Source organism: Mobula birostris, chromosome 4 (genome assembly GCF_030028105.1).
Source record: "Mobula birostris isolate sMobBir1 chromosome 4, sMobBir1.hap1, whole genome shotgun sequence".
Lineage (NCBI taxonomy): Eukaryota > Metazoa > Chordata > Chondrichthyes > Myliobatiformes > Myliobatidae > Mobula > Mobula birostris.
In genome coordinates this window covers 130,268,151-130,412,329 of record NC_092373.1, presented here as the reverse complement: position 1 = coordinate 130,412,329, position 144,179 = coordinate 130,268,151, and the positions used below count along the sequence as shown (strand labels likewise).

The 144,179-nt window shown below is 42.4% G+C and overlaps 1 long non-coding RNA gene and 1 pseudogene across 1 annotated transcript; both read left to right on the top strand.

Annotated features, from left to right (window-relative positions):
* Positions 1 to 69,359: 69,359 nt before the first annotated feature.
* LOC140196585 (uncharacterized) lies at positions 69,360 to 114,792 on the top strand. The gene is made up of 5 exons (XR_011885756.1): positions 69,360 to 69,473; positions 104,533 to 104,639; positions 108,362 to 109,955; positions 110,798 to 110,987; positions 114,372 to 114,792. It is a non-coding gene; the product is annotated as an uncharacterized lncRNA (long non-coding RNA).
* LOC140196947 (eukaryotic translation initiation factor 4E transporter-like) lies at positions 74,645 to 85,586 on the top strand (annotated as a pseudogene).
* Positions 114,793 to 144,179: the final 29,387 nt, after the last annotated feature.

Below are 144,179 nucleotides of genomic sequence, written 5' to 3'. Positions count from 1 at the left end.
CCCCTCCTTAGACAGATAGATTGCTGATTGAGATTAGTAACACCATTAGCAACTGACAGCATTTCATCAGATTTTGGAGAAACCAGATGTTATGTGCCTGATAAAGGAAATGTCTTGTTGGTAAAGTTCCTCTAAAATGTTTGAGGTGTGTTCCACGTTATTTATCCAATGATGGAAGGTAAAACCAGTTGCACCTGAATGGATATGTTTCCTGATGAACTTATGAGTGCTGAGAGTAAACATTAGGTACAATTCTTGAGAATTCCGTTATTCTCAGGTCACGTTTCCCAAGGTGGGTTGTCATTACCTTTGACTTAGTGCATTTTTGCCTGTGAGTAGAAAATGTACTGGAGTCATCAGGTGATTGTTTGGGCAATGAGGCATTTATGGTAGCCCATTCAGAGAGAGGTATCCTTCAATGCCATCTGCTGATATCCTCCTCATCCTCTTCCTCCTCCTGCTTCTCCTGCTCCTGGAAATGTGTGGATATTAGTTATGCATTTGTCATGCAGCTTTGTACAGAACACACTGGACAGCATGAAGAATGAGACCCTCTCTGGCAAGTGCTACAGGACAAGCCAGTCAGTCCTGACTTCACAATCTCATCATTAGGACCCTAGCAGAGTAGGTTAAAATAGTCAGCACAACATTGTGGGCCAAAAGGCCTATACTGTGCTGCACCTGAAGTAGGTTGAAAGGTCAGCACAACATCATAGGCCAAAGAGCCTGTAATGTGCTGTAATGTTCTATGCTTTCTGTCCGGGTGGCATTCTCTCTTTGACTCTTGGTTGTACCAAACCCCGGTTATACTGTGTTCTGCTGCTTTACCAGGAGCCCAGAGAGAGGCTGAAGAGCCAAGGAAGGAGAAATAGAACTCGCTAACTAAAGCATCCTTCAGGTAGCATGGCAGCTGAAATCTGGCTTGCGTAATGAATGACATGCAAATACAGGATTTATCGTCAACTTTTACGGAATATGGCACTGGTTATGTGAAGCACATTTCTCTCAGCTGCTGAATATTCAGGTAGTGAGGGCTCTTCTGATTCTTGAAGAGCTCTGGGTTCCCATAGGAATCTCAGTGCAACACATCTTGTAAGCCCACATGCCCACTGAGAGCCTCTATTCAATGAGGAGCAGATGAAATTCCTTTTTCATACACAGAAAGCATGAGTGACATCCCGAATACTGGGATGATGTGAAGAATGGTACATCCCCTGGACTGAGCCAGAGGCCAAGTTCATGATAACCTCTGGAGAGGAACCCAGACACTGGCAATGGCTGGAGATCTGCCTGCGAATGTTGATAGAAAACCTTAAATCCTGAACAAATTGGTTCTCAGAGTGTTGAGTTGCCTGTTTTCCTGAAAACTCTTGGGAATGAGGTCCCCCCACTTTCACTCCTCCCTTGAGATTGCCTGACATTTCAGACTTGGCCCTTTTCTGAAGTTCCCTCTCACGCAGTGCAGACACTGACTGCCCTCACCATGGCAAGGAGATACCGACTGGAGAAGAGGTTTCTACTATCAGCAGAAGCTAACTTCTCAGTCCCTATCCCCATAGCTGTTGCAGGTCTCTAAAGGAACCCTGATAAATAGGAAGATGGCTGACTATTGGTGCAACTTCTGCATGTGGGGCTGCTGCTTAAAATTAATTACTCTTTCTTCAGCTATATAAACTACTCCACCAAATCAAATGCAAAAAAATTGTTAACTTGACACATATAGACATTTTTCTATGGCACTGGCATGACATTTTACTTATCGATGTACTGGTTAAGATTTGTCCATTCAAGTCATGTAAGTCTTCATCATATAAAAAGGCTCAGAAATGTAGCAATATACTGATTCATCCTCTCTTTGTTCCCTTATCCTATTCCCTTAATTGTGAGTTGTAGGAAGGCTTCAAGGCGAGCTAGGCAAGTCGAATGAGTGCACAAATGCGAGGCAGATGGATAAGTATGAAGTTATCTGCTTCAATCGGGCAAGCATAAAGGCAGAGTATTATTTATATGATGATAGATTGGGAAGTCTGGATGTACAAAGGGGTCTGGATATTCTTGTACATCAGTCACTGAAAGCAAATACACAGGAGGTTAAGAGCGTAAATGATGTATTGGCCTTCTCTGCATGACCTGTTCCTATTTTTATATGTTATTGTATTCTATATATTTCTAGGTTATCCAAATTCAGCTATGTTATGTGCAAGGGCCATTTGTGTTTTGGAGTGATGTGGTGATGGGGATGAGAATATGGAGGAGAAGAGGGCAAAATGGTGCTAGAACATATTTGATGGACCAGACCAAAGAGACTTCAGGGTAGCTTTCTCTCCACTAAGAGGAGATGGTTATTCATTTGTTTGAAATAATTGCAGGAGAGCCACTAATGAAAGCTCAGAGTGTAAACTCAGCAACACGCACAAAATGCTGGAGGAACTCAGCAGACCAGGCAGCATCTATGGGAAAGAGTACGGCTGACGTTTTGGGCTGACACTCTTTTCAGGACTAGAGAAAAAAAAGCTGAGGAGCAGATTTAAAAGGTAGAGGGAAGGGAGAGAGAACCACCAGGTGATAGGTGAAACCTGGAGGGGAAAGGATGAAGCAAAGATCTGGGAAGTTGATTGGTGAAAGAGACAGAAGGGGCCATGGAAGAAAGAAAAAGGGGGAAGGAGCACACGAGGGACGCGATGGGCGGGCAAGGACATAAGGTGAGAGAGGGAAAAGGGGATGGGAAATGGAGAGGGGAGTTTTGCGGGACATTACCGGATGTTTGAGAAATCGATGTTCATGCTATCAGGTTAGAGGCTACCCAAACGGAATATAAGGTATTGTTCCTCCAACCTAAGTGTGGCCTCATCACGATAATGGAGGAGGCCGTGAATGGACATAGCGGAATGGGACTGGGAAGTGGAATTAAAATGTGTAGCCACAGGGAGACCCTGCTTGTTCTGGCGGACAGAGCGCAGATGTCGGCAAAGTGGTCTCAAGATCTACGTAGGGTTTCGGAACTTCCAGTAATGCCTCCCACCCCTTCTCCATTTCCCATCTCCTTTTCCCTCTCTCATCTCATCTCCTTGCCCACCCACCGCATCTCTCGGGTGCTCCTTCCCCCTTTTTCTTTCTTCCATGGCCCCTTCTGTCTCTTTCATCAATCAACTTCCCAGATCTTTGCTTCATCCTTTCCCCTCCAGGTTTCACCTTTCACCTGGTGGTTCTTTCTCTCCGCACCCCCCCCCCCCACCTTTTAAATCTGCTCCTCAGCATTTTTTCTCCAGTCCTCCTGAAGGCTTTCGGCCCAAAATGTTGACTGTACTTTTTTCCATAGATGCTGCCTGGCCCGCTAAGTTCCTCCAGCATTTTGTGTGTGTTGCTCTGGATTTCTAGCATCTGCAGTTTTTCTCTTGTTTGTGCGTGTAAATTCAATACGCTCTCCGGGACAGCTTATTTCACCAGGCCATCAGATTGATCAATACACATTGATTTGATTGCACATCTGACTGTACATACATGGATACAAAACAACTACATATGCAGTCTTACCGTTTGGTCAATATCCTCCCACAATTCCTTTTCTTATTGCTTGTACATTGTGACAGACGCAAATAAAGATTTTTACTCCCTCATGTTGTGAGATGGATGTAAGAAATAAAATAAATTCTAATTCTAATTCTAATTTCTACTAGAAATGGTTATCTAAACAAGGTAATTAATTCTGGCACTCTCATTAGTAAATATGAAAGAAAGATTTATGAAAAGAAAAAGAGATGAATCTTGGGTGAAATTAGTTCAGATGCGGAGGAAGTAATAAGAACTGAAAGCTCATTATTTGGTTTAGAAATATAAAACACGATGTTGAAAAATGATAGAGAGAGTGGAAAGAAATAGAATAGAAATAAAGATAAATAAACTGCCAAAATCAAATGTTTCACCGTCGATATTAGTTCGCTACACATGTTAGAAGCTGGAAAACAGACTGTTTGGTAAAGGGAAAGAAGGAAGTTTCAAATGATTTTGAGTAAACATTTCAGACATGCTGAGGAACTTGCTGTATTTATAGTGCCTTGAAAGACCTTGTAAAGAAAACCACTTTTCTGCCTCCGTGCTGTGCTCCACTTGAGAATGTGGTATACACTGATACATTCTAAACAAGATTTACTTAAATGGACTTCTGGTATAGATTAGCTGTGCTGAACTATAGTAATGTTTGTGTAGTGAGAAAGAAATGAATCACATGTTATAGGTTGTTTAAAGGAGCTATTTCCTCCTTAATTACAGAGCCTGAAGAAAAGGAAGAAGTGAGTAGTATCGTGGCTTCGCCCTTGGCCTTTCGGGGGGCGGGGGGGAAGAGATTTTAGAATTTAATGGCACAGTGTCACTGTTTAACTATGACAATTGGCAGAATTAGAAATATGAATACAGAGTCATTGCTTCCAGTACTTTCACCAGATTCCTTCAGAACTGCCCGAGCAAACATCAAATGCTTTGGGGGATGGAGCACCAACTTCACAAGGGAGATACAGTAGCTAACTCTACACTTCAATATCAATGCAATGGTTACAGGGAGAAAATAAATACAATGATTAATATATCACTTCGTTATACTACTAGTTTCTTAAGATTTTCACACTTTATCAAGCGATAAAATTGTTGGGGGTAGAAGTTCACAGAGAGGAGAAGCAGATTGTGAATTTCCACTGAGAAGTGTTTGTGACTGAATATTGAGATGTGGGGACTCCACTGTTATAGTAAACTTGGCAGCCTTGCTTTAATGTGGGTTGAGCTGGTCTTTAGGTTATGTTTTTCACACAGATGTCTGATTGCAAGATTGCAGTTTCTGAGGGCTAACACTGAACCCAAGGATGTTTATTTACATTGCTTTTGTGACATCTTCTTCCTTCTACAGAACATTGGATAATATATTTGCAGATGATATTCATCAGCACCTGAAGAGGCATTTTAACTCACTGCTTGGCTCATGCGCATTCTGATTGGAAGTATAGTACTGCCCAAAATTTGTACATTGATGGGAAGTGGAAGATCGGTGGCTGGGAGAAATCAGGGATCAGGAACTTGCCAGGGAGCAAGGTTAGGAGCTGAGAAAGAATAGGGATTGGAGGGTGGGAGAGAAGGGGTTGCTGGCCTGGAAAAATCAAAGATTGGAGGCTGTAAGATTAGGCACAATAGATTATTTGTGAATGGGATGATAAATAAGGGTGATAATTTCAAATATGATGTAGGATCTAGTGATTGTTTTTCGTGACAAAGCCACGAATGTGCTGAAAAATGCTAAATAGTTTGATCCTTTTTGAACACCAGTCATAGCACTGTGTCCTTCTTCTATGTAGCTGAGTGATGCACAGTGGTGCAGTTAATGCAATTACTTATTTACAAACACAAAGCTATTAGATTTAACAATGTGATAATAATAGGCATCCGTTAGTCTCGTGAGACCATGGATTTGCGCCTTGGAAGGTTTCCAGGGCGCAGGCCTGGGCAAGGTTGTATGGAAGACCAGCAGTTGCCCATGCTGAAAGTCTCCCCTCTCCACACCACCAATGTTGTCCAAGGGAAGGGCATTAGGACCAATACAGCTGGGCACCGGTGTCGTTGCAGAGCAATGTGTGGTTAAGTGCCTTGCTCAAGGACACAACACGCTGCCTCAGCTGAGGCTCGAACTAGCGACTTCAGATCATTAGACCCACATGCCAACACATTTAACAATGTATGATGATATTATTTTGGGGGTTGAAAGGCCTTCTTCTGATTATGTTAGTGTTTTATGTGTAATTTGCTTACCTTTGTGAAGGCACACCACCAATGACCCATCATCTAAAGGGTGATTACATTCTTAGCATTGATTCGAGGTAATACAGACAGTGGTCTCAGATGGGGCTGTTACTTCTTTGAAGGTCTCCATCAACCCAGTACTGAAAGTAGATCAATACCCTGCCCAGAATAGAGGATATCTTTGCAAAGCTGTCTCAAGGGAAACACTTCAGAAAAGTGGACAGCTGAGGCCTACCTACAGATGGAGATGGAAGCAGAGTCCCAAAGCGGCTGCACCTGCACTCTGGTAGAAAGCCATGGACCAGGTGCTGCCAGACTGCCCAGGCACTCAGTGTAATCTGGATGATATCATTGTTATCGAGGATGACAAGGATCATCTTCAAAATCTCAAGACAGTTTTAGAAAGATTCAAAGATTATGAGCTCAGAGCACAATGCAACAATTGTGAATTCTTTAAACCAAGCATAACTTATTGTGATGATACTATTGACACACAAGGATTACACAAGAGTGCTGAGAAAATTCAAGCAGTGGTGGATACCCCAAGGCCAATGGATGTGTCACAGTTGTGGTTCTTTTTAGGATTTGTCAATTACTATAATAGATTCCTGCCAAACCTGGCTATTGTGCTTCACCCTTTGAATTCATTACTGCAGATCAGGAAGAAATGGGAATGGACAAAGCAGTGTGAGGCAGCTTTCCAAAAGGTGAAGGAAATGTTGATATTAGACACTGCCCTCACACATTATGATCCACATTGTCCAGTGAAGCTTGCCTGTGATGCTTCACCTTAAAGTATAGATGCTGTCATGTTACACGTTATGAATGTTGGAAGTGAATGCCCTGTAGCCTTTGCATTATGTTTCCTTACGGATGCAAAGAAAAACTACACACAGATTAATTGAGAGGCCTTGATTCTGATTTGGGGTGTAAAGCGTTTCAACCAGTATTTGAATGGGAGAGAGTTTACCCTTGTTACCAATCATCAACTACTGGTGCCCATTTTCAATCCACAGAAGGGAGTTCCACTAACAGCAGCAGCATCAATGTGGAGATGGGCTCTGTTTCTTGGTGGATACAATCACAAGATCAAATTCAAGAGGACAATTAATCATGGAAATGCTGATGGATTTTCCCGTTTACCCTTGGAAAAGGAAATCCCTGAAAAATTTACAAATGAGGACACTCCTCTTGACGTATTCTCCCCCATGCAAATTGGAAATCTCCGTATTATGGCAAAGATAATCCGAATAGATTCCTGAAAAGATTCCATACTGTCTCAGGTCTACATTGCAACCCAAAGTAGCTGAAATGTGCAGCAGAAATTCTTTTCCTGTGTTGAGCGTTTGCCTTATGTGGCTATCAAGAGATGTTGTACTATTCAAGCTATGAGCTAAATTGTTGGAAGAGTGACATGCTGGTCATCTAGGCATGGTCAAAATGGAAGTGTGGCTCAAAGCTTTGTCCAGTGGCCTGAGATAGATCAACGGTTCAAGCAACTTGCCATGCACTCTTTGGAATATCAACACGTCCAGAAGATGCCAACAGCAGCACTTCTCCATCCCTGGGAACATTGCCATGGAAGAGGATTCCTGTGGATTTTGCCGGACCACTCATGGGCACAAATTTCTTGGTGATAGTGGATGCAGATCCAAAGTAGCCAGAAGTGTTCCCAATAGCTTCCACAACAGCTTCATTGATATGTGAAGAAGCCTTTTCTCAAGGACTGGTGGTCCAGAACATTTAGTCAGTGATAATGGAACATAGTCTGATGTGGAAGTTGCAGTCATTTTCAGAAATGAATGGAATAAGACATATTACATATTCTGTTCCTGGGTCGCCCCTTGTGCTAATGCTTGGATCTCCTCAACCCCAATCTCAGAGAGGTATGCAGGACAAACAGCTGAGACTAGTGCTCCTCAAATGAGGATGTTCAATGTTTCACTCCTGGACAAGCAGTGCTGGTGAGGGACTACAGAGGTGATCCAAAATAGATAATTGGAAAGATTAAGGACAGAACTGGCCACGGATGACCGCGGAGGTGCGTGCGCTGCTGAGGACCCGTGACTCCGCCTTCAGAGCGGGCGACAAGGCAGCCCTAACAACAGCGAGGGCCAAACTGTCCCAGGCCCGGGCCATCAGAGAGGCAAAGCGTGCACATGCCCAGTGAATCCACAGCTACGTCCAGGACAGTGGCGACACACTGCATATGTGGAAGGGCATTCAGGACATCACCAACTACAGGACAACATCACCTGACTGTGAGGGTGATGCCTCCCTTCCAGATGCGCTGAGCAACTTCTACGCAAACACAAGGAAATCTGCAGATGCTGGAATTTCAAGCAACACACATAAAAGTTGCTGGTGAACGCAGTAGGCCAAGCAACATCTCTAGGAAGAGGTACAGTCGATGTTTCGGGCCGAGACCCTTTGTCAGGACTAACAGAAAGAAGAGCTAGTAAGAGATTTGAAAGTGGGATGGGGAGGAGGAGATCCATTTCCGGATTCAGTCACCTGTGTACAGTTATTTTGCTTTGTATAAAATAGTTACAGAACATGACTTTCAATGGAACCTGCAGTATTTGCAAACATAGAAAACACTATGGACCCTGGAAGTCTAATCTCTCAATCTGCAGCCTTGAAATTTGTGTAAGCAGCTGTATTTATTCTGCATATACTAAATCTATTTCTGGTGCAAGTTTCTTACAACACTTGTTTAATCAGTTAACTATCTGCTGCTGATGATTTTGCCAGTCTCAACTTAATTGATTTTTCTATAGATCTTCATGAACTAAATTATTAAAATATTGCATGTGAAGCTGCAATTTCTGTAGCTGTTTAGTTCTTTGTAATGGCAGTGGCTTTTGAAATATATCAGATCTCGGCACTTAATCCCATGAGATAATTTATGAAAAAAAAGCATTTCAATGTGTATGTTGGCAGACATTTCAATTGGTAACAGATTACTTCAGGGATAATGAAGTGCATGCCTATCTGCTCATCAAGCCTAGCTCCATCTTGGCATTATTAAAACTAGGAACTATATATCTAGATAAGCACAAACCTTTGATTACATGCATCTACCTTTCCTAAGCCAAAACAGAGTAAATGAAAAATGCTCTGTTGATTTTGGCTTACTAGTCAGTGCATTAAAAATATCACAGCACTTATTACTGTAATGATTTTTGCTAAAGACTCAAGAAATACATTTCCCAAGATTAAAAAATGCATCCATTAAGTTGTAGATCTTGTCTTTACACAGGTCAAATCTTATATAAAAAAAAGACACTTCATGGTCAGATTTATGGAACAACAATAGTTTTATTTTGTTATGACTGCCAGGCAATCTGGATGGGTAAAGATGTAAACGCCAACTTCAAAGGAACATAGTTACTTTAGTAAGTTTATAGCAGTTTAACAGGAGGAAACAATTATAAGTAACCTCACTGAACACCAGTTCAAAATGTCTTGCAAATGGCAGAACCTTATATCCTTTTCAAATTAGTTTCAATTATTTTCTTCCTGTTATGTAAATCCCTTTTTCCAATTGTATGTGATGATCCAGCACTTCTAACATCTGTACAGGGGAAATCTCACTGAACGTACTAGCACAATGAGCCATCCTTTATGAAGCTATTTAAAACAAGAAGAACGTATTTTGTATGCTTTACAGTACAAAGCTCTACTACTCTTATCACAGCTTTGTCATTTGAAACTGTTATCCTGCAAGATAAGAAGCTATTTTAAGAATCATTACAAAAAAAAAGGTAATTCTGGTTGTTACATCAATACATGGCCTAATGTTGATGGTTCCAGCTGTAACTCTCACTTCAGCTAGCGGCTTAATATGGGGGATGATAGCCCCCGACGGCCCGGCCAAACTTAATAAATCTAGTTTGGGTGGATGCTGTGCAATGTGTCCCCTGTTACAAATCAGTACCACAAAATAACAAACAGTAAACAATATGCGATTAAACGATTATAATTCTTAATTTGACTATATGGTAGGTAAAGAAAACAAAAAAAAAGATAAGGGGCCCATTCTCATGAAACAGTTGAATGCACGATGTTGGAGTTCACTGATAAGGCCGTTCATTCACCATTGATCTCCTCTGATCGTTGCTGACCTTCGGACCCTCGCTCCAAGTCCACTCCGTCCGGTGGTCTACCAACTCTCTCCTCACCTCTCCCTGAATTCCCAGCTCCCAGACACACAAGAAAGAACAGCATCCCGCTCATTGGCTAACATGCCCCGTTATCTCTAGTCATAACCCAAACATTGCTGCTACAGAGAAGCCATCACCTTAGCAGTGGAACATTACAGCGTGTTACACAGTTTAATAGCTCACTTTATTTTCAGAAAAAAGGGATAAATTTCTTGTTTAAGCTAGACACTGAAATATTAATAGATAAATTGTTTAAAAAATTCAGCCAGCAATGTAGGAGGGGTTTGCAAATAGCTTCTACATTTTCTCCAGCCCTGATGTGCTCCCATATATTTGCCACTTCTGTTCAGAGCAGACAGCCATCTGTTCTCAGGCTCCCATATAAAAGGCAACCATATAGGGTTATTAAGGGATTGGACATGCTAGAGGCAGGAACCATGTTCCCGATATTGGGGGAGTCCAGAACCAGAGGCCACAGTTTAAGAATAAGGGGTAGACAATCTAGAATGGAGTTGAGGAAAAACTTTTTCACACAGAGGGTTGTGGTTCTGTGGAATGCTCTGCCTCAGAAGGCAGTGGAGGCCATTTCTCTGGATTCTTTCAAGAAAGAGTTAGACAGAGCTCTTAAAGATAGCGGAGTGAAGGGATATGGGGAGAAGGCAGGAAAAGGGTACTGATTGTGGATGATCAGCCATGATCACAGTGACTGGTGGTGCTGGCTCAAAGGGCTGAATGGCCTACTCCTGCACCTATTGTCTATTGTCTATTGTCAACCAGATTTGGCCAGTGAGTTAGGAATAAGAGCCCTGCTTTTACACAGATGTAAAGCCAGTTGCACTCACTAAAAAATTCACGCTGCTCTTCATCATGCAGGATCTTCGAGGTTGGCCTCTCAGAATGTGTGGTTTCTGAACACAAGTACTCTTCAGTGCATACCTGAAAGACTTATCAATACATTCTGTGCTAACTGCAAAAGCAGCTGCTTGAGCCCCTCTTGCTAAGAAACCGCCAGTGCTCCCGCCTCCCCAGAAGCACAGACTGGTGATCTGACTTCGACAGCTGAGTTGCAATTGGCTAACGCACAATGCTTTCCGGATAAGATAGCTACCAATAGACTGGTCAGCCTGCTAACTGTAGAAATCAGTGTACACTCACTGGAACTGACCTTTCTCAGGTACCTTCAGACAGTAGAATGTTGGATCTCTCATCTTTCCCCAGCTGAAAGAAAGGGTCCTATTGTTATTCAAACAGAAATAAAACTGAGGCCCTGTAAGTCCAAAGTGATTTAGAAATTCACAGAGGCTTCACAGTTCTCTGAAATGTCATGTGGAACAATCAGCCAAAAATGGCATTGAAGACTAAAATATGTTAGTGTTCATCTTGCCCATGATTCTCATAGCTCAATGAGAGGAATAAAGGCCACAAGAATCTCTTCCTGGTTCGATTTTCCTCCAGTACAATGGGAAATTATATTGCCAAACTTTCCCCAGAAAGCTTCTTTGTGGGTGAGGGTGGTACTGATATGGTTGAAGGTGAAGGTGCCGTGGTCATCAAAAGTAAGTACCAGAAATGACGTCAAGTTTCTGGAGGTGCTAATATAATAGCAAAAAAAAAATCTCTCCAGAAATTGTTTATCAAAGCTTTTTTTATTCATAGTAAAAATCCATACAAGGGGAGAAATTCTGCAAAACTTATACATTCATGGTGGTACTCAGCAGCATAAACTTTCTGAAAAAAAAGTACAAGGCACCATTGCTACTTACAGTAAGTGTGGGCCCCAGGGGTGATACACCCTTTCATTGTTTGAGGGGTTCAGCCACTCCACATGCAAGTGTAACAGAAGAACCCTAGACTGCGGGCCTTCCCACAGAACCATAACATTAGCTGCACCAAGCTTCACTGCATTCTTCATTGTGTACTCCTGCACCCTGCTTTGTGCCAGTTTGCAGCAATCTGTTACAGACATCTCGCTGCGTTGGCAGCACAGCAAGCTTCGAGCAGACCACAGGGCACTCTGAGTCGATCTCCCTCCAGTAGTACTTAATGTCGGACTCCATGTGTGACCCTGGAAGAATTCTGCAGATCCTGAAGACCTCTGTTACACAGCTGCTTGGAATGAACAGAGACACGGACCCTTGCATCCTTCTCCACACCCCCTTAGCAAATCTACAGTCTGCAAAGAGGTGGGAGACCACATCTCTTTCCTACCACAGCCATCCCAGAGCAAATATGCATTGTGATACTATACCATCAGTACAGGAATGATCTGTCTGCAAGGGCACCTCCCGACGCCAGCCAAGCAAGGTCTTGGCACTTGTTAGTGGGATCTGGTGATGGCATTCTTCCAAATGTTTTGAACGGTCTACCCTAACCCTAACCCACCCAACCATATTCATAAGGTCCCTGTGCACAATGTCTGCAGGATGTTCCACATTGATGGACTTGTGGTCAAAAGTATTTACTTGGAACAACTCTTCCACATAGGACAGGTAGTATCGATAGAAGTTTGTCAAAGCTTTGGATGACAGCAAATCTGTGCAAACTTCTAAGAAAGTAGAGGTGCTGCTATGCCTTCTTTATAATGGCACTTACGCGCTGGACTCAGGATAGATTCTCTGAAATAACACTGAAGAATTTAAAATTACTGACCCTTTCCACCTCTGATTCCACGCACCCCCGCCCCCACAAGGACTGGTTCATGGACCCTCCAGTTTCCTCCTCCTATAGTCAGTAATCAGCTTTTTGGTTTTGCTGACATCGAGTGAGGTTCCCAAACATGAGAAAATCTACAGATGCTGGAAATCCAAAGCAACACGCACAAAATGCTGGAGGAACTCAACGGATCAGGTGGCATCTATGGAAAAGATTAACCAGCTGACATTTCAGGCTGAGACCCTTCATCAGGACTGGAAAGGAAGAGGAGAAATCAGAGTAAGAAGATGAGGGGAGGGGAGTAAGGTGATAGGTGAAACTGGATGAGGGGGAGGGAGTGGAGTAAAGAGTTGGGAAGTTGCTTGGTGAAAGAGGCAAAGGGCTGGAGAAGGGGGAGGTCTGAGATGAGGTGTCACAATGGTGGGGGCATTGAGAGCAAGGGTGGACCCAAATGCAAGACACATCTTGAAGTTACTTAGATTTAGTTTATTGTTTGATACCAGGAGAGCTAGGCAGGAGCAGGAATAGTGAACTGGACAAGGACTCAGGACTACTACTAGGCTGGGACTAGGGGTCTGGGATAGGACTCGGAATTGGATCCCAGAACTAGAGGAGACATGAAGAGGCTAGGGTATGGACTCCGAGCCAGAGACTGGGCAAGGACCCAGTACCTGGGTCTTGCCTCGGGCTCAGACCCCAGAACCTGGCAAGGACATGATATGGGCTAGAGAGAGGAGGAACATGGGAACACAGAGCCTTGGTCTCAGGAAAGCAGGTACATTTAACCATGGACACATACACAGAACACAGAGTCGGGACCTCTCCTTGGGAACAGGACATAGGGCTGGGACTCACACACAGAACAGAGAGCCGGGACCCCTCCTTGGGTACAGGACATAGGGCTGGGACTCATGACCCCCTGCGGGGCAACAGCAAGACGGCCTGACTTACCCCACGGAGGCGAGGACAAGACACGACAAGACATGACCCCCCCACGGGGCAACGGCAAGACGGCCAGACTTACCCCACGGAGGCGAGGACAAGGCAAGACCAACATGAAAGAACACCAGACAGAACCTATCTAGCTCTGGCGATAGAACTAGACCGAGGTGCAGGCGAGGGCTGCAGACAAGGGCTAGAGGTGAAAGGGGCAGAGAAGGGATTCAGACAGGATGGTAGGACAGGAATCACAGATCGCCAGGAACAGGACTTGACTTGGTACTTGAATGCCACCAGGACCAGGACTCGACTGAGTACTTGGATGCCGCCGGAGTCCGGACTTGGACGTGGTACTTGGATGCTGCCGGAGCCAGGATTTGAACGTGGTACTTGGATGCCGCCAGAGTCAGGACTTGGATGTGGTACTTGGATGCCGCCAGAGCCAGGACTTGGACTTGGACGTGGTACTTGGATGCTGCCGGAGCCAGGACTTGGACGTGGTACTTGGAACCTCCGGGTAGTGGCGAGCTCTAGACTCGGCCCAGGAACAGTAGACAGCAGCACCTGATTCTCTCCGGTGGGTTAGCTGACGGACCCACCTCGGTGAGGAAACTTCGCAGGCTCGCTTCGGCGAGGTAACTGGACAGGGTTGCTCTGGTGAGGGAGGGCGAATTACCGGCACTCGCTTCGGCAGAGACTAGGCTTGCTCCGGCCAGATGACATCGGCACACTGTACTTTTGATGACTTTGCAGACGCTCTCGCCCCGAACGGCTGAAAGCTGGAGACTATAAACTACCGGTTCAGCTGAGCGTTAATTGCCTCTAATCACCAAAGCCGAGGGACACGGGAAAACAGGGAGTTAATGGTCCGGATCGTAACATAAACAAGGTAAATTTAAAGAGACCCCGATCCGGACCATGACATGAGGACAACATGGGTACACTTAGACCGAGGGAAAAGTGTCTCTGGGGACTTGTGCATTGTGATCCATCAGACCTGTTCCATCTTGGAGCCTGAGAAACTGAAATACGTCCCAGGTGATTGCTGAAGCAGCAGAGGGGGAGAACAGGCCACAGCTACAAAAATTCAAAATAAATTTATCAAAATACATATATGCCACCATATACTACCTTGAGATTCATTTTCTTATGGGCATTTATAGTAAATAGAAAGATGCTGTTATGGAACCATGCAGCCAGATTCTCAAGTTCCCTCCTATACGGAGATTTGTTACTATCTTTGATTTGGCTCACAACAGAGGTATCATTAGCAAACTGAATAATGGCATTGGAGCTGTGCTTAGTCTCACAGTGATAAGTATGAAGTGAGTAGAGTAGCGGGCTAATCACGCAGCCTTGTGCTGATGGAGATTGTGGAAGAGAAGTTGTCAATCCAAACTGACAGGGGTCCACAAGTGAGGAAATCGAGGGTCCAGTTGCACAAGGAGGTATTGAGGCCAAGATTATTGATTAGTTTTGAGGGGATGATGGTTTTGAATGCTGAGCTGAGTCAATGAAGAGCACCCTGATGCTTTCATCTTCACTGCCCAAATACATAGCCCTGAGAGTGTATCCATCCTCTGAACTAAGTTCTTCCCACTAATTGACAGAGAATGCCATTTACATACACATAGCTTTTATTTGTACTTTCCAATCTTTTACAGCCAATTCTTGTTACTTGCCTCAGCCCCTCTGAGGCAGATCCCCAGCACCTTCAGGTAATTAGACCTGATGATGAATGGGACATTGGATTGGTCAGGTTAGTTTTCGAAGAGTATCGTCTCCCTTCTACTGTAGTTGACTCTGGACCCTGACACCAACTCACGCTGGTTGCAAATGCTGATCAATGTGTGAAATGACTGTGGATTGCAGTAGAAGTTGCCAATACTGACCACTTACAAGGAGGTATTGGCTTGTATGCTTCCACTGCCTGGCAACATTGCCTTTCTAATGTTCCATCCTTCCTGATAGATTCAAAGGGTCTGTGGAACACACAAACAAGACAGAGGAGAATGAACAACTCTCCCTGTCTCCGGAATTGATGGAAAGCCATCTGTCTCCATTGATTGGACTACACCAGAGATGTGGAGCCAATGGATCCAGTTTCTGATACCCTCCCCAAAACCCATTTTGGAGAGCATGCCAATCATGTATGTGTGCAAGATCCTGTCAAAGGCCGTCCTCTGGTTCAAGTTGACCAGGCAGGCATCCAATTCTTCTGTCCTGTATGTAGATGATGGTATCTCTGAGTAGCACGAGGCTGTCAAAGATCTTCCTGCCAGGTACAGCAGTGGCTGAGTCACCTGTCCCAGAGTAGACTTGATCTAGTTGATAATGCCCTTGGTCAGGACCTTATAATACACATTCAAATGTGTCTCCAATTCCTGACGACCACCGTTTCCCCCTTCCAGTAGTTGAACTTTCTTTACAAGCTTGGCTGAGCTGATGCTGTGTCCCATATTTTTCATCCTTACCTATCCTATCTGAGCAAAAATAATTAGCAAATTTAACCAAACCACAGCACACCTCATTTACATATTATGTGTTTACTGGAGACCTGCTGGCCAGATTACAGGAAATGCCAAAAAGCAGAAAGGGATTTGAAAGCAATGGGGGAGGGGGGAGGGGGGAAGGGTCTGGTTCTGTGCTGCAGCTCTTTGGTATATTGCAATATCTCAAAAAAGGACAACACTTCAATTTTATGACTGCAAGCTTCAGAAAACAGACTGAAAGTTTGGTGGACCAGGCTGTGCAGTTATTCTTGAACCTGCTGTTGATAGCCTGTCTAAAGACTCGGGACAAAGTTTTAAGGTGCAGTCCATTTCTAATTGCGGAAATTGCAGAATGGAGCTTTAGTCGAAGGAAAGCAAAAATCTTATGTTCCCTACTCTTTGCTTCAAGTGAGTCAACTTGACCATGATGATCTTGTAGGTTTGTTCAAAAAAAGATCAGCTTATGGGCGTGGATGCCAGTATCAAGGCCAACATTTATTCCCATTCCTTAATGAGAAAGTGGTAGGAGGTGCTTCCTGAACAACTGCATTCCTTCCAGAGATAGCATTGTCGCAGTATAATAGTTAGGGATTTCTTGGAATTAACTCCAGAAATGACAATATACTTCCAAGGCAGAAAGCCGCTTGAACCTACAAGTCATGGTGTTTCCATGTCTGTTGCCCAGTGTCCTTTTGCAGTGCAGAGGTTGAAAATTTTAGAATCTTCCTGCAAGAATAACCTTCGTGTGTAATGCAGTGTCTGTAGAAGACTTTGTGGGTTGTACATACTGCAGACATGGTGTTCTTGTGGTGAAGGAAGTGAGCTTGTAGGATAGTGGATGGGATGCCAATCAAATAGGCTCTTTGTCCTGGCTGATGCTGAGGTCCTTGAGTGTTGTGATGGCTCACCAACAAAACAGAGGAACTTTCTTTGTTCTCCTGACTTGTTCCTTCTACATGTTCAGTTTTCCAATCTGTTCTTGTACCATAGTATTAATTTGCACAATCCGAAGCATCTTACATGGCTTTCTCGGGGAACATCTTTGAGAGGATTCAGGTATGGGCGTATGGTTGCATTTTAATTTTGCCAGTCGCAATAATGAACCGATGAGCTGCAGCGTCTGTAAATCTGATTGGAAGAGATTGCCAGAAGAATTTTATAATTGGCACCACAAGATGCAGCCTTCATTCAACAATACTCTGCAAATTAAAGGTTCAAAGAACATTTATCAAAGTACAAATATATTATCATAATTCACCTCGCGATTCATCTTGTTGCAGGCATTCACAGAAAAACAAATACAATAGAATTTTTCAATGAAACTATACATAAAGAATGAGAAACAATCAAATTGCAAAACAAGACAAACTTATCAAATAAAAATAATACTGAGAACATGAGTTGTCAAGAGTCCTTGAAAAGAGTCTGTAGATTGTAGAATCAGTTTAATGTAGTGGTGAATGAATCACAATCAGAATCAGGTTTAATATTATTGGTATATGTCATGAAATCTGTTGTTCTTCAGCAGCAGTATATTGCAATATATAATAATAAAAACTATAAATTACTATATACAGTGCCTATAAAAAGTATTTGATGATCTTGGAAGTTTTCATGTTTTGTAACATTGAATCACAATGGATTTACTTTGGCTTTTATGACACTGACCAACAGAAAAGACTTTTTCAAGTCAAAATGAAAAAAAATTACTAATTGGTCTAAATCTATCACAATTATTAAAGACAAAATGATTGATTGCACAATTAATCACCCCCTTCAAGTCAGTATTTAGTAAATGCACCTTTGGCAGTAATTACAGCCTTGAGTCTGTGTGGATAGGTCTCTATCAGCTTTGCATATCTGGATGCTGCAATTTTCCCCCGTTCTTCTTTACAAAACCACTCAAGCTCTGTCAGATTGCTTGGGTATTGTGACTGAACACCCCTTTACAAATCGAACCACAAATTCTCAATTGGATTGAGATCCGGACTCTGACTTGGTCACTCCAGAACGTTCACTTTGTTGTTTTTAAACCATTCCTGTGTACCTTTGGCTTTATGCTTGGGGCTATTGTCTTGCTGGCCAAGTGGTTAAGGCATTCAACTAGCGATCTGAAGGTCGTGAGTTCGAGTCCCAGCCGAGGCAGTGTGTTGTGTCTTTGAGCAAGGCACTTAATCACACAGTGCTCCGTGACGACACTGGTGCCAAGCTGTATGGGTCCTAATGCCCTTCCCTTGGACAACATCAGTGTCGTGGAGAGGGGAGACTTGCAGGGAAGACTGCCTGCCTTCCATACAACCTTGGTCAGGCCTGTGCCCTGGAGAATGAAGACTTTCCAGGTACAGATCCATGGTCTCGCAAGACTAGCGGATTGTCTTGCTGGAAAACAGATCTTCTCCCAAGTCACAGTTCCCTTGCAGACTGCATCAGGTTTTCCTCCAGGATTTCCCTATATTTTGCTGCATTCATTTAACCTTCTACCTTCACAAGCTTTCCAGGAACCTCTGCAGTGAAGCATCCCCACAGCATGATGCAGCTATGCCACGCTTCACAGTAGGGATGGTATGTTTTTGATTATTTGCGGTGTTTGGCATAAACCAAACATAGAATTTAGTCTGATTGCCAAAAAGCTCAATTTTGGTTTCATCAGACCATAGAACCTTCTTCCAGCTGACTTCAGTCTCCTACATACCTTCTGGCAAACTCCAGCCAAGATTTCATGTGATTTTTTTTTCCAAACAGTGGCTTTCTCTTTGCCACTCTCCCATCATAAAACTGTGACTGGTGAAGCACCCGGGTAACAGTTGTTGTATGTGCAGTCTCTCCCATCTCAGCCACTGAAGCTTGTACCTCCTCGAGAGTTGTCATAGGTCTCTAGGTGGCCTTCCTCACTAGTCCCCTTCTTACACAAGTCACACAGTTTTTGAGGATGGCCTGCTGTAGGCAGGTTTACAGCTGTACCATATTCTTTCCATTTCTTGATGATTGACTCAACTCTACTCCAAGGGATATTCAGTGACTTGGAAACTTTCTTGTATCCATCTACTGACTTGTGCTTTTCAATAACCTTTTCGTGGAGTTGCTTGGAGTGTTCTTTTGTCTTCATGGTGTAGTTTTTGCCAGGATACTGACTCACCAGAAGTTGGACCTTCCAGATGCAGGTGAATTTTTACTGCAATCAATTGAAACACCTTGACTGCCTCTTCTTCTTCTTCTTGTTCTTCTCCATCTTGTTTTACAGCAGTTGGCACCCAGTTTAATGGTGCATTACCGCCATCTTCTGCTCCGGAGTATGCAATAGACTTACATTCTAAATCCCTTCACCCAATCTCTCTCTCACACACACACACACACACACACACACACACACACACACGCACACACACACACACACGCACACGTAACCTAACCTACATTTTATCCTCCCATCTTTGGCCATCCTAGTACCCTATTCCTGCTTATCCATCATATCCTATAAAAAAACCTTGTATCCCTTAAGAAAGCTATAAATACCTTGACCTGTGCTCGCTCACCCATGCCCAGCAACCCTTTTAATGTGAATTCCTGCACCCCCAATTCCCTTAGATTAATTCTCATCATCTCTCTCTGTATCCCATACTTCCTGCAACTCAGAACTACATGTTCTACTGACCCCTCTTCCTGACATTCCTCACACAATCCTGTCTGGTGTTTCCCTATCATCTTCAATGTTTTGTTTAACGCCCAGTGCCCCAGCCTTAACCTAGTCCACACAGTTTCCTCTCTTCTGTATCCACTACCTACCTGCAACACTCTTTTGTATTTGATATAAGTGCCTCCCTTTCCCCTCCCTGTCCCATCTTTCCTGCCACATTTGGTTGATTTTTTCCCAGATACACACTTAACCTCTGCTTTACTGATACTAATGTGCATTTCTATATTTTCTTTCTTTAACGCCCTCTTTGCCAACTCATCCAGCCTCTCATTCTCCTTCACCCCTATATATGCTGGAACCCATAGAAATTTTACCTGACCTCCCTGATTTGCAATTCTTGTGACTGACTGAAAGGCTTCATAAAGTACATCTTGCTGACTGTTTGAGTGAAAAGACCTTAAACTTGCTAGAACTAAGGATGAATCTGAGCATATCAACACTTTGACTTGTCTGGCTTTCTGCACCCATTGCAACGCAACCAACGCTGCCAGCATCTCCACTGTAAACACCACTAACTTATTAGATGTTCTTCTGCTGATTCCAATTTCTTTTGCTGGTATAGCCACCCCAAACCCTGCCACTCCTGTTCCAGGTTCCGTAGCACCATCCGTATAAGTCTGAGTATAATCACTATACTTTTCCATCACATGACAGTTAAATGCACTTACCAAATCAGTTTTATATTTTCCTTTCCTTTTTACCTTTAAAAAATGCCAGTCTATGTCAGGCTATACAAACTTCCATGGAGATACAACCGGATAAACTACTGAAGGACTTATCCTTAGATCAAACACTCCACATTCTGTAGCAATATCATTCCATACCCGACTAAAGTTATCCCTCTGAAATGTCCCATTTTCCCAGCACTCCTGCAACACTCCTTTAGCAGGGTGAGAATCATTGTGCCCCTGCAAATTAGCCCAGTAGTTTGCCATCGATTGCATCCTGCTTAGTTCCAAAGGCATTACTCCCACTTTTACCTGTAGGGCTGACACTGGTGACGTTTTAAAAGCCCCACTTCACACTCTCAAGGCCTGAGCCTGAATCACATCCAGTTTCCTTATAAGAGACCTAGCTGCTGATCCATATGCTATATTTCCATAGTCCAACACAGATCTTACTAAAGCCACATACATTCTCTTCAAAGTTGAACAACTTGCTCCCCATTCCCTACCAGTCAAACATCTCATCACATTTATTACTTTTTTACATTTCTCCTCAACTTTCCTGATATGGTCTGCCCATGTTAATCGTGAATCAAATATAACTCCCAGAAATTTAAATGATCCAACCCTTTCTAATTCAACCCCGTATATCCTTAACTTCTTCCCTACCTCAATTCTTTCCCTGGTGAAAAATAAAGTTTGAGTATTTTTCTACTGAAAATCTACATCACCAATCATAACCCCACTCCACCACTTCATCAATTGCTCCTTGTAGTTTCCTGATTATATGCTTTATGCTCCTGCCTCTTTTCCACAAGGCGCCATCATCCGCAAACAGTGACCTACCTATATCCACTGGTACCTTTGTGAAGACATCATTGATCATAATGATGAAAAGTAACGGGCTAATCATACTACCTTGAGGTGTGCCAGTTCCCACTATGTATTGTTTTGATAATTCTGATCCAATCCGAACTTGAATTTTTCTACCAATCAAAAAATCTTTAATCCAATTAAAAATTCTCTCACCAACCCCCATCTTGTGCAGTTTAATTAACAATCCTTCCTTCCACATCATATCATAGGCTTTTTCAATGTCAAAAAACACTGCAACTACTGACTCTTTATTTGCCTGGGCCTCTCTTATTTCAGTCTCTAACCTTATCACTGAGTCCATGGAATTCCTTCCCTTCCTAAAACCACTCTGATAACTTGCCAGCATTCCCCTCTTCTCAAGCTCATACGATAACCTTTCTGTTATCATCCTTTCCATTATCTTGCATATATTTGATGTTAATGCTATTGGTCTGTAGCTAGTGGGTTTTGATGGATCCTTGCCAGGTTTCCTTATTGGAATTACTACTGTTTCTTTCCATGCACTTGGTAATCTTCCCTCCTCTCACACTCTGTTATAAAAATGCAGCAACTTCAAGAGTGCTCCTTCTCCTAGATTTTTTAGCATAACATAGCATATCAGATCTTTCCCTGGGGAGGTTGGTCTCAATCTCTTTATTGCTCTCACCATTTCTCCCAATGTAAATGGATCAACAATTATATCACCAGTTTCTTCCCTCCTGTTTAGCACACCTGGGTGTTGACTCATTGTTCTTTCCCTTCTCCTTCTCCCTCCTTCAGACAAATTTTCTGAACTGTGTATCTGTACAAATGACTTGGCCATGATCTCAGCCTTATCCCTACTGGAGACTACTGTTTCCTCCTCGGATATCATTACTGGATATTCCCATTTCCTTCTATCTGCTCCCATCCTCTTAATCATTCCCCATACCTCTCCCACAGGTGTAGTTCTTCCTATTTTGTTGCAAAAACTCCTCCAACTTGCCCTTTTAGCTTGACGTATAGTTCTTCCTACCACTGCCTGTGCCTTCTTATATTGGATCAAATGTGCATATTATGGGTTCTTTTAACTAGCCTGAATGCTCGAGTTCTGTTTTTTACAGCCTGACAACATTCCTCTGTCCACCATGGTACCAGTTTTCTATTCATCCTATTTTTACTCCTGGGTATAGATCCTTCTGCTGCCATAATAATTGCTGAAGTCACCTGACTATTTAATTCATCTATATTTCCAGAAATGTCAATCTTTGTCAATGCTTCTTCACTCAACTTCTGGAACTTACCCCAATCAGCTTTTTCAAACACCCACTTTGGGGTTCCGCCACCTGGTCTTACTTCAACTCTTTCACCCACTGAACACAAAACTGGGTAGTGATCACTGCCTACTGTTGAAGCAGTCCAAACTCCCCAGTTACTAACGCCAGCCAAGGTATTAGACACCAACGTAATATCTAACACTGACTCAGTTCCTGTTGTTATATCTATCCTTGTGCCGGCCGCTACTATCATTCATACACACCAAATCCCTTTCTTCCATCAAATCTTCAATTACCTTTCCATTTGAATCTGTAATCTGATCCCCCCATATTGTGCTGTGAGCATTGAAATCTGCACACCACACTACTTTATGTCTGTTTTGTCCTTGTATCTTTAATAGGCTGTCCAAATCCAACCTTTTACATGGATTGTAGTAGTTAATTATAACCACTCCCTCCCCTCTCTCCCACACTTCCACCACTATGTATTCCTGATCATCTCCTTTTTCCAGTACCCTATATGGTATACCTTGCTTGATTAACATAGCACAACCCCCTCCTCCCCCTAGATTTCTATCTTTCCTTATCATTGTATACCCATATACCACAAAGTCTAAAGTTGGTTTCAACCAAGTTTCCTGAATACACACTACATCCGGTTTTACAACCATTTCTTTAATAAAGTGCTTGAGTTCCTGGCTGTTGGCCAGTAGGCTCCTTGCATTCCGTCACAAAAGTATCACCATAATTAGTATTAACCAACCCATGACACTTCCTGGCTTGACTGATCAGTGAGGTTCTCCCTCACTTCTTTCCATGTCAGTCCTGCTAACCCTAAATGGTTTTCTGCTGCTTTGACCACCAGCTGAATTTTATCACTTTTTGACTTTACCTCAGCCGTACTATTAATCACTCCTGCAATGAATGTTACTAGAGCCTTTTTGTCTACATCAATCCTGTCATTTGTTCTTTGTTGCATCTCTCACATCCCTATTGCTCCCTGTTCATTAGGAGCATTATTCTGTTCTCTTGACATTCTTGCAGCTTCAGCATAAGTGATCTTTCTTTTCACTCTTATTTCTTGAATTTTATTCTCCCGTTTCATAACCTCACACCCACTATATGCAACATTATGAGCTCCTCCACAATTGCAGCATTTTGGTTGAACTCCTGTTCCGCACTTTCCATATTCATGATCACCCCCACATCTAGCACATCTCCTCTGCCTTTTACAGTTTTTAGCCACGTGTCCAAACCTTTGACAATTATAGCATTTCAATGGCTTTGGCACATACACCCTTACTGGGTAACTTATGAAACCCAGGAACACCTTCCTTGGCGCTCTTTCTTCTTCAAATTCAATCAATACTGTTTCACTTTCCTTTTTCATTCCCTCCTTTGTTGTTTTCAGTCTTTGAACATTCATTACTTTTCCTCCTTTGATATTCCTCTTTAACTCCTCCATACTTATACTCATTGATACCCCCGTGATCACTCCTTTACATCCACTGCCATTTTGTGCTCCCACCCTCCCAATGTATTCCACCTTGCATTTTCCTATCCCTTTTAGCTTGAGTGCTTTCTCAAGTTGTTCCTCATTAGTACATCTTACCAATAGGTTGCCATTATTAAGGACTTTTGCAAATACAATTTCCCCTATCTTATTTGCCAGAGTTGTTGTTAGCACAAATGGGTTAATTTTCTTCATGTTTCCTTGAGCCTTCTCATTAAACCCTGGACCCGGATCTGGGCCGGATCTCCAAATATCTGGACCTGCCTCTCGGTTTTTTGAACTACCTTACTTTCCCTTTCCTATTTTCTATTTATGATTTATAATTTAAATTTTTACTATTTACTATCGATTTGTACTCCAGGGAGCGCGAAGTGCATAATCAAATATCGCTGTGATGATTGTACGCTCTAGTATCAATTGTTTGGCGACAATAAAGTAAAGTAAAGTAAACCTAATTATGACAACACCTTCTTTCTGAACTTGTTCATCTTCCTCGCTTTCAGAGCTCTCTCCGCTGTCATTTCTTATTCTTTTATTTCCTTTGTCTCGGTTTTCATTCATTCATCCCTCACTACCTCCTCATTCCCTTTATTTCTCCCTTCACAATAATCCATTTCTCCCCAGCTGCCTACCTCTGATCCCGATTCCCTATCCCGCTCCTTCCCCACTCTCTTTCCCTCAACCCCACCCCCCCCCCGCCTTGTCCGCCATTACCCGGACCCGTGCAACCCCCTCCCAGCAATTCCCGCTCCTTTCCCACTCTTTCCCTCAACAAGTTCCGCAACCACATTCACACATGCGCTCACTCGGCCTCCAACTCCCGCCCCAACCCAGCCAGCCCACCCTGACTGCACACGGGTGATCTCCATTTAACTAGTTATGTGACTTCTAAAACCAATTGACTGCACCAGTGATGATTTGGTGTGTCATATTAAAAGTGGAAAATACTTATGCAGTCAATTATTTTGTGATTTATATTTGTAATTAATTTAGATTACTTGTAGAGATCTGTTTTCACTCTGACATGAGAGTCTTTTTCTGTTGACGAGTGCCAAAAAAGCCAAATTAAGCCCACTGTAATTCAATATTGTAAAAGAATAAAACATGAAAACTTCCAAAGGAGGGTGAATACCTTTTAATAGGCTCTATATATATACAAAATAAATAACACAAAAATAGAGCAAAAAAGAAAACAATAGTGAGGTGGTGTACATAGGTTCAAGGTCCATTTAGAAATCTGATGGCAGAGGGGGATTAGCTGTTCCTGAAACATGGAGTGTGTGTTTTCAGGCTCCTGTACCTCCTCCCTGATGGTAGCAATGAGAAGAGGGCATGTTCTGGATCATGGGGGTCCTTAATGATGTAGGCTCCCATTTTGAGGCAACACCTTTTGAGGGTATCCTCGATGCTAGGGAAGCTAGTGCTCATGATAAAGCTAGCTGATTTTGCAACTTTCTGCAGCTTTTTCCGATCCTGTGCAGGGGCCTGTCCATACCAGACAGGGATGCAACCAGTTAGAAACCTCTCCCACGGTGCAGCTGCAGAAATTTGTGGGAGTCTTTGATGAGAGTCTTTCAAGAGAGTGACCCTTTGCAAGACAGCAGGGCCCAATGGACGACCTGGTAAGTCTCTGAAAATCTGTGCCAACCAACTGGTGGGAGTATTCAAAGACATTTTCAATCTCTCACTGCTACGGTTGGAAGTTCCCACCTGCTTCAAAAAAGGCAACAATTGTAGCAGTGCCAAAGAAGAGCAGTATGAGCTGCCTCAATGACTATTATCCAGTAGCACTCACATTTATTGTGATGAAATGCTTTGAGAGGTTGGGCATTGATTGAAGAATCAACACCTGTCTCAGGAAGGACCTGCACCCACTGCAATTTGCCTATCACTACAATAGGTCTACAGCAGATGCAATCTCAATGGCTCTCCAGGCAGCCTTGGATCACCTGAACAATGCAAACCTCTATGTCAGGATGCTGTTTATTGACTGTAGTTCAGCATTTAACACCAACATTCCTACAGTCCCGATTTAAAAGCTATAGAACCTAGCTCTCAGTATCTCCCTTTGCAATTGGATCCTCGACTTCCTGACCAGAAGACCACAACCTGTGTGGATTGGAAATAACATCTTCTCCTCTCTGACAATCAACACTGGTACTGCACAGGGATGTGTGCTTAGCCCACTGCTCTACTCTCTTTACAATCATGACTGTGTGGCTAGGCCATCTATAATTTTGCTGATGATACAACCATTGTTGGTAGAATCTCAGGTGGAGATGAGAGGGCATACAGAAGTGAGATATACCAGCTAGTTGAGTGGTGTCGCAACAACAACCTTGCACTCAATGTCAGTAAGACCAAAGAGTTGACCATGGGCTTCAAGGGCAAGTCCAGGGAACATGAACTAATCCTCATAGAGGGATCAGAAGTGGAGAGAGTGAGCAATTTCAAATTCCAGGGTGTCAATATCTCTGAGGACCTAACCTGGATACAACATATTGATACAGCTACAAAGAAGTCAAGATAGGGGCTATATGTCATCAGGAGTTTGAAAAGATTTGGTTTATCAACTAAAACATGCAAAAATTTCTACAAATGTACTGTGGAGAGCATTCTGATTGGCTGCATCACCGTCTGGTATGGATGAGGTGGAGGTGGGGGTGTTGGCCACCATGCAAGAATGAAAGAAGTTGCAGAAACTTGTAAAAATAGTCAGTTCCATCATGGGTACTAGCCTCTCCAATATCCAAGACATCTTCAAGGAGCAGTGATTTAGGAAGGCAGTGTCCATCATTAAAGGCCCCTACAACCTAGGACGTGCCATCTTCACACTGTAGCTGTCAGGAAGGAGGTACAGAAGCCTGAAGCCACACACTCAGTGATTCAGGAACAGCTTCTTCCCCTCCACCATCCAATTTCTAAGTGGGCATTGCACCCATGAACACTACCTCACTATTTTACACTATAGTTACACTACTTAACTATTTAATAGGCATATATATACTTAATGTAACTCAGCTTTTTCTCTCCATATTTATTTCATTATACTGCTGCGATAAAGTTAACAAATTTTATGACGTAGGCCTGTAATATTAAATTTGATTCTGATTCTGACATACCAAGTCTCCTGAAACTCCTAATGAAATAAAGCTACTGTCATGCCTTACTTGTAATTACATCAGTATGTTGGGCTCAGGGTATTTTTCCGATATGTTGACACCCAGAAACTTGAAACAGCTCACCCTTTCTTTCCACTGCTGGTCCCTCAGTGAGGACTGGTGTGCGTTCCCTCGACTTCCCTTTCCAGGAGTCTTACTGATGTTGACCGCAAGGTTGTTTGTTGCAATACTTCTCAACCGGCTGATTTATCTCGCTCCCGTATGCCTCCTCATAATCATCTGAAACTCTGCCAGCAATAGTTGTGTACAAGAGCCAGATGGTTGTATGGTAGTAATTATTCCCGGACCCTGGTGGTGTGGGATCGTTGATTATAGCGAGAAAAGGGCATGGTCTGGACATCAGGAATCTTTGATGATTAATGCTGCTTTCTTGTGCAGCACTCCATGAAAATGTACTTGGTGGTGGGGAGGGATTTGCCTGTGATGGACTAGGCTGTATCCATCACCTTCTGTAGCCTTTCCAACTCCTGGGAATTGGCGTTTCCATACCAGTTAGGCCACTCTCCCAATGATGCAGCCAGTTAGGATACTCTTCACTGTGTATCTGTAAAAGTTTGTCCAAGTCTTTGGTGACATGCCGAACGTATGCAATCTTGTAAGGAAGTAGTGCTCCCATGCCTTCTTTGTGATAACTTTTATGTGCTGGCCCCAGTTCAGATTCTCTGATATGCTAAAGCCAAGGAATTTAAAGCTACTGACTCTCTCCACCTCCATTTCCTTAAAGAGGACTGGCTCATGGACTTCTTCCCCCTGTAGTCAATAAACAGCTCTTTGGTTTTGTTGATGTTAAGTGAGAGGTTATCCTTGTGGTACAACTCAACTAGATGTTCAAACTTCCTCCTATATGTTAGTCTCCTATATAGGTTATCTGAAACAAGCAAGTGCTGAAATAGGAAATATTATAGGATGTGCACTCAGAACAGTAATAGTTAGAAGATGGATGCACGTAAATTAGGAGCACAGTATGCTGTTATATTGGGAAAACAGCCAAAACATCAAATCCAACACATAAAATACTGGAGGAATTCAACAGGTCAGGTAGCACCCATATAGGAAGATTAGCAGTTGATATTTCAGGCTGAAACCTTTCTTAACTCTCCTGATTGACCTGCTGAGTTCCTCCAGTATTTTGTATGTGTTGCTCAAGATTTCCAGCATCTGCAGAATCTCCCGTGTCAACATCTCCAGTCCATTTTTTTAAGCTTTCAATATAGTTGAAGAAAGAACACCATATTGAACATGATCAAAATTTCCTTCCACCTGCACAAATCCAGCAAGTTTTCTCAGCAGCTCATCATTTAGGTCCAAGATTATTTTCATGCCTTACAAATTCAGTTATTAGGTATCTTGCTTGTTAACTTCTGGCAGTCAAGAATATATTTTTGCTTCTTTAGAAAGTCAGAGGCTGTCTGTATCTACCAGTAGCAAACCAGCAGAAGTAGTGGAACAGTGAATGGGCAGCACCTGCTGTGAGATGGAAGGGCACCATAATTTGGGATGCAGATCTCTGAGCAAGTGGGCAAGCGAGAACTCTCAATCTGTATTGCCAAGTGACAGAAAATCTACCCCAAATGGTCAGTGTTAATAACATCGAGAGAACACTTATGGTCTGATGTGGAAAACACATGAGGGAGCTAATAATAGGGCATATTGTTTCGTTCACACAAGGAAATCTGCTGATACTGGAAGTCCAAAGCAGCACACACAAAATGCTGGAGGAACTCAGTAAGTCAGGCAGCAACAATGGAAGTGAATGGGCAGTCAACATTTTGGGCCAAGACACTTCTTCAGGACTGAGGAGGAAGAGGGAAGACATGAGAATAAAATGATGGGGGAAGGGGAAGGAGGCTAGCTTGAAGATGACAGTTGAAGCCAAGTGGGTGGGAAAGGTCAAGGGCTGGAGAAGAAGAAATCTGACAGGAGAGGGGAGTGGATCATGGGAGAAAGGGAAGGAGGAGTGGACCTGGAGGAAGTGATAGGTAGGTGAGAGGAGGTAAAAGGTCAGAGTGCGGAATAGAGGAAGGGTGGGAGGGGGATTTTTTCATTTGTTAACTGTACCATAAAGTGGCTTTGAATTTTTCTTTAAACAATTTAATGGTGCATTGCCAATGCAAGCTATGCTTGATTGCTCTTACAACATCTTGCAAAAAACTCCATTGCGTAAAGGAACTGAAGAGCATGAGGTCAAAAATGTAGAAGTCTGACAAGCAGGGGCTCTATCTTTGAGTCACCACAAATCCCCAAACCTCAGTCTGGGAAGCTATGGCTAAATGATGGAGTATCATCTCTTCCAGAAAAGAACTTGGCAGGATATCAAAGTTTATGAGCAATTACTAGACTCACTGGGCTGGAGAGAGGGACCTCACATTAACAATGTGATATCAGAAGAGACAGAGCTGCAGAACTTTTTCCATCAACTGGAAAAGTGCTTGTCTTAATAGTATACTCTGAGCAGCGCATTGCCCAAGTTCTCAAGTTAGAGAACCATGCAGTAACATTTCATGCAACATACATGAAAGTTGCTGGATTTTAACTTTTGTGTAGGTGGTGGTGGTCTGTGTATTGATCATCCAGCCCATTCACCTTTGACATCAGTGAGAAGTAAATTGTTAGCTAATCGTATGCTCCCAAGCTTCCCATAATTTCCCCTCCCAGCCACTTCTGCCTACTGGTGCCCCATTCTCAATTGTTCAGATTAGCCACATTGTGTACAAAGACCACAAAACCTACTAGCTGTAGCTTAATAGATCTACTGCTTTCTGGTTAGGATCAGCCCTATGTACTCAAAGCCTGGCTGAGCAACACAGAAGCTGCAATAAACTGCAAATAATTAGCCCACCAAAGCTTTTGATTTCTCACTAAATTTCAGCTGATTCTTTAATACCTTTCAGTGAAAGATATGTGACACCTCCAGTCTTCTGGTAATGTCGTCCATCCCCCACTCTCCTTCACCATTTCACATCCCCTTTTCCTCCTCTTGCCTGCTCATCGCCTCCCTCTGGTGCTCTGCCCCTTTTCTTTCTTCCATGGCCTTCTGTCTTTTTCACCAATCAACTTCCCAGCTCTTTATTTCATCCCTCCCCCTCCCAGTTTCACCTATCACCTTGTGTTTCTCTCTCCCCTCCCCGACCTTTTAAATCTACTCCTCATCGTTTTTTTTTCCCAGTTCTGCCAAAGGGTTCCGCCCCGAAACATTGACTGTACTCTTTTCTATAGATGCTGCCTGGCCTGCTGAGCTTCTCCAGCATTCTGTTGCTTGGGTTTCCAGCATCTGCAGATTTTCTCTTGTTTATGTGACACCTCTACTTGCTTCTATTTCTGACATGGGTCGTGGAACTGATTAGACCTCACTTCTAAGATTCATTAGCTCTGTGGGATGGAGACAAAAAAAAATCTGCTTCTACATGGTTTCCACAACAAGAAATTATAGGCCTAGATTGTGTTTTGACTGGTGACACTTCTGTGTGGCATCTTTGCTATGTTAAAGGAGCTTACACTCTGTGGACATTTGATCAGGTATCTCCTGTAACTAACAAAGTGGCCACTGAGTGTATGTTCATGGTCTTCTACTGCTGGACTTCAATGCTTGACATGCTGTGCATTTATAGTTGCTCTTCTATACACCAGAGCTGGAATGCATGGATATCTGAGTTACTGTCACCTTCCTGTCAGCTTGAACCAGTCTGGCCATTCTCCTCTGACCTCTCTCATTAACAAGGCATTTTCACTCACAAAACTGACACTCACTGGATGTCTGTTTTTTTCTTTTTGCATACATTTTCTGTAAACTCTAGAGACTGTTGTGCATGAAAATCAGGTGTATAGGTGTACCTAATAAAGTGGCCACTGAAAATATGTATATGCAAATTATTGCTGTAGCTAGATGGAATTCACAGCTTGAAATCTAGTTCAAAGTTTGTACCAAAAGCCTAGAAGTCTCACAAGGCAAATTTGTTAGCAAGGTACATTTGAAACTTGTACAATGAAAGCTGTAATAGTTCTATCAAATGATTGACAAAATGGCATTGAATTTTGGTAACTCCAATTAGCAACTATCATTTTAATTAAAAGAATCCCACTCTTTTGAACAACTGACTACCAGATTATGTAATAGCACATCTCCTGACACCAAGAGAACAGTCGTGCTTATTCTTAATTTCCCCTCTGACCTTCACCAATTTTTGTTGAAACAGCATAGGAAGCATCCTATGGAGTATCTATGGAAGTATCCTGTGGAGATGCCTCAGAGCTTGGTATTTCAACTGTTCTCCCTGTGACTTTGAGAAACTGGAGAGAGTTTATATACACAGCTTTCCATGTCACAGAAACCAGCCTTTCCTCCATGGACTCTATCTGTACTTCTCACTATCCTGGTAAAGCTGCCAGCATAATCAAAGATCTCACCAATCTGGGCATTCTCTCTTTCACTAGGCAGAAGATACAAAGGCTTCATGAGACTATTGAGCAGTTCCCTAGTGCAATAAGAATGGACTCCTGAACTCAAATCTACCTCATTATGACTTACATCTGATTATCTACCCGCACTCCACTCTTTGTAACTGTAACACTTCATTCTGCACTCCTATTGCTTTCTCAATGCACTATTGTAATGAATTGATCTGTATGAACAGTATGCAAGATATGTTTTTCACTGTACCCTGATGCATGTGACCGTAATAAACCAATTTACATTGTGACCTCCAGTCCAATTCTTCTCACCTATCATCCAAGTCTTGTCTACCTTGTCCATCCTAATCACTACCAACCAAAACTTAACATTTTCCCTTCCCATTTGACCTCCGTTATTCCCACAAATGCTGCCTCATTATTAGCTCCAGCTGCCTTAATTGTTTTATAAACAATAGCTTCCAACATGAGTTAATTACTAATCAATTCCTTCACCCAACACTATTGCTGGGTTCATTTGCTCCAACCACTTGCTCTGATCATTAAACCAATTTCCTCCTCCCTCCAGAGCCAATCGTGCCCCTTCTGATCCAGGTCTACAGGCTTTGCTTTCATAACCAACAACTTCTCCACATCCCTCCCACTAACTAATGCTGAATACCAAGTATCACAACTGGATCTCTCTTATCCATGCCCTGGACCTGGCCTGACCCGACCCATGATTTCTCTGTTTTCCTTCACAATCTCTGCCAATGAAGGACAAGCATGCAAGGACATTCAGATACAGGATACCTTGTGCTTCTTGTGCTTCAGAATTTTGCAACAGCATGCTCTTAAAGTATTCTTTGGCTTGCCAAGGATTGCTGATTTAATAATCCTTTGTGTACAATCACCATACAATTTCAGATTCTATTAATCGAATGCATTACATTATTAAATAAATAAACATGATGGCTTAGGTGCCTTGGCTTTTGACATAATTCTCTCAAAATTGGGTGGTAGAATTTTACTTTAGCGCCATACATCCTTCCTTGATTTTGTTTTTCTCTTTAACTTAAAGCATCACACAGATATTGGGCCTGCTCCTGGAATGGGCCAGGCCTCCAGGTTGAATTTATTACCATTCATTGACTTTGGCAAGGAGATGCTGAAAAATTTTCCTTGCAGGTGCAAGAACTGTTAAAGGAATATTTACAGATTTTAATTAGCAATTAATTGCTGCATGCTCAAACATAATTTGCCAATGACCCTATCTATTCTAAGACTCTCTTCCAGTAATTTAACTCATAATAATCAGTCTATTACTATTGTTATTAGTGCTAGATTAATAATTGCCAAAAAACTATTACTTCACTCATGACACTGAATAACTTATGATAAACCGATTTTCAACTGTTAATCAATTTGTATATATATTTTAAAAGGAAATGCATTAGATTTTGAGTTAAAGCAAAATATTGAGGGATTAATTTAATTCTTTAAAACTAGTACGTTTTTAATCAAAATTTGTGCCGAAATCAGCAGTCAGCATGTGATGTTACCTCCCCAGCCCCATGCTGACCAATCTGTCAGTACCCTCTGTGCTGTATAAACAAGAGTCAAGAGTGCCTCTTTTTCCACCTCCACCTTGAAGACTTTCAGGTTAAATACTAAATTCTGCAGCTATAGATAACACATTCACTTTCATTGCCTGCTTCAGAACTGGCTATTTCTACTGCAAGTCATCTGTCAGGTTTTCTCTCTCTCAATTAGTGTAGCCTAGCTTGCCGAGAACACCCTACGACACTGCTATTTAAACATATAACACACAGAGTCATAGTAACACTCTAACTGCCCATTACCCATTTGCCCTTGCCTTACCCTATCACATACATTCCCCTTGTTCTGTCAAACTCTTGCACCACCTTTTCTGTAGCTAAGAACCACCATTTTTATAAAATAATCTTTCCTAGTTCTGACGGAGGGCTCTCTGAGTTGTTCATTTTATTTCTCCATCCACAGATGGTGCCTAACATTCTGCGGTTCCCTAATACTTCCTGTCTCCAGCATTTGTGTTTTTATTTTTTTTTATTTATCAGTCAGGCCAATTGCCCACTTTGCTACAAATGTGCAAAAACATCAGCATCGCCCCTGTGCACCCACATCCCTCCTCCCCTTATTCCGACTAGGATTGTCCGCCACTAATATCATAAACAGTGCTGGGCAAGGATTACAAGCAATTAGGGCACAAGACTATGAGTTGATACAAAATCCTTATCTAATAGAGCTGAAGTTATTAGTTACAGTAAACAGGATATTGGGATTGCTTTATTTTAATAATCTTGATGCCCTTGTAGTTGCTTTAATTACAATGAAATTATGTAGCAGCTGATTAATCGTAAAGATTTGCTTAGTATTGGCACAGAGTTGGTGCCACTTGTCTCCTGGTATTTGAAATCCTATTCATTTCAAACCTCAGTCACCTCAGGGCTCAAGGCTTTGGGTTAGGAATTGAAAGATGTGGTCTCTGGTCAGGGGTCTCAGCGCTTGAGGCCAGAGGGAGGACCGGAAGTGGACAGGAGTAGTAGTGCTGTCTTCAGGTCTTTGGTTGGATTCACCAGGCTGAGAGCTGTGGGCTCTGGGCACTGATTTGTGGGGTGGGGCTCACAGGGGGTTGTAGTCACAGCGCTGGAGTATTCATTGAGGTTGTGAGCACTGCTGAGGCTGGCACATTGAGTGCAGGGCTGAGGACCCAAATTCAGATAGGACATGGTTCTGGGAATGGCATTTGTGAGCATTGGACTGGCAGCTGGGGGCTGGGGCTGGGAAATGGGGGTGTTTCAGCATGGAGCTGAGTCCCCCAGACAGAGAAAATCAAAATTACATGAAGGGTAACACTTAAATAAAGCACCAACATTAGAGAGGTTGGATTTCCAAACACAAAGGTGAAACTGGGGGTTGAAATATTGTACATGTAACATGTTTTGAGTGTTTTTGGTTCCTTGAATAGAAGAATATAAGGATAAAGATGAGAGAGAGATCTAAACTGCAGGGAGACAAACAAAGCAACACAGACTACAAAGGCCACAGAGAGAGATGAGGACAAAGGGGTATATAGAAAGGGTGAACTGTAGAGAGAGGCACTGATAGACAGAGGGCAATACAGAGACAGAAAAAGAGAGCAAGACAAGTAGAGAGGTGGATAAGAAGGAGAAAGGAAAGCAAGAGAGGTACAGAGAAAGATAGAGAGAAACAGAGAAACATGTACATACATAGAGTTAGACAGAGAGAGAGACAGACAGAAAAAATGGGAAGAGAAGGACAGAGGAAATAGACAGAGAAATAATGATGCAGATAGAAAGACAGACTGTAACAGACAGTGTGACAAAGACAGGAAGAATCAGACACATAGGCAGGAAAGAGAGATGGAGAGAAATACAGAAGGATTGAGAGAGTGAGATGGAGAAAAGAATAGGGATGGACATAGGGAGCTCACCAATATCACTTTCTACAGAGACTATAAATGCTGAAATCTGGAGTTAAAAAAAAACAGACCGCTGGGGGCATTGTCAGGCCACACCTATAGAGGAAAATAGACAGTCGACAATTTGGATTGAATTCCTCTTCAGGACTGAAAGAGTCAGGGGCTGATGATCAGTATAAAGAGGTGAGTGGAAGGGGTAGGACTAGAGTTGGCAAGTGATAGGTGGATTGAGGTGAGGAGAAGTGACAAGCAGATGGTGGAGGGAAGAGTGAAGATAGCAACAGGAGCTGGGAGGTGATGAGTTGAGGAAAAGGGCTGGAATCTGATTGGAGAGAAAGATGGAGCTTGGGATGAAGTCAGGATGGTGTGGTGTGCAGAAGAGAATTGTACGGGGAGAGGACTCATTTGGGGGAGTGTGTGATGGGCAGATGGAGTAGGTGGGAGAGGGGCTGGGGTGGCGTGGTTGGGTGGTGAACTGGGGGAATTGGGTAGATCAGGAGGAGAGAGGAGAAACTGGTTATTCGAAACATTAGAATCCATTGTTCATGTTGTCGGGTTGTAGATGACTTAGATGGAATGTGAGCTGATGCTCCTCTAGGTTGTGTTTGGCCTCACTCTGACAGCGGAGGAGGCCAAGGACAGAAAGGTTGGTGTGGGAAAGAAAATTAATGTAGCGAGTTCCAGACTGTCCCAGTGGAAGCAATGCAGATTGCTGCAAAGCAGACACCTCGCCTGTGCTTGGTTGGTCTCACCGATGTGGAGGAGATCGCAGCAAGAGCACTGAGTACAGTAAACAGGGTTGGAGGAGGTGCATGTGAATCTGGAAGACAAGGAAGGGCTGTTTAGGACTGTGTACCAATTTCCCTTCCTACAAGATTGCATTATCTACATCCCTTGATCTCTCTCCAACCATCACCTCCCAGAGTCTGTCACCATTTCTACTCTGCCCTTCCCAATCTGCTTATCAGTCCTCCTCACTTAGATCCACCTATCAGCTCTTGCCAGCTCTCAGTGGTGCCAGTTCATGCACGTCCCCCTTCCTCTCTCTCTTTATACTGGCTGTCTCCCCTCTACCTTCCAGCCCAGATTAAGGATCTTGACCCATAACATCGACTGTCCATTTGTGTTCACGGATGCTGCCTCACCAGCTGACTTCCTCCCGTAGTTTGTTGATGTTTCACTTTCTGTGCAGTTCTTCTTAAGGCCATCAAAGCACGGAGACCCAGGTGAACGATGAGAGTGATGCAATTGTGAGGAAGATGATGAGGAAGGAGTGAGCCAATCGGGGATCACAGTGTACTATATCGAACGGTTGGGGCTGCCAGCACTCTACCTCACTCCATCTATTCTGGTAGAACCCGCAATATGATATGACATGAACAACTTTAACAGAATTGATCTTCTGCACAGCATGAGCATCCAGCTAATTCTCATATTCCTCGTCACTATTGCCCGCATTCAGTCTCTATGTAGTGGAGAATAGTTGATATGTTTAACTAACAAACTGATGTACTTTATTGATAAAAGAATGTATATTGTTCAAAGCAGCATTTCTTACAGTGGATCTCATTGCATAGTAGACCAATTCTTGAAACTTCAACACAAATTTTGAGGCTAAGTTTTAGAGGGGATTCTCACCCAGAGAGTGGTGGGTACCTGGAATGCACTGCTCTAGAGAATGGTGAAAGCAGAGTTGCTAAAGGTGGAGTGTCTTGCCCCAAAACATCAAATGCCCATTTTCCTCCACAGATGCTGCCTGACCCGCAGAGTTCCTCCTGCAGTTTGTTCTTGCTCCAGATTCCAGCATCTGCAAATTCCTGTGCCAACATGGAAAAGAAGGTGTCTTGATGACGAATGAAATTGCCTGGATGTTCAAGGCTGGAAGGTGGGATTAATGCAGATGGGTAATCACTGGGCAGCATGGAGACAGTGGACTGAATACCTGCTTCCCAGGTGTTTCCAGGACAGTTGAAGGGTCTTGGCCCGAAACGTTGACTGTTCATTCCCACCATAGATGCTGCCTGACCTGCTGAGTTCTTCATGTGTTCTGTGTGTACTGCTCCAAATTTCTACGTTCTACAGTCTCTCTCGTATCCACAAATAGGAACCATTTTTATAGAACCGGAATATTGCCCCTGTATCCAATCGTAATTCAAACTTCTAAAGTGGAAGCTAAGATACTTTAAAATATTTCTTTAAAATTAGGAAGTATTTGATGTTGGTCTCCAAATCAGATGATCTATCTTCATTTCAGATTTTGAACCTTCTAACATTTCCAGTGCCAGTAATCTATCCACCATTCTGGAAGACAGATGAAAATGATAGACCATGTTGATAACTTTATGGGAGAGGTTCATCAGCATTTTCATTTTAGTCAGGAGTTCAAAGCATCTGCTATCCCCCACAGCCCCATTTGATGGATTGATAATTCCAATGACTTCCCATCAAGATACTGTGTCCCTGTATGGAATGAAGAGCATTGCAAGAACAGGAAGAGAGCTCTTCCTCCCAGATCAGAGAACATGTGACTTTTATCTACAGACTTCTCACTCAAAAATGTTTTCTCAGCTGGAAATCAACTTTTGATTCATGGCTTCAGCTGTAGACGATGAGGCAATGATTAAACCAAAGGGGTGGTCGTCAGGAGCTAAACCTTCTAAGTCCACAGCCATAAATACAAAATGTGATAGCTTGATCTTACAGCTTTTGTTCCTGAATCCAAATTTAAATATTTTATTTGAATGCAGCTTATATAATTACACCTACTTTGCAAATGGGTGAAGTAAACAGTAGGACTGGGTTTTTAACAATCATGGATTTTGGTATTAGGCAATAGCAAATGGGAGAGCATGAGTAAAATGAAGAATTTACACCATTAACAATCAACTTTGGAGGAAGCATCAAGTGCTAAGAATTTGCATTTTCTCTGTAGTCAGTACAAGCCCAGCTCAGTAAACAGTGTGCAGCATAACTTGCTTGCAGTACTGCACAAGCGCTGCATGGCTGGAAATGCAGCAAGCTAAATGAAATCTCAAACTGAGGCTATTCAATAATGCTATCTGAAAACAGAATTTTTTCCAAATGCCGGAGTGTGTAGACTTTCCTCAAGAAATGCTGCCAGACAAACAAGATTGCCAATCATTTATTCAAAGCTGCTTAGTGTAATTATTTGTGGCAATGTAGCCGCTACCTATTATATACAACATTGTATATGAACGAAGAGCTTTTGCATAAATAAGGTCGTGGTCCCAGATAACTTAAATGGACATTAGATTGTGAAGAGACATATAAGAAGGTTCGTTAAGTCACAAGTGAGTTACTTGACATGGGGAGAAACTAGTGATTGAAAGTTAATTACTATGGTGTCAAAACTCAAAAAGACAAGCTGGTCAGCCTTAGGTAACAAACAGGTCATTACCTTCAATGGAACTGATTCTACATGGGCAAGTATAACCAATAATCAACAGATTGCAAGACCACCATTCATTGTTCAAAATTACTTGCCGGTGAGATGAAGGGAGTACGCATTCTAAATGAGTGACCTTAGCAACTCCAGAGGGTAGTTAGAAGCTAACAATATTATGGTGCAGCTGGAAGTACATACAGTGGTGCTATAAAGTTAGTGAACCTTGTAGAGTTTTCTCAACTTCTGCATAAATATGACCAAAAATATGATCAGATCTTCATGTAAGCCCTAAAACTAGATAAAGAGAACCCAATTAAATAAATAACTCAAAAACATTATACTTGTTCATTTATTTATTGAGAAAAATGATCCAACATTACATGTATTTGTTGAAAAAAGTATGTGAACCTTTGCTATCAGCAACTGGTGTGACACCCCTTTGTACAGCAATAACTTCAATGAAACTTTTCTGGTAACTGTTGATTAGTCGTGCACATAGGCTTGGAGGAATTTTAGGCCATTTCTTCTTACAAAACTGCTTCAGCTCTGGGATCACACATAAAATTCTGGAGGATCTCAGCAGGCCAGGCAGCGTCAATGAAAAAGAGTACAGTCGACGTTTCGGACCGAGACCACTGTTGGTGGGCTTTCCTGCATGAATTACTTGCTTCAGGTCCTTCCACAACATTCCTATAAGATTAAGGGCAGGGCTTTAACTCAGCCATTCCAAAACACAAATTTTCTTTTTTTTTTAAATATTCTGTTGTTGATTTACTCTTGTTTTTTGGATCATTGTCTTGTTGCATTATTCAACTTCTATTAAGCTTCAGGTGACTGACCGCTACTCTGATATTTTCCTGTAAAATGCCTTGATACAATTTTGAATTCATTGTTCCTTCATTGATTGCAAACTGTCCAGGCCCTAAAGCAGCAAAGCACCTCCAAACCTTGGTGTTCCTTCATCCTTCCATGCTACACAGCTGGGATGAGGTTTTGGTGTTGGTGTGCAGTATCCTTTTCCCTCCAAATATAGCAATGTGCATTTCTGCCAAAAAGTTCAACGTTTGTCTCATATGTCTACATCCAGGTACAACATCCAGGTGGTCTTTTGCAAACTTGAGACATGCAGCAATGTTTTTTTATGGAGAACAGTGGTTTTCTGCATGGTGTCCTTCCATGAACACCATTCTTGTTCTGTGCTTTGCTTATAGTGGACACAGGAACAGAGACTTTAGCAAGTTCTAGAGATTTCTGCAGGTCTTTTGCTGTTACCCTTGGGTTCTTTTTCACCTCCTTCATCATTGCACATTGTGCTCTTGGTGTGATCTTTGCAGGATGCCCGCTTCTAGGGAGAGTAGCAACAGCACTGAATTTCCTCCATTTGTAAACAATTTCTCTTACTGTGGACTGACGAACATTCAGGTCTTTAGAAATGCTTCTGCAGCCTTTTCCAGCTTCATGCATCTCTACAATTCTTCTCCTAAGGTCCTCTGAAAGTTATTTTGATTGAGGCATGGTGTGCATAAACAGATCTTTCTGGAGAAGAGCAGGTCCTGACAGTAACCTGACTTTGTGTGTCTTTTTTCTAGGGCAGGGCACCTCTACAACCCACACCTCCAATCTCATCTCATTGATTAGAACATCTGACTCAAAATAGCTTTTGTAGAAAGCTTTACCCCAGAGGTTCATACATCATTTCCATCAAATATATGTAATATTGGATCATCTTCCTCAATAAGTAAATGAACAAGTATAATATATTTTGTGTTATTAATTTAATTGGGCTCTCTTTATCTAATTTCAGGACACGTGAAGATCTAATCACATTGTAGGTCATATTTATGCAGAAATAGAGAAAATTCTACAGGGTTCACGAAGTTTCTAGCACCACTGGCAGATGGCAGATTTCCTCCCAGAAGGGGATTAGTCAAACAGTTGGGGTTTCTCAAAAATGCAGGTCTTCTGTTGTCACTCTTCCAGAGAGTTGTGTTTTGCTTCCTAAAATTCAAGGTGATTTAATTTCCGCAGCTGCCATGCTGGGATTTGAACTCACATTTCTTGTTTGTTAATTCATTCATTGTTCCGATATCTCTCTCGCTCTCTCTGGCTATCCATCCCATAGGATGATGATGGTTCCCTTCAGTCAGTTAGTGGGGTAACCCCCCTCCTCAGAAAGGAACAGCATGTGTGTGAATGGATTTTAGGTGAGTAGGGGGTCGCACAGGTCCAGACCCACCCTCTCGACATCCCCTCCCGGATCCAGCAGCATGATGGGGTCCAAAACGGCTGGGGGAAGTTCTGTTGCAGTGAATGGCCAGACCAAGCTTCGATGCAAGGGATGCCCTTTCTGCGCTTCATCGCACGTGTTTGCTAGATGGCCATTGACCCTACGAGAGGGTTTATCCGCCCTTTGACAGGTCTTGTTTTTTGTTCTGCAGGGTGTCTAGCCACCCTCCTCACCAGGCAAGCCTGGTGGGGGAGCCGGTTTAGTCGCCAACCACCCAACCATGCGACAGGTAGTACTGGGTCACATGGTACCAGCAGCACTCATACAAGCGACCTGACCTCCGATTACTTGCACAATAAATGACTTACATTCTGATTCCTCTGTGTGTTAAGATATGCTAATGCACAGGCAAGTTTGGACAACTGCAGTTGTGTTCAATAGCACTCAGTACAAACCAAGACAGAGAACATAAATTTCACATGATTTGCTCTGCACTGGTTACGGGCCATTAATGCAGAAGTAGATTCTCACAGCATCTTTGATGATGACATCTGCACGATGTTAAGTGGATTTGTCTGAGCTCCCTTTGGGGGATGAACCTCTGACAGACCACCTTTAGCTTTCCTGGCCCTTCAAGTTTACAACCCTCCCTTCCCCTCACTCCTTGGAATACTGTTTTCACCCTGCCAAGAAACTTCACAGTGTCAGCTCAGCCAATTCCTCCCTCTGACCACCCACCCTCACCACTGACTATCAAGCTTACCCTACCAACACTGATCTTAAGGTCAGTCAACAAGGACTGACCTTAATCTAGCATTACCAAGCCATTGGGCAAGTACCACGGTTACCCCCCTGTCTACTGAGCCTATCCACATTTTGCTGGCAGTAGATGCTCATGCTGAGACAATAGACAATAGACAATAGGTGCAGGAGTAGGCCATTTGGCCCTTTGAACCAGCACCACCATTCACTGTGATCATGGCTGATCATCCACAATCAGTACCCCGTTCCTGCCTTCTCCCCGTATCCCTTCACTCCGCTATCTTTAAGAGCTCTATCTAACTCTTTCTTGAAAGCATCCAGAGAATTGGTCTCCACTGCCCTCTGAGGCAGAGCATTCCACAGATTCACAACTCTCTGTGTGGAGAAGTTTTTCCTCAACTCCATTCTAAATGGCCTACCCCATATTCTTAAACTGTGGCCTCTGGTCCTGGACTCCCCCAACATCGGGAACATGTTTCCTACCTCTAGCGTGTCGAATCCCTTAATAATCTTATATGTTTCAATCAGATTCCCTCTCATCCTTCTAAATTCCAGTGTATACAAGCCCAGTCGCTCCAATCTTTCAACATATGACAGTCCAGCCATCCGGGGAATTAACCTGAACTCATTGTTTGGCCCCAACCCTTCTGTTTGAATCCTGACCCCCACCCTATTTCCAGGCCTTACCCCCCCCCACCCCCGTGAACCACTGAACCCAGAGTTGCAAAGAGTACTAAGGAAGGCATTGGGAAATCCAAAGCTTATTCAGCTATGCAGATGGCAGTAGACTTTGTCTGCTGCTCAATTATTCTGTAGTTCTCCCATCAATAAAACACTCATTGGTTGGTAAGCCACCTACCACTTTCTAGAGGGTGCTATTGAAGCAGGCAAAGATGAACTTTAAAAGAAGACCAGAAAACTTTCCTTCAAGGTAACTAACCAAGATAAAACTACCACCAACTAGACCAGCACAGTATTGAACTATGTAGTCAATGTAGAAACATTTCTGCTTGGCCCTTCCCATCTTGCTGCTGCTCGAGAATGTGGCAAACAGTGGGGGGCGGGGGGGGCGTTGTGATAGTCTTTGGCCAGAAACAGAGTGACACAACATGAATTAAAACTTCTTGGGAATAAGATGAATAAAGAGAGGTATAACACATAGGATGATGTTCCATTGAGGCCATGCAGAATCAGAATCAGATTCAGGTTTAATATCACTGGCATATGTCCTGAAATTCGTTAACTTTGCTGTAGTAGTAGAACGCAATACGTGATGAATATAGAAAAAAAACTGGAATTGCAATAAGTATATATATGCACATTAAATTAAGTTAAAACCAGTAGTGCAAAAACATAAATAAATAAAAGAAGTTGTGAGGTGGTGTTCAATGCCCATTTAGAAATCGGATAGCAGAGGGGAAGAAGCTGTTTCTGAATCGCTGAGTGTGTGCCTTCAGGCTTCTGTACCTCCTTCCTGGTGGTAACAGTGAGAATAGGGCATGTCCTCTGTGGTGGTGATCTTTAATGATGGATGCCGCCTTTTTGAGGCACCACTCGTTGAAGATGTCTTGGATACTACGGAGGCTAGTACCCAAGATGGAGCTGACTAATTTTACAACTGTCTGTAATGTCAATCCTGTGCAGTAGAACCTCCCCACCGCCCCCCACCCCCCCATCACCCTCCAATACTGGATGGTGATGCAGCCAGTTAAATTGCTCTCCACAGTACATCTGTATATGTTTTCAAGTGTTTAGGTGACAAACCAAATCTCCTCAAACTCCTAATGAAATGTAGCCACTGTCTTGCTTTCTTTATAGCTGCATCAATATGTTGCATCCAGGTTAGGGCCTCAGAGATATTGACACCCAGGAACTTGAAATTGCTCACTCTCTCCTCTTCTGATCCCTCTATGTTCTTATTGGAGAAAGGGTCAAAAGTCAAATAATGGACTTAAATTTAAACAACCAAAAAAGAACCAACAGAGACACAAGGCAAAGCTGATCTGAACCACACAAGGAATAAAAGTATGTCATGCTGCTGCAGAAATGAATTTCATTGTTGTGATTGCTTTAATTTTTGATGTCAGAGCTGAATTGCTGTAATGAACATCAAAGGCACTCCAAATGCTGCTACTGTTGGCTCACTGCTGGATAAGTTTTGAATCAAAGTTCCTACCCCTGGTATATGGGCAACTTCACACATGAAACTTCTTGATTTAGATTCTGTAAGAAGCATGTAAGGCTTCATGTCTTGCATCTACAACAAATTAAAGCTGATAAATATCGTGAAAAGAATTGACACAACCCCAGAAATTTGGCAGTTCAGGAACAGCCTTGTCTAATTGTCTGTTTATTTAACTGTAGCTTCCTTGCAAGGGTTGAAGGCAAGAACTATAACATACAACAGCAGTATCACAGACAAAACCTTTTTTGTTGCGGCTAATTCAAATCCTTTCTATGCTTCACTTCTGATATCATTTAAATCTGAAAAGTAAGCAAAGATAGAGGTGGTTGCTGTATTTCCAACAAACTGACTGGACAATCGTTTAGCCAAAAGTTGCTGCCATACTGAATCAGCCATCTTCCATTACCGCTAGCCATTTCACGTTCACAAGAGTGCTCTCTTCCACTGGACACAGTTTTTGATGGTGCTGATTCCGATCAGCGATGCGCGTTCTCTTCTTCTAGCTCTCCTAGATCACCAATCTCACCGGCTAAAAGAAACCAAGTGTGACCACCCTCCTATTCCAAGATGACAATTTCTCCATCACTCAGCTTTCTATCCAGTGCATTTCAACTATGTGAACCTACTTCTACTAGTTCATGTTTGCTTATCTATCCTTCCCAGCATTTTTGTCCCTTAGTTAGATTTCCTGCATTTTTTTTTTGATTTTGAGTGAGTTACTTCATAGTTCCTAATATCAAAGTGCTGTCAAAAAAAATTGGAAAATCGATTGTCAAATTGATTTATTTTTGTCACGTACCGAGTTATGATGAAGGACTTGTTTTGCTTGCTGTCCATATACCGTAGATCATTTTATTGCAACAAGTTATTGAGGTAGTACAAGAGGAAACAAGGGAAAAAGGGAAAGAAAAAACACACCTTGCCTTGACACCTGGATTATTTCAAATTTATTGTTCCATCTAAAATTCCCCAAGAATCATATAGGCCTTGCTTTATTTCTAGTTGATATCTGATTGATGAGAAGGCTCCAAGAAAATTAAAATGCTTGTCGTTGGTCAGGGCAGAACAGAGATTTTAAAAAATTACTGAGTGGAGAGATCAAATATTAATGGAGATTAGTGATGTAAAATAAAATCGTAACTTATCTCAGATCAACCAGACATATGTTGTGTATTACAAAGTTGTTGATCTTTAGGACTGCAGCAACGTGAGGAAGGGAAGTTCACCAGTGTAGGACAACTGAAGCTACAGACAAAGTACACTCAGTGCTTTGTTCAGCCTTCTCCCCCTCCTCACCATCAATTCCCATGAAAAAGCTTAACTGAGACTATGTAAGACGATACTGCAGACTGATCCTTGACATGCATACAGGAAATGAATATAATGTTGTTTTGAGAGTACTTAAATTCTAAATTCATATGAAACATATTTTTGTCCGATCAAGTAAGTAAATGCTAATCTCAGGGTTCAAACTCAAACCATCTGTGAAGTTGACGACAGCATTTTAACCCTTTCACCCTGGCATTCTCACACAAAGAAGCTATGAGGGACAGTGAGCTGTTATAACAGGTTTCTGCTATGAGAGAATGAGCAGTCAAATCTCCTGAAGGATGAGTTGAAACTTTTCAGATGTTAATTTGCTGTGAATCTCCAGAGTGCAAGCCCGGGTGGGAAGATTTGAAGAACCGGCTGTTGCCCATACAGCGGGCTCCCCCTCTCCACGTCACTGATGTAGTCCAAAAGAAGGGCAAGCACTGATACAGCTTGGCACCAGTGTCGTCGCAGAGGTTGCCAGAGTGAAGTTATAAACAACATCAAACTGCCTTAGGAACCCCGGCTCCGGATTTCTTTTTTGGAGTTTACTCTCAAAGCCTTTTATACTGTACAGTATTTCACATTAAAAACCCAATTCAGTGCATTGTCAGTGAGTCTGGGTACCTACTTTGAGAGTTTGTATTTCTAGAGTAAGACTATTGAGTTTGTGAATCACAGAAAGTGCAGCAAAGCTTTCAGATCAGACATTAGGCATTGCATGTGTAAAGGGGTCTCGGGATGAAATGGCAGACACAATGTAAATGTTCATCAGGAGACTCTGTATATACAACAGGCTTACAATGAACAAGTAGATATACCAGAGCCAATAACAGGCAAACTACAAAGTGTTCCATGAACAGAGCAAATCCATGCTATGAGCTGGAGGAACACTCACAATGCGCTGGAGGAACTCAGCAGGTCAGTCAGCATCAGTTGAAAAGATTAGTCAACGTTTTGGGCCAAAACCCTTCGTCAGGACTGAAGGAAGAACTTTGGGGAGGGTCTGAAGAATGCTGGTAGTTGAAAAAACAGTAATTTTAAAGACAAAGGGGTGGGGGAGGGGAAGCAGGGAGGTGATTGGCAGGAGAACAATGTGAAGTAGTAGAAGGAGGCGGAACTATGAGGGAGGTGATGTAAAATAGGGATAGAGGAAGGGAGGGGGAGGGAATTACTGGAAGTTGGAGAATTCTATGTTCATACCAAGGGGCTGGAGACTACCTAGACTGTATATGAGGTGTTGCTCCTCCAACCTGAGTTTAGCCTCATCATGGCAGTAGAGGAGGCCATGTATGGACATATCTGAATGGGAATGGGAAGCAGAGTTGAAGTTGTTGGCAACCGGGAGATCCTGTCCGTTGTGGCGGACGGAGTGGAGGTGCTCAACGAAGTGGTCCCTCAATCTGCGTCGGGTTTCACCGATGTAGAGGAGGCCGCACCGGGAGCACCGGATGCAATAGATGACACCAACAGACTGACAAGTGAAGTGTTGCCTCACCTGGAAGGACTGTTTGGGGCCCTGAATGGTGGCAAGAGATGAGGTGTAGGGACAGATGTAGCACTTACGCTTACAGGGATAAGTGCCGGGTGGGAGATCCGTGGGGATGGACGTGCGGATAAGTGAGTCGCAGAGGGACCGATCCCTGCAGAAGGCGGAGAGGGGTGGAGAGGGAAAGATGTGCTTAGTGGTGGGGTCCTGTTGAAGTTGCAGAGGATAATGTGCTGGATCCAGAGGCTGGTGGGGTGGTAGGTGAAGACAAGGGGAACTCTGTCCCTGTTGTGGTGGCGGGAAGATGGGGTGAGGGCCGAAGAGTGAGAAATGGAGGAGATGCGGGTGAGGGCATCATTGATCACCGTAGAAGGGAAACCACGATCCTTAAAGAAAGAGGACATTTGAGATGTCCTGGAACGGAAAGCCTCATCCTGGGAGCAGATGCGGCGGAGATGGAGGAACTGGGAATAAGGAATGGAAGTTTTGCATGTGGCGGGGTGGGAAGAGGTATAGTCGAGGTAGTTATGAGAGTCAGTGGGCTTGTAGAAGATACCTACCACCTACCACCACACCAGCCTCCGGATCCAGCACATTATCCTCCGCAACTTCCGCCACCTTCAACAGGGCCCCACCACTAAGCACACCTTTCCCTCTCCACCCCTCTCCGTGACTCACTTATCCGCACATCCATCCCCGTGGATCTCCCACCCGGCACTTATCCCTGTAAGCGTAACTGCTACATCTGTCCCTACACCTCCTCTCTTGCCACTATTCAGGGCCCCAAACAGTCCTTCCAGGTGAGGCAACACTTCACTTGTGAGTCTGTTGGGGTCATCTATTGCATCCGGTGCTCCCAGTGTGGCCTCCTCTACATCAGTGAAACCCGACGCAGATTGGGGGACCACTTTGTCGAGCACCTCCTCTCCATCCGCCACAACAGACAGGATCTCCCGGTAGCCACCCACTTCAACTCTGCTTCCCATTCCCATTCAGATATGTTCATACATGGCCTCCTCTACTGCCATGATGAGGCTAAACTCAGGTTGGAGAAGCAACACCTCATATACAGTCTAGGTAGTCTCCAGCCCCTTGGTATGAACATAGAATTCTCCAACTTCCAGTAATTCCCTCCCCCTCCCTTCCTCTATCCCTATTTTACATCACCTCCCTCATAGTTCCGCCTCCTTCTACTACTTCGCATTGTTCTCCTGCCAATCACCTCCCTGCTTCCCCTCCCCCACCCCTTTGTCTTTAAAATTACTGTTTTTTCAACTACCAGCATTCTTCAAACCCTCCCCAAAGTTCTTCCTTCAGTCCTGACGAAGGGTTTCGGCCCGAAATGTCGACTAATCTTTTCAACTGATGCTGACTGACCTGCTGAGTTCCTCCAGCGCATTGTGAGTGTTCCTTTGACAACAGCATCTGCAGATTATTTTGTGTTTACTATGAGAGGGAGCCAGCTCGGCAGCCACCTTTCGGCACCATGTCTGCAGTTAATGTCCCATCTGAAAACACGGTTGAAGAATTAAACTCAGAAAAACGGAGGAGCAAGTAAGGTTATCAGAGGTGTCTGTCGGGATATTGGAGGAGCTGGTCAGGATATTGGGGAACTGGTTGGGATATCGGAAGAGCCGGTCAGGATCTTAGAGGAACCCGTCGGGATATCGGAGGAGTCCTTCGGGATATCAGAGGAACCGGTCGGTTTATCGGAGGACCTGGTTGGAATATCAGAGGAGCTGGTCAGATATCAGAGGAGCCGGTCAGGATCTTAGAGGAACCCGTCGGGATATCGGAGGAGTTCTTCAGGATATCAGAGGAACCGGTTGGTTTATCGGAGGACCTGGTTGGAATATCAGAGGAGCTGGTCAGATATCAGAGGAGCCGGTCGGGATGTTGGAGGAGCCGGTCAGGATTTCGGAGGACCTGGTTGGAATATCAGAGGAGCTGGTCAGATATCGGAGGAGCCAGTCGGCATATCGGAGGAGCCAGTCAGGATATCGGAGGAGCCAGTCGGGATATCGGAGGAGCCAGTCGGGATATTGGAGGGAGGACCCGGTTGGAATACAGGAGGAGCTGGTCAGATATCGGAGAAGCCAGTCAGGATATCGGAGGAGCCATTTGGGATATCGGAGGAGCTGGTCGGGATATTGGAGGTGCCAGATGGGATATTGGAGGAGCCAGTCGGGATATTGCAGGAGTCCATTGGGGTATCGGGGAGCCGGTCGGGATATTGGAGGAGTCCGTCGGGATATCGGAGGAGCCGATCGGAGGAGCCGGTCGGGATGTTGGAGGAGCCGGTCGGGATGTTGGAGGAGCCGGTCGGGATATTGGAGGACCCAGTCGGGATAGTGGAGGAGTCCGTCGGGATGTCGGAGGAGCCATTTGGGATATCGGAGGAGCCAGTCGGGATATTGGAGGAGCCACTCGGGATTTTAGAGAGCCTGTTGGGATATCGAGGAGCCGTTTGGAATATCAGAGGAGCTGCTTTGGGTTCGGAGGAGCTGACCTGGTTGCAGACCGCATTGTTCCCGCCACTTGGAAGTATCGTCAGTGGTGGTAGATTGTCTCAGGCATTACACTTGCCATCGCAAGACTCTGTTGGACAGTGATAATGTAAGTTGCTGCAGGCCTGTTACCCTTGTCTGGTGGTTGGACAGACAAGATGGGAGCTGTGTAGCCTCAGTTGTAGCAAGGTCTAGGACTCAAGCCTTGGGCTTGCCTGTTGCTGCAGACCAGGTGAGAGATGTGGAAGCACTGCAGCGTGGTTGAGCTTGGGTGGGGCCTGGCCTCGCTCGTCAGTGCTGCCCTCCCGTGTTCAAGCGGTAGAATGACAGGCTGGACTGCGTGTATCTGTACACTGAAGGGAGACTATACCATCAATTGCCGGACATTGTTGCTCAGGATCTTGGAATGCGCATGTTTTTTTTTGAGTGAATGTGCTTCTTTGCTTGATATTTTGAATGATGTTACTCGCTATTTTTGAATGTTTGCTTGTTATTTTGAATGTTTTGCACCTTGGCCTCTGAGGAACACTATCTCATTCAGCTATGTCTATGTATGGTTTGAATGACAATTAAACTTGATTTGATTTGATTTGATTTAAAGACACATTGCAACCCAGCATGATCTGAAACATATCAAAGCTGCAAATTCTGTACATAATTAGATACTAGGGGAGATATTTAGTGAACACCTTGCGAATGTAAGAAACCCAATGAGACATTGGAATTTTGTAATGTTCTTAGACTGAGCATTGAGGGACAGATCAATGTGCAGATTAACTAATGAGTGAACGTAGGCCAAACTCTTTCACACTCCAGAGCCTACGTTTGAAACACTGAATAGAATGATCATTATGGTACTGAAAAATGTGACAGCGTCCCAGCCTGCTCACGACACAGCTATGAGAATCATATATAATGTTACAGGAGCAATAATGACTGCATTGGCTGTACTTTCTGTATTACGATCTCATTAGGTGGGAGGGAAGGGCATCTTTGGTGGGAAGCAAGCAAGCAACTCCAAAGAACCTAATCTAATATAATATAGCCATGTTAGCAAACTGGGTTGGTGCAAAACAATTACAGTATAGCAATGCTGGTTCAATTTCGTTGCAGCCTGTAAGGGTTTTGTACGTTTTGCTAGTAGTGCATTTAATATTTCAGTAATATTGTAAATATATTGTTTGATTAAGCATTCTGTGTTTTTCTTTCAATTGGTCTTAGTTAAATAATTCATTACAGGGTATATGTAAAAGTATGTGAATGGGATACATAATTATGCCATCACGTCATTATGTGTGCGCCTTGCTAAAATTAAAAACAAAGTACAGGCACATTCTTCCTGGCTCAGTGTTTTTCTTTCAATTAGTTTTATATTTTGGAGTTACAAAATATAACAATGGTGATGAGGAAGTCTTAAACGAATCCGAGACAATTATCTACCTGTTGAAGCTCAGCGAGAAATTCGAGGCTTAAAAAAGCACAGTGTGCTTTCTTTGCAAGAGTAGAAGACAGTCGAGCTTTAAAAAGCATTTACTGGGTCCCATTGAGCAGCGGTCACCAACCACCGGGCCGCGGACTAGTACCAGGCCGCAAAGCATGTGCTACCGGGCCGCGAGGAAACGATATGATTTGACGATATGAGTCAGCTGCACCTTTCCTCATTCCCTGTCACATAAATAAAGTTAGATTGGGGAGGGTGAGGGATTGAGGGAAATATCGTTATTGTGGTCACTCAATCTCTAAGCAGGAGCAGAGTATGTACGGTGTTACTGGGGTAATCATGTGACCTGCCAACCTTAAAATAACAGTTTCAACAAGCCAGATAGCAACGTATGTAAGCCAGACTAATTTGAGTTACTATCAATATTCTTTGCACAAGTCAGGATCAGTATATTTATCAGGTAAGAGCTATATGGGACTGCTGTTACTTTTATGACCATTTGGATGGGAATCATCACCATTATGGTAAAACGTGAACCACATTGATTGGTACAACAATGTTAGCAAGAAACACCAATGACCTTTTTAAAGCAACACACACAAAATGCTGAAGGAACTCAGCAGGCCAGGCAGCATTATGGAAAAAAAGTGCAGTCGACGTTTTGGGCTGAAACCCTTCGGCAATGACCTTTAAAAATTAGACTTTCAAGCAGAAGATGTTCCTCAGAGAACTGCTTTCTTTTAATGTGTTTGTAAATTGTTAAACATGGTTCGCACAATTTATATGGAATTGTGCTATTATTAAGAGCCAGTCAGTGATGATTCAATTACCTTGATGACCTCTGTTGCTAAGAATATTTTGTAATCTACAAGTTATATTGTAGTGATTTAATAAGAGTTTTTCTGAGCTGGTCTGGGACAAAGTAGAGTCCACCGAGGCCAAGCTTCTTGTCATCTGGTCGGTAACGTAAGCAGCATTTGAATTTTCCAAATTCCATCTGAAAACCCAGTCTGATAAGCCTGATGCCATTGCAGTAAGTTTTCAGTTCTCCTGTCTGTCAGCTTAGCATGTATACCATTTTTATTGTTTGTTCAGCAACTGAGGTAAATGGTTCAATTAATCAAAATATTTTACAAGTTTAAAGATAACTTGACAGGTAATTTAAACAGTGCAGATTGTGTCAGAGTGAGAGTGTTGAATATGTTATATTTATTCCAGGTGGAAAACATTTTAACCTGGTCTAGTTCAGAATCCATACGAGTTTGTGTGATGTTATAGTAATGTAACTTAAGCCATTTAAGGAATAGAGCCTGCCAAAGTTTTTCATGTCGCAACTCTAATTACAGCTGCTTCTGCTGAACAACTTAGTCGTATATGTGTACTAGGATTTTTCTTAACACTGTCGCTTACACCTCTCATAATAGTAATATTAAAAATCAAATAAATATTACTACTTTATGCAAAATGCAAAGGTACACTCGGGAGTACAATTTGTCAAGTAATCTCCATTTTGTAAGAATCTGCAGTTTCCAACAAACTGAAGTCAGAAATTTTGTCTTCATGATCTGAGTTTATCCCCTCAGTTCCCGACATAGAGTCCCTCTCTCCTGCCATCTCTTTATTTAAAAGCATAGGCAAAGGCTTAACACTTCCCTGCCTATAATGAAGACAAACTTCAATCATCAGGTTACGATCCTTTATTAGCAGAGTTCGCTCTTGCTCAGTTATGATGGGACACACAAAAAACAATCTAAGAAACAAAACACATAGAAGTTACATACACCAGTTACTTATTTAAGTTATTCTAAAATTTTATATTTTATGACGGTCACAATAACCAGAAAATTAAAAGGCACTTAAATACCGCATTTATGTATTGAATTTTATTGAAAGTCTAATAAATAAGACAACACTTCCAGTGTGTTTTAAGATGTTTCAGGATTGCATTAGAGCACACATTGTCCCAGCCCAGTTCAAACGTGCCTGGAAGAAATTGTACTGTAAATCTAGGCAGCAGTATTTTTTTTTTTGGAATTTGGTTTGTGATTTACTCCCCTTGCTCTATTTTCAGTTTTCTTTCACCCTAGTGAATTCTAAGGAGGGTAATATATGTTGTTTGAAGTACACAGTGTACTGGAAAATCACTGCACTTCCCCATGCAACCACAGAAGATGCAGTATCTGTAATCTTCCTTTCCCACCATCCAGGGACCTAAGCAATCCTTTCAGCTGAAACAGTAATTCACTTATGCTTGGTCACATCTAATGTTCTGTATTCTGAGATCTTTGTATTGCAGAAGCCAAATGCAAATTGGGTATTCACTTTATGGTGATCCTGCTCCATCCACCAATCGACCCTGTGCTTGTTGTTGCCCGTCACTTTAATTCACCATCCGATTCCCACTCCAACCAAGCTATCAGTGACCCCCCACCACTGGGCTAAAGAGGCCCAACATCAGCCTGAGAAATAGAACATCATCTTCCGCCAAGGCATGTTGAAGCCTTCTGAACGCAATATCAATTTTCCAATTTCAAGTAACTCACTTACTCTGTTCATATTAGAGCTACTTTGGCTGTAGTCTATCTTCCTGTGACGTAAACTGCAGTTTTTCGCTTTCCAGTAACACTGCCTGAAAATACTTGTCATTTCCTACAGTTCTGAATTGCATGACATGGTGTTTACATAGACTTGATTGTTTTCTGTCTCTCTCTAACCTCCCTCATTTTATCACTTCATCAACAGTCTATCACCAGGCCATCCCTGGCCTCCTCTATCAGTGACATTCCCTCTGTCCAAGCCCTCCCTCTCTCTGTAATTTAAAAAAGACTTCCTTACTCTCTTTCCTGATTTTGACAATGGGTCTTGGAGCTGAAACATTACATGCTCCCCTTTTCACAGGTGCTGCTTGACCTGCCCTGTACTTACAATATTTTCTATTTTTCTTTCTTTCTTTTTCAATCTTTTTATTAACTTCATAGAATGAAAACATAACATAACAATATTACAAATAGTAGGAGATACATTATTACAGTTAAAATAAATAATTATAAGACCAAATAGTATAAACTGACAAAACTCCCAATCGTGTAGAATAGGAATGAATAATACAAAGCAAAAAAAACTGAAAAAAAACATGAAAAAGAAAAAAAAAAGAAAAAAAACTATCCGCCCAAAAAACTAAACTAAACAGAATTAGTCAACTAAACTAAAGACTTGGGCAGTACTAACAACTTAAAAATAGGAAAGAAGAAATCCTTAGTGTCGATGACTCCGCTCCTCTCAACCTCTCAACCAGCAGTACAGAGAGATTTTGAAAAAGTTTGGAAATGGTCAACTTACATCAAATGAAAATGCTGAATAGATGGCCTCCAAGTTTTTTCAAATTTATTGGAAGGGTCATAAACTGCACTTCTAATTTTTTCCAAATTCAAACACACCATAGTTTGTGAAAACCAATGGAATACAGTAGGAGGGTTAATCTCTTTCCAATTCAGCAAAATGGATTTTCTAGCCATTAGAGTAAGAAATGCAATCATCCTACATGCTGAAGAGGTTAGATAACTTGAATCTATCATTGGTAATCCAAAGATAGCAGTAATTGGGTGAGGTAATAAGTCTATATTCAAAACCGTTGAAATAATGAGAAAAACATCTTTCCAACAAAGGACATGACCAAAACATGTGGGTTAAAGAAGCTATCTCACAATGACATCTATCACATATTGGGTTAATGTAAGAGTATTTTTCTTTCAGACTTTGAGAATCTGCAGTAATTAAATTTTCATTGGATATTTTATACTTTTTCTAGTTCAGTACTGTGCAGCTAGTGCTCACAATGTGGGCGACTCTACAATGTGGAGCGCAAGTGCAATTGAGTGACTGCGTTACAGAACACCTTCATTCAGTCTGCAGATGCAGCCCTGAGTTTTCATTTCTCTTTAATTCTGCATCCCACTTTTATACAGACCTCTTGGTCTACAGCATTACACACAGCTCCCACGATGCCGAACATAAACTCAGGGAACTGCATTTCATCTTCTGTCTGAATTCATTATAGCCGTCAGGCTTCAAATGCAATAATTTCAAATAACCAGCCTTTCAAATATATGAGAACTAGTCAATTTTAATGAAAGACTATTGACCTGTAACCATAACTCTCTACTGATGCTGCCTGTCCTGCTAGGTCAAAGTCAAAGTTGAGTTTATTGTCATATGCACAAGTACACGTATGCAGGGATACAATGAAAAAAGTTACTTGCAGCAGCATCACATGCAGAAAGCATTGTATAAGCAGCATTCAACATAAATTAAGCATAAATTATGCCCAATTTTTATAAGGGCAAACATGAACAGAACAAAAAGTCAAAGTCCATTTTAGTGCAAAGTGTTCATAGTTTTGCTAAACTGTAGTGATTAGGGTTTTGCTGGTTGGTTCAAGAACTGAATTGTTGGAGGAAAGTAGTTGTTCCTGAACCTGGTTGTACGGGAACTCAGGCTCATGTACTTCCTTCCCAATGGTAGCTGTGAAAAGATGGCAAGGCTCAGACGTGGGGATCTTTGACGATGATGGGAGGGCTGTGCCCTTGATGTTTTGGGCAGAGTCCAGTGCTCTCTGGTGCTTCTTATGTTCTTGCCTGTTTGAAATGCCATACCAGACCATGATGAAACCAGTCAGGATACCTTTCAACAGCACGTTACATCTGCAGAAGTTGGTCAGAATATACCATGAGAAGCCAGAATAAAAGCCCTGGCATGCTTGCCTTATGATGGCATCTACAGTACTGTGCAAAAGCCTTAGACACATGTAAAAGAATAACCTGCAAAGCGAAGATACTTTCATAATAATGAAATGTAAAAAGTTTATAAATATCAAAACAATTACTATAAAGAGCAGTAAACTCTAAAACACTAAAACAAATCAATATTAAGCATAACCATCCTTTGCCTTTAAAACTGCATCAATTCTCTTAAGTACACTGTCTTGTAGTGGTAAGGAAGCTACTGGTGACAATCCTTAGGGACAATATTTATGAGCATTTGGAAAACCATGGCCTAATTAGAGAAAGCTGGCTTAGCTTTGTGTGGGGCAAGTCGCATCTTACTGACTTAACTGAGATTTTCAATGAGGTGGCGAGGGTGATTGATGAAGGTAGAGCTGTGAGTGTTGTCTACATAGATTTTTGTAAGGCATTTGGCAAGGTCCCCCCCTGCCCCGCCCCCAGGGAGGCTTATCCAGAAGATTAAGATGCATGGGATCCATTGTGAATTGGCTGTCTGGATTCAGAACTGGCTTGCCCATAGGAGACAAGGGTAATGCTCGAAGGAGCTTATTCCATCTGGAGGTCTGTGATTAATGGTGGTCTGCAATGATCTCTACTGGGACTTCTGTTGTTTGTGATGTACACAGGTGAGCTGAATGAAAATGTAGATGGGCGGGTTAGTAAGTTGCAGATGATTGATGATGTTATGGATAGTATAGAAGACTGGCAAAAATATGACAGGATATAGATCAGTTTGTAGATATGGGTGGAGAAACAGCAGATGGAATTTAACTTGGCCAAATGTGAAGTGCTGCATCTTGGTAGGTCAAATGTAAAGAAATGGCATACTGTTAAAAGCAAGATTTTTAAGTGTTGATGAGCAGGGGGACTTTTGGATCCAAATTCATAGCTCCTTGAAAGTGTCTACACAGGTTGATAGGGTGATTAAAAGGCATATGACATGCTTGCCTTAATTAGTAGAGGCATTAAGATACGTTGCAGCTTTATAAAAGTCTAGTTAGGCTGTATCTAGAGTATTGCATATAGTTCTGGTCACGCCATTATAGGAAGGATATGGAGGGCTTCGAGGGGGTGCAGAAGAGGCTTACCAAGATGTTGCATGATTAGGGGGCATGTGCTGTAATGAGAGGTTGGACAATCCTGGGTTGTTTTCTGTGGAGCGGCGGAGGCTAAGGAGAGATCTGATAGAGGTTTATAAGATCATGAGAGACACAGATACAGTAGACAGGCAATATCTTCTTTCAAGGGTTGGAATGACTAATACCAGAGGGCATGCATTTAAGATGAGAGTGGATAATTTCGAAGGAGATGTGAGGGGCTAGTGTTTTTTTACAAAGGAAGTGCTGGATGCTCCGAACGCGCTGCCTGGGGTGGTGGTAGAGGGAGAAACATCAGCGACTTTTAAGAGATGTTTAGATAAGCACATGGATGTGAGGAAATGGAAGGATATGGGCATTGTGTCGGCAGAAGAGATTAGTTAGCTATTTGATTACTAATTTAATTGGTTCGGCACAGTACTATGGGGCGAGGGGCCTGGTCCTGTGCTGGACTGCTCTATGTTCTATGTTCTATGTTCTCAGATTCAGTCCTTCTCGGAATCTCGTATTAACTCATGTAGAGATCACAATAAATCATCCTGGCATTCATTCCGAAATACGTATGAACCCTTTATTCCACCAGAATGGGTGATTCCTTAACCATGTCATTATATTGTTACAGGAGCCTGCTTAAGGCTAGGTTGTGGCATATTTAGATTGACTATGTTTTTCCAGTCCTTCTTCTCTCTCACTGGATTCATCATGCTGGGGCTTTTAGCATAATTAGTCTTCAAACAATAGCTCTGCTTTCCACCTACGTTAAACCAAACTACCCATTCCGTTTGTCCAAATGTACTCAGGGGTCTCCAGAATAGGTTCTTAATTTTAAAGTGTTTCTGATGATGGAGCCAGTCTAAACGTTCAGTTATAGATGTCACTTTCTATGATTGAACACTCCGCAGTTGTGTTGATATTCATATCAATATTGCAATTATTGGTTCATACTTTAATTTTGAAATCACTGTTTTTGTATAATCATGATTATTTTCTATATTCCAGCAGTGCTCCTCACATTACTCACTTATTTCAATGCTGTATAAATCTCCTTCCTGTAGTTTTCTTCCCCATCCATTCGGACATATCTTGACTGCCACTGTGCTGATCTGCAGTGTTCTGTTTACCCTTGTGTTTAGAGGCCCTGCTTGCAGTACTTAAAGCATTTGCAGTTCTCAATAGGTTTGATCCGAGTCGCTCACCCAGCAATAATGTAGGGTTTCCCTTCAGAGTCTTTCTTTGCACGATTTGTACTCATGTGACCTGGTCTCAGCAGCACTATTTTCCCTGAAGACATTATGCTGCAGTTACACTACAGGAATTTATTTATCAAATACGTAGGGTGCTTCATATGTTGTAAACTTGAGTGGATATATTCACCCCTAATCACACACAATTTTTTCTCTGCATGTAATCCAAAATACACTAGCTGCCATATGTACAGATTTTCAAAATCTATTGTCTCCTATAATCTCAGATTGCAGGTCTGGAATTTGTAACTTTACTAAATTTCTGAGAGTGTTGCATTGAAGGAGGAGAAGATGGCGGCGCAACGCAGCTCGCAGTGGTCACTTCGGTGAATGATCTGTTATCTGTCAAGTAGGGTGCCGTGCACAATCCTGATTTGATGGAGACAGACGTGAGAGCACGGAGGAACATCTGGAGAAACTTCTGAAATGCCTTCTTCGCTGCCGCTGCTACTGTGTGATCTAGAATCTCTGGAGGAGAAGGCTCTGAGTCCTCGGCTTTGCTTGTTGCTCAGCGGTCAGGGTGGGGTCAAAGCGCTTGGCAGAGGATGGTGCTCGGGAGGCTGTATCGGAGGGGCTGGTTGGAGGCTCAAAGTTTTCGGACGGACTCAGAGTTGGCTGTGGTCAGGTGCTTCCAATGCATCGGCAGTTGTCGGCTCCTGGAGGTTTATGGCAGGGAGAGTTTCTCCCTTTTGCTGCCTGCTATCGGGACTATCGGGAGTTGATCGGAACTTTGAGACCATTTTTTACCATGTCCATGGTCTGCTCTTTATCAAATTACGGTATTGCTTCGCACTGCTGTAACTATATGTTATAATTATGTGGTCTTGTCGGTGTTAGTCTTTGGTTTGTCCTTTTTTTTTGTGATATCACTCTGGAGGAACATTGTATCATTTCCTAATGCATGCATTTCTAAATGACAATAAACGAGGACTGAGTGTCCTCATAATCTAAAAAAATTGGTTTGTGGCCTCATAGTTATTTTATTAAATGAGAGTCCATTGTAATGGTCTGTATATATGTGTGTGTGTGTGTGTGTGTGTGTGTGTGTGTGTGTGTGCGTGTGTGCACGCGCGCGCGCTTCAATACATCAGATCACAATGTGTCACTGGTTGATTGCAAATTTCCAGGACTCCCCTCTCAACCCCGACCCAGAAGAACTTGGTGACTTCTGATAATAATGATTATTTTCACCTCACCTCCATTATGTTGTGCATGTTCAGATCAGAACATCCAAAAGAGGTTGGAGAAGGTGCCCATGATACTCAGGACCTCTTCTTTATTAATTCATTCTTCTCAGTCTGTACCCCTGGAACTTACCATGAAGCATTGCTGCAGCCCAGAGATCAGTTAGTCACAATACACAATTGTTAAAAATATTATAGAAACAGTTATATTTCACACCTATTTTTATGTGGATATGGGAGGATCAGCTCAGGCTTTTGTTAGCTTCATTTAACTTAATATAATTTGAAACATCAAGAAGACTGTAGACATTTAATAGGTGAAATGATTTTCTAAAGTGTTAGACTGCAGCATTAAAATCTGCTCAAATGAAATCAGTCTTCAGCAGAATAATGAATCCTTTGAAGTGCTTTATCAGAAATATTTTATCAGAACTAAATTCTGAAAGATGTGATTAAGTCTATAAATTTGCTCTCTTTTCAAATTTTAGGATGTAAAATGCTTTGCCTCAGAAGAGATATTGTTTTGAACATCTGAAATTCAAATAATGTGAATAAGTTCAAGTGATAAATTCCAGTTACTTTAATGAAAACTGCATAACTGCTGATAAACTACTCTGCTCAATATGACCAATGAAAAGCCGGCCATTAAGACATGCGATTTGTTTCATGTCACTGCTCTAGACATCCCATGTTCACATTCCCAGCCTTTGGCTGACAGCACTGGGAACACATTATAACCAATTCAATAAACAGAGTGTTTTTTTGCCAATACATGTAGTAGCCAGTGAACTGGGGGCAGGTTGGAGGGTATGCCTCACAACTAGCTGCATAGTGATCAGCAGACAAAGGCAATCTATCCCGTAAAGTCTATTTTAAGTCCAGAAGAAACAGACCACCCCATCTTCTCCTGGTAAAAGCAGGAGAATATCTCCACCTAATGCTGCATTCGATGGATGAAACATTTGGGGCAGGACCGTAGTGTTCTGGTTAGCACAATGCTTTACAGTACAGAAGACCCAGGTTCAATTCCTGCCACTGCCTGTAAGGAGTTTGTACATTCTTCCCGTGACTGCGTGGGTTTCCTCCAGGTGCTCTGGTTTCCTCCCACAGTCCAAAGATGTATTGGTTAGTAGGGTAATTGGTCACTGTAAATTGTCTTGTGATTAGGCTGGGATTAAATTGGGGGGGAGGGAATTGTTAGGCAGCATGGCTCAAAGGGCCAGAAAAGCCAATTCTCTGGCTGTGTCTCAATAAATAAATAAATAAATTTAAATTACTCATAGAAAGTTAATCTCAGTCACACACAGCAATGTAGTCCACCTATCATAATTCACTGGTGAATGATCTGATCATCTCTATTCTAGCTGCTCTTGTTGTTGCCAGCATTTTGCATTCTTCAACAGAAGGATTTAAATCAGTAAGACCAGCAGTCTGGACCCAATACTTCACCGAATACTCCTCCAATTTGTTTAACATTTTTCTACGTAACTCACCACGACTCCAATAATTCTGCATGTGCTGTCTGCTCAACCTTGCGAACACAGAAGAATGTGGGTTGGTCATTTCATACTCCATTCTTTTCACAACATAGAAAAAGCCATTTTGCCCAATGAATCTCCACCATTAATCCCATTAATCTCTTCCCATCACTTTACACTTCAACCTATTCACCCTCGCAGGCCTATTAACCCTCCCAAGTTATCCTGCCACCTTCCAGAATTGAGAGTAGTTTACAACAGCCAATTAATTGGCAACAGGCACACCTTTGGAGTATGGAAGGTAAGCAGCGTACTTGAGAAAGTCCGCGCATTCACAGGGAGAACGTGCAGACTCCTCACAGTGTGAACAGAATCCCTGCAGCTGTGATCAATATGCTTCTTCTTTATGCTGCCCACATCAAGGTAGCCTTGCGGACTATCTTAATGTGATTTTCAAAGGAGAGAGCTGAATGTCAGCATCTGCAAAGGACCTGTAAGCAATTAAATCCAGTACCCAGTGATGTCTTGCCAGTATGATTGTAATTCCTTCAAAGAATTCAGGCAGATGCCACCAAAGAGAAAGCTTGGTGGCGTGGTGTCATCTACAGAGTTAGTAATTACTGAGGGGCTATTTTTGACTACACGTCGAACAACTCACTAATATGAAGCAGCCAGTCGTTTCCGCAGTGGCCCTGCTATTGCAGAGCCATTGGCCACTTGTCCTATCATTCAAAACTGTGGAATCTGCCATTGTGGGGGTAGGAAGAAAGCATCTCCAGAACCATAAGCTACCAGCCTGGAAACATCCTGTTGTCTAGAGGATTAAATCAGAAAGGTCAGGAAGCCACACAGAGACCAATAATGGAAGCAGATAAATAACATCATGTGGAAGGGAGTGTGAAGAGACGACCAGGCAGATGACAGTTTTTGATTTACAGATTTGCACTGTATGGTTTTGCATTCCAGGCTAAGACTATCAAATAGCACATGTTCCTTCTGCAGTCCTTAGAAAATGTCTGCTCCTCCTTCATGGAATGGCTAGGTGTACAGGGAGTGCTATCAGAGTTTTAATGGCATGGCATTATTGTACCCTGGTCATTAGAGTCAGCTTCCCTCCTGATCTTGATTCTAACCAAGACAGAGAGTAAACATCATCCTGCTGAACATTTCCCGACAAAATCAATCCACATGGCATATCAGTTGGGCTTGGCTGGGATTCAGTGTTGCACTGCCAAGAGTGGAGAATGTTACACATTCCCTACTGGTTTCATATGAAAATCGCATTTGATTTATATTTCACAAAAATGCAGACAACATCTGGAGATTGTCTGATCGGTGACAAGAAAGTGTGGTTTGATATTATCTGTTTTTAATTAAAATCAAAAATGATTTTGGCTAATGTAGTCAACTGACATTACAAACCTGACTTGTCATTAATTACAGTTTTAGGTTAAGTTGTTCACATTAACACTAAATAACTGGCCTCACTAGCCTGGCTGGTTTACCATGCATTTGGACATTAACAGCAATACATTTTGACAGCACAGTGAAAACAGAATGAATTTTGAGGGACGTGATAGCACAACACACTGACCCTTCCACATAAATCTTCATAGTTTATCATTGTCTTTTAGTAGCATTGTAAAAAACAAAATTCAGAGATTTGAGAAAAATAATGAAGCTTATGATTAACTGAAATAAATTACAATTTGCCTTCCTTGTTTCTCTCAGATTGCTTTTGCATTGACAAAATCAATGGTTGTGATCAATCATCATAGAAGAGGGAGACTAACAACCTGCCTGAGTGGTGCCACAATAACCTCTTGTTCAATGTCAGCAAAACCAAAGAGCTGATTATTGACTACAGGAGGAAGCAATTGGGGGTTCATGAGCCAGTGCTCATCAAGGCACTGGAGGTGGAGGGGGTCAGTAATTTTAAACTCCGGGGTGTTATCATACCAGAGGATCTGTCCTGGAACAAGCACGTAATTGCCATTTCAAAGATGGCACAGAAGTATCTCTACTTAGACGTTTTCACAGATTTGACATGTTATCTAAAACTTTGACAAACCTCTATAGCTACACAATGGGGAGTATTCTGACTAATGGCATCACGGCTGGCTATGGAAATGCCAATTGCCAAGAAAGGAAAAGCTGACAAAACGTGATGGACACAGCTCAGTTCGTCGCAGAAAAAGCCCTCCCTACCATTGAGCAAATCTACAAAGAGTGTTGCCACAAGAAAGCAGCATCCGTCATCAAGGACCCCACCATCCATGCCATGTTCTCTTCTCAAGCAAGAGAAAATCTGCAGATGCTGGAAATCCAAAGCAACTCACACAAATTTCTGGAGGAACTCAGACGGCCTGGCAACATCTATGGGAAAGAGTAAACAGTTGAAGTTTTGGGCTGAGACCCTTCATTGTGACTCATTGGGAGCTGGAGTTCGAATGAATGGTCTTGGCCCAAAATATCGACTGCTTACTCTTTTCCATAGATGCTCCCTGGCCTGCTGAGTTCCTCTATGCTCTTTTCTCTTTGTTACCATCAGGAAGGAGGTACAGGAACCTTAGGTTCCACACCACCATGTTCAGGAACAATTATTACCCTTCAGCCTTCAGATCCCTGAACCAGAATGCCAACTTCACTAACCACAACACTGAACTGATCACTGAACAAAACCTATGGACTCAATTTCAAGGACTCTACAACTCATGTTCTCAGTGTTATTTATTTATGATTATTATTATTTGATTTTTTTTGCATTTGCACGGTTTGTCATCATTAGTACATTGGTTGCTTGCCAATCTTTAGAACCATAGAACATTACAGCACAGAAACAGGCCTTTTGGCCCTTCTTGGCTGTGCTGAACCATTTTTCTGCCTTGTCCCACAGACCTGCACCTGGACCATATCCCTCCATACACCTCTCATCCATGTACCTATCCAAGGTTTTCTTAAGTGTTAAAAGTGAGCCCGCATTTACCACTTCATCTGGCAGCTCATTCCACACTCCCACCACTCTCTGTGTGAAGAAGCCCCCACTAATGTTCCCTTTAAACTTTTCCCCCTTCACCGTTAACCCATGTCCTCTGGTTTTTTTCCTCCCCTAGCCTCAGTGGAAAAAGCCTGCTTGCATTCACTCTATCAATACCCATCATAATTTTATATATCTCTATCAAATCTCCCCTCATTCTTCTACGCTCCAGGGAATAAAGTCCTAACCTATTCAACCTTTCTCTGTAATTCAGTTTCTCAAGTCCTGGCAACATCCTTGTAAACGTTCTCCGTACTCTTTCAACCTTATTAATATCCTTCCTGTAATTTAGTGACCAAAACTGCACATAATACTCCAAATTCGGCCTCACCAATGCCTTATACAACCTCACCATAACATTCCAACTCTTATACTCAATACTTTGATTTATAAAGGCCAATGTACCAAATACTTTATAACCCTATCTACCTGTGACGCCACTTTTAGGGAATTTTGTATCTGTATTCCCAGATCCCTGTGTTCTACTGCACTCCTCAGTGTCCTACCATTTACCTTGTATGTTCTACCTTGGTTTGTTCTTCCAAAGTGCAATACCTCACAATTGTCTGTATTAAACTCCATCTGCCATTTTTAGCCCATTTTTCCAGCCGATCCAAATCCCTCTGCAAGCTTTGAAAACCTTCCTCACTGTCCACTACATCTCCAATCTTTGTTTCATCAGCAAACTTGCTGATCCAATTTACCACATTATCATCCAGATCATTGATATGATGACAAATAACAATGGACCCAGCACTGATCCCTGTGGCACACCACTAGTCATAGGCCTCCACTCAGAGAAGCAGTCCTCCACTACCACTCTCTGGCTTCTTCCATTGAGCCAATGTTTAATCCAATTTACTACCTCTCCATGTATACCTAATGACTGAATCTTCCTGACTAATCTCCCATGTGGACCTTGTCAAAGGCCTTACTGAAGTCCATGTAGACAACATCCACTGCCTTCCCTTCATCAACTTTCCTGGTAACTTCCTTAAAGAACTCTAATAGATTGGTTAAACATGACCTACCCCACTCAAAGCCATGTTGACTCTCCCCAATAAGTCCCCGTCTATCCAAATACTTGTCAATCCTATCTCTTAGTACTCCTTCCAATAATTTACCTCCTACCAACGTCAAACTTACCAGCCTATAATTTCCCGAATTACTTTTAGAGTCTTTTTTAAACAGCGGAACAACATTAGCTATCCTTCAATCCTTTGGCACCTCACCCGTAGATACCGACATTTTAAGTATATCTGCCAGGTCCCCTGCAATTTCAACACTAGTCTCCTTCAAGGTCCGAGGGAATACCCTGTCAGGGTAGTTTTTCATTAATTCTTTTGTATTTCTTTGTTCTACTATGAATGCCTGAAAGAAAATAAGCATGATAGTATTTGGTGACATAAATATACTTGGATAATAAATATATTTATTTTGAACTTTATAAAAAGAATTACATAATTTTGGCATGAATAAGCTCAATTTAGCTTTATTAAAGTATAAATATTGGTGCAGACAGAAGCTCATGTAACTTTGCTTTTGCAAGGACTGAAAGAAAAAGTAATTTAATATGCTTCGGGCATATAATATTTAAGATGGCATTGCAATAGTATTTAAAGATATGCTTTTAATTTTAATAGCTTAGAATTATTGTTAGCAATGCTGCGTCTTGAATACTTAATACTCTTTTGTGCAATATCTCTTTCAACTGAGACAACAAACCAGTTTTATTAAAGTCAATGCAGACAAATTTTATGAGGGAAAATTACAGACTGATTCTATCATTAATAAAATATTAGTGTTTTAAAGTGTTTGGAAGTATTCTCCTAATATAACAGTTTGGAAACTGGCCTTAGGCAAAATAATCCAGGCAGGGAGTTTAGGGTTTATCTAGCAGAAGCAGTGTACTAAGCCTTAATACAGTTGATTCCTTTACATGTTAAGTCTTGGATAATTAAGCAAGCAAGAATAAGTTTATAATGCTTCCTTACAGCCATTGCTAAGAAATAAAGAACTATTAATACTTAGTTAGTATTAGCTATTCACTGATTGGAAGCATGGTGTAGAAAAGTTCTCTCTGTGTTGCTGAAATGGCCTCAAAAACTGGGACTACAGGGTCACCTGGACAACACAAACACCGATGTCAGGATGCTGTTCATCACCTAGAGCTCAGCATTTGACACCATCGTTCCCACAATCCTGATTGAGAAGTTGCAGAACCTGGGCCCCACTCTGTAATTGGATCCTTGACTTCCTAACCGGAAGACCACAATCTGTGCATATCTCCTCCTCGCTGACGATAAACACTGGTGCACCTCCGGGGTGTGTGCTTAGCCCACTGCGCTTCTCTCTCTATAGCCGAGACTGTGTGGCTCAGCATAGCTCAAATACCATCTATAAATTTGCTGATGATACAACCATTGTTGGTAGAATCTCAGATGGAGACGAGAGGGTGTACATGAGAGAGATATGCCAACCAGTGGAGTGGTATTGCAGCAACAACCTTACACTCAAAGCCTGTAAGATGAAAGAGCTGATCGTGGACTTCAGGAAGGGTAAGATGAAAGAACACATACCAATCCTCACAGAGGGATCAGAAGTAGAGAGAGTGAGTAGTTTCAAGTTCCTGGGTGTCAAAATCTCTGAGGAACTAACCTGGTCTCATGATATTGATGCAGCTATAAAGAAGGCAAGACAGCGACTATACTTTATAAGATGTTTGAAGAGATTTTGTATGTCAACAAAAACTTCTACAGATGTATCGTGGAGAGCATTCTGACAGGCTACATCACTGTTTGGAATGGGGTGGGTGGGGGCTACTGTACAGGACCGAAAGAAGCTGCAGAGGGTCCTTAATTTGGTCAGCTCCATCTTGGGTACTAGCCTACAAAGTACCCAGGACATCTTCAAGGAGCGGTGTCTCAGAAAGGCAGCGTCCATTATTAAGGACCTCCAGCACCCAGGGCATGCCCTTTTCTCACTGTTACCATCAGGTAGGAGGTACAGAAGCCTGAAGGCACACACTCAGCGATTCAGGAACAGCTTCTTCCCCTCTGATATCCAATTCCTAATTGGACATTGATCCCGTGAACATGACCTCACTTTTTTAATATATATTATTTTTGTTTTTGCATGATTTTTAATCTATTCAATTGTAATCTATTTATTTATTTATGATTTTCTTCTATATTATGTATTGCATTGAACTGCTGCTGCTAAGTTAGCAAATTTCACGATGCATGCTGGTGATAATAAACCTGATTCTGATTCTGACATATTGGGCTCATGAGGGCGTCTATCAACGTGTGCCGTAAAGATGTTGAGCTCTTTCAGGAGTGTTGGGTCATTACCACTTTTGCTGATCTGACTTTGTGGAAGGTTAGATCGCACAAGCCCAGTCACAGCTGTTGAGTGCCCAAATGTGGTTCCAGTTTAGTCCGAAGTTACTGCTTTGCATTTGCATTGACCTTCAGAGGTCTTTCCTGCACCTCTTATTTGTCTCTGAGTCACCAAACACTTTGGTCAGCAGAGAAAGGTCCTTGTTGCTTCAGTCCAAGACCAGAATCAATATCAGAGCCTGCTTAGAAGTGTTAACGTGCTGCTTTACCTCAGAGCCTGATTTTAACAGACATTTGGTTTATACTGTGCAATGTCTTGTTGGCAAACTGAGTTTAACATGCACAGGAACAGCACTGAAGCAAAACACCACCAACTAGACTGATATTTATTGACCGTTACCTCTTCAGGAATTACTTTGCCTTCAAAAATTCCAAATTCAACACCAACATCTACAGACCACTCAGTGAAACAAAACAAACATCAGAAGAAACTACGTCCCTCCTTCATGATTGTTAGTCAAACACTTCAAATGTATTACATGTTTTTCAGGTCAAACTAATTCATCATAAAGACTTAATCATTAGATCCATGGTTTTTCTGAAAATAAACATTTGTTTAGCTTGGCCTACACATAGAATTTTGGTTACAATATGATGATTCAAAATAGTAACTGGAACATATTCTGACAAAAAAAAGTGGATATTAGCCAAGTAAAGATACTCAGGAAAAGTGACCAAAAAGCTTTGCCAATGAGAGATTTTATTGAGGATAAAAAAGAGAATACTTCAGTCACGAATTTGACCCAGACAATAGGTGTCCAACAATGATGAAGGGATGGATGTGGTAAATGCAGCAAAAATAAAGATCAATGGATTGGAGAGTTTCACAAGGCTAGTACATATAGAACTAGAGAGATCAGGAGAGTGATGCCATAAAAGAGACACATGAGACTGCAGATACCAGAATCTGCAGCAACACTAAAAGATGCTGGAGGGACTCAGCAGAACCTATTGTTGAAAAAGGGTAGTCAATATTTCAGATCAACTGCCCTCTTCCCTCCATAGACACTGCCCCACCCGTTGAGTTCCTCCAGCACCTATTGTGTTGCTCCAGTTACCATAAAAGAATTTATTTCAAGACAGTGGGTCAGTAAGACAATAGACAATAGACAATAGACAATAGTTGCAGGAGTAGGCCATTCGGCCCTTCGAGCCAGCACTACCATTCACTGTGATCATGGCTGATCATCCACAATCAGTATCCAGTTCCTGCCTTATCCCCATAACCTTTGATTCCGCTATCTTTAAGAGCTCTATCCATCTCTTTCTTGAAAGCATCCAGAGACTTGACCTCCACAGCCTTCTGGGGCAGAGCATTCCACACATCTACCACTCTCTGGGTGGAAAAGTTTTTCCTCAACTCCATTCTAAATGGCTTACCCCTTATTCTTAAACTGTGGCCTCTGGTTCTGGACTCACCCATCAGCGGGAACATGCTTCTTGCCTCCAGCGTGTCCAATCCCTGAATAATCTTATATGTTTCAATAAGATCCCTTCTCAGCCTTCTAAATTCCAGAGTATACAAGCCCAGTCGCTCCAATCTTTCGACATATGACAGTCCTGCCATTCCGGGAATTAACCTTGTGAACCTACGCTGCACTCCCTCAGTAGCAAGAATGTCCTTCCTCAAATTTGGAGACCAAAACTGCACACAGTACTCCAGGTGTGGTCTCACCAGGGCCCTGTACAGCTGCAGAAGGACCTCTTTGCTCTTATACTCAATTCCCCTTGTTATGAAGGCCAGCATGCCATTAGCTTTCTTCACTGCCTGCTGTACTTGCATGCTTGCTTTTAGTGACTGATGTACAAGAACACCTAGATCTCGTACTTCCCCTTTTCCTAGCCTGACTCCATTTAGATGATAATCTGCCTTCCTGCTCTTACCACCAAAATGGATAACCTCACATTTATCCACATTAAACTGCATCTACCCACTCACCCAACCTGTCCAAGTTACCCTGCATCCTCATAAAATCCTCCTCACATTTCACACTGCCACCCAGCTTTGTGTCATCGGCAAATTTGCTAATGTTACCTCTGATTTCCTCATCTAAATCATTAATATATATTGTAAACAGCTGCCGTCCCAGCACTGAACCCTGCGGTACCCCACTGGTCACCGCCTGCCATTCCGAAAGGGAGCTGTTAATCACTACTCTTTGTTTATTGTCAGCCAGCCGATTTTCACTCCATGTCAGTACCCTGCCCCCATTACCATGTGCCCTAATTTTGCCCACTAATCTCCTATGTGGGACTTTATCAAAGGCTTTCTGAAAGTCCAGGTACACTACATCCACCGGCTCTCCCTTGTCCATTTTCATAGTTAGAACCTCAAAAAAAAAGAGCAGGAATACTCTCTTTTGCTGCTGCCATCAGGAAGAAGGCACAGGAGCCTTAGGTCCCATAGCACCAGGTTCGGAAACAGTTATTACCCTTCAACCATCAGGCTATCAAGGATAACTTAACCCACCTCAACTCTGAACTGATTTCACAACCTATGGACTCACCTCCAAGGACTCTGCAACTCATTCTCAGTAATATTTATTTATTTGTTTTTATTTTGCACAGTTTGGCCTCTTTTGCACATTGTTTGTCAGTGTTTGTCTGTATGTAGTCTTTCATTGATTCTATTGCATTTTTCTTTTCTACTGTGAATACTTGCAAGAAAACAAATCTCAAATTGACATACTTGTACTTTAATAATAATTTTACCTTGAATTTTTGCACTTTGAATTCAGAGTGGAGAGGGAAACTGCATGAACAGCAAAGTTTCAGATTGGAAACTACACAGCACAGCATTCAAATAGTGGAATCTGACTAAAGACATGGATAAAGGTTCCATTAACAGTCGGATTCAGGTAAGAGTGACAATATTACTGAGGTTATTGCAGACTTTAAAGGACAAAGAGGGTGTTGGAGAAATGGAAATGGTGAAAAGCACTGGTGACACGAATTGAAGATAATAGCATCAGTCAGTCCAAATATTTACTCAACTGTAGAGCAGACAATCAGTTTGACAACAAAGAACAGATAGCAAGATGGTGGAGAGTTAAGAGTTTGATGATATTTATACTTTATACATTCCATTACTTCATTTTATCCCGTGTTGTCTCATATTATCAATTACCCAGACAACAAATTGAATTCAGTAAGCTCCCATGAACATCAAAGTACTAATAATGAGATAATATATTTAATATGTAACTTTTTACATGGCATTGAATTAGAAATATGCTTTGTCCAGGATACCAGGGAAAATATATAGTGCCCTAATACCTTTCTGTTCTATCTGTAAGAACAAATGTGGCTTCAATTTATCAATTCAAAACGTGTAGTACTCACTGCCTAGATTTCAGGGTTCACAAAGTCAACAACCTTCTGATGCAGAACTGACCTCTTGTGGTTGAATCCATTATACAATTGCCTCTGTTGACCTCTCAGTGATAACAGAATAGCACAAATTACATTTCTGGGAAATTCATTTAACTTCATTCTGCAAATTCCTACTGACTGAAGCTTTGCCACAGGCAGAGTAAACATGTTTCCCTTGTGACCTCTAGCACGCTGGAGTGTTTTGTTTCCTCATTGATTAGCCCTGAGCATGGCCTTGCATTGAAATAACTTTCTAGAAATGAAATAAAACAATACCTTTGAGTACCTTATGTTTCATAATGTTCAATCCTTGAGAGCTTCAAAGCTTGGATCCATTTTATAAATTTTACATGAAGTTTAACATTAAATCAAAGTCACCTTTGCAATGGAAAAAGAGATCCTTTTAAAAACAGCAACAATAGAAACATTAAATCCAATAAGTAGAATGAAAATAATTGGGAGTAAACTGTGGGAAAATAAAATCAAAAATTAAACTAAGGCAACTAACCACAAGACGGCAGCAGGAAACTGTTCTACGTCATGAAGAACAGACTGGATTCAGTTCTCTGAGTCTGAACAACATTGCAGCTTGGGATAGGGATGGGGTGCAGTACCCATGGGACAGCTGATGTGGGAAGTAGCAAGACAACTATTGCTACAAATAAGAATTATGTTAATGATAATTAAAGAAATAGAGTTATAGCTTATGTTAACCAGAAATCAAAAGCAAAATATTTGCACACAAGGCAAAGGCTTTATAGGTTTATAACCCAATGTTGTTAATCCTCGCTGTGTCTTGTGACACATCAGGCAGCAACCTTGTCATTTTGCCTATGTTTTATGAGGCTGAGTCGCTAGCTGAATGCTCACCCCAGCACGGATGGAAAGCATGCAAGGCCGGATTCGAACTTGAGACCACTCAACTCAAACTCCGGTGCTGCTGCCATGATATCACTGGTTGGTTTATATACCAATAGTCACTATTTTAATGAAGCAGTAAGCCATGATGGTTATTTAAAAAGCACCTCTATCAAAAAAAGTGAACAGACGAATGTCATTTGTGCTTCTACATGAATATCTACGCTATATTTTTGTGTTCCAGCACAGGCCATAATTCCAAATAAATTCTGAACTTCTAAATATGTCTTAAACCATATATTATTTCCATTTCCTTCAGTGGTTGGTTGTCATCCATCTGTCTCGAAGGACAATGGGTGACGATCATCATCATCACAAGCCTATGTATGAAGGTATGGAGATCCTGAGATTCCCAGTCGTCAAGATCCCCCTCTCAGCCTCACCAGTGTAGTCGAAAGGAAAGTTTATGAAGCAGTAAGTTTGGCACCAGCTTGGCTGCAGGAGCTGCTGGAAGGATGTTCAATGAGCCTTAAGGACTCCACTCTGGATTTGCTGTCTGGGTTTACTCCCGTAACCTTCGCCTCTCCTGATGCTGCCCATAAGGCAGTGGGGTGACTTACCCATAGCTGGGGATCTGGTTCATGAGTACCAAGGCATGTCCACACGCTGGTGGGCCTGCATGCTACGTGTGCAGGGGCCAGACCTCCTCCCCGTCCTCTGTAGTTCAGCCTGAGTCCGAAAGGAGTTCAGTTTCCGTGTGTCACCAGCGAGGAGGCACTACATGAGACTTGCTGTTGGAGACGTTATGTACTGGCAGGGGGAGACTTATACACTCAGCTCTCCTTTTTGCAAGACTGCTAGCCAGCGGTGGAAGCTGAAAGTGAGAGCGACAAGCACTACCCACTACACTCCCACACTAGATGCGTCACAGCAACCATTTGTGATTTCTTTCTTATTCCATTTCTTTCAGTAAGCTGGAATAAAATAGAAGAGATCAACTCTTCCACAACAGTAACTGTGATGGCACTTTGCAAGAATAAAAGCCAAACGTAGGATCTAGGATACTTTCCACTGCTGCCTCACCTGGTTGATCGATGTAACCCAGAACATTAAGTATATGATACAAATGTAAAAAAAATGGATACTGAAAATCCGAATTCAAAACCAAAGTGCCAGAAGCATTCCCAGACCGGCAAATTTGACTTTGTTTCGCTTTCTACGGATACTGCCTGACCAGTAAACTGCTTCCAGGATTTTCTGTTTTCATTGAAGTGAATCCCCACATGAAGGACCCATCCTAAATATCTGTCCATTTAGATTTATGGATTGGAAAATTTTGTGTATTCATGTATAGTTCGATCCGTGCAGGTTACTGTGGGTGACGTACTGAATATAATGTGAGAGGGCATTCTGGGTAGATGGCTTGTAAGTAAAATGAACAGTTGTTTCTCATCTCTCCGTCTCTCGTGTGTGTTATTCACGTCTACTCAGCTTCCCAGTACCACAAATGTAACTGGTGACGAGGTAACAAGTCCTCACGCGATATTTATTGTTCAGTTCCCTTTGGCAATAAAAGTCCCTGTGTAACGCTGGCGGGGTACCGCTGTGTAATGTGGGTGAGCGAAAAGAAAATGGCTGCAGGAAGCGTGGAGAATCCGAGGGGCGAGAATGCGAATGGGATGGTTAAATGAAACAAATAAGAGAGGCAGAGAGAGAGACGGATAAGAGGAGTTAACTTTTCTGGAATGTGATTGTGTTTGAAAATAGAGAAGATGTTTGGAAGTTTTGGGCCTTGTGACAAAACAACAGAGCAATGGAATTCATATACTGAAAGATTTGGATATTTTGCCCTAGCAAATCAAACTTCAGGTGATATTCATGTTCCAACTTCTCTGACCGCGATGGTGCAAAAACATTTAATTTATGATGCAGGCTAGTGCAACCAGCTAAGCCTGGCGATACACTTATGAGGACATAGTTATAGTCTTAAAGAACTAATATTCACCTAAACCTTTGACTATTTCTGAGAGGTTTAGATTTCATAAAAGGAATCAAGAGGAAGGTGAGTCTATTTCACAGTTTGTGGCAGTGCTGAAGCAACTATCAGAACACAATGATTTTGGGCAGTCGCTAAATGACACATTACATGATAGACTCGTATGTGGTCTATGTAGTGAGGCAATTCAGAAATGTTTGCTTACAGAAGCCAGGCAAACATTACAGAAGAAGTTGAGATTAGTGCTTCTATGGAGAAGGCAGCTAAAGAAGCATAGCGATTAAGTAACATTCCCAAGTTTATAAAGTTTCTACTGTTTTAAGAATAAGACATTCTTGATTATATTGGCAATCAATGTTACTGCTGTTGCAGAACTGGGTAAAACTGGGCATTCAGCAAAACAATGCTGGTATAAGGATTTAGATTGCCAAAGCTGTGACAAAAAGGGACATATTGAATATGCCTGTAAAAGTAAAAAGACTCTGTCAACCAAAAACACTGTAATAAAGAAAATGTCTTTTGGAAAAACATAAAGAAACACATGAACAAGATGAAGCATACTAAGGATGGATTGAGTAACTCTCACTCTGTGGTTGAAGAAGTTTTGCATATTTTATCTGTTTCTGGACATAAAGACAACTGTTGTGTGACCCTGTGACTGGATGGGGCCACAGTGAGGATGCAGAATCACTGGTGTCAGAGACAGTTTATAAGGAGAAATTCCAGCATCTCACCCCAGAAGGGACAAGGTTGACTTTAAACGCTTACAATGGTAAGAAGAAATGCTGGTGGAATGCAGCAGACAAGGCAGCATCTATAGGAAGAAGTACAGTCGATGTTTCAGGCTGAGACCCTTCGTCAGGACTAAAGGAAAAAAGAGATAGTAAGAGATTTGAAAGTAGGAGGGGGAGGAGGAGACCTGAAATGATAGGAGAAGACAGGAGGGGGAGGGATGAAGCCAAGAGCTGGGAAGTTGATTGACAAAAGGGATACAAGGCTGGAGAAGAGGGAGTATCATGAGACAGAAGGCCTTGGAAGAAAGAAAGGAGGAGGGGAGCACCAGAGGAAGATGGAGAACAGGCAAGGAATTCTTGTGATAGATAGTTAGTTAGATAGATAGATAGATAGGGATGGGGTAAGAAGGGGAGGAAGGGCATTAATGGAAGTTAGAGAAATCAACGTTCATGCTATCAGGTTGGAGGCTACCCAGGCGGAATATAAGGTGTTGTTCCTCCAACCTGAATATGGCTTCATCTCGACAGTAGAGGAGGCCATGGACTGACATATCGGAATAGGAATGGGACGTAGAATTGGGAGATCCTGCTTTCTCTGACGGACAGAGCATAGGTGTTCAGCAAAGCGGTCTCCCAAGCTGCATTGGGTCTTATCAATATACAGAAGGCCACACTGGGGGCACTGGACACAGTATATCACCCCAGCCGACTCACAGGTGAAGTGTCGCCTCACCTGGAAGGACTGTCTGGGGCCCTGAATGGTGGTGAGGGAGGAAGGCCTTCCGTCCCATGATACTCCTTCTCCAGCCTTGTATCCCTTTTCCAATCAACTTCGCAGATCTTGGCTTCATCCCTCCCACTCCTGTCTCCTCCTATCATTTCGGGTCTCCCCTCCCCCCCACTTTCAAATCTTTTCCTATCTCTTTTTTCCGTTTGTCCTGACGAAGGGTCTCGACCCAAAACATCGACTGTACCTCTTCCTATAGATGCTGCCTGGCCTGTTGCGTTCCACCAGCATTTTGTGTGTGTTGCTTGAACTTCCAGCATCTGCAGATTTCCTCGTGTTTGCATGATTGGTGAGAGCGTTGGTCTACAGGAAGTACTGAGGAAACATGCAGAAGTTTTCAATGGAGATCAGGGAAGTATGAAGGTAATCACATTTAAGCTGGTTCTTAAGCCTGGGCTCTTAGCAGAGTGGCTGGTGGCTACTGAGCCTCAGCGGTGGCATGGATAAAAAATAAATCGATTGAAGAATAAGATCGATTAAATGATACAATAAAAAAGTGTGGCATAGAGAAACCATATAGCAGGTTCAAAGAAAAGCTGCTAGAAAACAAAGAGCATCCATATACAAGTCAGAGACCAGCATATCTTTTGGAAAAAATATGACAATGAAGACATCTAGGACACTGAAAAGTGGCATGAATCCTTGTATACACGAGGAAATCTGCAGATGCTGGAAATTCAAGCAACACACTTGTGTGATGAATCCTTGTATACACGAAGAAATCTGCAGATGCTGAAAATTCAAGCAACACACTTATGTGATGAATCTTTGTATACACGAGGAAATCTGCAGATGCTGGAAATTCAAGCAACACACTTATGTGATGAATCCTTGTACACACGAGGAAATCTGCAGATGCTGGAAATTCAAGCAACACACTTGTGTGATGAATCCTTGTATACACGAGGAAATCTGCAGATGCTGGAAATTCAAGCAACACACTTGTGTGATGAATCCTTGTATTTCAGTTCTGGCAGGAGTTCCCCACTGGATGGAATGAACAAGGACCATGTTTCAGATTTGGAGAGAACAGTTCTCACGCAAAGGACTGCAGATTCCCAAGTGAGAATAAAGAAAGAAGATCTTGATGTTACCCTCAGACCTGGGTGCTGAAGCTTTGATGACCAATACATCTAATAGTTGACGATCTGGAAGCCCGTTGGAAAATAACGAGAATAAAAATATTCATGAGTTGCCCGCAGAGAATTGGAAGTGGGCGCATGTTAACATAAAGAACCTTTCATCAGGATGGCAGAGATAAAGACTTGCATGACAGAGTTACTAGAGAAGGAAGGCAATGTAACTACAAGGAAAAGCACTTTAGGAGAGAGGTTGATGATGGCAAATGCGTTTTGGTGAGGGGGGGCGCGATGTGATTCTTATACTAAAGAGGAACTAGAATGATGTTCTGCTGGCCCCACTAGTCAATCAGAAACAATAGAGCTGACAAGCTTTGATGAAAAAGTGCCCTAGGAAGCAGACCTGCCTTGAGGGACTTTGAATTCTTCAACATGAAGGAAAGTGTACCTGGACTAGCATCACTGACTGAAGAGTTCTTGGAGAAGGATAAATGTCATCCAGTCAGTTCAGTCAATAGTTTTCAAGTAACTTATGTAGATCAGGTAGTCACTCCAGTAGCACATGTAGAACCTGAGAGACTTGTTGGTCTGAAGCGGGAGTTACCAACTTCTCTTTCACAGATTGGAAACAACTTTGCTACCATTCCATCACTAGAAGATAACAAAGGGACTAATAAAAAGGTTGATATTTTAGAAATACTGTGAAAAGCAAATGTAGGTGTGAAACCACTGCTGTCCATTTTCATCACCAACAAAAAGAACCTACAGGAAAGTTCACAGACAGGAGTGGTTTTGAATCACTGGAAGGTGCCGAGGTAGAACTAAGAAACTGCAAGAGTATAAAGACCCTGATTGGAGTTATATACAGATCGCCAAACAGCAGTAAGAATGTGGTCTCAAAATACAACGGGAGATAGAAAATGCATATCAAATGGCAATGTTACAATAATCATGGGAGTTTACAATGTGCAAGTAGATTGGGAAAATCAGGTTGGTACTGGATCCCAGGAGAGGGAATTTCTAGAATGCCTATAATGTGGCTTTTCAGAGCAACTCATGGTTGATCCCACTACGGGATCAGCTATTCTTGATTTAGTGTTGTGCAATGAACTGGAATAGAGCTTAAGAACCTTTAGGAGAGTAATGATAATATATCAAATTCACCCTGAAATTTGAGACGTAGAAGCTAAAGTCAGATGTATCAGTATTACAGTGGAGTAAAGGGAATTACAGAGGGATGAGAGAGGAGCTGGTCAAAATTGATAGGAAAAGAACACTGGCAGGGATGATGGCAGAGCAGCAATGGCTGAAATTTCAGGATCAATTCGGAAGGCACAGGGTATATACACTCCAAAGAGGAAGAAATATTCTAAAGGCAAGATGACACAACAATTGGCTAACAAGAGAAGTCAAGCTCAAAGAGAGGGCATATAATAGAGCAAAGATTAATGGGAAGCTTTTAAGAACCAACAGAAGGCAACTAAAAAAGTCATTAAGAAGGAAAGGATTGAATATGAAAGTAAGCTAGCCAATAATGTTGAAGAGAATACCAAAAGATTCTTCAGTTGCATGAAGTGTAAAAGAGAAGTGTGAGTGGATATCAGAGTGCAGGAAAACATTGCTGGGGAGGTAGTAATGAGGGACAAGGAAATATCAGACAAAATGATTAAGTATTTTGCATCAGTCCTCATTGTGGAAGACACTAGAAGTATGGTGAAAGTTCCAGAGTGTCAGGGACCAGAAGTGTGTGAAGTTGTCATTACATAGGGAGAAAGTTCTTAGGAAACTGAAAGATATTGGAATCAATTGTTGAGGATGTGGTTTTGGAGTTTTTGGAGGCACATGATAAAATAGGCCATAGTCAGCATGGTTTCCTCAAGGGAAAATGTTGCCTAACAAATCTGTTGGAATTCGTTGCAGAAATAACAACCAGGATAGACAAAGGAAAATAGGTCGCTGTTGTGTTTGGATCTTCAGAAAGCCTTTGACAAGGTGCCACATATAAGGCTGCTTAACAAGTTAGAGTCCACGATATGACGGGAAATATACTAGCATGAATAAAGCAATGACTGATTGGCACAAGGCAGAGAGTGGGAATAAAGAGAGCCTTTTCTGGTTGGCTGCTGGTGAGTAGTGTGTTCTACAGGGGTCTGTGATGGGACTGATTCTCTTTACATTATATGTCAATGACTTGAATGGTGGAATTGATGGGATTGTTGCAATGTTTGTGGACAATATGAAGATCGGTGGTGGGACAAGTAGTTTTGAGGGAGAAGAAAGGCTACAGAGGACTTATACAGATTAGGAGAATAGGCAAAGAAGCGGCAGATGGAATACAGTGTCAGGATGTGTATGGTCATGTACTTTGGTAGAAGAAGTAACAGGGTTAACTACTTTCTAAATGGAGAGAAAATTCAAAAATCTGATGTGCAAAGGGACTTGGAAGTCCTTGTACAGAATTCCCTAATAGTTAATCTGGCTGAATCTGTGGTGAGAAAGGAAAATGTGATGTTAGCATTCATTTCAAGAGGACTAGATTATAAAAGGAAGAATGTAATGTTGAGACTTTATAAATGTAACTCTGGCTTTGGCCTACGGCTTCATCTGGGGGATGATAGCCCCCGGCCCAGACAAACTTACGAAATCTCATTTGGGTGGACGCTGTGCGATGTGCCCCCTGTTACAAATCAGTACCATGAAATAACAAACTGTACACAATATGCGATTAAACAATTGAGCTTTATAATTCTTAATTTGACTATATGATTAGTAAAGAAAACAAAAAAACAGGTTCTATTGTCAGGAAATCCATACATACCAGGTCCAGAGGCCCTGTACTCTGCAAGTGGGACAAGGGAGCTGCCTGCATAGGCAGTGTCTTCCGCAGTATTCATCTAATGCATGACTTGCAGTATTCTTCGACTTCCGATTTCATTCGAGGCCAGTAAAACCTGTCTCTGAGCAATCCATAGGTCTTCTCCACCCCCAAAAGTCCAGAACCAACATGAAGTGACTTCAACGCAATCCTCCAATACTTCTAGGGCAGAACCAGCTGGCAATGCCGAGGTCAGTCTGGGGGTGACGTGACCCAGTATGAGATCTGGTTCTTCAACTCCAACCGAGGCCATTCTCGCAGTAATGGAGGCACCAACACATATTTCGCCTTCTCCGCCTGAGCCATGTTTCCCTTTTCGACCGCTGCCCAAATCTGACTGCACCAGATCATTTCACTGAGCAGCTGCCACTTCCCCAGAGCTCAATTCCGGCAGCTGATTTGTCTTCAGAGCAGTCAGGTTACAGTAAACTTGGGGAATGACCTCATCAGAAGCTCCCAATTGATCCACTGCTCGATCCTGCCCTTCCTTTCCCTCTGCCTTCACAGTGATAGCAAACTGACACATGGCCTTCACCCCTGGGGCAGGATCGCTCTCCCATTCCTCGTCCCTGACAAGTCCCTCATGCGTCCGTTAGGACAAAGCATCAGCATCAATGCTCTTGCTTTCCGGCTGGTACTTCAGGCTGAAATCATAGGCAGACAACGCTGCCAACCACCGATGGCCTGTGGCATCCAGTTTCACTGAGGTCAGGATATAAGTTAGGAGATTGTTGTCCATCTTCACCTCAAACTTGGTCCCTTAGAGGCAGTCACTCAGCTTATCCACCATGGCCCACTTCAACGTCAGAAATTCCAACTTGTGCATAGGATAGTTTCTCTCGGAGGGCGACAGACTCTGGCTGACAAATGCAATGGTCTTCAACCCAGTGCCCTGATCCTGATATAGGACGTACCCTAAAGCCTCTCGGCTGGCATCTGTGTGCAGTACATATGGTAATGGGGGGCCTGCAAAAGCCAACACCAGCACCTGGGTCAGCAGCTCCTTCAGCGATTGAAAGGCCTCCTAACATTTTGCATCCCACCTTGGTCCAAAGGGCTTCAACGGGCTAAGATACTCTCCACCCTCCTGTCCTTTTCTCCCCAAGGGAGGACAACCGCACAGAAGCTGATTCAATGGGTGACTCACCTTCACAAATCTCCAGTAGTAACCAGAGAACCCGAGGAACGAGCGCAGAGCGCTCACAGTCTGGGGTCTTGGCCAAGTGGTAACTACCACTATCTTAGCCAGATTTTTAGCTACTCCATTCTGTGAGACTATGTGCCCAATGTAGCTAACAGATGTTTGGCAGAACTGGCACTTGTCCAGGGAAAGTTTTAACCCTTCAGCTTTCAGATGACCCAGCACCTTCAGTAGCTTCACTTCATGTTCTTCCAAAGTGGATCCAGATACTACGAGGTCATCCAGATATACTAACAATTCAAGCAAGTTCATATCCCCCACTGTCGTCTCCATAACCCGCTGGAAGGTTGCAAGAGCTCCCGAGATGCCCTGGGGCATCCTTTCGAACCGGAAAAATCCCAGGGGATAGATAAATACCATTTTCTCTTTGTCGTCCTCACTCATGGGGATCTGGTAATATCCACTCCTCAAGCCCAGCACTCTGAACCACTTCGCACCACTCAGGCAGGCCAGTGCGTCTTCAATCCTCGGGACAGTATACTGGTCAGGGACGGTGTGCCTATTCGGAGTCCTATGGTCCACACACATCCATACCTTCCCATTCTCCTTTCGGGCCACTGCAATTGGGGACGCATGAGGGCTTCGGGACTCTGTGGTGATCCCAGCTTCCTTCAACTTACACAAATGCTGCCTCTGCAGGGGCCATTCCCCGCAACCTTTCTCTGAACAGGGTATCCTCAGTCACCTGGAAAGTGTGATGCGTGCTCTTGGAACAACCCACATCAAACTCGTCAGTGGAAAAGACACCTTCCAGCCTCAATATCTTCTCTACCAACCTCCTCTTCCAACCCGCAGGAACCAGGGAGACCCTGAAGTTGAATGACTCAGTGGTCAACTTTCCCCCTTTTCCCAAAAGTTTCTCCCCGACTTGTCTCACAGGGACACTAGGCATTACTGTCACCAGGAACAAATGCACCAGGGACATCCCTGGCTTGAAGATGACCTCCATCTTCGTAGTGTTCCTGACAATCACTGCCATCTTGCTTACCTATACCACCAAGGGCTCCTGCAATCTAGACCTCACCAGTACCCCAGCAGGAAATTCTGACTCCCCCCCGTGGTCTTCCGGAGCATCCACTAAGAGGGCCTTGCCCTCAGGCACTCCGGGAAATTTGGGTGCCCCCATCACTCTGGCTACTTCCCCGGGCCATACTACCACTGGCTTCGACTGGGTGAACCACGCAGTCCCTTGTCTAAATTCGGTATCCGGCCTAATGCAGCCACGCACTTCCTCAAAAGCGACTCGAAACACTGGGTGCATGGACAATATTCCAAGAAAGCTCTCGCCAGCCTTCTCCTTGCTGGCCCCCATGAGCCTCCTCACAAGAGGGGTATTGGTCCCCACCAGAATTGAAACGTCACCCTTCTCAACAGGGTCCGGACAAACCAGCGCTAATGTATCAAGGACTCCCACATCGGCCTCCAAGAACTCCAACTTCACTGACAAATAACCGTCGTACAGATAATCACTAGCACTAAGCCCCCAGATCTCCAGTGCCCTGAATGGGGTCAAGGGTAAATGCTTCAGATACTGGTTGTAAAACGAATGGTACAACGTGACCTGTGGCTCTCTATCCGTAGCGACACACTGGAGCCTTCAGGAATTGGGCCTTTCACCTCCGGGGGGTTCTTGGTACATTGCTGGGAATGTGACCCCCCAGAGACACCAGGGCCTTCCCTCACTGGGACTCCTCTGAGTTTTCCCAACAACTCTCTCTGCTTAGGTACCCAGGAGCTCACTCTCCTTCTGGCATGACACCTGTTGCCAACAGCCCTCCGCATTGTTTGCCCCCTTGTGGGATCGGTTTCCCCCCCCGTCAGCTCCATTACATGGGGTTCATACCCGCTGATACCAACTGACATATCTCCATTCTCCTCTACCGCTCCCTGGGGTAGGCTATCTGTGGTCACTTCACCACTGGGGACTACTACCGAGGACTGTACCCTGCTGACGGAGGCCTCCCACACCTCCGACATGTCTTCCTCCTCCTGTAGCTCTCTGATCAGCTCAACAAAAGAGAGAGGGGGCACGTCTTACGAGACTGTCGGAGACCCTACGCAATCAGGTCCTGGGACTGTGCGCCCCTGGCTATCTAGTCCATTCTTAACTGATCCACCTCAGCCGCTTGAATGATCCTTCTGCAATGCAAGCAATCTAGCTACTTCTCTAGCCAAAAAATAAGAGCAGAAAGATTCTCCCGCTTCTTCCTCCTTCTCCTGATGCATATTCTGAAACCCCACCATGAGCTCTATGGGGCTTCCTGTCGGGTCAAAAGCATTGTCCAGTGCTTGCATATAATTGACAGCTGTCGCTATGGGATACCACAACCTGACGGCTCTCAGAACATCAGCAGCCCGCCCATTCAAACTTTCAACCAATCTCTGTCGCTTTACATCATCAGAGCACTGCCACTCATCTAACAACTGAGAGGTCCGCTCCTCCCAAGTCTCATACTCTTCATCCCCTTTAGGGGTGTGCGTTATTCCAGAGAATAGGCGGATCTTACCATAGCTGGGACTTTGAACCAGATTTTTCCATTTATTCGCCCTAGAGGTAAGGGTAGATACTAACTCAGAATTCTCACCCTTCACCAGGGACATGGACTAATTAGACTTTCCAAATCCAACCACTCCTTCCCCTCACTCCTCAGAAATGATAGAACCCTGTCTTCGAAATCTCTGCCCCCAGCTACTGCTACATCAGCGCTGGTCTGCATTAAATCAACAGCTGTGCCCGCCATTTCATCAAACCTCTGCTCACAATTGCAACTTTAACAGTACTTAACAGGTGAATTAACAGTTCATCTGGAGTATGAATATCTACCCCACTCAGGGTAATCACACAGCATCCAACGGAATTAATCCCGGACGAGCCCCCACAATTGTAACTCTCGCTTTGGCTGGCGGCTTAATTTAGGAGATGATAGCCTTAAGAAATCTCATTTTGGTAGATGCTGCGTGATGTGTCCGCTGTTACAAATCAGTACCACGAAATAACGAACAGTATACAGGTGTCTCCCACTTTTCGAATGTTTGCTTTACGAACCCTCACTGTTACGAAAGACCTACGTTAGCACCCTGTTTTCGCTTTCAGAAGGTGCTTTCACTGTTACGAAGAAAGGCAGCGCATGATAAAAAATCAGCGCGTGAAAAAATCAGCGCGCAATAAAAGGCAGCGCGCGCCCCGAGCAGCCGCTTTGCCCCGGATTCGGAACAGCATTGCTGAGACACGTTGCATTGAGCAGCCGTTAGCAAGATGAGTTCTAAGGTGTCGGAAAAGCCTGGAAGAGTAAACGTGTTACACTTAGCATAAAACTAGACATAATTAAACGTTTCGATCGTGGTGAACGAAGTAAGGACAACGTGAGTTTGGCTTGTGGAAGCTGACGAAGATGATGTTGAAGAGGTTTTGGCATCTCATGACCAAGAACTGATAGATGAAGAGCTGATGCAATTGGAAGAGGAAAGGATAACAATCGAAACCCAATGCCGAAAGTAGAGCAACTGCGTGAGATTTTCACTGCAATGATAAAGTACGACTTTAATCTTGAAAGGGTACGTAGGTTTAGGGGATATTTGCAGGATGGTTTGAGTGCTTACAAACAACTGTATGATAGAAAAATGCGCGAGGCTCAGCAGGCAAGCAAGCCTTCCACTTCAGCCACAGCAGACGACGAACCTCGACCTTCAACATCAAGGCGGGCAGTCATAGGAGAAGGTGAGCTGCCTGCCCTGATCGACGATGAGATGACACCCCCATGTCCCACCACCCCAACACCTGGGCCCCGGACAGATGCTGTACTGATTCGCGAAGAACGCAGCGGTATCCGGGAGGCACACACCACATCTTTAAGAAAAAAACCGAAATAAACATGCTAATTAATTAGGTGCTGCCGACACGTAATTGTTGGCCCAGATCAGTGCCGATTTCCGATTGCATTGCCTCTGATCTGGGCCGACAATTACGTGTCGGCGGCACCTAATTAATTAGCATGTTTATTTCGGTTTTTTTCTTAACGATGTGCTGTGTGCCTCCCGGCTACTGCTGCGTTCTTCGCGGCAATGTATCGGGTCGACGGCCCGGAGGGTGGGGGCCACTGCACCGCCCAGCCTGCGACGACTCAGTCTAACACACCATCATCTGTGTGCTCGGCGCTGTTTTCCCAATTCCGGTAAGTGAAACTACACTGTACATACATTATTTCTACTTTATATAGGCTGTGTATTTTTACGTATCATTTGGTAGATTTGGCAGCTTCATAGTTCAAAGGTTACTGGAGATCGCGTTTATGCTAACAGCGCTTGCGTGAGATTTTCGCTACAGAGATCTGTGCAGGCAATCTTTGCGGAGAAGTATTTCTACTTTATATAGGCTGTGTATTTATCATACCATTCCTGCTTTTACTATATGTTACTGTTATTTTAGGTTTTATGTGTTATTTGCCATGATTTGGTAGGTTATTTTTGGGTCTGCGAACACTCACAAAATTTTCCCATATAAATAAATGGTAATTGCTTCTTCGCTTTACGACATTTCGGCTTACAAACTGTTTCATAGGAACGCTCTACCTTCGGATGGCGGGGGAAACCTGTACAATATGTGATTAAACGATTGAGCTTTATAATTCTTAATTTGACTATATGGTGTAGTGAAGAAAACAAAAAAGAAAAAGGGCCTATTCTCATGAAGCAGTCTAATACGCAACATTGGAGTTCACTGATAAAGTCGTTTGTCCACCATTGACCTCCTCTGATCGTCACTGACCTTCGGACCCTCGCTCCAAGTCCCCTCCGTCTGGCGGTCTACCAACTCTTTCCATTCGCGTCTTCTCTCCTCATCTGTCCCGGCAAAAGACCGCGAATTCCTGACTCCCAGACACACAAGAAAGAACAGCATCCCGCTCATTGGCTAGCATGTCCCATTATCTCTAGTTATAACCCAAACATTTCTACTGCAGAGAAACCATTACCTTACCAGTGGAATGTTACAGAGAAGCCATTACATTAGCAGTGAAATCTTACAGCGTGTTACATAAAGAACTGGTGAGGCCTCACTTGAAGCATTGTGAGCAATTTTGGGCCTCATCTTAGAAAAGATGTGCTGAAACTGGAAAGGGTTCAAAGGAAGTTCACAAAAATGATTCCAGGATTAAATGGTTTGTCATATGAAGAGTGTTTGATAGTTCTGGTCCTGTATTCACTAAAATTCAGAAGAATGAGAGGTGACCTAATTGAAACCTATCAAATGGTGAAAGGCCTTGATAGCGTGGATATGGGGAGGATGTTTCCCATGATGGGAGAGTCTGGGACCAGAGGACATAACCTGAAAATAGAGGGGCATCCTTTTAGAATGGAGATGAGGAGGAATTTCTATAGCCAAAGAGTGATGGATCTGTGGAATTCTTTGCCACAGGCAGCTGTGGAGGCCAAGTCTTTACGAATATTCAAGGCAGAGGTTGATCGATCCTTGATTGATCAAGGCATGAAGGGATATGGGGAGAAGGTAAGAGATTGGGGCTGGGAGGAGTAATGGATCAGCTGTGATGAAATGATGGAACATACGCGTTGGGCCAAATGGCCTAATTCTGCTTCTATATCTTATGGTCTTATGGTGATTTTGTTTGTGGAAGCAGAACTAAAGGGTCTCAAGATGGAATGTGGGAGGCAGCTTGACACCCTATTCACAGTGGAATACCTGGAACATCATCTGGCTCTAAACAAATACAAAAACAAAGACACAGATATTACTGTTTTCAATAAGCTAGTTAACAGGAGGAAGGCAAGCGGAACCTTGCCTTTGCAATTAAAACCCTCTGAAATTTTACTTCTCCGTGTAATGTGGCCTCCGTCCTCAGGGACCTGCTTGGCAGTCAGAATCATCACATGCCAGTCTTTAATCAGCAAGGCCATTCATCACCTGTGCTCTCTGAGGTGCCCCCTACTGACAATGCAATACCCAAGCTAAGATCTATACATACACCACCAACAGGTAAAATGACTTTGGCGTCATCCCCACATCAGGGTTACCCTCACAGGAACAGGTGGACTCCAGACAGATTGAATCTCTAGTTTAGCAACTAACCCTCAGCCCATGGGGCAGAGGAATCCCTAGTTGTATGTTTGGAAATAGAGGCAGTCTACTCTCTTTGCATAGCTTAGAAAGAAAGAAGTTTTTCATTGTTGGTTGAATTTGATGATTGTCATTGATTGTTAATTTTTCAGCAGCCTCTCTGTGTATGGGGAGAGACAGAAACCTTTAAAATAAGGGGGAAGGCATATGTTATGTATCCATGTATATTTTGACCCTTACGGGTTGCTGTTGAGCTTCCCTGTGTGTTACGTACTGAACGTAATGTGAGAGGGCATTCTGGGTAGATGACACGTATTGGACCGCAAAGCACTCCAGCGTGTGGTGAAAACTGCCCAGCGGATTATCGGCACCCAATTGCCCACCATTGAGAACATCTACCATAAACGCTTCCTGGGCAGGGTGAAAAGCATTATCAAGGATGCATCTCACCCTAACCATGGACTTTTTACTCTTCTCCCATCCGGTAGATGCTACAGGAGCCTCTGCTCCTGAACCAGCAGGCACAGGAAGAGCTTTTTCCCTGAGGCTGTGACCCTGCTGAACCTCACATCACAGCGCTAAGCAGTATTGTACCCATATTGGACTGTCTCAAAACTTTTATATTTGTATGCTGTAGCACTTATTTTTTATTCACAGTTATTTTGTAAATAATACTTTTTTTGCATTTCTGGTCAGATGTTCATTGCATTTCATTGGCTTTGTATCTGTACTCGGCACAATAACAATAAAGTTGAACCTAAAAATCCATCTATCTAAAAAACACAAACAGCAGCACATTTGTTCCTCACCCCTCCGCCTCTTGTGTGTGTTATTCATGGCTTCCTGGCCTCCCAGAACCGCACACACAGCAAAAAATCTGATGGGCTTTCTTAGGAGAATGCCTTTCAGTGCAACTCATTTCCACAGAGTCATTATACTCAGTAGTCTAAAAGCAGTAGTCTAAAAGCCCTGACATGACCTGGCCCATTGACAATTGCCCTTCAAGAACCAAGTCGCAGTGAAAAATATATTTCTCTCACCAGATGGAGAGTTTGTGAAAGTAGATAGTGTATAAATTGGGTTTTGGTTGATGGTGTAAGCAGATGATAATAGTTCAACTGCCTACTCTATAAATCAAAGAATGATTTCTATAAGTCAAAAGAACAAGCAACTAGATCATTTTATGCTACTATCCAAAGTCAAAGTGACACGCATTGGTTAAATGAATTTCCCACTTGCCTAGTCAATAAGCTTAAGTCCAGTGGGAAGCATGTTGGAAGTGAAATGCAGTGGTGTGGTGAGAAAGATGCAAAGAACTATTCGGGCAATGACCTAACCCAGGTTTACTGAGACTGCTGTAGACTCATTGGTTAGGATTGCAGTTTGCATGCTACAGAAATAAATTTCCATGAGCAGCCAAATTCCAGCAGTGTGCTCCACAGTCTACCACAACTGATTCAGTCAAAGGCTTAAGAGAGATTGAGGGGGTGATGCAAAATAATGGTCAGTATTGCTCACTGAATTTCTCTTGGTTATATAGTGAAGATCAAGCGCATCTTGAAGGAGAGATTCCAACTGCAGTTCAGAGAGCAGCACTTCGGCCTGGATTGGGAGGCAGTTGGGGAGAACCCTAGCAAAGATTTTCTATATTACAGATAGCAGGGAAATTGTAGTTAGTGCAGTCACTTTTATCTCCTTTCTAGAAGATGATTACACTTGCAGTATCACTGAGTTTCCCTGACTCATCTTCCCAGTTGTTGCTTATGAATTTATGACTGCCATTTACTTGGGCCAGAGTTTAATTGCTCCAGCAGGAATGCCATCTACTCCCAAGGTTTTGCAGTTTTTTTAGTAGTTGTGTCAGATAATTTTTAAAATAAAGCTTGATACCAGATTTCAAGTGGTGAATCTTTTATTTTAGCATGATATCATGCAGAGTTCAAATGTGTGGAACTCTGAGCTACAGGGAAACTAGCTTGTAATTATATCTAGTAGCAGACAAGTGAGCAAATCAGCCCCCCCCATTAACAAGACAAAGAGCTGATAATTCATAATGTTCTTCCTCAAAATTTATGGTACATACATCGATACTTATCTTGTTTGTGTAGGTGTGTTATCACTCTAAGGAGTTGTGGCCAGTACAATAATCTTAGTTATTCAGACTTGCAACTTAATTGGAAAAACACAGGATGTCCACAACGTCACAAAGCTTTAGCAACACCCAGTTCTTTTAACCCTATGTTCAAAATTATTTTCCACATGTTGGCAAGCGGTTATATGGATATACAAAGGAAGTAGCAGCAGAGACTGTGGGACAATTAGATGACGTTTTACAAAACTTGCTGAGTTCTGGGACAGCACAGTCAGACTAGAAAACCACAAACGTGACATTATGGTCAAGAAGGAAGAAAAGCAAAAAGCTTGTTAGTATCACATGTGTTGTTGGCCTGATACTGGAATCTACATTAAGGAGAAAATAGCTGGTCGTTTAGAGAAGCTCGATGTAATCAAATTAAGTGAACATGAGTTTATGGAAGGTAGATCAATCTTGGTAAATTGCTAAAGTTCTTCCAGAAAATAGCAAGTAGAGTCAATAACATTAGCCTGCAGTTGTAATATATTTGGATTTTCTGAAAGTATTTAACAGGCGGGTGCACAGACTAAGACCTCATGGTGAGCTGTGTAAGCATGAACTGAAAACTAGCTATCACATTGAAGGCAAACATTTGGAATAAACAAGACTTTTTCAGGCAGTGGGGAGATGGAACTAATACTCTGCCCTAGGATCAATTTCTGTTCCTCAATTATCGACTGTTCATATTAATGCCCTGATAAGGGGGGCAGAGGGCAAGTAAATTTGCCAGTGACAACACAAAATAGGTGGGAGGGGATGCTGTGATGAGGATACTTGGATACTGCCACAGGATGTAGATCAGTTGAGTGATACGTAAAATATGGGAATGGGAATGTTCAGTGCTCTCAGGGATCTGAAGGTAGATTCCTATCTAAGTGGAGAAAATCTCTCTAAATACAGAAGCATTCTTGTACACAAGTTACAAAAATGTTAATGGCAGGTGCAGCACGTGGATAGAAATGCAAGAGGCATATTAGGCTTTATTGCAAGAAGGTTGGAGTTCAGAGTTCTATGGAGGCTGCTCCTGCAACACTATGCATGCATTTAGTCCTTTAACTTTCTTGGCATAATCATATCAGGGGATCTGTCCTGGGTCCAGCAAGTAAGTGCCATTTCAAAGAAGGCAGCACCTCTACTTTCCTAGAAGTTTATGCAGATGGAGCACATAATCTAAAGCACTGATAAACTTCTATAGGTGCATCATGGAAAGTATCCTCACTGGTTGTATCATGGCCTGGTATGGAAACACCAACGTCCAGAAATGGAAAAACCTACAAGAAGTGCTGGATATAGCCCAGTCCATCACAGGAAAAGCCCTCCCTACTATGAACACATCTACAAGGTTAGCTGCCACAAGAAAGGAGCACTAGTCATCAAGTATGCCTACCATCCAGGTCATGCTCTCTCCTCGTTGCTGCCATTGGGAAGGAGATACAGGAGCCAAAGGTTCCACTCCAACACGTTCAGGAACAATAATTACCCTTGAACTATCAGGCTCCTGAACCAATGTGGATAACTTTGCTCACCTTAACCCTGAACTTATTCCACAACTGACTCTGCAACTCATTTTCTCAGTATTGCTTATTGACTTATTTACTTTTTTTGTATTTGTCTTCTTTTGCACATCCCTCTAATTAGGTGGCTGAGGAAATTTGGCAGAGCCCTGTTGATCCTTACTAATTTTTATCAAAGCACTATAGAACACATCCTAACCCTTGTTTAAATATTACTTATCAGATCTACTCTCCTTTTTAGTCTTTCATTGGTGGTTCATGTAAGATTCCTTTTCCTATGGTCTATCACCACTCCTTGCCAGTTCTTGTAGGTCTGGAATAACTACATCTATTTGAAGTATCAGTCCTGGCCTACTGTGTTACATGACTTTCTATGCCAACTCGCTCACCTTAATCTGTACTCCTGAACTCTCTATCGCTTTTCTCCTTGTTCTTCACTCCTTTCTCTCGAACTGCCTTCTCAAGATAGAGTCATAGTGTCCAAGAGCACTACAGCAGAGAAACAGGACCGTCGGCCTATACAATCTGTGTGGAAATGCTATTCTGCCTAGTCCTATGGACCAGAACTTGGACCATAGCCCACCCCACCCCTCCCATCTATGTACTTACAAACTTCTCTTATATGTGGCAATTGAAACTACATCCACCATTTTCACTGGCAGCTCATCCATACCCATACCACCCTCTGAGTGAAGACATTCCCCCTCAGGGTTCCCTTAAAGATTTCATCTTTCACCCTTAATCTATGACCTCTAATTCTAGTCTCATCCAACCTCAGTAGAAAAAGTCTGCTTGCATTTACCCTATCTATACCCCTCATAATTTTGTATCCTTCTATCAAATCTCCCCTCATTCTTCTAAACTCCAGGTAATAATGTCCAAACCTATTTGACCTTTCCCTATAACTTGTCCTCAAGTCCCAGCAACACCCTTGTCAATTTTCTCTGTATTCTTTCAAACTTATTGATATTTTTCCTGCACACTGGTGGCCAGAACTGCACCCAATACTCCAAATTTAACCTCACCAAGGTGTTATATAACTTCAACATAACATCCCAACTCCTGTACTCTATACTCTGATTTATGAGGCCAATATGCCAAAAGCTTTCAGAGTGACTCTATCATAATTATCTTGAAACTGATGGAATTATGATCACTTGATCCAAAAGTATTCTCTACACACACTTCTGTCACTTGCCTTGCCTCTTACTCTAATAGCAGATCCATTACCACACTCGCTCGAAAGTTGGGACCTCTATATATTGATTAGGGAAATTCTCTTGAACATATTTGACAGACTCTATCCCATCCAGTTATTTTACAGTATGGAAGTCCCAGTCAATACATGGAAAGTTAAAATCACTTACTATCACAACCTTACTTTTCTTGCAACTGTCTGCTGTCACTCTATACGTTGCTCCTTTAAAACCCGCTGACTATTGGGGGAGGGGTCTATAATATAATCCCATTAATGTGGTTATCCCATTATTATGCATCAGTTCCACCTATATCGTCTCAGTCGATGTACCCTCCAGTTTGTCCTGTCAAAGCACTAATATGACATTTTACCTGATGAGTAATGCTACCACTCCCTCTTTAATACCTCCTCCTCTCTCATGTATAAAACAATGGAAGCCTGGAACATTCAGCTGCTACTCCTGCACTCCTGCAACCAAGTCTCCCTGATGGCTACAATATTATACTTCCAGTTCAGCAATGTGTTGCTCTTTCACTTTTTTCTGCTTTGTATAATGACTTCTTTCCTCATGTGTGCCCCATTTAAACAATCCATTACTCCCCCAACATCCCAATGTTGACTGCTTCACACTTCCCAAAAATGTCAAAATTCACAAGAACTATGTGCAGGCATTTAACATGGCATCTGTACAAAGTGATTCTTTACTGAGATCAGGCAAGCAAGCTTATCCCGAGAACTGTTACCAAGCCTCGGCTCAGTTTCGCTGGTGATCGGCACAGAATTCAGGTGGGAAGCATTGAACCTGTTGACAATATTTGAGAAGCAGTTGTCCATGATCAATCCAAATATAACACCGATGAACATACCTTTGGCGAGCAGCAGTTAGACATCTTCATTGAAGATAAACATGTATGAGGGAGGTTTGGACCCATGCTGGAAATGCTTACATTTAGTAACACTAAGTGTTTAGCTAAAATTATTTACTTTTGCAATGAGCAGGATAATCACTCAACGATACACAGTAGCAAGCAAGTTTGCTAACTTTTCAAAAACTAAGGGGTTGATGTGGGCAGGGATTGATGGGGCTCGGATTGATGTGGGTAGTGACTGCTTTGCCTTATCTGGAAGTATTTCACCTATGTATTCCAAGGTAAGTTTTAAACCCAAGAGATTCTGCAGATGCTGGGAATCCAGAGTAACACATACAAAATGGTGGAGGAACTCAGCAGGTCAGGCAGCATCAATGGAAAGGAATAAACATTAATGTTTTAGGCCAAGGCCCTTCATGAGGACTGGAAAGGAAGGAGAAAGAAGCCAGAATAAGAAGGTGGGGTGAGGGGAAGGAGTACATGCAAGAAGGTGATAGGTGAAGCCAAGTGGATGGATGTAACTTCGTGCTCCAGCTATTACTGCCTTTTCTTTAGCTACATAGAACAGCTCATGTTCCAAGACAACTGGTAATGCTGGTCTACTTTCTTTGTAATATATTGACAACTGTAACAGTGCTGCTTCATTAACCCATGCTGAGCTCATCTATATCATCAACCTAAACCCCAACTTCCACCCTGCCCTGAAATTCAATTCGTCCATTTCTGACACCTCTCTCCCATTTCTCAATCTCTCTGTCTTCATGTCTGGGAACAAACTGTCTACGATATCTTTAATAAGCCTAATGACTCATTTGACTATACTTTGTCCCACTCTGTCACCTGTAAAAATGCCATTCCCCTTTCTCAGTTCCTTTGTCACCATTGATACTGTCTTCTGCTGCATCTTCTCTATTTCCTGGACATCTGGCTCACCCTGTTTTCCTGCTGCCTTAACAGAGATAGAGTTGCTCTAGTTCTTTCCTATCACTCATGACCCTTGTCATCCAGCACATCATTCTCTGCAACATCCACCATCTTTAACAGGATCCTACCAACAAACACATCTCTACTTCTCCCCTACCCCATTCTCTGCTTTCCACAGCGATCACTCTCTCCATGATTCCCTTTTTCATTTGTCCCTCTCCACTATACTCCCTCCTAGCACTTATCCCTGCAATGGAAGAAGACCTACACCTGTTCATTCACCTCCTCCCTCACCTCCATTTAAGGCCTGTCCTTCCAGGCGAGGCAACACTTCACCCGCAAATCCATTGGAGATGTCTACCGCATCCGGTGCTCCCAATGCGACCTCCCCTACATCGATGAGACCTGATGTCGATAGGGGGACTGCTTTGTTGATCACCTTCACTCTGTCCACAACAAGCAGGATGGCTCAGTGGCCAATCACTTAAATTCCAATCCGACTCTCATTCCGTGGCCTCCTCTACTGCCACAATAAGGTTGGAGGAGGAACAGCTCATGTTCTTTCTGAGAGAGCCTCCAACCTGATGGCATGAACACTGATTTCTCCAACCTCCAGTAATTCTCCCTCTTCCCCATTCCAGTCCCCACTCAGGCTCCCTCTTACCTCTTCTCTTCCCTGAACCTGCCTTTGATCTCCGCCTGGTGCCCCCCTCCTTCCTTTTCTCCCATGGTCCACTCTCCTATCAGATTCCTTCTTCTTCAGCCCTTTACCTTTTCTACCTATCACCTCCCAGCTTCGTGCTCTATCCCTTCTCCCCGACACATGTGGTTTAAACAAACACCTTCTAACTTGTACTCCTTCCCCTCCCCCACCTTCTTATCTTGGCTTTTTTGCCCCTCCCTTTCCAGCCCTGATGGAGGGTTTTGGCATGAAACATTGACTTTTTATTCCTTTCCATCGAAGCTTCCTAACTTGCTGAGCTCCTCCATAATTTGTATATATAACCCAAGGTAAGTTTTACTTAATTCCAAGGTCACTGAAAAGGCCACAATTCCTCCAGTGTATTCCTGGGACAATGTATCTGTCAAGTAACTCCTTGTAAAATGCTATTCCAATGTCATTCAAGTTCGAGTTCAAGTCTGATGGTCTTTCAATCATTCATGAATACAGTCAAATGAAACAGACTTATTCTGGTGCCAAGGTTCAAAACACAGTTATGCACAGCACAAGGCACATATAAAACATATAAGATAGCAAATGCAGATAAGATAGCAGTGAAATAAAGTCACACAAAAAAATGTCGTCCAAGTCTCTGAGTCCATGAATGCTGCAGCAGTCTGCAGTCGAACACAATACAGCTTGTCTTCTGCCGAGCAAACTTGGGAGGGGGTGGCACTGACTCCAACATGGACACCACCCTAGCAGTCTCGTGGAGTTCCTGGCCCCATTGGGCGGCTGCAGACAGGCAATACAGTTCTCACTAAGGCTGAGGGTAGGTCGCTCCCCCATTTGCTGTTCACTAGCAAATCAATGAATTGGACTTGCAGTATTCCACACCACCAAAGCCCAATAGCATCTTGAGAAGTCCAGTTTATATCCATGTATAGTAAATCAGTTAACTACACCGAGTGGCCACTTTATTAGATAGCTCCTGTATCTAATAAAGTGGCAATTGAGCGCATGTTTAAGGTCTTCCACTCAAGTTTCAACAAGTTCTGCATTCAGAGATGCTCTTCTGCACACCACTGTTGTGGCATTTGGTTATCTGAGTTATTGTTGCTTTCCTGTCAGCTAGAACCAATCTGGCCATTCTCCTCTGACCTCTTTCATTAACAAGGCATTTTTACCCATAGAACTGCCACTCAGGAGATTTTTTTTAGGGATTTTTTTGCACTATTATCTGTAACATCCCAGGAAATCAGCAGGTTCTGAGATACGTAAACCACCCCGTCTGACTCCAACAATCATTCCACAGTCAAAGTCACTTAGATCACGTTTCTTCTGTTTGGTCTAAACAGGAACTGAAGCTTTTGCATGCTGTTATGCATTGAGTTGCTGTGATATGACTGACTGATTAGATGTTTACATTATTAAGCTGGTGTACACATGCATCCAATAAAGTGGTCACTGAGTGTAGGTCAAGGCAATTAAATGTGATGGAGACACATCCAGGGTAGCCGATTTTCCATTTAATGAAGAATATCCCTACTAATCTTACTCTTTTCCCACCTGATTTCTCATACCACATGTTGGTTCTTTCTTGGCCCAGGAATCAGTGGGTGTTCAGTTTGGATGCTCAAGTCAGGAAGAATATAGGGAAATAACCATCTCATAATTGAAACAAAGGCCACTTAGTTCAATGAAAGACGGGACAGGTTTCTTCAGGTTGAATGAAGAATCTGCCTTGGCTACAATGCAAGCTGTGATGTTTCATATAAATCTTATATCCCTTATGGATTGCAGGGTAGATGTGGTGAATGATCTAAACAACATCGATCTCCCATCTTTGGGAACTTGGTGGGCACTTCAATTTACAATGTATTAAAGGAAATCTCAGAAAGGTGCAGGGAGCATTTCCCATTACCATGGAGAGGACAAAAAAGATCTAATTTCACTCTAGTATCACTTTTGGGTACCAATCTTCCAGACACAATGCCTCCAGAAATTACAGTTTAATTAATATTTTATAAATATACATTTTAATGTCACCAGATCAATGAATCATTGCAGTGATTTTCAACAAATTTTCCCTCAAAACTAAGGTCTGCTATTCACAATATCTTTTTTCTTGTCATCTTTCTTCCGAATCCTCCCCAATCCACTTTGTAATTGTTTTCCTATTCATTTCTCTATTGTGCCTTTCTTACAAGGTAAGCTGTTTCTTCCAGGTCATTAATGCTTTTTCAATATATTACTAAGGAGCATTTTATAACTGTTCAACTGTTAGTTGACCTTCTACAGTATCCAAGTAGCAGTCTAATGCCTATTGAATTCCTCCTTGTAGCTGTATTTTATGTACTTGAGCTTTGAGACCTTAACCATTGCTAAGCCTCTCCTTTGGCTTGTTCACTGCCCTAATGAATTTTGCCTATCTTCCATCTCTGAGGAGAGATTTATATCCAAATTGTTGGTTCCTTTATTTTTAAAATCAATGGCTCAGCACTGCTGACATTTTATGCTTTTGCTTTGGATCATCATTAGAATTTTTTTTGTGTAAGTTTGTATTCTCCCTCGTACAAAACTGAAATGATGCAAGTCTGATGTTGTCTTACACCAGATGATTTTAATGAACTCTGAAATGTTTTTAATGAACTCTGAAATCATATCAGGATGTGAGCACGTACTCATAGTGATGTACAAAACCCATGCCCAACTGGATTCTGACCTAGGTTTCAATTAGTAGCAAACTATCATTCTGGTACTTTTTAAAATCCAGCATGTTCTCAACATTGCATTCAAGATTGGGAGCAGAAATGATCAAGATATGTGACCAAATAGATTTTTTCAAGGGGTCATATTCCAACATAATTTTGCAATTTATAGAAATTAGCAAACATTGCACTTTGGAAAGATTCCATTAGTTTTGCCCAAAGTAATCGCTCATTCTGTCTTGTGGTTACATTGCTCAACCATTTGTGCATTTCAACTATTTTGCCAAGTTATCTTAAATCGCATTTATACGTTGCTAAAATACAGAAGACAGAGTAGACGGTAGAGTCATTGCTTGTTGACCGGAAATATTTATTTGCCAAAAAGTTTCTTTTAGGTTGCATTACAATCAAAATTGAGAAAACTCAATTTTAAAAATAAGTTTCATATATTTCTTTCCTTATCTAAAGAAATTAGTTCCTTTCTGGTGTATGATTCCAAAGCCATCACCCTTACATAACTCACCCAAAGTCTGGTAGGACAGCAATCGTCCCAAATACCATGCCGAAACTCTATCGTTCCCTCAGGCAAAGTTCATACCCTAATCTCCATTAAGGCTCTGTGAAATTCAGGCTTATTTTCCTTCTCTAACTCTCATGAACTAAGACGTTTTTACAGTTTTGACTGGCTGAGCTGCCATAAGAGCTTCCATATACATGAGGTGCTACCAAAATAATCAGGGTGGGTTGTGATAAAGCATTTGAGTTACCACTCAAGCATTTGAAGCCAAATATTGATGAATGTGGATTAATGCATGCAGCCTGTTACAGCCGTTCCGACTAGTTTTCTTACTTTTTTCTTCTTACTTTTTTAACTTACTTTATTTGTTGTATTTCTTTTCACGGTAACACGTTGAAGCTGCACCCTCTCTAACATGCTGGAGGAGAGAGTTTTATTTGGGTTTTTAGCGCTGGAAATAATTACATTCTGACACGTCTCATTAGCGGGGCAGCAGTATGGTCACATTGTGTATTCCAGGGACCAGCTGTTTGCGCTAATGCCGGCTGGTTTACCGAGCAGAGCGGCGGACACCCCTGCTGAAATCTGGAGGAAAGCATGCAGAGGACGCAGAGGATGCAGAGGGGGATCACAAAGGCGAGGAAAGAGGACCGGGTCAAGACAACAGAGACTTGTGGAGAAGAGGAGTTCGGTGGGTAATAAAATGGACGAGTTCACGGCGCTAGCCAAGCGTCAGAGAACATTTCGGGAGTGCAGTGTGATGTGTTTCACTGGAACGGGGCTGCACGAGGACATACCCGACCAAAACTTTTCCATGGAGGGCTTCCAGACCGTTCGGGCTGACCGGAAGTGCTCTGAGAGCGGTAAGCGTAAAGAAGTTGGGGGCTTGCTGTTCTGGTTAATAACGGATGGTGCAATCCAGGTCATATTACGATCGAGGAACGTGTTTGTAGACCGGATATTGAACTTTTTACTGTTGGACTCCAGCCATATTCCACCAAGATACAACACTGGGTGTCATGGGAGGCTGTTCCTGTCTGTGGCCATCGAACTTTGCAGCTCCTCCCGTGGAGGGCCAGACACCCTGAGCCAATAGGCTGGTCCTGGATTTATTTCCATCTGGCATAGTTTGCATATTGTTGTTTGATTGTTTGTGGCTTTTATATTGCTATATTTATGCTCTATTCTTGGTTGATGCAGCTGTAACGAAACCCAATTTCCCTCGGGATCAATAAAGTACATCTATCTATCTATCTATCTATCTATCTATTTTATGTTCCAACTTTAAGTTGAAGAATTAAATTCAGAGTGACTTTTTTTAGACAACTTACATTGTCCTGCTTATGCACTTCATTCAAACACTTTTATATCATATTTTCTAAAATATGTCAGAATCAGATTTATTATCCCCGCTATGTACTGAGGCTGAGTACAGGGCTACGGTAGGAAACTTTGTCACATGGTGTGAGCAGAATTATCTGCAGCTTAATGTGAAAAAGGCTAAAGAGCTGGTGGTAGACCTGAGGAGGGTCAAGGCACCGGTGACCCCTGTTTCCATCCAGGGAGTCAGTGTGGACATGGTGGAGGATTACAAATACCTGGGGATACAAATTGACAATAAACTGGACTGGTCAAAGAACACTGAGGCTGTCTACAAGAAGGATCAGAGCCATCTCTATTTCCTGGGGAGACTGAGGTCCTTTAACATCTGCCGGACGATGCTGAGGATGTTCTACGAGTCTGTGGTGGCCAGTGCTATCACGTTTGCTGTTGTGTGCTGGGGCAGCAGGCTGAGAGCAGCAGACACCAACAGAGTCAACAAACTCATTCGTAAGGCCAGTGATGTTGTGGGGATGGAACTGGACTCTCTGACGGTGGTGTCTGAAAAGAGGATGCTGTCCAAGTTGCATGCCATCTTGGACAATGTCTCCCATCCACTACATAATGGACTGGTTGGGCACAGGAGTACATTCAGCCAGAGACTCATTCCACCGAGATGCAACACTGAGCGTCATAGGAAGTCATTCCTGCCTGTGGCCATCAAACTTTACAACTCCTCCCTTGGAGGGTCAGACACCCTGAGCCAATAGGCTGGTCCTGGATTTATTTCCTGCATAATTTACATATTACTATTTAATTAGTTATGGTGCAACTGTAACGAAAACCAATTTCCCCCGGGATCAATAAAGTATGACTATGACTATATGACGTAAAATTTGTTAACTTAGCAGAAGCAGTTCAATGCAATACATAATCTAGAAGAAAAAATAATAAGAAATAAGTAAATCAATTACAGTATATGTATATTGACTAGATTAAAATAGTGCAAAAAGAGAAATATATATTTAAAATGTGAGGATATATTTAGGATGACACAAAATGATTAAATATAATTGAGTAACTGAGTAAAAACTTGAACATATATCAGATTAATTTTGTATGTGGAAAATGGATGAGAAGGATCAGTTTAACTCTTGATTGTTAACTCTGAAAATAGGATGTTACTAGAAATATAAGAGTTTGATAAATAAATGCATCATCTGTAAATAATGTCATGAATATATACATTAATACTCTTCGTGGGACAGTCTACTTCATGAGGTAGCTATGGTTCACTCTGAATATTATTGATTTGATGTATCCCAAGGGTAGTGAAAGTAATGGCAGAAGTTATAGCAGAGTTTTCAAAGGTTCCAATAGGTACATTTAATGTCAGAGAAATGCATACAATATACATCCTGAAATTCTTTTTCTTCACAGACACCCATGAAAAAGTGGAGAGCCCCAAAGAATGAATGACAGTTAAATGTTAGAACCCCAAGAGCCCCCCGCAGCTTCCCCCACCCACACATAAGCAGCAGCAAGGCAATGATCAACCCCCATACCAGCAAAAAAAAGCATCAGCACTCCACCCTCCCCCCACTGAGCACTCAAGTGTTCAGCAAAGCATCATAAAGACACAGACTTGCAGTACCCCAAAGACTATTCGTTCACCCAGTAATTCGAGAGAGGCTTTCTCTCTCCCTAATAAGGGAAAAAGAGATGTCCCTGTTTCACAGCGAGAGTGGAGACTTAACAAACAACTCATTGATTTATGATGTTAAAAGTCTGTTGTGTCATTTTTTTCAAGCTCTGTGCCCAAAGAACTCGGGTCTCTGGGCACACAGCCAGCAGCCAGCTCGCTGCTTTCGATCTTCCGTGTACTCCCATGACACATCAGTTTCCTGCAGAGGCACCGACCTTGAGTCCGGCCACCTCCAGAGCCGTGAAATCCCGGAACCCTAAAGGCACACTAGACTTTTAGGCCATGTCCTTGGTATATCGAATAGCGGCCAGTGGTGAGACCCCAAGAATGGGTCCCATTCCTGCAAAGAACCGAAGTCAACGTGTAACTCCAGGTGAATGTCTTCAAAAGAACCCTGAAAGGGAAAAATAGAGATATTAAAGATAGAAATAGAGCTGTTTCTGAAGATGCAAGCGAAGGAGTTGCCGTTAGGTGCCATCGACTCCTAAGCTCCATTTGTGAAAATTTACCAAAATTCTCTGGACTTTGGGCAGGTCCCGGCAGATTGGAAGACGGCGAGTGTCATGCCACTGTTTATAAAGGGATGTAGCCAAAAGTTGGGCAACTGTAGGCCAGTTAGCTTAATGTCTGTAGTTGGGAAAATGCTTGAAGCTATGATTAAGGATGAAATATTGAGACATCTGAATAAAAGTGATTCTATCAGGCAGACATTGCATGTATTCATGAAAGGCATGTCCTGTTTAACAAATTTACTGGAGTTCCTTGAGCACGTTGGATTGAGGGGAACAGATGCTGTATACTTGAATTTCCAGAAAACATTTGATAAGGTACTACTTGAAATATGTATCTAGGAGGATGCATGGAGTTGGGGGTAATGTTTTAGAATGGATAGAGGATTGATTAACTAATAGAAAGCAGAGAGTTTGTGCCTCTCTGGTTGACAGTCAGTGGTGGACAGAGTGCCTCAGGGGTCGGTGCTGGGCTCACGACTATTCACCATATACATTAATAATTTAGAAGAGGGGTCCGAGTATAGCACATCTAAGTTTGCTGATGACACTAAATTAAGTGATGAAGCAAATTGTGCAGAAGATGTGGAGAAACTGCAGGGAGATTTACTGTAGACAGGATAAGTGAGTGGGCAAGGGTCTGGCAGATGGAGTACAACATTTGTAAATGCGAGATCTACTTTGGAAGGCAAAATATTTAAATGGCGAAAAACTGCAGATGCTACCATATATCCACAAATTTTATGAGACGAACATGCAAGGAAGTATGAAAAAAGGAACTTTCTGGAATGTCAAGCTACAGCTAATGCATTCTGTTAAGTTCCACTATTTACCGTGGATCTGCAGATTATCTGCAGGTGAAACCCCAAACCTAATATGTGCAAGTTTACCTACAATGCAAAAAAAGGAGGAAGAAGAATTGTGTGGTTGATGTAAACAGACAGAACAGGATATGTGAGAAATTAGGAAGACAAATTTATGGCATGGCATGAAACTTGCAATCTTCCTGTAGTTATATGGGATTTTGGTGAGAATATATCTTGAATTGCTGTAAACTTAAGAGTCAACAACATCACCAGATTAGCAATGACTTGACCACAGAGATGAGCATGGGGACACAACGCCAAGCTCATAACACAGAAGGAGACTGTATCAGAGGTTGAAGTGTCAGCCAATATACTGTTCATGCAATTTTCTTCAAGTCCACGTACTGTAGCTAATCACAGACTATTCAAGCTTTGGATTGGATTCTTTAACAATGAGAGTTCATTCTATCTTCATGTATTGCAAACATAAACACCCAAAATATTAGAGTTATAATTTTTCGCAGTTAATAGTAGGATAGAGAAACAAGATGGCTGCATGAAGAAGTCTGAGGGAAAGAACAGGTTTGACATTTGCTTTGAAATAATGAGAAATATTCACTGAAGGGCTGTCATCCTTTGAGAGACAGCAAAAAAACAAAAAAACTGCTTTTATCACAGCAGGTTTGACCTTTTTGTTATTAGTGAATTGGCCATTTGACATTATCAACATGCATCTTGTCCAAAACTCCCAAGTCCATGAAGATTTTCCCATGCTCTCTTGACTTCTTGCCCTGGAAATACTTTGCCAGATGCTAATTTTTATTTCTATGGATTATTTATTTATTATTGCTGTTGAGAGAATCTGACGTCCCACATAAGCAAGGTTAGACCTTTGGTCTGGTACAGCACTATGCTGTCATGGTTGGGAATACTTACAGGCAGGGATTACCTCAACAGAGAATGAGGTTTTCATTTAATTAAGGGACAGAAGAAGTACTCAATTTAATCCACACTGTTATTCATTATCTATATCTTCTGTCAGAAATATTTAAGTACTCACACATATTACATGACAATACAGTAGAGGTTTTTTTGAATAACTAACTGCAACAAAGCATTGATATGACTTAAAATCAGGATGTACTAGGCTACACTGGTGCAAAATAATTGAAGCACATCCTTTTAGTGGAGTGTCAAACATCTTTCACAATAAAGGTGTTTTCCTTTGCCTACAGTTGCTGTTTCCGTGTCTTCTTTTAATGCATCCTTAGTTAGTTAAGACCAATAATGATCACAAACCAGGCCAAGTGGCTTCAACTGAAAAGGAATCTAAACTTTATAATTGTGATTTAATTGTATATTTGTTGAGTTGGCAGATCACCTACCTCCACCCAAAATGTTATATTTTAAAGTAACTTTGTTGTCACAGTGAATATATTGTTTATTTATATTTGAATTTGGTCTTCAATTAAAATTTTTTGACCAGATCTTTCCTGGTATAGAAAGGAAATTCATATCATGTTCTATTTCTGCACGTATATATTAACTCTGGATACTTACAGGGTGTGACTACATCTCCATTACATTCAGTTGCATGAAGACATGTTTCCAATCCCAAATGCATGGAGGCTGTATTATAATGAGAAGCTGATGCTCACTTCACTTTGCATGCTCTTCAAAGGAGTATGTTAGCTTCAATTTATCGTGCTTTTTGGGGGGGAAATTTTCACACCAGTTCATAAAAAATCCAAACGGAATGTTATATTAAGGAGGTTCTTACTTGTAATTAAGGAAAAGAAAATAAGGATAAACCAGGAATGACCATCACTGTCTAATAACAGGTAAAGAATTAGTCATTAAATACATAATTCTTAGATTCATCTCTTCTTACATATATAAAAACCAATGAAATATGTACTGATAAACTGTGTAAGTTACTTAACCTTAAAGCATCACTCAACTAACTTTTGCTGAGGGAAAATATTGAGTTCAGGCAAAATCACTGATGAATCAGTTTTTCCACATCATTAGATCCACTTGTAAACTTTAGTACTTGGCAGAGTTTTTGAAATGGGAGGGAATAATTATAATATATATGAAATGAGAAATATTATGAGATTTATAACTCTAAGCGTCAGTTCTACTTAACAAATTCTTCCAAGATGTTGTATTCTTTCGATTATGTGAAATTAGTTTTCGTCTGTTTTCCCAAAGAATGTATGCATGCAAGCTTTGCTTGGAAATGGGAAAATCAGAGAAGCTGGAAGATCCAGAAACCTCACATTAATGGCAGTGATGCTTTCAAACCATGTTGCTAATTAAATCACATGTTAGCTACAGCAATACATACATTGTGTTTAAGTAAACAGAAACTCACTGGGCCAGATTGTGTTTGATCCGTTTTGCATCCAAGTGTTATACTCTATTCCCACAACTGTGTTTAGTTGCTGCTCAGGGAGATCACACAATAAAGACAGCCACTGCTGCAGTTGCCTTGCTAGCCTGAGCAGTCCATAATTGACAACGAGGCCTCAGGCATTGAATCCAAAAGCTCCACCTCAGACTGCCTCCGTGGCCTTTTGACAGATCACTGCTGTCAAAGACCTTTGAAATGTTTTTCAATGTCTGTGATGATCAAGGGCATTTAAAGACATTTCAAAGAGAATTAAATAATTCTTAAAAATTAAATAAACAACAAACTGATCTCAAATGCATTTATGTGATATGAATTAATTAAGAACATTAAGATCAGCTAAAATGAAAAAAAAAACTTCTCCCTTTTCTGCTGCCCTAGAGCACCAGAAACGTGGGTTCAATCCTGACTTCTGGAGCATCCGCACATTTTCCCTGCAACACTGTTGGTTTCCTCTGCGGGCTTCGATTTCTTCCCACATTCTGAAGAACAAGCAGATTGGCAAATTAAAGAGTCCTCGAGTCATGAGGAGTTGCAGCTTGGAACAGGCTCTTTGGCCCACTAAGCCTGTGTCAACTATTTTTACATTAATCCTACCCTGATCAATTTTATTCTCCCCCAACGTTCCCATCTGGCAGCTCTTACCAGTCATCCACACAATGGAGTAATTAATAGTGGCTGATTTAACTACTAACCCTCTCTTTTTGGTGTCATGGAAGGAAACAAGATCTCGCAGGGAGACCCAAGCAATCCTAGGAAGAATATGCAAACTCCACACGGACAGTACAGGAGGAGCTGTGAGACAATAGCTCGATCATCTGCACCATAAAAGTTGGCTGGGCACTGTGGATTGCCACTGCTGTGTAGCTGAGCGGTAGGGCCTGTAGGATGGTGCTGGGATAGCGTGGGAGGAATAAATGGGACCCGGGTCAGGTTAGTATAAACGGGTGCTTGTTCTCTTGGAATCAGCAGCTAAGGGTTTGTTTCTGTGCTGTATAACTTCAGTTCGAGGTCTGGTGCATTCACTCAAATAACTTGGGCCACTTGGAGCAAAGTCAAGAGGCAAAGACTCTGCTGAGCCTACCGGTGGGGATAGAGATTGGATACACCAGTGGCTGACCTCCTATAGGTGTCAGGTACCACTACAGCAATGTACACATGCAGAAGTCAGAAATGAAGAACATCTTGGTGGTGACAACCTTTGAAGAACACATCTCTGGTAATTCCCTAGCAAAAGGGACAAACTTCTGGCCCAATAGAATTTGCTTGTTGCCATGGTGCCAGATCTCCTAATCCTGAAATTTGTTTCCACATGACTGAAAACATGATGGGCAGATATTGTTCTTGCTGACATAATATAAACCAGCATTGTTCATTCATCAAGGAAATAGCCCAAATTTTATTTCCATGAAAAGGAAATGAGGAAGATTGCAAAGACTGAGCAATCCACACTGCCAATTTACTTTACATCCCAAAATAAGATGGAAACCCACATCGCTATATGCTAATAATGGAAAAGGCAATATAATACAATATTCCTCAGGAAGATTCCATTCCAGTAGCTGAAGTTGGCACCACAGAATTTTAGCCTCAGCTCATTCATACAGGCCAGGAACACCCATTTTTAAAAGTCTCTATTTTCTTTCTTCTCTATCCCATGACAGACAGGACCTAATAATTCACTTAAAACGGACACAGGCATCTCAGTACAAGGATGGATTTTGAAATCAAGTGCCTCCGGTAGGATTTGAACCAATGATCTTGATTTGAAGTAAGTAATATTCGGTCACATGGTGTTTACCGTTCCATTTTAACACTATTTTCATCAAATAGCTTTTTTTATAAAAATTTCCTTGCTTATATTTTGAAGAAGAGTGTATTGAATGAATGTATAATTGAAATGCCTCAGAAATGCTGCATCTTTCATTAACAACCCCCATCACCCAGAACATGTCCTCTTCTCATTGCTACCATCAAAGAGGAGATACAGGACACAAAATAATCTGCAGATGCTGGGATCAAAGCAACACTCACAACGCGCTGGAGGAACTCAACAGGTCGGGCAGCATCTGTGGAAACGATCAGTCAATGTTTCGGGCCGAAACCCTTCGTCAGGACTGAAGGGGGAGGGGGCAGAGGCCCTATAAGGAAGGTGGGGGGAGGGTGGGAAGGAGAAGGCTGGTAGGTTCCAGGTGAAAAACCAGTAAGGGGAAAGATAAAGGGGTGGGGGAGGGGAAGCAGGGAGGTGATAGACAGGAAAGGTGAAGAAGGAAAAGGGGAAAACACAATGGGTAGTAGAAGGAGGCGGAACCATGAGGGAGGTGATAGGCAGCTGGGGGATGGGGCAGAGTGACATAGGGATAGAGGAAGGTGGGGGGAGGGAATTACTGGAAGTTGGAGAATTCTATGTTCATACCAAGGGGCTGGAGACTACCTAGATGGTATATCAGGTGTTGCTCCTCCAACCTGAGTTTAGCCTCATCATGGCAGTAGAGGAGGCCATGTATGGGCATATCTGAATGGAAGTGGGAAGCAGAGTTGAAGTGGGTGGCAACCGGGAGATCCTGTTTGTTGTGGTGGACAGAGCGGAGGTGCTCGATACAGGAGATACAGGAGCCTGAAGACACACACTCAACATTTTAGCTTCTTCCCCACTTCCATCAGATTTCTGAATGGACATGTAAACAACCTCACTTTTTTTCTCCCTATTTGCACTTACTGTAAATTATAGTTTTTAAAATTATGTACTGCAAGGTACTTCTGCTGCAAAACAACATATTTCACAACAGTTATGCACATGAATTTCGACAGTTTGCTCAAGACACTAGCCTGTCACCCAGCAGATGGATATAAAGCTAATTTCATATTGATATGGAAAAAATTAAATCTATTGATGTGCAGAAATGACTTTTGCTGTAATGCAAAACTGCATAATTCTGTTGCTTCAGAGCCAAGGGAAGGGACATTGCTCCAACCAAAATAAGAGGAGCGGTTTTCTTCCCATGATGCACTAGTTCTCTTTGCTCGCTTTGCTTATGAGGAGCCAACATGACAGGCTGTAGGAGAAGACTTTGTGTCCTTCTCATTTTAAAGTTATTCTTAATAAGTCAGAATCAGGATTAATATCACTAGCATATGTCGTGAAATTATATATATTAAGTAGTCAAAAACAGAAATTTTAAAAAAGTGAGGTAGTGTAACTGGGTTTAATGTCCATTAAAAAATCTGATATCAGAGGGAAGAAGCTGTTCCTGAATCACTGAGTGTGTGCTTTCAGGCTTCTGTAGCTCCTTCCTGATGGTAGTAATGAGAGCAAGGCAAGTCCTGGGTGATGGGAGCCCTTACTGCTGGATGCCACCTTTCTGAGGCATCGATGCTTGAAGATGTCCTAGATACTTGAAGATGTTCTAGACACTATGGAGGTTAGTGCCCATGATGGAGCTGACTAAGTTTACAACTCCCTGCTGCTTATTTTGATCCTGTGCAGTAGCCCCCTGTCCCACCAATACCAGACGGTGATGCAGCCAGTTAGAATGCTCTCCATGGTACATCTGTTGAAATCTGATCACGTGAAGGTGTTGGGGATCCATCTGGTTCGGAGGGGCCAAGACGTGCAGGAAGAACTGGTAGGAGCGACTGCCAAGGTGAAACAGGAACTGGGACTGTGGGGAGGGCGCTCCCTTTCGATACGGGGCAAGAACCTGGTCATCAAGTGTGAGGTGCTCTCAGGTCTGCTGTACTTGGCGCAGGTGTGGCCTGTCCCCCGCTCCTGCAGCTCGCAAATCTCCCGAGCTGTCTTCAGATTCGTCTGGGGATCGAGGATGGAGCGGGTCAGACGGGCCATCATGCCCAAGTCCCTGGACAACGGGGGCAAGAACGTCCCCAATGTCGCCCTCACCCTGATGGCCAGCTTCGTGTGTGGCTGCATCAGGTTGTGTGTAGAACCCAGATATGTGGGCACCAAGTACCACTACGTGCCCAGGTTCTACCCTGTTGCCCTGGCTACGAAAGATGGGTCTGGCCTCTCTCCCACGCAACACCCCAGTCAGCTGGTCGTTGCCGCCATACCCGTCCTTCATAGAAAAGATCTTCCAGGTCAATGCCTTTGACCACAAGGCCATCAAGCAGTGGTTGGCACGTAATGTCCTGCAGGCGAAGGACGCGATGGACTCAATGGGGTGGTTCCTTGAGCAGACTGTCCAGTTCATCTGGCAAATTGCCTCATTGCCAGATCTCACCAACAGGCACCAAGACCTCGCCTGGCTGGCGCTGAGAGGGGCCCTCCCTGTCAGATCCCTCCTGTACGCCCGGAAAGTCGTCTCCACACCCCGCTGCCCACGGGAGGACTGCAGTGAGGAGGAGTCTGTGACCCACCTCTTTGCACACTGTGAGTTCGCAGAGAGGGTGTGGAGGAGGATGGAAGGGATGATGTTGAGATTCATGCCCAGTAGCTGTGTAACCGAGGACTCCCTGATTTACGGGCTGCTCCTGGGGACGCACATGGAGACCAACATCCAGTGCTACTGGCAGATCATCAACTCGGTGAAGGATGCTCTTTGGTCGGCCCGAAACTTGATAGTCTACCAGCACATGGAGATGTCCGTGGCTGAATGCTGCTGACTGGCACACTCTCGCCTGCAGGAATACGTGCCGAGGGATACACTCAAACTTGGTGCAGCCACCGCAAGAGCCTGGTGGGGAAGGAGCACAATTTAGGGTTCTCACTCGCGGGAGTGGGAGGGGTCGGGTGGGGAGGAGAATACCCCTCATCAGCGGTGTGGATAGATGAATCAACACGGTGCCACAGGAGTGGCTGGAAATGTGGAAGGGTATAGACCATAAAGTAACTTCGGTAAAGAAATGAGAGTAAACGCCTGGCTTTTTATTGTAAATATTTTTATAGTAAATAAGTTTTATTCTTGACTAAGGTTTGAGAGTCAACGATTGATTTATTATAAACATCTTTATTTTGAATAAGGATTGAGAGTCAACGCATGATTTATTGTAAATAACTTTATTTATTGAATAAGGACTTAGAGTCAACGAATGCTTTTTTGTAAATAACTTTATTTTGTAATATTTCTGAATAAAGTATATTCTTGCAGAAAAAAAATTCTGTTGAAATTTGCAAGTGTCTTTGGTCTCCTCGAACTCCTAGTGGACCATAGCCGCTGTTGTGCCTTTTTTGTAACTGTGACAATATGGCAGGCCAGCATCTGGAAGGTAGTGGTAAGCTTCATCCAGCTGATTGCAGGCCACATGTTGAAGGGTTTTCCACACTGCTGTTAGGAAAAATTCCAAAATTTGGACATGTGATAATAAATGACTGAAGAAAACTATATACAGGATTCTTAGCAACTTTGGAAACTCATAGCTGCTGTCTTTGTCCTTTGTGAGTTTAGATATGGTAATATGGTTTAGATATGGTAATAATGTAATGTTAGTTCTGCTGTCATAAGCTGCTATTATTGTTCCTTCAATTCCCTTCATTAGGTTCCACTACCAAGACAAACATTATTCTCTTACTGAGAAGGAAGATGATGTGCAAGAGTTTACACACACAAAATGCTGAAGGAACGCAGCAGGTCAGGCGGCATCAATGGGACCTGATTGACAGGTTTCAGCCCAAAATGTCGACTCTTTATTCCTCTCCTTAGATGCTGCCTGACCTCCTGATTTCCTCCAGCTTTTTGTGTGTGATGGTCTGGATTTCCAACTTCTGCACAATCTCGTCTGTTTGTGCACAGGAGCTGAAATCACATGATTGCTTGACTGCTTTTGGAGGGACACGTGAAACAGATAAGTATTACAAACACACAGTGACATAAACCTCCTTTCCTGCACAGTTTCCTGCTGAAAATCTAGCAACACCTTATATTCCGTCTGTGTAGCCCCTAAGCAACGTTCCCTCTAAGGTGTGTGTGTGCACACATCTTTTGCTACCAACACACAAAGAAATTTAAACTGTGCACAAAAGGTCGTCACCCTTTACCTTGTTAGCATGTTAAGTATATTTCATGATCGTACACAATCACATTTCCTTTTCCAGTTTCAGATGCAGACGGTGTTGATAATGTGGAGTTTGCAATGATTTAAAGCAGAGTAACTTAATGAAACAGTAGGAACTGCTACACTGATAGCTCATGAGATCAGGAACATGCAGCTACACGAAATATCTACATACAATACAGAAACTGGTGTTATTTGAGTGGTGTGTCGTGATGCAAAAGTTGCTGGAGAATTTGCTAATGGAAAGAAGTGGAGTGATCTTTGGAAACTTGACTTTTTAAAGTATAATTTAGCAAGCAAGTCATATATGGGTGGTGTACAAAAGCTCCAGTGAGAAAATCATTCACTACCCACTATAGGCCTACTACATATCTTTTGTGAGAGTGCAGATGAACAAAAGCGGGAATGATCAAATCCAGAGGAGATCAAAGTTCTTATTGACAGTTATTTTATTTATTTTAAACAATGAACAAACAGGACTTGGTAGATTATCCTTAGAATAGCTTCCACTTATAAATTCAGTGCGCACATGTTGTTGTCACTGGGCAAAAAATTGCACAACACAAGAATTTTGCATACACTGGTCATTTCAAACTAGAGGGAACATTGCCTCCAACTTGTTTGCATGAAGATTGATTTCTCTAACTGTTCTGATAATTACTCTGTCCCCTTCTTTTTCCATTCTCATTCTCTCAGCCTATCGCCTCCCTTTGGTTATGCTCCCCCTTCCCTTTATTCTATAGTGCATTGTTCTGTCCTATTAGGTTTCTTCTACCTCAGCCCTTTACCCCTTCCACCTATCACCTCGTAGCTTCTTACTTCATCCCCACTCACCCAGCCACCCAACCTCCCCCTCACCTGGTTTCACCTATCACCTGCCAGCTTGTACTCCTTCTCCTCCCCCCACCATCTTTCTCTGGTTTCCTTCCCCTTCCTTTCCAGTCCTGATGAAGGACCTCAACCCAAAGCGTTGACTCTTTATTCCCCTCCAGAGATGATGCCTGCCCTGCTGAGCGTTTCATGTCGGTTGCTCTAGACTTCTAGCATCTGCAGTATCTCTTGTATTTAGGAGAAACTGGTTAGTTGCCCTGATTCTATTTTGCTGAGTGCTGGTGAATGCATAAGAATGTCCAGGGTAATTTTGCCACAGTATTGGACCTCCAGACATCAGGGATTCTTTTTCAGCTTTGTATCTTGTCCACAGGCAAATTTGGGTGCTTGCTGTTCACAGTTTTATGAAATACAGCATGTTTAATTATATTGTATATGCAAAGCTGAAAAACCAATCTACAACTCTACTGATTATCCCTTATGAAAGCTTGTTTAAGGGAGAAAACTCTTCAGAATCTGCAGATAACTTTGATCTTGGAAGATGGTGAAAAGTAGACAATAATACATTAGCTGCCTAAATCTCTCCGTATTTTAATTTTCCATTCCATCAATGCCTTGCCACATTATTGCGGGATATTGTGAATTACATCTTAGAATAGCTCAGGGCTACTTACATCATACAATTGTATAACAATTGAATTATTTTTATAATATGTTCCGAGAATGATTTTGTTATCAATTCTAATCTTTATTTCATGAGTTAGTTTAAATGATCTGAATTCATATCACAAAATAATTAATAGCTACATCCTGACTATGTTAAAGCTTTTATATATTTATGCTTAAAATATGAAATTTATGATGTATTGTACTGTAGTTTACTTTATCTAGAAATGTTTGCTTCCTTTAAAAGAGGAGTATAAATTGCATACATTGAATTCACTTGTATGAGACCCGATTTGCAAATTAAGTAGAGTAAACCATTATTGGATGTTAGATAGCTTGACGACACTACAGCCATGCAAAGTAGCTTAGGTTATGTTATATGCTCCTTGTAGCTTGCAAAAGTAATTTTTCCCTCTTCTCCAGGCTGCTGGTCCTCTTACTTCTCTGATGATAAAGATACCTAGTCTATTATGAATGAGGCCACGGGTAGACCAAGGGGCACTGTGACATGATGGACATTCTGAAAGTAAAGGCATTGTGAATTCTGTTTGGGGTGGTGAAGATTTGACCAGTACAATGACGTGCTGTTGGTCACAAATGAATTGCACAATGGGTAGGTCAAATACTTTCCTGTTCAAATATTGCATGTTGTCGCAACCCTGTTGCAAAAGGTCCTAAAAAGATAATATAGTTCAATAGCACCATTTAAAAATAACACTGACAGACTCCTATTTTTAATACCACACTGCTTCACAAACTACTGGCAGTACTAAAAAGTGCTTTGTATTTTTCTCCTGCATTATTACTAAGCCACATAGCTGCAATTCATCAGACAGCCACTAAAACACATCTTAGTATATTAGCTGCATTCTGCCAACCACGTGAGGTTGCTTTCAATTTACAGATGGCAGTACCGATGATTTCTGAGGGCAAGAACTATGCTCATAGGTTTACTGAAAGGGGCCTCAAGAGGCTGGTGGATCATGTCACCCAGAGGAAAAATGTTCCCTCTTTAAGGGGGTCATGAATCTCTGGGGTAAAGTTGAGTTGCTTTCAACAGGAAATTGCCAAGGAGGTCATTGTGAGGCCATGTGCAGCCTATAGACATTTGTATCTTAAGGAAGAACTTAATCTCCGTGCTTCTGTGGGCTGATGAAAGGCGAATGAAGTCTGATCTTCTGGAGAATCTTCCTAATTCATCAATGGTCAACAAACTTTGTCAGCCAATGCCAGTTGGAATGGTCCAGAGATTAGGAAATTGATAGTAATCCGACTCCAGTAGTGAGAACAGCCCAGGGACCCAGTGTAAGCTTGTAACTGAGATTTTATGAAGCTACAGATGTGAGAGAAGACTTCACTGTGGAGGTGTAGTGGTTGAAATTTCTTTTCCCAGAACTATAAATAAGGGTGTAGGATCCTGTGAAACCTGGAAAAGGTGATGAATGATGAACTCTTGCATATCTCCAGTAACATAGCCCGTAGGTGTGGCTTTCCTATTTTTCCATCTTACATCTTTCATTACAAACAGAAAATTGTAGAAAGACTCAGCAAATCAGGGAGTTCCTGTGGAATGAGGAACAGTTAACATTTCAGATCTCGTACCCGTAACCATAACAAGCCACTTCTGCCATCATTTTGATTCATTATTTCTTTTTATCTGTTCCCTTTTGTATGATCTGGACTGACAGACCTGTCGCACAGCCATAATATTAATAACATGTTGTCCAAGGAAGATTAATCTGATCATGACTGATTTCTAAGGCCTCACCTTATCAAATGCACTCCCATTTCTCCATCTATCCCTTACACCATCAGCTCATCTATCAAAAACTAACCTGCACTCTTACATGTTTTCAGTTCTGGTTTTGGTTTCAGTCCCGGAGACAAAAAATTAACTGTTTCTCCTTCTTCTGCCTGACCTGCTAAGAGCTGCCTGCATTTTGGTTTTCACTTCAGACTTCCAGAACCTGCAGTTTTTTTAAAAATGTAGATTGACATCTTTCATTAACTTGCGAGAGAAGTGCTGGCAATTTCACGTGCAGCCTCTGGTATTTCTTCGCAGTAGCTATTGGACTCCTCTTCCTTAACTGTCAATTACTGACCCATCCTATAGTTTACCAATATCTTCCGCATTTTCTCCTCGGTTACTAAGGGAATCAAAGAATGGGATCAGTGCAGGACAGAGGTAATGAGGTGAAGGATCAGTAATTATCTATGGAATGACAGTGCAAGAAAGAAGGGCTGAATAGCCTGCTCGTGCTCCTATTTTTAATGATCTTGTTTCCTCCCTTTCCTCAACTGAACCATACCTCTGCTGTCTCTCCAGTCATCCTTCCTGCAGTTTCCTTTCATCATTCCCTTTCCTTTCTGGGGTCTCTCTCTGCTCCTTAGACCAGACTGACACTTAAGACAGGTGAGTGTGAGCACACCATATTCTGTTGCCGTCAATTTAACAGGAGCTCCAAGTTAAGGTATGTAAAAAGCAAAACCTTACCTGCTTTTTTTCAGCTTCTCCACTGAGCATAGGGCTGCGGCTTAGGCTTTTTAGTCACAGAGAGATCAGAAGGAGCAGATGTGGCACACTGTGCTGCCCAGTGCTTATGGAATTCAGCACTGGAATTCTGAAACAGGCTTTACTCAAGAACTAGGCCACAGCAAGCATGGAAATGCTTGAAATAATTAAAATAAACTAAACACAAGCCTAAAGGAGGAACAAATACTTAATGAGGGAATGGTTGCCCAGTGGTTAATTTTCTTCATCAGCATCTAGACCTACTGAATCAAGGGCAGGAGTTCATTGGCAGCTGAGTAAATTAACTTCAAGCATTTAAAAAATGCTGGCCGTAGCTCTCATCCCTCCAATGTGATTGACTTCGCTGTCTTCTGAGTTTAGACTCAACTTGGAATGTGCAATTTATGTCCAAAATTTCCAATGAATGGATAAATAGCCATTTTACTGAAATAAATCTCAGAAATGAGGTCCTATTTCAGTACAGACTGGAATCTCCACTTGGATGGATGACTTAAACTTGCAGATTTCTGTTGCAGTCACAATGGCAGCTGAGTGTCAAGTCACATCAATTCTTCCAGTCAAACGATTCTCTCAAAATAATAAAATAAAATTGTCGACAGAAGATTACAAAATAACTATTGTTTGCACTTCTTTTGTAAAAATCATTATGAGACCAAAGCACCATTAAGAATGGTAACATCATCTTTGTGATATGCCTTAGATCTGCTAACTTTTGCAGCAGGTTATAAGTAAAACAGAAATTGCTGAGAGTATTCAGCAAGTCAGGTACCATCCATGGGCAGAGAAAAAGAGTTGATTATCTTCATCTGAAGTGAGAATTCTAGAAATAAGCCAGTTTTTAAGGTGAAGAGAGTGAAGTAATGGCTTTAGAGAACAAAGGGCAATGTATGTGACAGGTGGAGGTTCAGAGAGCCTGAACAAGACCATAAAGACTATATGACATAGAAGCAGAACTAGGCAAATCTGCACATCGAGCCTGCTCCGGCTTTCCATCGTGGCTGATTTATTGTCCTCCTCAATCCCATTCTCCTGCCTTCTCCCCATAATATTTCACATCCTGACTAATCAAGAACCCATCAACCCCCATTTTAAATATACCCAATGACCTAGCCTCCACAGCTATCTGTGGTGTGAATTCCACATATTCGTCACCCTCTGGCTAAAGAAATTCTTTCTTATCTTTGGTCTAAATGGATGTCCCTCTATTGCAGGGGTTCCCAACCTTTTTATGCCATGGACCCCATTATTAACTGAGTGGTCCTTGCACCCCACGTTGGGAACCCCTGCTCTATTCTATCCTCTACTCTCAATGGCCTATACTTTCCTTTCTTCTGCCTCTCTCCCTTCTGAAAAAAGTGAGGTGACATTTGCAATTTTCCAGTACTCTGGAACCATTCCAGAATCTAGTGATTTTTGAGAGCTCATTACTAATGCCTCCGCAATCTCTTCTGCTATATTTTTCAGAACTCTGGGGTGTAGTCAATCTGGTCCAAGTGTCCAGGTTGCCGTGAAAAGTAGCATCCATCATCAAAGATCCTCACCACCCAGGCCATGCTCTTTTCTTGCTGCTGCCATCAGGTTGAGGTACAAGTGCCTCAGGACTCACACCGCCAGGTTCAAGAATAGCTATTACCCCTCAACCAACAGGCTCTTGAGCAAAATGGGATACGTACAGTACACTCATTCTACTTCTGGTGTTCTCACAACTGATGGTCTCAGTTTAAAGACTCTTTTATCTTGTTATTTCATGCTCATTATTTATTGCTATTTATTTGTATCCGTTTGCACAGTTTGTGCATTGCTCCTATTTACAGTTACTGGTCTATAGAATTGCTAAGTATGCCCACAGAAAAAGAATCTCGGGGTTGTATGTGGTGACATTTATGTACTCTGATAATAAATTTTACTGTTTACTTTGTTTGTACTTTATATACCATCAGACCTTCCAGCTTCCCAAGCACCTTCTCCTTAGTAATAACAACTACATTCCTGCCCTCTGACACTCTCAAATGTCTGGTATACTAGTAGTATATCCCACAATGAGTGCTGATACAAATTACTTATTAAGTTTGTTTACCCTTTTTTCATCCCCATTTGTACTTATCCAGCATCATTTTCCAGTGCTCAAATATCCACTCTTGCCTCTGTTTTACTCTATATGCACCTGAAAAAAACTTTTGTCATCCTCTTTCATATTATTGGCTGGCTTACCTTCATATGTCATGTTTTCTCTCCTTAAGGCTTTTCTAGTTGCCTTCTGTTGATTTTTAAAAGCTTCCCAATCCTCTACACAAAATAATCTGCGGATGCTGGGATCAAAGCAACACTCACAACACGCTGGAGGAACTCAGCAGGTCGGGCAGCATCCGTTGAAACGATGAGTCGATGTTTCGGGCCGGAAACCTTCGTCAGGACTCAATTAACCTGCCCTTTATGGCTTTGGACTGTGGGAGGAAACCAGTGCGCCTGGGGAAAAGCCACTCATTCCACAGGTCCTGACGAAGGGTTCCAGCCCGAAACTTCGACTCATCGTTTCAATGGATGCTGCCCGACCTGCTGAGTTCCTCCAGCGTGTTGTGAGTGTCCCAATCCTCTAACTTCTCACTAATTTTTGCAATATTATATGCCCTCATTTTTCCTTTTATGCTGTTTTTGACTTCCCTTGTTGGCTGCGGTTGTATCATCCTCCCTTTAGAATACTTTGTCATTTTTTGAGTGTATCTATCCTGCGCCTTCAAATTGTACCCAGAAACCCCCAGCCATTGCTGTTCTGCCAGTGACTCCTTCCAATCAACATTGGCTAGCTCCTCACTCATACCGCTGGGTGTCATGGTAGTGTAGTGGTTAGCATGATGCTATTACAGCTTGGAGTGTTCTGGAGTTCAGAGTTCAATTTCAATGCCCATCTGTAAGGAGGCTCCCCATGGAATGAGTGGGTTTTCCCCGGCTGCTCTGGTTTCCTCCCACAGTCCAAAGACATAAAAGGCAGGTTGGTCACTGTGAAATTATCTAGTGATTAGGCTAGGATTAATTGGGGTTGTTGGGTGCTGGAGGGCATGACTCAAAGGGCTGGAAGGACCAACTCCACACTGTGTTGCTAAATAAATAAACAAAATTAAATAAAATTCCTTTTACTCCACTATAATACTGATACACCTGACTTTTTCTTCTCTTTTTCAAACTGCAGGGTGAATTCTATAATACTGTGATCACTGTCTCCTCAGAGTTCCTTTACTTTAAGCTCTCTAATCTAATCTGGTTCATTACACAACACCCAGTCCAGAATTGTCTTTCTCCTAGTGGCGTTTTACATAGGCATTTTACAAATTCCTTCTCTTCGGATCCAGCACCAACCTGATTTTCCCAATCTACTTGCACGTTTTTATTTTATTTATTTTTTATTGTTATTTTTGTGATACAGCATGGTGTAGGTCCTTGTGTCCCTTTGAGCCAAACCACCCCAGCAATGGCCAACCAACCCGATTAACCCTAACCTAATCAGGAGAGGATTTAGCAATGGCTAGTTGACCTACCCTGTATGCCTTTAGACTGTGGGAGGAAATTGGAGCAACTGGGAAAATCCCACACATTCCACAGGGAGGACATACAGAAACTCCATACAGAATGATGCCAGAATTGAACTCCAAACTTCAGAATGCCCCCAGCCATAATAGTGTTGTGCTAACCCTTACACTACTGTGGCACCCCTAATCCCCCATTGCTATTCTAACATTTCTCTTATTACATGGCTCTTCTACCTTCTTTTGTAACTTATAAGCAATAATCCTGGATACCGTTTGGAGGCCTGTATATAACTCCCATCAGGGTCTTTACCCCTTCAGTTTATTTACTCTGCCCTCAACAACTCTACATCCTTTGATCAATCATCACCTCTTTCTAAGGATTTGATTTCAGTTTTTAATCAACAGAATCACCCTACTCCCTATGCCTACCTGCCTATCCTTTTGATATAATGCTTCCAACTACCAAAGGAGCTTTAGACAAGGTCTGGCATAATGGGATTTGTGTTAAGCTGAGATCCAAAGGAATATCTGGAAAGCCACTTAGATGGCTGCAGAGCTACCTTCATGGATGGACCATCAAAGTTGTTACCTTTGGTCAGGCTTCTGATTCTTCAACCATCAATGCATCTGTACCACAGGGTTTAATACTTGGGCTGCTTCTGTTTTCCATCTTTATTGACGACTTGGTTGTTGCATGCAGTAACGAGCTATACCTGTACACTGATGACTCCACACTATTTGCACCAATTGGAGCAGGGGAGAGTAATACAGTGGCATCAGGCCTCAATAGGGATCTTAACAGGATGAAAGCCTGGGCAGACGACTGGAATGTCACCTTTGAGCCTACTAAGTGCAAGGCAATGGAGATGTCTAGGAAGAGGAATCCATCTAACCCCGACCTATATTTTGGGAACTGTAAACGGGACTTAAAGAAGGAGCTAGTAATCCTTGGTGTTAATATTGACAGCAAGTTGGTGTGGGATAAACACCTTTCCACTATTTCAAACAAGGCTGGACAAAGGCTTAGAGCTTTGTGGAAAGTAGCATCAAGCTAGACAAAGAGGGCATGCCATGGTTTACAAAGCCCAGGTACGAAGTATCATGGAGAATGCCTGCTTATCATGGCTGAATGCCTCACAGAGTGTCCTCAGCCACCTTGATTCCATTCAAAGAAAGGCTCTCAGGATTATAGGTGTAGATGAAGCACAGCTCGTGAGAAGCCAGCCATCAGTAGCTTACACCACAGACGACAGGTTGCTGCAGCTACTGTGCTATACAAAATGCACACCAGCCACAGCCCTGCAGACCTTCGCGCATGCTGCCTTCATCTTATGAGAGACAGCGCACCACACGATCAAGTTTATCTTTGCCTGCTCATGCTGTTTCTACGCCTGATGCGAGAACCTACACACTGGATAGAAGCTTCCTTCACTGTGCTATCAGAATTTGGAACAGCCTTCCAGATGCTGTGGTTGGAAACATCTGCGACGATGGGGTCCAAGCCTTCAAGAGTCGAATGAACAAACACCTATCATCTCTGGGAGGGAAGTCACATGCTTCTCCATAAGCTATCATGAAGGGGATCAGGATGGCAATGCTCGGTTGTTGGTACGTAGGGTTAATACCTGACTCTCAAGAGCACTTGTGAGTTATGTTCCAGCTGGACTTAGTCCTTAAACTGCTGGAGAACAGTGCGGAAAGAGCAGGTGCTGTTTTCTCCCGGTAGGGATTAGTTTTTAGTTCCAAGTGCTTCTGCCACGTTTTGTCACCCTGCAATCTTATCCTTCAATCTCTTTGAATTATGGAGGACAGTATGTGTATAAATGTCTCTCTCCATCAGACTTCATCATGACTCCAGTATTTCTACTATTTCTTAATGTTTCTTAACTGTACATATGATTTTTTTGTGTTCTATCACTGAGCAGCAGTGAACCATCTGATTGGCCTATCAGGGTTCTCTTTGAGATCTAGTTGAATTGATCAGCATTTCTGATCTGGCTATTGTTCACGATTGCATTTAATAAAAAATAAACTATGATCTTTTTTCAGCCACAACTCAGTGATGCCCACAACGTCATATCTGCCAATCTCTAACTGTGCTGCAAGATCATCTGCCTGATTCTGTATACTGTGTGCACTTAAATATAACACCTTCGGTCTTGTATTCATCACCACTTTGAATTTGCCCCCTTGTTACACTTCATCTCATCCCACTGACTGCAATTTTGTCCTATCATCTGTCTGTCCTTCCTCACAGTGTAACTACACAATGCACTGACTTTTATATCAACTGCCCCATCCTCAGCCCTATCACTCCAGTTCCCATCCCCCTGCCAAATTAGATTCAAGCCTCCCAACAGTTCGAGCAAATCTGCCCACAAGGATATTGGTCTCCCTTGGTTCGGGTGAAACCCATCATTTTTGTACAGGTCATCCCAATAATCCAGAAATTTGAATTGCACTACTTCCTCAACCACTCATTCATCTGTACTATCATCCTGTTCCTGTCATAACTAACACATGGAACTGGGAACTATCCAGAGATTACTACCTTGGAGGTCTTGCTCTTTAGCCTCTTCCTTAACTCCCTGTACTCACTGAGCAAGACCTCTTCCCCATTTCTACCAATGTGCACCATGACTTCTGGCCTCTTGAGAATCCTCTGCAGCTGCTGTGACACATCTTAGACCTCAACACCTGAGAGGCAACACACCATCCTGGTGTCTCGTTCACAGCAACAGAACCTCCTGTCTGTCTGACTAACTAACTATTGAATCTCCTCTGACAATCACTCAGCCGATTTTACCCTTCCCTGCTGAGCCTCAGAGCTGGCCCCAGCACTACTGCCTGGATGCTGCTGCTGTGCTCTGATAGGCCATCCCCCCAGCAGTATCCAAAGGGGTACACTTGTTGCTGAGGGGAATGGCCACAGGGGAATCATGCACTGATGTAATCATCGGGAGACTGTTAAGTACCCTGAAGTACCATGCCTCACAGAAGGAACATTCCATTGCCTTAAATACCATCCTGCCTACACTTCTAACTTCTCAGGTTTAAGTTCCAGCCTGTGGAGCCAAAGCCTGACCCTTCTAACACTGTCCACTCCAACAATGACCGCTCCGCTTACACCTCACTTCTTCTTATTGGTCCCTGCTGAGTGCCTAAGAGATTGTTATGATTGCAGCCTACCAAATCGTTCCAAAGGACACTGAGCTTACTTAAACCTCGATCTGCCTCACCACCGATTGAGTTCTTGTGATGATTGCAACCTGTTGAAAAAAACGACACATATGGTAGAAGTGCCAGGTGAATGATGTGGCAAAGACTGAAAAACAACAGGAAGAATATCTGGGAGAAGTAAAAGCAAGATCAACTAATGAAACTGGAATTTGTTAGAAGACGGAGAAAAACAAGCTCTTAAGAGTGGTTTGGCTCATCAGCTAAAACTGTTGAATTTGGCATTGAGTTTGGAAGGCTGTAACAGGTCCAATTGGCAGATGAGGTACTGTGTTTCAAGCTTATGTTATGCTTCATTTGAGCAGGATCGGAGGACAACGACCGAGGTCAGAATGTAAATAGGAATGAGATAACTGTAACCTCAAGATCACCATTGCAGGCTGTAGAAGGCAGGTGCTGTGTGTTGATTATGTTTATTATGGTAACTAGCCACATTAGTGGAATCATAGTAAAATGAAGAGGACATGTTACATATTCTTCTTTATTTTGTGGCAGTTTTACAGCTTGCCCAGTGGAGGTTATATCTTTGCTAACTGCTGAGATAGTGCTCAATACTGCTTAGTTGTATGTTTTCTAATTGATGATAAAGGGTCAAAATAAGTAATTTGGCTCTTTGGAGCAAACATTGGAGCCATGGGCATGTAACACACACATTTTGGGGTCACAGGCTGGCAGCAATTGTTTTGTTTTGATTTTGGATCAATTTTTGTCACTACTGGGGTATTCTGTGAAGAGATTACCCACTGTATATTTGTTTTTTCAGTATGGAAGTACTGAATCCAGTACACACAAGTGAAAGAAGTTTCAGTAAATTGTTGTTCACCTGGAAAGACTTTTAAGGGTCCTGATGTCAGGAAAGGAGGCAAAACAGCGAGCATTGCTTCTCGTACGATTATGTTGTTAAAATGCTAAGAACGAATAGACGGAAGAGTAAATGGACCCCTCAGAAAGCTCAAAGGACAGAAGAATTTTTATTAGTCTGATGACTTGTATAAAGTATGTTGTATCTTAATTATCATTATCATGCATAATATTGATTATCTATTCTCATGCTTCAAAGGTTTAAAAATGGCATTTTAATACAGTGATATCATTTCTATTTTGTGGTTGAAACATGTAGCAGGGTAAAACAGACATTTAATGTGACAGGTTCCTACTCAAATGAGATGAGAAGCAAAGGCAGGAAGGCTCGCAATGTTAAAGGTTCAATGCTCCTTTTTTATCACTAGGTGTCTGTGTTGCACTTTCTAATATTCACAGTATTGTAAAGTCTTTGCAACATTGGAAACAATAGTTTCAAAATATCTGTAAGGTTACTGAGCTGCTTTATGTATAAAGGTTTTTGCGGCTCCTCGTTTCATATTCGATTCCTTTAAAACATCTGAATCCTGATGATTCGTGTCACAATGACACCTTTTTTATTCATTTCAATGCAATAAATGGACTTAAGGATTGAACCTTAAGGCAAAAGATGGAGCCTGTGAATTGTGAAAATTGTATGTAATGCCTGATCTATATATTCAGGGTGCCTGCCTCAATTTTACTTGAGGCTCAACCCTTGGACACTTCACTTTCACAATGTCTCCCATCCTGGCTGTGGACCTTGAGAAGTACAGCAGTCAGCAGCAGACAGGAAAAGTACCACTGATTACGTTGGATGATGTGATGCCAGATTTCTAAGATCCAAGATTTCTGAAAAATAAAATACAAATGAAAATTGTGCATGCTTTACACAAGTCAATGCAGAGTGTTGGACATGCACAGTTGCAGCCATTTGGGGTTTTCATTAGTTTTGGAATGACTGATCCCTGTCACAGTTTATAAGTGCAGAATTTTTTGAACACTTGCTGGAAAATTGTACCAGCAATTTCTTGCTCAGGTCCTCACCCAATGGCCACAAACTCTAACCTCATCTATTAATTATAGCCTCTGGTGGTAATCGGAGACCCCCCACCCTGCATCAATTCCCTTCCTACCACCAATCCCTAGCAACTGAATTTTTCTCCTGTTGCTCAGCTACCCCAATCACAACTTAAGGGCTCTCTCCTCACCACTCCAACCAGGTTCATACTAGGGTCCATCCTGGCCCATACTTGCCTGAAATTCTCTATGTGCCATTAGTTTGCTGCGTTGCAGTTATGAAGGCTTATGAAGCCTTCCCACCTTCCAACAAGTACTAGACAAACAGCTGGAACACCTCCCACCATCTGCACAGAAATAGAAAGAATGTAGGCCCCACTCACACCTTATTGCTCCCTCCACATCACACTCAGAACGCCTGAGGGGTTTAGAGCTCTCTCTTGATTTCATTATTTTTAAGGCTGTTCCCTATCAAAAATCCAGAAATACCAGTTTTGAAGTATCCATAATTAATTTATTTAATCATTTTTCAGAATCCAGGAGACATCAGTAGGCCAGGATTTGCAAAGCACTCTTGATTGCCCTTGAGAAGGTGGTGGAGCATTGGCCCAAAGAGTAGGAATGATCTTCCTGGACCCACCATAGTGCCTCTTTGTAACATGGACAGTGGCAGACAGGTTAACCTCTAACCTCTGGCACCAATAAGTGAAGCCTTTGTTTTGTACAGTGCATATTAGTATTTCAAGATTGGACTACGGTTCTACAAGTGGCAAAACCACTCACCCTCTCCCCATGAGCCCAGTTTTAATGTCTTTATTCAAATAGATGGGAAACTCTGCTGAAGACATGTAGAAGATGGTAGTAGCCATACTGAGCAAGAAAATGGGGCTATTGTAGCTCATGGATTTTGTTACCCACTCTAGCCGGTCCCTTTAGATAAGGCAACTATAGGCTGTATTTAATTGCCTCTAATTGAGATAGCCCAACATGAATGGCTATAATACACCTACACCTCAAGTGCTGTGTTAATATAAAGCATTTTTACTATGCATCAGTGTTGTGTTATGCTGTAAATTCAGCCTGAATCCAAAATCAGAAGTGGAGTTTAAAGTGAGAGTAAGGCTCGCTGGAGAAGCATTTCAATCCACTTCACTCTGCAGTTTGTTGATGTTATGCATTCATGTATTTTTTGACCCTTGCGGGTTGCTGTCAAGCTTCCTTGTTTGTTATGTACTGAACATAATATGAGAGGGCATTTTGGGTAGATGACTTATAAGAAAAATAAACGGCTGCACGATTGTCCCCATCTCTCCGTCTCTCATGTGTGTTATTCACAGCCACTCAGCTTCCCTGTAAAAAAACAAACATAACAACCGAGGTGACAAGTCCTCACATGATATTTATCATTTAGTTTCCTTTGATGATAGAAGTCCATGTGCAACCCTGGCGGTGTACTGTTGTGTAATGTGGGTGAGTGAAAAGAAAATGGCTGCAGGAAACACAGTGAGTGTAGAATCCGAGGGGAGAGAATGCAAATGGAATGGGTAAATAAAACAAATAAGAGAGGCAGAGAGAGACGGATAAGACGAGTTAACTTTTCTGGAATGTGATTGTATTTGAAAATAGCAATAATATTTGGAAGTATGAGGCCTTGCGACAGAGAAATAGTGGTCATATACTGAAAGATTTGAATATTTTGCACTGCAAATCAAGTTGCAGATGTTATTTGGGTTCCAACTTTTCTGATTACGATGGTTCCAAAATATTTAATTTATTATGCAGGCTAGTGCAACCTGCTAAGCCTGGTGATAGCTAAAGTTTTAAAGGACCACTTTTCACCTAAACCTCTGACTATTTCTAAGAGGTTTAGATTTCTTAAAAGGAATCAAGAGGAATGTGAGTCTATTTCACAGTTTGTGGCAGTGCTGAAGCAACTATCAGAACACAGTGATTTTGGGCAGTCATTGAATGACACGTTACATGATGGACTCGTATGTGGTCTACGTAGCAAGGCAATTCAGAAATGTTTGCTTACCGAAGCCAGACTAACATTACAGAAGCATTTGAGATTAGTGCATCTGTGGAGATGGCAGCTATGGAAGCATAATGATTAAGTGCACATTCCCAAGTTTATAAAGTTTCTATTGACTTTAAGATTAAGATTCCTATTTACAATCAATGTTACTGCTGTGGAAAAACTGATCAGTCTGCAAAAGAATACTGGTATAAAGATTTAGACTGCTGAACCTGTGGCAAAAAGGGACTTATTGAACAAGCCTGTAAAAATAAAAGGACATTCTCAACCAAAAACACTGTAATAAAAAAATGACTTTTGGAAAAAGAAAAAGAAATATAAACAAGGTGGAGCATACTGAGGATGGACTGAGTGACTCTCACTCTGTGATTGAAGAAGCTTTGCACGCTTTATCTGTTTCTGGACACAAAGGCTGTTTGGGGCCACAGTGAGGATGCAGGTGGACATGGGTGCTGCAGAATCACTGGCGTCAGAGACAGTTTACGAGGAGAAATTCCAGCATCTCACCCCAGAAGGGGCAAGGTTGACTTTAAGGGCTTACTGGTGAGGTTGTTCCAGTGAGGGGAGTGGTACATGTTAGAGAGAACATATTAACAAACAGAGAAAGAAACCTCCACTGTACATCGTTAAAGGCAGTTAACCAGAACTTCTGGGCCACTTGTGGTTGGAGCAACTCAAACTCAACCAGCATGAAGCAGGTTTGATTGGTGGGAGCACTTGTCTACAAGAGGTATTGAAGGAGCACGCAGAAGTATTCAATGGAGAGCTGTCAGTAGGAAAGGAATCACTGTTTTTCATTTCTGACAATATCTCACTATATTATCACCTTTGCACCATCTTTGTGACCTGACCATTAGGTTCTTCTTCCCATCTGATTTCATCCTTGCTTCTGAAGCTTGTCTTTCTTGAATGAGTAGAAAAGAAGTCATGCATATGGCAAGGGATAAAGCGCGTGCAGTTGAGCAGTGTTCATTCTACACTTAGCGCACAAACCATGTTTAGTTAGACGTGGGATGACGATGTTCCCAAGCTATTCAAAATCAGACAATCTGAGGGCCATAATTGTAACAGCAAATAAGCAATGTGCTGTACTTCTGGCTGAATCTAGATTGCCATTGGATAACAAACAAAATTATTGAAACATTAACACTGCAAATTTTATCTTGGTGAAAAGCAATTTTGGCTTTGCTAGAACTTGGTATTGCATAAATTAGCTGTCAAAATCCAAACTAAATCCAAGTGAAATGACAAGAACCACCTGGTATACAGTGTATTCACTGACAAAGATCGTAGATAATACATTCCCTTACTCGGGACCTTTCAGATCTGAACTATTTGCTCATTGCTAATAAATTTAGCAAACAGGTTAATAATATTAAAGTGCCTCAGGCCCTAACAAATCGTTTTTTTCATGTGTTCTGTAAAATTGATGTTATCCCCAAACATTCATGCAATTACTAGTAATGGCCACACAATATAATTTAAGATTTAGCTTCATCACAAATGTACATCAGATTTTGAGCAAAATTCCTGTGTAGAAGGCTGACAAATACATTTCTGCAAGTACCGTCTGGGTTGATTGCTTTGCCTATCATTTGCTTGAAGAGAGTGAGTTACCAGGATGTGACCAAGCAGACAGTTTGCAAGTGATGCTTGGGATGGGAATTTTTAGATTTATGTAGACATAGAACGCAGAAGACAGAACATAACCTTTGGGCCATAATGTTGTGCTAATCTAATCAATGTTGCCTCAAGAAACTGATCCCTTTTGCCTTCACATCCCATATTCCTCCATTCTCTGCAAATTCATGTGCCCATCTAAGAAACTCTAGAACTGATCTGCCTCCATCACCACACCTGGCAACCTATTCCAGGCATACAACACTCTCTGTCTGCACATAGAGTCATAGAACATTACAGCCCAGAAACTGGACCTGCGGTCCACCTAGTCAGTGCCAAACCATTAATCTGCCTAGTCCTTTTGACCTGCACCTGGACCATAGCCCTCCCTACCCCTCCCTTCCTTGTACCATCTAAATTTCTCTAAAGTATTGAAATTGAACACACATCCACCACTTGTGCTGGCAGCTTGCTCCACACTGTCACCACCCTCTGAGTGAAGAAGTCCCCCTTCATGTTCCCCTTAAACATTCTACCCTTCACGCTTAACCCATGACCTCTAGCCGTAGACTCACACAACCTCAGTGGAAGAAGTCTGCTTACATATACCCTATCTGTATCACTCATAATTTTGTGAGCCTCTATCAAATCTCTTCTCAATCTTCTACTTTCTAAGGAATAAAGTTCTAACCTATTGAAACTTTCCCTATAACTCAGGTCCTTAAATACCAGCAATGTCCTTGTATGTTTTCTCTACAGTCTTTCATTCTTATTGGTATTTTTCATGTACAGTAGGTAGTTGACCAGAACTGCACACAATACCTCAAATGAGGCCTCACCAACGTCTTATAGAATTTAATATAACATCGCAATTGCCGTACTCGATACATTGCTTTATGAAGGACAATGTGCCAAAAGCTTTCTTTATGACCCAGACTACCTGTGACGACACTTCCAAGGAATTATGGATCTGTATTCCAAGAGCCCTTTGTTCTACCACACTTCTCAATGCCCTACCTGTCTCTGTGTGAGACCTACAGTACCCTGGTTGGTCCTCCCAAAGTGCAACATTTCACACTCGTCTGCATTAAATTCCATCTGCCATTCTTCAGCCCATTTTTCCAGCTGGTCCAAATCCTGCTGCAAGCTTTGATAGTCTTCCAGGGTGACTAGGCTCAACTCGAGTAGCTGCAATACTCTCAATGGATACGATTAAATACTCCCGTTTCAGCCTGATAGAGTTAAGAAGCACAACTGCTTCCAAGGTCAGTACAGTCAACAAAGATGTCTTAATGCCTGGAACTATCGCTGCTTAAAACCGATGGAAACAACACCAATTGTGGTTGGAAACACCCACAGAGGACACCTCAGAGGAAGCGTGGGTGTAGATCAGGATTACAAGTGCAATTAAGGAAATGGGGTTTTAAACCCCCAATACTGACTATCTTGCTGGTAAATGTGCAGACTCTGGTGAATAAAATTAATGATCTCAAATTTAGGTTGCTGAATCAGAGGGACATTAGGACCGCTTGTGTCCTTCGTTTCATAGAATCCTGGTTAACCCCTTCCGTACCGGATGCAGCGATCCAGATCGACAGGTTTACTATACACCATCAGGATAGATCTATAGAGTCTCTCAAAAGCAGAGGTGGAGGAGTATGCCTCATGATCAACTGTTCTTGGTGCTCAAATATATCAGTGCTGTCTCAATTCTGCTCACCAGACCTGGAATACGTAACATTAAAGTATCGTCCTTTTTACTTACCACAGGATTTCTCTGGGGTCATTTTGGTAGCAGTTTACATTCCACCTCAGCCCAATGTCAATCAGGCTTTAGACGATCTGAGCAATGGGATCAACATGCACGAAACAGCACACCCTAACGCCTTCACCATCATTTTGGGGGATTTTAACCAGACCAGTCTGAAAAACTCACTAAGCAATTACCATCAACAGATAACTTACAATACCAGAGGAAATAACACACTGGACCATTGTTACACCGCCATCAAGAATGCCTACCATGCTATTCCATGCCCTCACTTGCGTAAGTCTGATCAGCTGGCTGTACTTATACTTCCTCAGTATAGGCAGAGACTGAAGACTGCAGAACCAGCAGTGAGGACCAAGAAGGTATGGACAACGGAAGCACAGGAGTGCCTACAGGACTGCTTTGAATCGATGGACTGGTCTGTATTCAGGGGTTCATCTTCAAACTTGGATAAGTATGCTGCAGTTGTTAGCAACTTCATTAAACCTGTGTGGATGAGTGTGTGAGAACAAAGATTTACTGTACATTCCCAAACCAAAAGCTGTGGATGAACCAGGAGGTACATTGTCTGCTGAAGGCCAGATCTGTGGCATTCCAGTCTGGCGACCCAGGCTTGTACCAGAAAAACAGGTATGGTTTGCGGAGGGATATTTCAAGGGCAAAGGGACAATTTCGAACAAGTTGCATGGCAACTCTGGCAGGGTCTGCGAGACATTACTTCCTACAAAGCGAAACCCAATAGCATGAATGGCAGCGATGTTTCACTACCAGATGAACTCAACGCCTTCTAAGCACGCTTTGAAAGGGAGAACACAACTACGGGTCTGAAGATCCCTGCTGCACCTGATGACCCTGTGATCTCTGTCTCAGAGGTCGATGTTAGACTGTCTTTAAAGAGAGTGAACCCTCACAAGGCAGAAGGTCCCGATGGAGTACCTGGTAAGGCTCTGAAAACCTGTGCCAACCAACTAGCAGGAGTATTCAAGGACACTTTCAACCTCTCACTGCACGGGCAGAAGTTCCCACTTGCTTCAAAAAGGCAGCAATTATACCAGTGCCTAAGAAGAATAATGTCGGCTGACTTAATGATCATCGCCCATTAGCACTCACATCTACAGTGATGAAATGCTTTGAGAGGTTGGTCATGACTAGACTGAACTCCTGGACCCATTGTAATTTGCCTATCGCCACAATAGATCAATGGCAGACACAATCACGATGGCTCTCCACACGGCTTTAGACCACCTGGACAACACAAACACCTATGTCAGGATACTGTTCATCAACTATAGCTCAGCATTTAATACCATCGTTCCCACAATCCTGATTGAGAAGTTACAGAACCTGGGCCTCTGTACCTCGCTCTGCAATTGGATCCTCCACTTCCTAACTGGAAGACCACAATCTGTGCAGATTGGTGATAATATCTCCTCCTTGCTGACGATCAACACTGGTGCACCTCAGGGGTGTGTGCTTAGCCCACTGCTCTACTCTCTCTATACCCATGACTGTGTGGCTAGGCATAGCTCAAATACCATCTATAAACTTGCTGACGGTACAACTATTGTTGGTAGAATCACGGGTGGTGATAAGAGGGCATACAGGAGTGAGATATGACAACTAGTGAAGGTGTGCCACAGCAACAACCTGGCACTCAAAGTCAGTAAGACGAAAGAGCTGATTGTGGACTTCAGGAAGGGTAAGATGAAGGAACACACACCAATCCTCATAGGGGAATCAGAAGTAGAGAGAGTGAGCAGCTTCAAGTTCCTGGGTGTCAAGATCTCTGAGGATCTAACCTGGTCCCAACATATTGATGTAGTTATAAAGAAGGCAAGACAGTGGCTATACTTCATTAGGAGTTTGTAGAGATTTGTCATGTCAACAAATACACTCAAAAACTTCTATAGTTGTACTGTGGAGAGCATTCTGACAGGCTGCGTCACTGTCTGGTATGGAGGGGCTACTGCACAGACCGAAAGAAACTGCAGACGGTTGTAAATCTAGTCAGCTCCATCTTGGGTACTAGCTTACAAAGTTCCCAGGACATCTTCAAGGAGCGGATCTCAGAAAGGCAGTGTCCATTATTAAGGATCTCCAGTACCCACAGAATACCATTTTCTCACTCTTACCATCAGATAGGAGGTACAGAAGCCTGAAGGCGCACACTCAGCGATTCAGGAACAGCTTCTTCCCCTCTACCATCTGATTCCTGAATGGACTTTGAATCTTTGGACACTACCTCACTTTTTCAAAATATATTATTTCTGTTTTTGCACATTTTTAAAAAAAATCTATTCAATATACGTAATTGATTTACTTGTTTATTTATTTATTTATTATTAATTTTTTTCTCTCTGCTAGATTATATATTGCATTGAACTGCTGCTGCTAAATTAACAAATTTCATGTCACACACTGGTGATAATAAACCTGATTCTGATTCTGATGAATGCAGCAGGCCAGGCAGCATCTCTAGGAAGAGGTACAGTCGAAGTTTTGGGCTGAGACGTCAACTGTACCTCTTCCTAGAGATGCTGCCTGGCCTGCTGCATTCACCAGCAACTTTGATGTGTGTTGCTTGAATTTCCAGCATCTGCAGAATTCCTCGTGTTCTGATTCTGATACTGATGTTTCCTCACTATCTACTACACCCCAAGCTTGGTGTCATCTGCAAATTTGCTGATCCAGTTTACCACATTATCATCCAGATCATTGGTACAGATGACAAACAACAAAGGACCCAACTCCAATCCCTGCTGCACATTACTAGTCACAGGCCTCTAGTTAAAGAGGCAACCATCTATTACTACTCTCTGGCTTCTCCCACGAAGCCAATTTACTCCCTCATCTTGATGCCAAGTGACTGAACCTTCTTGACCCACCTCCCATGTGGGACCTTGTCAAAAGCCTTGCTAATGTTGATGTAGACGATTTCCACTGCCTTGCCTTCATCAACTTTCCTGGTAACTTCCTTGGAAAAACTCTATAAGATTGTTAGGACATGACCTACATGCACAAAGCAATGCTGACTCTTGCTAATCAGTTATTGTCTATACAAATACTTATATATCTGGTCCCTTAGAATACCTTCCAATAACTTTCCCACTTCTGATGTCCAACTGACTGGCCTAAATTTCCAGACTTACTTTAAGATTCTTTCTTAAACAATGAAACAACATTAACTATCCTCCAATCCCCCAGCACCTCACCCATTGCTAGGGATGTTTAAAATATCTCAGTTAGGGCCCCTAAAATTTTTTTACTAGCCTCCCACAGGGTCTGAGGGAATACCTTGTCAGACCCTAGGGATTTATCCACTATAATTTGCCTCAAGATAGCAAACACCTCCTCCTCTGTAATCTCTATAGAGTCCGTGACCTCGTTGCAGCTTTGCCTCACTTCTATAGACTCTGTGTCCATCTCTCAAGTAAATAGAGATACAAAAAATCAATTTAAGATCTCCCCCATCTCTTTTGCTTTGATTACCACTCTGATCTTCCAGAGGAGCAATTTTGTCCCTTGCTACCCTTATGCTCTTAATATATCTGTAGAAGCCCTTAGGATCCTCCTTCACCTTTTCTGCTAGAGCAACTTCATACCTTCATTTAACCCTCCTGATTTTCTCCTTAAGTGTTCCCTTGCATTTCTTATACTCCTTAAAAACCTCATTTCTTCCTACCTGTATATTTCTGCTATGCATCTCCTTCTTTTTCTTAACCAGGATCTCAATATCTCTTGAAAACCAAGGTTCCCTAAATCCTTGATCCTTGCTTTGTAATCTGAGCAGAATATACAAACTCTGTACTCTCAAAATTTCACTTTTGATGGCCTGTCACTTACCAAATACACCTTTGCCAGAAAACAACCTGTTCCAATCCACACTTGCCAGATCCTTTCTAATACCATCAAAATTGGCCTTTCACCAATTTAGAATCTCAATCCGAGTACCAGACCCATTCCTTTCCATAATTACCTTGAAACTAATGGCATTATGATCATTAGATGCTAAGTGTTCCTCTATAAAAACTTTTGTCACTTACCCTGTCTCATTTCCTAATAAGAAATCTAGTATTGCACTCTTTAGTTGGGACTTCTATGTACTGATTAAGGGAACTTTTCTCAACACACTTGACAAACTCTTTCCATCCAATCCTTTTAGAGTATGGGAGTCTAAGTCAATGTGTCGAAAGTAAAAATCACCTACTACCACAACCTTATATTTCTTGCAACAATCTGAGATCTCTGTACAAATTTGCTCCTCTAAATCCCATGAACTGTTGGGTGGTTGAGAGTATAATCCCATTAATGTGATCATACTTTTCTTATTTCTTATATTCCTGCCCCTCCTGCAACCAAATCTCACTAATGGCAACAATGTCATAATTTCATGTGTTGAACCATGCCTGAAGCTCTTCCGTCTTTCCTACAATACTCCTTCCATTGAAGTATACGCAGCTCAACCTTTTGATTTGTGACTTCGTACGTAGGCTTAACAACATCTTTCTCCATTATCACTCCACTCTCTTTTCTGGTGCTCTGGTTTCCATCCATATGCAACTCTAGTTTAGACCACCCCCCACCTCACCCCTGTGCAGCATTACCAAACCTTGCTGCTAAGATATTAGTCGCCCTCCAGTTCAGGGGCAAACGATCCCTTTCGTACAGGTCCCACCTTTCCTGGAAGCGAGCCCAAGGATCCAAAAGTCTGAAGTCCTCCCATTTCCTTAACCACATGTTAAACTTTTGATCTTCCTGTTCTGGCCTCACTAACACATGGCTCAGGTAGCAATCCTGAGATCACAACCCTGGAGGTCCTGTCCTATATCTTAGCACCTAACTCCCTGAACTCACTTTGCAGGATTTTGTCACCCCTTCTATCCATGTTTTTGGTACCGAAATGGAGTATGATCTCTCCCACTTAAGAATGCTGTGGGTATCTCTGTGTCTGACCAACATGTTATTGCATTTGTTACATTGATAGCTAGGAGGGCCATTTTGTTGAAGGATATAACGGCTCCCACTTTGTCACAATGGTTCTCTCAAGTGATGCTATGTCTCAGTACGGGGAAAATTAGAAGTCGAACATTTGAACCTATGTTTGATTTTGAGAAAAGATGGGGTTCATTTGCTCGTTATTATCATTTGAGTTAATTGATGGATTCTCCACGATCTAATTGTAAATTTTTTTTGGTACTTTCGTTTGCTGGCGGTTTGATGTTTATCTTTAGAAGCTTTATGTATGATGCATGGCTCTGGGGTTGAACATCTAATGGGAATTTTCTTTTTTCCCACTTTTCTTTCTTAGTAGGGGTTTTTTTCCATCACAAAATTTTTTCAATCTTTTAATAATGTTTTTTTTTTCTTGAGACATTGTAAATGTTGTTTACTTTGATGTACTCGTGTTTATTTTTGAAAAAAAATAAAAAGATTTGAAAAGAAAGAAAGAATGTTGTGGACTCGATCTGAGATATCCCTGAACCTGGCACCCAGGAGGTAATATACCATATGGGAATTTTATTTCCATCCACAGAACCTCCTTTCTCTTCCCCTAACCAACAAATCCCCAAACACTAAAGCTTGCCTCTTCTGCCCCTTTCCTTTCTGACCCATAGAGTCAGACTCAGTGACAGAGACCTGACTGCTGTGGTTTTCCTCTGTTAGGTCATATGCCCCAACAGTATCCAAAGTGGTATACCTGCCACAGTTTTCAAAGAGGTACTAGATCGTGTAGAGTACTCTGCACTGGCTGTTGATCCGCTTTCCTTCCCCTAACGGTCACCAAGTTACCTTTGTTATAACTATCTCCCTGCATGTCATGTTTGTCAAATCCTCAGCCTCCCTAATTTTCCAGAGTTCATCCAGTTCCATTTCCAACTCCTTAACATGGTCTGTTAGAAGCTGCAACTGGACACACCTCCTGCAGGTGTAGTCATCAGAGACACTGGAGGTCTCCGTCTTCACACATTCCACAAGAGGAACATTCCACTATCCTGCCTGGCAACCCCACCACTTTAAATGTGCAAGGGGACTACGCGTCTTCATAATCTAAAAAAAGAAACAATAAATAACAAAAAAAAATCTACTTTACGCCAATGCCGCTCTTCACCAAAGCCTCAGCTCCCCACTCTAACACTAGCCCACTCACATAATGCCCTCTTCTACACTGGCCACTCTGTTTAAATCTAATTTCTTTTTATTGGATCTTGCCAAGCACCTAATTGTGCACAATCCAACGTCTCCTCGGGAACCGTGGCGCACAAAATGTGCTGACAGCCCCCACTCGCTCCCTTTAAATCCTTTCTCTCTCTACGCAATCTAGTGCCTCTTCAAGAACTGTGGCACTCACATTTCCTTTGAACTTTCCCCTCTCATCTTAAATATATGTATTAGACATTTCAACTCTGGGAAAAAAGATAGCAACTATCTACTTGAATTATTCCTTTTATAACTTTATAAGTTTATATCAGGTTGCCCCTCAGCCTCTGCCAGTCCAAAGAAAGCAACCCTAGTTGTTCAAACTCTGTTTTTGGCACATACCCTCTATTCCAGACAACATCCTGGTAAACCTCTCTGCAGCCTCTCCAAAGTCTCCAAATCCTTCTTATAAAAGAACAGCCAGAATTGAATATTATGCTTCCCATGTGGCCTAACCAGAGTTTTACAAGCTGCACCATAACCGCCTGACTCTTGAACTCAGTGCTTCAACTAATATATGCAAGTATGCAAGTTGCCTCCTTTATTGCTCTATCAACTTATGCTGCCATTTTCAAGGAGCACTATAGACTTGCACCCCAAGTTTCCACTGTACAGCAATACTAATGTGTTCTTCCATTAAAAATGAACATTTACATTTGATCTTCCAAAGTGCAGCACCTTACGCTTGCCTGGATTATGTTCGACCTACCATTTCACTGCCCATATCTGCAGTTGATCTATACTCCACTGTATCCTATAGCAATGTTCTACGCAATCCACAGCACCGTCAGCCTTTGTGTCATCTGTAAACTTATTAACCCATCCATCCACATCTTTATCCAAACCATTGATATATACGTATTTATCACAAACAGCAGAGGTCCCAGCATGGAATTCTGCAGAATGGCACTGGTTATGGGATTCCAGCCATAGAAAGAGCCATCAACCACTATCCTCTGTCCTCCCTAGGCTATCCAATTCTGAATCCAAGTGGCCAATTCTCATGGATGAAGCTACCACAAGAAATCTGGGTGAATACTTTACTAAAATCCATGTAGACAACATCCACAGCTCTACCATCGATCATTTTCGTCATCTCCTTGAAGAAAATTAAGTCAAGTTGGTAAGGCATGACTTGCCCCACACAAAGACATGTTGACTGTCTCCATTTAGGCCATGCTTTTCCAAAAGCTCATGAATCTATCTCTAAGAATCCTCTTCAACAGCTTCACTACCACTAATGAAAGACTAACTGGTCTGTAATTTTCAGGGTTATCCCTACTTCCATTTTGAGCAAAGGAACAACATTAGCAACTTGCCAGACCTCTGGGCCTCACCTATGGCTAGAGAGGACACAATAATCTTGTTTAAGACCCCTGTAATCTTATCTCTTGTTTGTCTCAATAACCTGAGGTATATCCATCAAGTCTTTGGTCTATCTACCTTAATAATCTTCAAGAAACCCAGTGCCACCTCTCTCTTTATCTCAAAATACCTCAACATTTTAGTCTGCCCCACTATGCTCTCACTGTTGTTCTCCTCGGAGAATACTAACTCAAAGTGTTTATTTAGGATATCACACACATGTGTATGTGCATGCACACATGATTCTATATTTATTTGAGGCTCACTTTAGCCAGTAATTCTTTAGGCAGATGGTGATGAATCTGTGGATTTCATTGCTACAGATGGCTATGGTGGCCGAGTGATGGGGTATATTTAAAGTGAAGATTGATAGGTTCTTGAGTAGTAAAAGCTTCAAAGGTTATGGGGAGAAGGCAGGAGAATGGCATTGAGAAGGAAAATAAATCAGCCATGATCTTATGGTAAGACAGACTCAATGGGCTGAATGGCCTAATTCTGCTCCGATGTCATATGGTCTATCTGGGAAAAAAAAACATAGTGGTTGTTCCAATTGTCCATTCCAGTTCCACGACATCTATCCCCAAGAGGAATAAGGGCTTTAGGTACATGAGGCACCTACTGGCACCACCCAAACTTGAAAATATCGGCTCCTTCGAGATCTCTGGTTTAATTCCTGTAATTCTTTCCTCAGCAACTCCTTTGCAGAGAAGTTGCAGGGGTTCAAAATCAGACAAAAGTTTGCCTGTCATTCATCCATGCATACCCAACTGCAAGCCCTTCCCCTCAGGCAGAACTGTAAGCTTGGCTCTGCAACAGATGGAATTCCCACCTCATCCCACCAGCTAAACTAAAACAGCTCAAGACATCATGAACCCAGTGTCTACATTCCTCTACAAGCCCCACAAAGGGAAAACCTACCCCACTGCTTTTGTTACCAACAGTGATGACTAAGTTAACCTCCTGAAGTGGGAAGCCTGTTAACAGCTCTCCACCAGTTGCTTAAGACAGAAATGCTGGGGAAAGCTGCAACAGAAGCATTTATTCTATCTTCAGACCATTCTGACCACCCAAAGAGCTCACAACTTCTGACTGCAAAGATGATTTGCTTTTTACACAACAAGATGTTGTCTGTTCAGCAGCGGGGTACTTATGATGTTTGATCTTTCTGCTTAATAACAGCTGCTCTGGCAGCAATAAAACAGAATAATTCCTTGATGGTGGTAAATATTTCATTCCAGACATTGATCAGACCTGGGCAGTGGGCAGAACTGTGAGCCCGACCACAACAATGTGGCCGGTTCAAGTCACTTAACCTTGGGGATGTGTAACGGCTTTGGTAAATAGTGTTGCTCCAGGTCAGTAGGAATATTCAGAATCAGAATGATTATCACTGACACATCAGTAACTTGTTATTTTGTGGCAGAAGTACAATGCAATACATAAAATACTTACTATAAGCTTCAATAAATAAATAGAGCAAAAGAGGAATAGTGAGATAGTGTTCTTAGGTTCATGGAGCGTCCAAAAATGTGATGGCAGAGGGGAAGAAGCTGTTCCTAAAATGTTGAGTGCTGGTTTTCAGGCTCCTGAATCTCCTCCCTGATGGTAATAATGAGAAGAGGGATTGTCCGCTTCTCAGATCAGATCTTGGTTCAGACTTTAACTAGCTTGTTCTCCTTTTAAACTGTATGTGAATGTAAATGATTCTATATCCATCTTGTACGTGTCTATGTACAGTATGGTGGAATGGTGGGGGGGGGGGCGGGTTGATGGTTGTGAATTCCTTTAACCATTTCAGTGTATTCACTACCACTTCCTGCTCATGACCATACTGGCAATTACACCCAAGAGATGAGAGACCCGATGATCTGATATAGAGTTTAATCGCAACTAGTATAGAAAAAAACAAATGTAACAGTATGAGCCAAAACATGGAAGTTAAAAAAAAACATCGCTGACACATGAATGTAAAGCAGAAGTGACATTTACCTGGATTTCAAGAACATCTGATGTTAAGCTGAATCCCATCAGAGGAGCTTCGACCATGAGAGAATCGGGCAATTGCTCGGATGTGTCACTGTGAGCAGGTCAGGCCTCAGGTCATTCATCTTAAAGCCCTTTAACCCTCCCTGCATCCTGCACACTAATCTCCGGCTATTTTCGTTCCTATTCCCTAAATAAGTCTATCTGATCACATATTGCAAAGATGCGTATCTTCCTGGCATTGTGTAGTAGAAGCAGAATTTTTGTATCCTTTATCTTGGAAGAAATATCTGTTCGATACCTGCACCCTGAGTATAGAATTGTTGGAGAATTTTTGCCATGTTGTGGAGCAGCAACTATGGACTTTTAATGTACACTGAACACCACTGAGTGCTGAACTTTTCCCTCTTACGGTATCAGGTCTTTGTACATGAGGCCAGCACAGTAATCAGTGAATTCTTACACACTTGCTACAGGGTGAAAGTAATGGTTATGTTTTGTAACTCCAATACATAAAAATAATCAAAAGGAAAATACAGAGCCGTGAGATGCAGCTGCTTGGTTGCATTTTAATTTGAGCGAGGTGCTCACATATGACGTGTTAACGTGATGGCGTATGCCATTTGTGTACTTTGACATATAATCCGTAATGAATTACTTAAACAACAAAGAATGCTTAATCAAACAATATACAACATTACCAAAATACTAAATATGCAACACTCCTCCCTGCTTAGCTATAAACTCCACCTCAATATAGAATGCATCTCAACTTATATACAAATATATACAGTACTCTGCAAAAGTCTTAGGCACATATAAAAATTCTGTAAAGTGAAGATGCTTTCAAAAATAATTAAATGAAGAATTTCTTAATATCACAAAAACTCATTATAAAGAATAGTAAACAGTAAAAATGACATTAAATCAATATTTGGTGCAACTACAATTTGCCTTTAAAACTGCATAAATTCTCTTAACTACATTGTTGTGAAGTTTTAGAAGAAAATCAGCTGGTAGGTTGTTCCAAGACTCTTGGAGAACTTGCCACAATTCTTCTGCAGACTTTGGCTGTTTCACTTGCTTCTGACTCTTCAGCTAATCCCAAACAGCCTCAGTGATGTTGAAATCAGAGCTCTGTAGAGGACATGCCATCTGAAACCATATATAAAAAAAAATCCAGAGTGCCTCAGATATTTGCAGCGTACTGTGTACTATACAGTATATAGTACATATAATGCAACTATTGTATAGATATCCACAGCAGAGTAAATTTTTATTTGTTCCATTCAGGCCGAAAGATTTAATCGTTGTGGAGGATTTTTTACTCTTGCGGGATAACATCTTTCCTGACAAGGAGGGTTATTTTACTTGGCAGGAAAGACTTGTGGTTGTGAAATAACTTCGGGTTCTGTGGCCTGTGAAACAATCTCAGGTTCTAGGGCCTCCTCTGTGGTGGTTGTAGGAGCTGACTCCGGGAATGTAGAAAATAGTTCTAACAGTTCTGGACACCTTTCATCTCGAACAATTCACTCTGCTCTCATCAACTGATCGATGTGTCGTCGCCAGATGCCATCAGGCACAACCTCCACTGTGTAGGAGGGTGGCCTAGGTCTGTCTTTAATCTTTCCAAAAACCCACTTTTGATCACTTCTGCTGTCACTTGCCAGAGCTGCTTCTCCAGGAGTGAAACATCAAACTTCTGGTTTGAAGAGCCCACAAAATGTCTTAGTTGTTGGTCTTACATACTTCTTTTTGGATTGGGTTTGAGAAGATCCAAGTGTGAATGCAAGGGATAGTCCAGGAACAGCATAGCTGCTGTATTGCTAGCTGTGGAATGCGTTGCACTGCGATATGGAAATTGGTGAGCTTCTGATTCAGTGTCAGTACCATGTGTCCTGGTCACAGTGAATTCTTCAGTCTCTGGACAAACCTTTCCACCAAGCCTTTTATAGTTGGGTGGTACAGTGCAGGTGTAATATAGAACCATAGAACACTACAGCACAGAAATATGTCTCATTCCATTCATTTTCAGTTCCACAACAAACTGTGGTCCATTGTCACTGACTACGTGTTCTGGAACACCAGTCCTTGAAAAGATGTTTCTCAACACATCAATCGTGTGCGAGGCTGTAGTGGAGACTATTGCGAACACTTCAGGCCACTTTCTGTCTGCATCCACTACTACTAAGAAATTTGTGCCCGTGAAAAGTCTGGCAGAATCCACATGAGTCCTCTGCCAGGGCAATTCATGCCATTCCCAGGGACTGAGATGTGCTTGTCTTGACATCATCTGGAGGTGTTGGCACCCTGAATAGTTTATGACAAGCTGCTTGGTCTACTGGTCTATCCCAGGACACCAGATAAAACTTTGAGCCAACATTTCCATTTTGACCATGCCTAGGTGACTGGTATGTAGCTCCTCTAACACTTCCGCCCTTAGCTTGGATGGTATAACAACTCTCAATCCTCACATAAGGGTCCTCCACCGAGAGCAAGTTCATCTTGTCAATGGAGAATTGGAATTTCTGCTGCACATTCCAGCCATGTAGACCTGAGATATTGTGCTGTCTTTCATGATTTCCTTTTGGATCGTCTCTGCTATAATAGAGATACTTTCAATATGTGTTACAGAGAATATGTCAAGAGCATTGTCCTCTTTTCTAAACTTTTCAGTTATTTCCTTTTCCAGCATGCTCATGAATTTGATCTGGTAATTGTGTCCTCCAAGAACCAGAGCCTATCTCTTCATTCGGGCTGCTGCTGTCAGTGGAACACTCTTCTGTGGATTGAAAATGGACACTAGTGGTTAATGATCAGAGAGAGGGTAAAGTCTCTCCCATACAATTACTGGTTGAAATGTTTTGCACCCCAAACCAGACTCAAGGCTCTATGTCAAACTGTGCAGTAGTAAGGGGGAGCCTGATGCAAAGGCTATGAGTTATGCATCATTAAGTTCATCACTGAACTGACAATACTCATTCTCTTCAATTCAGCCATGTAAGCTGAAATGGATCCCGCCTTTTGATACCACTTATGAAACATAAAGTATTCTGCAATCAACAATGGTTTCGGTTCTAAATGTTCCTGCATTACTTTCACGATATCAACAAAACTCATTTCGACTGGTTTGGTTGGAGTAGTTAAACTTCTAAGTAAACTGTGTACTCTTCTACCAATAGCACTCAGTAAAACTGGCACTCGATTCTCATTGGATATTCTATTTGCTTTAAAATACTGCCCAATTCGCTCAGTGTACAATAGCAGTTATCTGTCATGCAATGAAACATGTCTGTCTTTCTGATGTAGCCAGCCATTTCTGCTCTTTTTTATTCATTTATGATTATTATCACCTGGTACTCACTGTTAATGAACCTGTGAATTTGTCCATTTTCTCTCTTTTTTAAACTCAAGCTCCTCACTGCACTTCAACAGGTAAGTAGTTGTGTCGGGTTTGTTTAAAACTTCCTCACTGCCACACTTACCTTTTGTAAGCCCAAAACATAAAACTAATCCAAAGAAAAACATGGAGCCAGGAGATGGATGGGCTTAGTTTTGTTTTACTTTTAGTGAGGCGTGCCCATGTTCCGTGGTGACGTAATAATGTACAATATTCACGTACTTTTACATATAACCTAAAATGATTTATTTAAACAGAGAATTCTCTATCAAACAATGTATTTACAGAGAATACATTCTTTACAGGTTGGATTGCTAACACTGCCAATTTAACACATTTATATGTCAATGCCAGCCATTGTTTACATCTTTCTGGCATACCTTCATTTCTGCCATGGAGCAACGACACATTTGCGTTAATTTTAATACAATTTTTGCAGATTCATACAATACATATTTAAATATTCATCAGTCACCTGAATTTGAAGGGTTGTTTTTACCTGACTAGTTCCCATAACACACTTGAGAAACCACAAGTAAGTGGTTAAAATTAGCGTTGGTGGGGCTGGGGGTGGAAACTATGGCTCTCCATCCACTCTGCTGTTCCCCAAAACCCATATATTGATGGGAAGGGCACATTTACATCACAGACTGAAAAGTTTGGGAGACTGAATCTGTAGCTTGGATTCCCACACCCAGAATGTTTCTGGAACGTTGTCCTACATGAGCTAGATATCCTTCTCTTGAGCTTGCTGGCTTCTTTTGTTCTTGTGGAATGCTTATCACGGTACCTGCTGTGACCCAAATGAATGGCAGTGGCCTTTACGAACACTGCATTAAATCAGTCCTGATTCACTGGGGATCCGTTTCTATCGGCAAGTGATGATTTGATGTGACGGACCAGCTGAACAATTTGTTGTGTGGTTGAGGCATGAAATTATTGTACTTGTCAGCTCTGATTTTGTTCCTGATTGGGTTTAAAGAAACATTACACAAGACCGGTCTACCTTAATTTAATGTCTGTATGGTTAAAAGATCCCATCACTGTTTACAGTTTGGCTTAATTATTCCTGTTAACGTTCTCTTGTACAAAGTCCTAAAGGACCAAAATGTAAGCTAAAGATCCAGGTTGAAAGGTCAGCGATTTTTTTGACTTCTGTTTATTGGCTGATTCTACTGCAACTGATGAAGGAAACACCAACTGTTTATTTCCCTTCATAGATGCTGCCTGATTTGCTGAGTTCCTTCAGCATGGTGTGTGTGTTGCTTATAAGTAAGAGCACAACTTTGTAGTAGTTGACAGCTTTGTAATAGGCTTTCTTCTTGCATTGATGGCATTCCAGTTTGTAAGCAGGAGTTTCAAGTATTATGACCTGCCCGCCCCCAAATTCTCAGCATTCTACCTCCTTAATCTCTCAACTCTTTTGTAATCTTCTGTTCTTGTTACAATATACTCCGCACCATGTCCATTATCTCCTCTGTTTTTGGCAATGCATCTCCACTCCATCACAGTGCCCACTGATTTCCATCCTAGTGATACAATTTAACTTAACCCAATACCAGCTCAGCTACTGCTGAAGCAGCCGGCACAATCAAATACTGCACCCACCTCAGACCTTCTCACTTGCCCCTTTCCCATAAGGCAGAAGATACAGAAGCTTGAAGCCATGTGCCACCAGGCTTCTACCTTGATATTGTAAGATTATTGACTGGCTTCCTAGTATGATAAAAGGACTCGCAACCTCACAATCTAACTCAATATGATCTTGCACTTTATTCTCTTCCTGCACTGTACTTTCTCTGTAGTCTTTTAAACTTCATTCTGCATTCTGTTATTATTTCACCTTGTTCAACCTCAAACCAATGTGTAATGATTTGATCTGTATGAACAGTAATGCAAGAGAAGCTTTTCATCATTCCTCGATACATGTGACAATAATAAATAAATTCAATACCTATCAATGAGCAACACACACGAAAAATACTGGTGAATGCAGCAGGCCAGGCAGCATCTATAGGAAGAGGTACTTCCTATAAATGCTGCCTGGCCTGCTGCGTTCACCAGCATTTTTTGTGTGTGTTGCTTGAATTTCCAGCATCTGCAGATTTCCTCGTGTTTACCTATCAATGAGCTCTCACTATCGATTAAATGCTCCCAATGGCACCCATCTCAAATAGCCTCTTACAACCAGGTCCAGCTCCTGGCCTTCACGTGTGTCTTAGCTATTTTCCCAAAATTCCTTTCCTAACCTGTACCCAGCGGAACCGTTTGGACTGGCAGGAGAAGATACAAGGGAGAGTTACTGGCATCATAAAACCAGTTGCTCCAGGCAGGTGGGGCTCATCAGCTGTGGGTGGCTGCTCATCTAGGAGAATGAAAACACTGATCTCAATCCTCTGCTGCTTTGTGGCTATACCCACTTATGGGGAGGGTTTAGGGTCTAAACCTCAAGGAAAAATCTGGAGCCAGGGTCCCTAAGGCAATCCTACATTACGTTCAATGCTGACTGGTAACTCTTGTGGCACTGCTGGTTTCAAACTGTATTGGTCTCTGCCCTTCCTTCCATCAGCAGTGTGGAGAGGGGGAGCCCACTGCATGGGCAACAGCTCGCTCTCCATACCCTACTGTCCTGGCTTGTGTGCACATAGATAACTAGGGCACAAGATCCTTGGTTGACTGTGACCTACAGAAAGCCTCTAAAATTCCAATCTCTCTGCACCTCAGAATTCTGCAATTTCTCAATATTTCGATAATGTTTTCTTATTTTACCTGTTAAAGCGGATCTTTAAATATATTATACACACTCATTTATTCTATTTTTATCTCATTTGTATCCTCCTAATGTCCTCTTCAGAACTGATTTTCCCACTGTTCGTTATGTCAAATAACTAAATTATTTCCATTGTAATCTTAAAAAAGGCTGGCAGTTTTTAACTGCCCGTTTTTATTGAGTTAAAATTGAATATAAATTCAAAACAAAAGCGGACAAGATGTTAAACATTCGCCATTTCATTCTCTTTATTTCTCCATGAAAGGAAGAGAAGGAAGAAGAGGAGGTGGAAGAGAGGGGGAGAGAGGGAAAGAGGGGGAGAGGGAGAGAAGGAGGGGGAAAGTGAGGGAGAGAGAGGGAGGGAGGGAGATAGAGGGGAGAGGGAGAGAGGGAACAGGAGATAGGGAAAGGGAGAGGGGGAGAGAAAGGGGGGTGAGGGAGAGAGAGAGTGGAGAGAGAGGGGGTGAGGGAGAAAGGGGGGAGAGAGAGGGGGGGGAGAGAGGGGGTGAGGGAGAGAGAGAGAGGGGAGAGAGAGGGGTGAGGGAGAGAGAGAGGGGGTGATAGAGAGGGGGTGAGGGAGAGAGGGGTGAGAGAGAGGGGGGTGAGAGAGAGAGAGGGGTGAGAGAGAGGGGTGAGGGAGAGAGAGAGGGGTGAGAGAGAGGGGGGTGAAGAAGAGAGAGAGGGGTGAGAGAGAGGGGGGTGAGGGAGAGAGGGGTGAGAGAGAGAGGGGGGAGAGAGAGGGGGGTGAGGGAGAGAGAGGGGAGAGAGAGGGGGGTGAGGGAGGGAGAGAGGAGGGAAAGAGAGAGAGAGAGATGGGGGGAGTGAGGAAACTGGAGAAATTTTAACTCTATAAGCTCTAGGCATAATGGGTGAGATTACCAAGGAGGGCGAATCACCAACCATGACTGGCCTGTTTCAGAGCTGCATGGCTCTGCAACTCCAGGTGTATCCATCAGAGCGTATAGTCTCCACAACAACATGAGGAGAGGCTGATGTTTATTGTCTCAATTTCACCAAATCTACAATTTACTGAGCCCGGCCCTCAGGCCTTGATCAATAATGAACCTGGTCACCTATGGTCTTAAATTTTCATGAGGGCAGCCTGATACAGTTATGTACAGGGGAGATGTGGTGCACTAGTCAAGAGGCAGAGAAGATCAGAATCTGGCAGGTGAATGATGTTTTGTTCTGCAGGGGAAATGACTTCATTAAATTTGACTTGTCACTGGTGGATCATCGACAGAGGTCACTTCAGTTTTGACATATGACTGGCTTCCCGAAGGTACTCGGAGCAATTGAAGGGCACTCAGGAAGTCAAACAGAACTAGAGAAAAAAGAGTTTCATTAGCATAGTTCCTTTTCCGAACTAGGCACATCTCAATGTGCTTTACAGCCAAAGTAGTGAATACTGGTGTTGTTACAACATTGCATTGTGCAGTCAATTTGCACACACCAAGTGCTTATAAACTCCTCACCACCAAATTAGTTGGAGCACCACTATTGTTTTTG